Source organism: Mustela nivalis (assembly GCF_964662115.1).
Source record: "Mustela nivalis genome assembly, chromosome: 2".
NCBI lineage: Eukaryota > Metazoa > Chordata > Mammalia > Carnivora > Mustelidae > Mustela > Mustela nivalis.
The window spans coordinates 45,355,448-45,499,626 of NC_139021.1; the positions used below are offsets into that span (position 1 = coordinate 45,355,448).

Consider the following 144,179-nt stretch of genomic DNA (forward strand, 5'->3'; position numbering starts at 1 on the left):
AGGTAAGGTTTTCTGTTGGGTATGCAAATTGGCTTACATATAGAACCAAATATTGTCTGCTTTCTGCTGAGAAGTTGGAATACATATTTTTATAATTAACATTAAAATTTTGAGGAAGTCTAATTAAAAATTTTGAAATCGAAGTAGCTTAGTAGTATATCACTATTTTCTCAAAATAAGCTGTGCTCCTTAAAACTGAATTTTTATGAGGGCTGTAGTGTAAAACTTCATCCACTCAGCACCTGTCTTTGAACTAGTTAATCACATGAGAACTCAACTAGAGAAATTTGGCCAGGAAAAGTTGATTTGTGGAGTATCTGAGTGGATTTTTGTTTCACTTTGCAGCTTACCCTTGAACAATGTGGGAGTTAGGGGCACTCAACCCCCCCATACAATCACAAAATCTAGGTATAATTTTTGACTCCCCCCCATACTTAACTATTAATAATAGCTTACTCTTAACCAGAAGCTTTATTGATAACATGGTTGATGAAGGTGTATTTTGTATGTTATTTTTGTAACATATACTGAATTCTCACAATAAAATAAGTTATAGAAAATATTAAGAAAGTCATAAGGAAGAAAAGAGATGAAGAAACAGACCCTTAAATAAAATAAACTGGTAATTACCAGAGAGGATGTGGGTGGGGGAATGGGTGAAATAAAGGGAATAGAGTACAATTATCTAGATGAGCACTGAGTAATGTCTAGAACTGTTCAATCATTATATGGTACACCTGAAACTAACATAACACTGTGTTAAGTACACTTCAATAAAAAAACACAAGGAAGAGAAAATACATTTACAGTATTGTATGTATCAAGAAAAATTCATGTATAGATGGTCCCAGGCAGTTCAAACTCACGTTGTTTAAAGGTCTGCTGTAATTGGGAGGTGATAATAATCACTCATTTTATGCTACTTTTTATATTTGCAAATTACTTTTGAATGTATTATCTCTTTTTGGTCTTGAAATTAATGGCCAGGTGAGATTGATCAGGCAGAATTTCAATGAGGATACAGAGGAAAAGTCTAATCAGTTAAAAAAGAGAATTGAGGGGGATCTGGGTGGTACAGTCAGTTAAATGTCCCAGTTGGTTTCTGCTCGGGTCCTGATCTCAGGCTTGTGAGATCGAACCATGTGTCCAGCTCTGTGCTCCGTATGGAGTCAGCTTGGGACTCTCTCCCTCTTCCTCTTTCTCCCTTCTCTAAAATAAATAAATCTTTTAAAAAGGAGAGAGAGAATTGAAACCAACGTCTTAAAATGAGGGAAGGAATAGAAAGCTTTTGGAGAAATGATCAGTAATCATCCTGATGGCTCCTTCAGGGAGAGCCTTAAGTTTGTAGCCTAGGGAAGGAAATATAATCAGAAACAAAATGAGAAAACACTGTATTCAAAAACTAACAAGTGCTCTAGGAGATATATAGGACGCTATAGTCAAATGTTATATTGCAGATGAAAAAAATACTATCTAGTACTCGTGAGCACTCAACAAATATTTGTGGAGTGAATGAGTAAGTCAGTGAAAGGAGAAACTGAGTCTCAAATAGTGAAGTCATTTTCCTGAAGTTAGAGAACTGGTTTTTGGCAGAATATGAAACTTTATTTTTTTTGATGTCCAGGCCAATTGCTTTTCCATTAAATTAGGAATTGTTTCAAGGGATAATTATGGAGGAAAATAAAAATTACAAATTGAAAAGGAGCCAGTGCAGTAAACCACAAAAGAAACAAACTGCATTATCAGGAGTTTATAATGCAGTACTAATGAATTAGCCAGAAACATCCTGGACTAAATCCACAGAGCCTGAGATGTTTGGACCCCTGATGTTTAGCTCTTGCCAATCTTACGGGTTACACTAAGAATTAGAATGCACTTTTTAGAGCAAGGCAGAGCCTACCTTCCCCCTCCTCCCTCCATTTTATGGCTGCAGAAGCTGAGTGCAATGAAGATTGAGTATTTTCCCCAAGGCAGCTAAACTAATTAATGTCAAAGGTTGAATTTAAACCAGGGTTCATGACTGAGTTTGAAATGATTCCTTCCAAGATTTCATCCTGCAAGATAACAAACAACCGATTTTTCCTCTCTACCTTCTTAACCTGTTAGGATTAAAATGAAACACAATAAATGAAGACTTTGTCTTTTATTGGGATTACATTCTTTAATCACTTAGTAAAACTTAAAATTAGTTTTAATTTATCACTTTAAAAAAGGTAAAAACAAAGTTATTTCATAACCTAACAAATCAGAACTGTGTGTGTGTTGTCGGTGTGTTTTTTTTTTCCCTCCACTGTCTCTGTGCCTCTTTTATTCCCTCCTGAGGTGCAAACTTCACAAAAGCATACGTACCCAACCATTTCTGAGTACATCTATAATTGAACAGCGATGAATTGTTATTCATTAAATTGTCATTCCTTCACAGATTTCTTAAAACTTATAAGCAGTAACTGTGTTAATGCTGTGACACGAAGATGAACAAAAATCAGCAAAGTTCCTATTCTCCAAGAATGGATGTATCATAAATTTAACCAAACAATAATGTAGAAAATGTAAAATATTGACTGTGAGGAGTAACATGAACAAAACTAATAGCCTTCTAATTTGTGAGGAAAAGCTGCAGATATTTCATTTCCAGAAAAAGTGTGAAGCCAGTGAAATTATTAGTCAAGAAGTTTATGTGGTAGTTCTCAGAGATGCAAATCTACCACTTGAGGCTAGAGGGAACATTTTGTTCTGCTCCACAGTTATCTTTGTGATAGAAAGAAGGACCTATCAGGAAGATCCATCAGCCATTTCTGAAGGATAAGTAGGCAAGGAGGAGGATACTTTGTGAATTCCTGTTTGAGAACTAAAAGTTAGGAGGAATCTGATGAAGTTTCTAGTTGCCATTTGAGGTAGGAGTCAGGTGCTTGGGCTATTTAACTTGACCCTTTCCCCATGTATGTTAAATTCCCCAAAACTATTTTCCTTTACTAATAAGAATTAAGACCTAAAAAAGAAAAGACTAAGATGCAATAAATAAATAAATAAATAAATAAATAGAATAAAATGGGCATAATAGGTAAGATTATGTCCTCCAATAAATGATATGGCAGCAACTTTAGTCCTTAGAAACAGAGATGAAGAGGAATGACTGGGTGGCTCGGTCAGCTGAGTGTCCGACTCTTGGTTTTGGCTCAGGTCAAGATCTCAGGGTAATGGGGTCAAGCCCCATGTTGGGCTCCATGCTCAGTGGGGACTCTGCCTGAAATTCTTTCCCTCTCTCCCACCCCCTCCCCAGCTCACATGCTCTCTCTCTCTACATAAATAAACTCTTCAAAGGAAAGAAACAGAGATAAAGAACAAGGCATTTCCCCCAATATCTGGACCTGAAAACTGACTCAAGGCTAGAGCATAACATTAGATAGGCTCTGGAAGTTTACTCTTGCCAATCGTCACCTAGACCAAGTTTAGCTCAGCAGCTCTAAGTGTTAACAGCTTCAAGGCCTGTCAATGTGAAGTAAGAAGTGTACAAAGAAGGTGTGGTTTGGCACAAAGATTACTAACCCAATTTCAGACTGAGTGCCTAAATCATAATTTTCAGTGGCACATTGTGAATTTATCTAATGTGAGTTTTTCCTGGTAGTTGATGTATAATAGTAGGCAACCAAAAGCATTCAGGAAAGGAAAAGGAGGTCCTCTTAGTTTGGAACATGGCATTAGTTAAAGACCAAGAGGGTCCTAAGGAGAGTTGGTGATGGCTGGCAGATTCTCCTCCCAATAGTAGATTATAGTGCAAGTTAATGATAGAATGGAGATGGCCATGTGATCCATGGTGGCTCTGGGGTGGAAGCTACAACTTCATGGGCACGCAGCACCTCAATTATGCATATCAAGAGCACAAGATTGTATCCTGAAAGGAGTAAAATAAATTCTAAACATTTATGGGAAGTTATGGGTTCTTAATATTCCTTCACGTTTGTAATAGGTGGACTCTAATTAGTTGGGAGTTATGCCAGTTCTATAGCTGCTGCTCATCAAGGCTGTTTTTGGCTTTATAGTTTAGCCTCACACACACAAAATCTATGCCTCCTTTGTCCCACCAAAGATCTTATATGTCCAGTTACTTTCACCTATGGAATCCATACTTCTTACCATGTTTTTCAACCCAGTAAGATAGAAAGGTTTTCAAGGAGAAAGGGTTAATTACCTCCCTTTCCCTCCTCAAAATTTCATTTTTGTCCACTTCTCATTCTTCTAAACTATTCCATCTATGAATCATTTTGTTCAAATGTTGCCACTGTTAACTAGGACTTATTTTTATTTTAATTCTTTTAAAAGCTTTTATTTGACACAGAGATCCCAAGTAGGCAGAGAGGCAGGCAGAGAGAGGGGGAAGCAGGCTCCCTGCTGAGCAGGGAGCCCAATGCGGGGCTTGATCCCAGGACCCTGAGATCATGACCTGAGCTGAAGGCAAAGGCTTAACCCACTGAGCCACCCAGGCGCCCCTCATTTTTATTTTTTAAACAGCTTTACTGAAGTATAATTGTCATACAGCAAACAGCACATATTTAAAATGTACAATTTGGTAAGTTCTGACCTATATATATTGTGTAAAACCATGACCACAATCAAGACAGTCTATCCTCACACTGAAGTTTCATTGTGCCTGTTTTAATCCCTTCCTTCCCACCCCACACTCACTCTGCCGCTGGTATCACCACCATCCGTAAGAAGCCACTGATCTGCTTCCTATCAATAGACATTTTTCATTCCTAGAATTTTGTATAAATGGAATCGTTTAGTGTGTGCCTTCTTTGGTTTCCTTAAGTATTTTGAGTACTATCTGTCCCTCGCTTGTGCCAGTAGTTCTTTCATTTTGATTGCTAAGTAGAATTCCATAGTTGGAAATATTGCTGTTGATCTGCTCACCTATTGAGGTCTATTTTGGTTATTTTCACTTCTTAGGTATTACAAAGTCTGCTACAGATACTCCTATACAAGTCCTTGTATGAACACCTACTTTAGTTTTTTGTGGGTAAATGTCTAGTAGTGAGATGACAAGATAATACAGGAGACATGTTGAACTTAAGAATCTACCAAACTGGGCGCCTGGGTGGCTCAGTGGGTTAGGCCGCTGCCTTCGGCTCAGGTCATGATCTCAGAGTCCTGGGATCGAGTCCCGCATCGGGCTCTCTGCTCAGCGGAGAGCCTGCTTCCCTCTCTCTCTCTGCCTGCCTCTCCATCTACTTGTGATTTCTCTCTGTCAAATAAATAAATAAAAATCTTTAAAAAAAAAAAAAAAAAAGAATCTACCAAACTGTTGTCTAGCATCATTGTACCATTTTACTTTCTACCAGCAGAGTATGAGAGTTTATTTCTTCACATTATGACCAACACTTGGTATGGTTGGGGTTTTAGATTTTAGCCATGTTACAAGATCTGCAGGCAGATCTTACAGTGGTTTTTATTTGTGTTTTCCTGATGACTAATGATTTGAGCATATTTTAATGTGCTCATTTGCCATCCTTAGGTTTTCTTTGAAATGCTTATTCAAACCTTTTACTCAATTTTATTTAATTGTTTGTTCTTAATGTTGTATTTTAGGAGTTCCTTATATTTTCTGGGTACCAGTTTTTATCAGATAGGTCTGTAACTATTTTTCCCAGCCTATGGTTTATCTTTTCTTTTAATAATGTGCTTTTCAGGACATGTTTTAAATTTTGTGAACAAGTCTTATTTAGCAACTTTTGTGTTTTTGTATCCTATACCAAAGGTCATAGCAGAGTTTTTTTGTAGCTAATGTTGATGAACTTTATACTTACCAGTTTTACATTTAGGTCTATGATATATTTTGAATTTTTGTGACTGGCACAAAGCATAAACTTTTTTAATGTACCATTATTCAATTGTTCTAGTAGCATTTGTAGAAAAGACTGTATTTTTTCCCCCACTAATAGGCCATTGCACCTTTGACAAAGATCAATTTTCCGTATATATGTGGGGCTATTTCTAGGTTGATTTTGTTTGTTTTGATATATTTTTCCATCTTTAAACCAATACCACACTGTCTTCATTAATGTAGCTTTATAAGAAATTCTGGAATCAGCATTAATCTTATAACCTTTTTCAAAAGTGTTTTGGCTATTCCAAGTACTTGGCATTTCTGTATACATTTGATATCATTTTGTTATCTGTAAGTCCTGTCGAGATTTTGACTGAGATTTATGTGGGAGCTATAGACAAAATTGAGAGAATTAACATCTTAACCATATTGAGTATATCTTTCCATTTATTTTGATCCTTCAATTTCTCTCAGCAGGATTTTCAGTTTTCTATGTATGTATCTTCTACATTTGCCTGATTTCTTTCCAAGCATTTCAGTTTTTGATGCTCTATAAATAGTAGTTTTAAATTTCAAACTGTAATTGCTCATTGCTAACAGAAATACAATTGATTTTTGTATACTGATTTTTTCCCTGCAGACTTGCTAAATTCACTTTTTAGCTCTAATAGCTCTGTGTGTGTGTGTGTGTGTGTGTGTGTGTGTGTGTGTGTGTGTGTGTTTATTCTATTGGATTATCCATGTAGATGATCATGTAGTCTGCAAATAAGTAGTTTTACTGCTACTTTAGCAATCTGGATATTTTTCTTCACCCCCTCCCGCTTCAGTCTGTGGTTAGAAACCCCAATTTAAGGTGAAATAGAAGTGGTAAGAGTAGCATTCTAGTGTTTCCAACCTTAGAGGATAAGTATTCAGTTTCTCACCATTAAATAGGTTATTAGGTGTAGGTTTTTCATTGATGTTCTTTATCAGATAGAGGAAGTTTACTTCTGTTCCTATTTTGCCGGGTTACATTCTGAGTGCATGTTACACTCTTTTCAAATACTTTTTGTACCTTTACTTAGATAGTATGGCTTTTTATTAGTTGATTAATACTGTGGGTTAGATTGGTTTTAAAATATTAAACTCCCCTTATATTCCTGGGATAAAGTTATCCTAGTTTTACATATACTACATGTAAATACATTATGGTTATATTTTTCTCTAGATATATACAGATAATCACATTCATTATACATGTGAATGCATCTGACACACACACACACACACACACACACACACACACATATGTGTATGGTTGGCAAATGGCTGTGGTGAGGTGGACAGACACCAGTCCTAATGGGCTTCGTATACCATCCTGAGGTAAGTTTTATTTTGTAGTAGCAGGAATTGTTAATTTTTAAGGAACATATTAGCATATAATTTGTATTTTAGGAATGTTCCCCTATAAAGAACAAAAAAATTGGGCAGAACAGACAGAAGGACCTATCTGGAGATTGTTGGAAAAGTCCTAGGGAGTGATGAGGGTGTAAATGTACATGACAGTGTACTTTAAATTGCTCTAAAATTTTAAAATTACTCATCAAGTCCTATTCAAGTTGATTGTGAACTCCTTGAGGATTTTTTCCAAGTCACATATTTTTATACCTCCCAGTTTTTACTAAAGTACTTGGTGCACTGTGGTCAATAAATATTTGTTGTATTTACATATAAGATCAGTTAGATACAAGCTCATCCTTCCCTCTCCACACAAAAACATTTGTCAACTGTTCAAGTTTTGTAAAGTTTGCTAATAGCCATTCCCAGACATGAGTTTCTTTTAACTTCTTTCAAACTAACGAGAAGTGAGTCATTTTTATTTTCAGCTAGAGAATAAGAAAGAACCCACGAGATTGTTAATTAGCCAAATCACCCTTCATCTGAAAACAGCAAAAGATTTTTAAGCCAATTAAAAAGAGAATCACCAAACTGTGCTCTGGCAGATTGTGGCAGTTGGGACCTTGGTCTGGGTTGACAAGAGATTTGTTTTGCAGTTCTGTCCCGGCATTTCAACCGCACGCCATCCCTGTTATAATACATCAGTATGTAATTCTCTTCAAGCCTGTGGAATCATATGTGCCACTATGTCACCATTGGGGGGGGGGGATTGATTATTTGATACTCTACCATGTAGGTTCTTCCAAAGAGGATTTTATGAATTTGTTGCTTAAGCTCTCTATACAAAAATGACACAGCAAGTTTGTTATATGAATAAGAAATAAGATTAATAAATTCTGAACCAAGAAGATTAAATGTATTTTGAATGTATATGACAGATATTTGAATAGTTCATTTCTCTATGGTGACAGCCTTGGTTTTGTCTTTATGCATTATCTGTGTCTAAACTTTATTCTGGCATTTATTGTCTCCCATGAGACCAGTATTATCCTAGATATTGGGAATATAAAGAGACTGGTCATTTCTTAAAGTTTCTTGATGTAGACAAATTCATAAATATTTGATTTCAATGATGCATTAGGTGCTGTGATACAGATATACACTACATACTCTCTGTTGGAACTCACGAAGGTGGACAAGTTTCATCAGTAAAAATGGTTAGCTTTCTGAGAGGATGCTGAAAACTTACATAACTAGAATACTTGACAACCACTTGTGCTCTGGATTTTGCTTCTCTCACTCTATTAAAGTGGTTCTCTAGATAATAGTAAATCGATTCTTTTATGACAAACCTGTTTTTATTTTCTTAATTCTAGTCTTCACCTTTTGATACTGTTGAATATTATCTCCTTGACACTTGATTTGGTTTCACTTACCAGTTTTTTTTTTTAATTCCTTGCCTGTTTCATCTGTAAAATGATTTTAAAGTGATAAAAATAGCAGATACGAACTTGTGCCAGCCACTGTTCCAAACATTTGACTTAAATTAATTCACTTAATTTTCTTGACAGACTCATGAATTTGGTATTGTTAATCCCATTTTACAGATGAGAGATTCAACACATAGCAAGTTAAACTTAAGGCTGTGTTGGTCAAACGTAATCTAATATATATCTGTATCAAAGAATTACACAAGTTGTAACATGTAAAACTCTGGTAGAAGTGTTAGCTTTTATGCCTCCTATTCTTCTATTTATATTTCATAGTACTGAATTCACTTTTATCAGGTATTCTATATGCTTTATTACTTGTTTTTATTGAATACAGTCATGAAGTTTCTTCTAATGCCTCCTACAATTTCTACCTTTTCCCTTCATGAATGTTTCCCCCTTTACAATGATAATCATTGTCCCTGTGGTGATGTACTCCAAATCCTCCATTCAGCCATGCCCTCTTTCTTAAGCTCCAAACCTATTTGGATACCTTTCAACAGAACACATCCATTTTTCCAAGCTCTCAAACTTGTTGAAAATTGCTTTTCTCAACAAACCAACTCCTCTAATGGATTTGGTTAAAGGCTCCAATGTTTTTTAGCTTGCCCAAGCTTCCAATGTTACAGATATCTTCACTGACTCCTTCAGATTTTAATGATCCTAGCCATTCAGTTGCCAGGTTTAAGGTCTTCTCCACCGAATTCCAGTACCCATGAACACTGGTGTGGGCCACCACAATAGCTTACTCTTCTCATACCAGCAACTAGACCTACTCACAGTTAACAGATGACTCTTTCTAATGTGCACTTCTCATCATGTGCCTCCAGGATACATGCACCTTCAATGACTAATAACACAAACCCAACAGACTTTGCTTTCCTATTTCCAACTCATTACTTGGCTCACACTTACTTCATCCTGGATGCCTTCAACCCCACTTCCAAATCTGACTTTACAGGCCATAATCTACTTATTCTTCAGGGCCCCAGTGAAATTACATTTCCTTCAGGAACTCTTCCTGTAATTTCTTTATGAATTCTTCAGTGAATCTCCACATCTCCCAAAGATTTTTCTTTTTTGGGGGGTGTCTTAATGACTTCTAATCTTTCGTATAAGGTTGGAAGTCCTTTGAGAACAGAGGTTGTGGCTACCTTTGAATCTTTGCAGGACAAAACCTAGCAGTGGGAATATATTTAGTAGCTGCTACTCAAACTTTCTCAAATTACTCAAATAGTGAATAAGAACACCTGTGATAGTTTGGTGGATATAATTTTTCGAGATGCATGCCATAGAGTGGGTGAATGCCTTATTTTGTTGAAAAGTACTTCCTTTTCTATTGCAAGTATGGCTATTTTAAGGCAGAAATGTTCCCTGGAGCTAGGTCTTAGTTCAGGGCTAGATTTTTGCAGGTATTGGAATTAAGCTCCAGGTTTAGTATGTTGGTGTTAGTATTGCTTTTGTCTCTTCATCCTGGCTATTTCATAAATTGAGTGCTTTCTCCAGGACCCCACACTTAAGATGCCATTTAAAATTAATCAGTCACAATCAAAATTGCTTTTATTATTCATTAAGACTAAGATTTCAAAGTTTGATGTTTGCTTAGCTTTTATTTGAAACACCTGTTTCTAGATTGTCTTCTCTACTTCCCCACGTGTATTCAAGATACTTATCATTCAGCTTGGTAGAAAAAATAAAAATATCCTTGTTGTAGATTTTAGAACTCTGACAGCTGTATTTTGAAAAGGTGGTAATTGGTATTCTAGAACAGGGTCATGCATGGGTTTTTCAGTGTATGTCATGTGATCAGTAATATGTATGTGAGTTGCTTAACATTTAAAAAGTTACTCTACCTGCAGTTGAAGGGGTTCATGTTTGGTATAGGAACACTGAAACACACGTGAGGTTTTAGTCGTATAGCTTCTACATCTTTTTCAGTATTCTTTCTCAATATATCAGCTACTTATCGTGCTAATGCTAGAGCTGAACTTACAGTTGAAATGAGGTGGTATAGCAAGTAAACCTAAGATTCAGTCAGTCCCCGGTTCAAATCTTGCCTCTACCACTTAAACAATTTCATGCAAGCAACTTACCCCTCAGTTCTTTCTCCTGTGAAATGAGGATAACTGTATTTTCTTCTGAGAGTTTGTATAAGGAAATAAAATACCTGGGAAGTACTTACTACTGAATCTGATGTACTTTATCATTTAAGTGATAATTTTGTCCTTTGCCTTTTAAAAATGTTATCCTATCCTTGAACTGTAACTACAAAATTTAGGACTTTTTAAAAAATTATGATTTTTTAAAAAAATGTGTCATTGACAAGTAATATCACATTAGTTTTAGGTATACAGCATAGTGATTTGACATATTTATTATGAAATTACCAGAATAAACCAGTTATCATCTGTCACCATACAGAGTTAGTACAATATTGACTATATTCCCTATGCCATACACTACACCCCCATGATTTATAACTAAAAGTTTGTATCTCTTGATCCCACTTTACCTATTTCATCCCCAATCTCCTTCTCCTTTGGCAAACCTCAGTCTGTTCTCTGTATCTGAGTCTGATTTTGTTTTGTTTTTTAGATTCCACATATAAGTGAAATCATAAAGAATTTTTCTTCCTCTGTGTTATTTCACTTTACTTAATACCTTCAAAGTCCATCCATGCTATAGCAGATGGCAAGATTTTATTCATTTTTGGCTGAGGGTATTTCATTGTACAGTTGATCCTTACAAAATGCAGAGGTAGGAGTGCTCCCTTCCATAAGCAGTTGAAAGTTTGACTTCCCCCAAAACTCAACAGCAAATAGCTTAATGTTGACCTGGGAGCCTTACCAATAACATATAGTCAGGTAACACATATTTTGTATCTGTAATCTTAGAGTAAACTAGAGAAAAGAAAACAATAAGAGGATTGTATGATAACATACACTTGAAGTACGACACTGTGTTTATGGAGAAGAAAATTAGTATAAGTAGAACTGCAAGTTCAAACTTTTGTTGTTCAAATGTCAACTTTATATATACCTACACCACATTTTCTTTATTTTTCTATTCATGGACACCGAGGTTTCTTCCATATCTTGGCTCTTGTAAGTTACGTGATGAACAGAGGGATGCATCTTTTTCTGTTAATGTTTTTGTTTTCTTTAGACATATACCCTGAAGTAGGATTGTTGGATCACATGGTCATTCTGTTTTTCATTTTTGAGGATCCTCCATACTCTTTTCTATAATGGCTTTGCTCCTTTACATTCTTACCAATAGTGCATGGGGGTTCCATTTATTTCGCATTCTTGCCAGCATTTGTTACTCTTTTAATAGGCATTTCTGACAGATGTGAAGGTGATGTGCAAGCGGCACCAGGGGACCAGGCCGTTCACTGGCACTTGACTCATGTAGTGGTGTCAGTCAAGCAGCCTGGGGGATGGTTCTGGTCACCCAGAGTGTCTGGCAGTGTCTGATGGAAGGACAGTTGATTCACTGCATCTGGGTGGGTTGTAACTATTTTCATCCTCAAAACATTTGCCAGTATCTGCTAATGTTTCAAGTCTTTCTTTTTCACTTCTAGCACCTATAGCATTTGCGATAATTTTTTTTTAAGATCTGTCGTTCTCCCACTCCTCCATGGAAGCAGATCAATATTAATCATTTTTAGAGTCCAATAATGTAGCAAAATACTTGGTTCATAGTAGGTGCTCTATAATGTCTGGTGGATAGATTAAAAAAATAGATGCAAATCTACTAGAAAGATAGTCAGTGGTTGCTGTTGGCAAGTGGCTGAACTTCAGACATTTAATAATTCATGATACCTGGTTAGACCATTTTATTTCTATTACCTGATATTGTTTTATTTTGTTGTTGTTGACTTACTTTTCTCCTGTGAATCTCCTCGATGGGTTCTATTTGGAATAACTGTCTGGCTGTATTTGGGATAATTGGGAGGTTCAGGTTGCTTGTCTGTGCATATATTTGTAGAATATCAGTCTGGCTGTATTTGGGATAATTGGGATATTCAGGTTGCTTGTCTGTGGCTATATTTGCAGAATATCAAGATTTGTAACTATTTTAATTTAGAAACATTTGATTTACTTCTTTATGGCAGAGTTTTACATATTCTAAGATCGAGTGTTATTTTTACTAGCTGAAATCTCAGATGACAGATAAAATGTTAAAGTGATTGGGCTACGTTTAAAAAATGTGATGTTTTTATCTCTAGCAGAGACAGATTTTAATGGTGTTTCAACTATAGGTTCAATATTATAAGCGGGTAGCCATACTTCTCAATTCAGAATGAAATGTTCTCCTGAAACAAATCCATGGCCGATATAATAATAAGTCAAAAGGATTACTGAGAATTTTCATAGTTCTTTAAATCTTCATATCAACAATATGTCTAGGATTGGGACCATTATATTTACATCTACCTTCATGCACAGATATACACAAAGCCTAACAAAATAAAAAAAAATCAAAACAAATTAAAAACTTTTGATGTTATATCCAGGTTCACATTTGGTTCTTGGGAGTGAAGGACTATTGGTTATGTGTGGAGGACTTAATTTCTTTGACATATATTGATCTTTCCTTCGTGTCTACAGTGTGAACATTTTATTCCTTTTGAATTGTTAAATCAAGGTATAGGAAATCTTTAAGTCAAGCTCCTCCAGAGAAATGGTCCAACAGAATATAGATAAATAGATTTATTTAAAGGCATTGTCTCATGTGATTATGGAGGTTGAAAAGTCTCATGATCAACTCACTGTAAATTGTGGCTGAGATAGTATAGTTCCAGCCCAAGTGTAAAGGCTTAAGAACCAGGAGGGTAGATAGTAAAAGTGCCAGTCTCAGGGCAGTAAGATAAATGTCCAGATAAATGGTCAAACAGATAGAATTCTCTATTCATCTGTGTTTTCTGTTCAAACTTTCAATGAATTGGATGATGCCCTTCCACGTCATGGTGGACAATCTGTTTTACTCAATCTGTCTGAAACACTAATCTCGTCCCTAAACCCTGTTATTGAAAAACCCAGATATAATGTTGAACCAAATGTCTGAGTACCTTGTAACTCAGTCAAGTTGACACATTAAACTAACCATCCCAAATAAACAAAAACATATGTGAACTTAAGATGCTTGGGTTGATCATGTATACTGATGTGTGGAATTGAGAGAGGACTTCTATAGTGGACTGAAAAGCTTTGTACCAGTTTAGATGGTTATAATATTTTTTACAGTTTTTAATTCCTAACTTTATTTTTGCTTTTGCTACTTATTACATGCACATACATGTGCACGCTTTCACACATATGTTCCTTAAAAGTAAATGGTCTTTATTTCAAATGTGAAAATATTTTTCTCTAGTGCTTGGTACTTAAAAGGCAAAAATCTATAAAATTCTGCATAAAGTGAATAAAAACTTGAAAAATGAAACCATTTATATTAAACAAGTTTTATATAAGCAGTTTTCTGGGACTCTGGCCTATGCTATTAAACATCAATACTAATGCTATGACACGCCTAGCTTTTAGATTATAATAGATTCATCAAATGTTTGGCATACCAAAGAAAATACATAATTCAATTTCCTTTTCAAAACAGATTTCTTGAGCCATCACAAGACACAGCAATATTGTCACTATATTAAAAGCTTTGTGGTGGTGGTAAATTATTTTGAAGTACTGATGGTGTTACTGTGCCAATTTCATTTTACAAATCTGCATGATGTATGTGAAAGAACTTCATTAGATTTCTGCTCTATGGCTCATGGAAATTCTTCAGTGCTTTCTGAATATGCAGTCTGTACCATATACACTCCTCCCTATCCACACATCCCTTCGTTAATACCCTACTGGTATATTTAGCCAAGACTGTGGTGCACAGTGAAGCAGTCAACTATTAATCTAAGGAATCTTTCATGCTTACAGAAACTCAGATATACCTAAACCTCTAGTCTGCTAATATCTCTTCCAGATTTTAATTTTTCTCTTAAACATTGTCAGGAAGGAAAACCTCAACAGATTTGTATTAGCTACTCAAAGTAATACTAGCTGTTTATGTGAAGAATCATAAACTTGGTAAATCATTCCCAAATAGGGTAGGCGTCCCACATGTAGAAGAATTCATGACTGGAAGAGAGACTATTCTTGAAGATAAATTCACATCACCAATGTGTCTCATTCTGTTTCACTTCAAAACAGAGGTGGTGTGCTCTAACTTAATGATTGGTGAAAAAGAATATGTCAATTTCCATGGAGTTTTAAGTCCTAGCATGTTTTCCGACTTGTAGTTGAAATTCCATTTCTGCTACCCTCTATGTTCTCATACATCCTCATTGATGTCTTGATTTACACTTATTTATAGTGTTCTATAGATTTTGATATATGCAAAGTCATGAATCTACCACTCTAGTAATGATACAAAACTGCCCCAGCACCTCCAAAACTCCCTTGTGCTACCTCTTTATTCCATCCCCATGTCCCGTTCTGGACAACTACTGATTTGTTTCACAGTTTTGCTTTTTACATAATTTTATATAAATGGAGTCACAAAATAACATTTTGTGTCTGACTTAACCAGATGGATTCAAGATTCATCCATGTCATTGTGTGAATCAATAATTTGATCCCTTTATAGATTAGTATTCCAATAAACTGTGGATATACCACAGTTTATCCATGGAACAGCTGAAGGTCATCTGACACAGATAAAGCTCCTGTAATAGTCATGTACAGATCTTTGCATGAACCTAAGTCTTCTCTTTGGTTAATACATAGGAGAGGGTGTATTGAGCCATATGATAAATGGAAGTCTAATTTTATAAGAAACTGCTGAATTTCCAAAGTTGTCTTTATTATCCTGTATTCTCACTAATGATGTATGACAGCTCCAGTTCCACTTAATTGCCAACTTTTTTTTTTTTTGGGAAAATATTTATGAATCCCTGTTTATTGTAGAATTATATACAATAAAGATATAGAAGCAATTTAAGTGTCCATTGATAGATGAATGAATATAGAAAATGTGGTTTGTGTGTGTATATATTCACACAATTAAATACTACCTAGCCAGAAAAAAGAATGAGATCTTGCCATTTACAACAACACAGATGAACCTAGAGTTCTATGCTAAGTGAAATAAGATAATACCATATAATTCCACTTATATGTGGAATCCAAAAAACAAATGAACAAGCAAAAAGCAGAAACACTCTTAAATATAGAGAACAAACTACCAGGTATTTACCTCTTGCTAACTCTTACTATTGTCAGTAGTTAAAAATAACAACAACAACAACAACAATAAAACCCAAACAAAACAGTAACAACTAAAACTATTCTTTTTTTTTTTAAGATTTTATTTTATTTATTTATCAGAGGGAGAGAGGGGGAGAGAGCAAGCACAGGCAGACAGAATGTGGGACTCGATCCCAGGACGCTGGGATCATGACCTGAGCCGAAGGCAGCTGCTTAACCAACTGAGCCACCCAGGCGTCCCAACAACTAAAACTATTCTAAAACATTTTGCTATCTCATTTGGATTTAATTTTCGTTATCCTAATGTCTAGGGTGCATAGTATCTTTTCATATACTTGTTTATCATCCACATAAATTATTTGGGGACAGTATCTGTTCACATATTAAGCTTAGTTGTATTTATTGCACTGACTTTGTATTGAGTTGTGTGATACCTTTGTCACAAATGCAATTGACAAACATCTTCTGTTGGTCTGCTGCTTGTCTTACTCTCTTCAGTGTCTTTAATAGGAAAATTTTAAGTGTAGTCCAATTTTGTAATTTCTTTGGTGCTGTTGGTATCCTATCTGTCATATCTTAAAATGTATTGCTTAACCCAAGGAGTCAAATATTTTCTCCTGTGCTTTTTTTTTTCCTGCCAGAAGTTCCTTTCTTCATTTTTACATATATATTGATGATCAATTTTCAGTTAATTTTTTTTTTTGCATGTGGACATCCAATTATTCCTGCAACATTTGTTTAACATTTGTTTATCTTTTTCTATTCAGTTGCATTTGCATGTTTGTCAAGTATTGGGCTATTTGTGTGATTCTCTTTCTGTATTCAATTCTGTTCTATTTTTCTTTGTTCCTATTTTTTTCCCTTACTGATACCTTTCTTTTTTTTTTTTTTTTTGGTAGTTAGCTTACACTGTTCTATTAGGTGTGGAACTGTTGAATCACTACATTGTACATATTACCTTGTGCTTATCACAGCAATTGCTTTCCCCAACCCCCAAATCAATACTTCATTTCTTGATTGTCTTAACATTTTTTTTATGATTGCTTTGATTTTATAGTAAGTCATGGAATTGGGTAGTGTGAGTACTCCGAATTTAGTTTTTCCAAAGTTAGTGTGTCCTTTATGCAAGTTTTAGAATCTACTCATGGTTATCTACAAAAAAAAAAAAAAAAAAGAAAAAAATCTGACATTTTGAATGGGATTGCCTTGACAATGTAGAACAAATTGGAGAGAAATGGCATCTTAACAATATTGGATCTTCTTTTTTTTTTTTTAACATTTTATTTATTTATTTGACAGACAGAGATCACAAGTAGGCAGAGAGGCAGGCAGAGAGAGAGGAGGAAGCAGGCTCCCCGCTGAGCAGAAAGCCCAATGTGATGAGGGGCTGGTTCCCAAAACCTTTGGATCATGACCTGAGCAAAGACAGAGGCTTTAACCCACTGAGCCACCCAGGTGCCCCAACAATATTGAATCTTCTAATCCATAAACACAATATATCTTTTCATTAATTTAGCTTTTCTTAGATTTCTTTCATCCATGTTTAATAATTTACCGTCTAGAGATTCTAAACATACTTTGGAGAATTTATATGTAAGTTTTTTTTTCTTTTCCTTTTATTGTTTATGATACTTAATTTTTATGCCAATTTACAGCTATTTGTTGCTAGTATATGGGAATATAATTCATGGTTTTTTTTTTGGTATGTTGGCCAGTTTTCTGTGATCTTACTAAACTTCCCACCCTCCCCCAACAGATTTTCATAGCTTCTTTGCTATCAAAGAAGCCTTTTTTTTTTTTTTTAATGTTGTAATCTGGTATTGCACTTAGTAAAAGTCAAATGAAAAGATGACTGTGTTTTTATCTTAAGGAAAGAGAGACTAGTGCTATCCCTGTAAAGATAATTTTTTAAATCATCAGATTGTGTAGATAAGTTAAATACATCCAGACCTTAAGATAATTTACTAATTTAAAGTTTTATTAATATTCCTGCTTAACCTATGTTAAAGATGTACTGTTTTTGTATTTCTTTACTGCTTTATTCCTATGGAAATAATAGTCCATTTCCAGTAATAAAAGGGCTCACTAAATCTATAGAAATTGGTTTTAAATTTTAGAATTTAAAAAGATCATTTAGCCTAGATGCTTTTGCATCTTTTACCTCTAGGAAATAAAACTTGTAGAGAAGCAGACGCTGCAAAAATTGAAAACTTTTATGTAATCCTACACTCTTTGTTTTCAACTGTCTTCTACATACTAGTGCCAATAGGGGGGATTTTTTTTTGTAGAGAAATTATTTCAAAACAGTTCCAATCTTACATGGGAAAGTGTATTTATTGTTTTATAACAAAGTATCTCAACACAAGACAACAAACAAACAATTTCACTTAGATCCTGCAGATGAATGGTTTAGCTAGGTAGTTCTGGCCCATCACCAGAAATTGCAGTTAAGCTACTGGACAGGACTATAGCCCTTTAAGGGATTAACTTCAGCTACCAGATGTGCTTCCAGGAGGACTGCTCACTTGGCAGTTAACTGGAGGTATCTCATAGATCTCTCTGTAGAGTTCATGACATGAGCCGTTGGATTCTCTTAGAGTGATCAAAGAAAAAAGGCATGAAACAGTGAATGAGGGCAACAAAAATGGAGTACAGTATCTGACTTAACTACTGAAGGGGACATACAATCCCTGTACCACATTCTAGTGGTCACACAAAGCAACCTTGGTATGGTGTGCGAGTGGTTCCACAAGTGTATCGATGCCACATGACACGGATATTGGGACCATTTTGAAAGTGGGCAGTTGCAATATAGTAAAACCTGATAGTATGAAATGTCATGAAAAGCAACATTAATCATTTTCTGTGTGAAAATAGACCTTTAAAAACGTAGTCCTTCAAATGTTTTAGGAAAAAATGTGATTCTACCAGTTTGGTATGATCTGAGAATATATTTCTTAACTTTTGCCTATTTTGAAAGATTCATTTGTGAATGCATCTTGAGTAGTTTTGTGATTATTGCAGATGATATATTCAGTGAATGACAGGGAAGGAAGATTTCATGAGCTGCTTTCATGCAGAGGAGAAGAGTGTAGCAGAAGAAATACAATCTGTATCCCCAGATCACAAGACAATGCAAAGCTCTTTTGGATACTGGTGGGACTTTACTGATGTGAAGTAGTAAAAAGATTACCAAGGTTTCACACTGCTAGGTCACTTATAGATACACCATTCCATACTCCCACTGATATTGAACAGTTAAGACTCCTGAACACTTCTATTTTTCCTACTCTAATAACACTTAGGGGAAATAATTTTCTTTATTTCTCCTTGAAAAGAAAAGAGGTTTTTCAGATAAATGAGAAATCAGAATTTCAGTCAGGTCTTGATTTTTTTCCATCTTAAATTTATCATGTGAAACTTGCTTAATCACTGGAGAGAGGCATGATGTTTATAAGCTGGTTTTGATCCAGAATTTCATTTTTAAGAGCAGAAATATGTTAAAAAGCATGTTTATATTTTGTAAGAACAAGTAACAGCATAATTATTAGAGAAAAAATATAGGTAAGTAAAATGTTATAAATGTTACCCCCGATTCCACCACTTAGATAATAATAAAAAGCTAATTTAAAACTTGCATATACTCATTTATGTAAATAAAAATTCTGAAATTGCTTGCATGTGCAAATATTTTATTTTGTTCTATGGATAAGTCAATATTGAATCAATCCAAATAAGGTAGATATTTTTGTTACATTCATTATTAAAAATCTGAAAGGAACATTCTAGAATACAAAATCTGTATTCCTTTTAAATTTCTTAAATATTTTTTTTCTGGTAAATTCTTAGATATGCAATTTACAATGGCTTTCCAGAAATCTCCATAAATTTACATGCTTGCCAATTCTGCATCTTAATTTACATTCTTGCCAACTCTGCATCTTAGCAACATTTATTTTAAATTATCCAAAAGGCAAATGATTTTGTTTTAACATCCAAATCTTTAAATAGTGAATCAAAATGTATTTGGTGTTTCATAATTTTTGTTTTTTTTTTGAAATATATTTCAACTCTGTTTTTCTTCTTACTCTTCTCCTTACAAAGGACTTGATTAATCATAATGCTCTTAATCTTTGGCCCATTCTTGTTTCTCTATTTTTAAGTGTGTATTTTTAATAATAAACATCAAAGTACCCACCACATAACTTCGTAACTGAAATCTATCCAAACTTTGATCTCTCTGTGGACATATTATCCCTTGCCTCCTCCAGAGTTAAACACTATTCTGATTTTGCACTGATACTCCAATACCATTTTAAATAGGAAGTTGTACAGTGTTTAATTGTATGCCAAACAGCATGGTATTAATTTGTCATTGTTAGATCTTTAGAAAAAGGATATTACCCATTGGTTTTCTAAGATTTCATTTTTTTTCCAAGCAATATGTTAATGTTCAATATTGCATAATATTTTATTGTGTAAATATACCACAATTTGTTACTAGATGTCTTCTTTGTGTGTTTAGGTGGTTTTCACTTTGGTCTTATTATGAGTCCTTATGTGAATATCTTCATGTATGTAACTGTGTAAGAGATTTTATAAAGTATATACACAAAAGCAATCTTGATCGTAAGATACTTACTATTTAACTTCATAAAATAGTGCCAAATTGTTTTTCAAAGTGGTATACTAATTTACAATCCTAGTAGCAAGATAGAAGTTTTTTATTTTCTACAATTCATGGTATTGCCACACTCCTTAGTATTTGCCAACCAGACATGAAAAATATATTTGTGGTCTTCATTTACATTGCATTTACATCATTAGTCATGCATACTTTCGTTTTGTAAAATGTCTGTTCATATCCTGTAACCAGTTTTCTACTGTGTTCTTTTCCTTTTTCATGTGAATATGACTCCAAAGTTTTGATTTATATGTATGACAAGTATTTTCTGCCACTTTGAAGCTTCTCTTGTTTTACTTCTTAAATGTGTTTTTTAATGAAGAAAAATTAAGTGAAAAGTAGTTGAATTGATATATCTTTTTGACATTTTTGTGTCTTGCTGAGGAAACCCTTTCTTATTCCAAGTTAAAAGTGTCTCCAGTTATCTTTTGTTCTCCTTAATGTCATGTGCTCCAGGGTTCAGTGTTCTTTTAGGAAGTCTGTCTTGAGGCAATTCCGTTATTTCAGGGATACCCATGTTTTCCATGGTTGTTCCTCGAAGCTCATTTTTTTTTTTTTTTTCCCAGCTCTGGCCCCACTGGTATGCCTACTCTGTATCCCTGGAAGTGCCCAGGCCTCAGGTAACCTTGGGTTCAGTTTAGTTGTTGGTTGTTATCTTAGAGACTTCTCTTTTCTGTGAGACCAATGATACCTCAAACTGCAAGGCATGGATGATGTGTGTAGCAGGTATCGAGTGAGAGTCCTTTATAAGATTCCTACTCCTCTGGAAGCAGACAACCAAGGGGTATATTTCTATACCTTACGAAATTGCAAGAGCTCTTTAAGAATCTTTTTTACTCTAGGATAGCTAATTCTAAACATTGCTGTTGTCTTTTAGAGTTGATAGTAGTGGATATAACTTTTTACATTTTAATGTTTTACGCAGCAACTTTGCCTTTATGATTTTTTTCCTTTTAGATTGCAGAAGACCTTCCCTAGACAGTCTACAGATTATTACATGTATTTCACCTCCTATCTATATAAGCTAATTTTTATACTTAAATCATTATTATATTTATATATATTTATATTTAAATAAGTATTCTTCACATATTTGTCTCAATGAAAAAGGAAGGGAGCTATATTTGTTTTTACCAAATGTGCAGACTGATATCAAACACATTACTACAGAAATAAAATTCTTTGCTTGGAAATGCTGTCTATATAACACACATGGTTTCATTTGGATTTTCTGTCCTTTTATACAAATCTTTTGTTTATTTTGCCACCAGGATAACCACCTTTTTTTTTCTTTTTAATTCTTTTTTTTAATATAATTTTTTATTTTTTATAAACATATATTTTTATCCCCAGGGGTACAGGTCTGTGAATCACCAGGTTTACACACTTCACAGCACTCACCAAAACACATACCCTCCCCAATGTCCATAATCCCACCCCCTTCTCCCAAACCCCCTACCCCCAGCAACCCTCAGTTTGTTTTGTGAGATTAAGAGTCACTTATGGTTTGTCTCCCTCCCAATCCCATCTTGTTTCATTGATTCTTCTCCTACCCACTTAAGCCCCCATGTTGCATCACCACTTCCTCATATCAGGGAGATCATATGATAGTTGTCTTTCTCTGCTTGACTTATTTCGCTAAGCATGATACGCTCTAGTTCCATCCATGTTGTCGCAAATGGCAAGATTTCATTTCTTTTGATGGCTGCATAGTATTCCATTGTGTATATATACCACATCTTCTTGATCCAAATCAAAACCACAATGCAATATCACCTCACACCAGTCAGAATGGCTAAAATCAACAAGTCAGGAAATGACAGATGCTGGCGAGGATGTGGAGAAAGGGGAACCCTCCTACACTGTTGGTGGGAATGCAAGCTGGTGCAGCCACTCTGGAAAACAGCATGGAGGTTCCTCAAAATGTTGAAAATAGAACTACCCTATGACCCAGCAATTGCACTATTGGGTCTTTACCCTAAAGATACAAACGTAGTGATCCAAAGGGGCACGTGCACCCGAATGTTTATAGCAGCAATGTCCACAATAGCCAAACTATGGAAAGAACCTAGATGTCCATCAACAGATGAATGGATCAAGAAGATGTGGATAACCACCTTTTAATATCTAGTATAGTCTTGTCTCATTACTCTTGAAGATTTTCTCTTTCATATCTATTTTTTTTTCTTTTTTGGAGGAAACTTTAAAATTACTTTGTCAGTTCCAAAAAATTCCACTGGGACCTTAATTCAAATTGCACTGAATTTATAGATCAATTTAATAGAAAATGGATACTTTACAGCCTCAAGTGTTCCTGTCCAGGAACATCATATGTCTCTTCATTAATTCACGCTTTCTTTTATATCTCTCAGTCAAATATTCCTCATAATGTTCCTCCAAATGTCTTGTAAAATTTGTCCTTAGTCATTTCACAATTATGTTAATGTTTTAAACCTTTCATTGGTTATTTAGTAATATATGAGCTCATGGTCACTGTAAATCAAACAATACAAACATACGAAACAAAGTGAAGGTCTGTGTGAATAACTCCATGCAGATAACAATAACCCTTCTGTGCATATTTCAAGATAGACTCATGCGTGTAGGTCTAGTGCTATTCTTTGTTAGTATTTTTAACGTAAGTAGGATTATACTATATTCTGGAATTTATGTTTTTGTTAAAAGCATATTTTGGAGATAGTTTCATAATAATTCATCTGGCTTCCCTCCATTTTTAGTCACTGGATACCTTTCTGACATAAGGATTTATCATAATCAAGCTATTCTGTTGGACCATAGATATAGATATAGATGTATAGTTTTTCCTTTTTTTATTTCTGAAAATGAAAATATAAACCTCTGAATACAAGTGTATTTATGCAAATCTTAATCTTTCTAAAATAGGTTTTTAGAAAAATAATCATTGGCTTAAAGATACGGTGCAAAATTGGTCACTATAGCTAAATGATAGTTTATACTTTCCGATCATTGTTGACACTATTGTTAAAACTAGATTAATAACTGAGCAAACATGATAATGCATTATTTTATCTATTGACTGATTATTAATGAAGTTGAGCATTTTTTTTCCTTTTTTTTTTTTTTTTTTGCTCTGTATGTATTTTCTGCTTGCAACCTGTTTGTATCTTAACTATGCATTCTTTCTTGTCAACTTCTCTTTATTGTGCACCTTAATCTCCCAATTCAAAGGAAATCTATTTCTTCCACGCTTCCACCTAATTTGATCTTACTATACAGAAACTTCAAAACTTACACTGTAGAGTCAACATTCATAAGCGAGATTGGTGTGCGGTTTATTTTATTATGTTGCTGCTATGGTCCAGTATACATAGCAGGGATTTTAGTGTCTTATCACAAACAAACATGCTTCAAGTATCTTTTTGCTTGCATTTCTCTCCTTCATTTAAGCTGTGCAATCTTTTAATGTTTCCAGATTTGGTGGAGAGGGTGTTATTTTTCTTTTCTCACAATTAAGTAGAAGTCTCTATCTGTGGCCTTTCAGGAAGTGTTGAAAGGGAACTTGTTCTGCTTGTCCACCCACCCCCAACCCCTGCAATGAAGATCATGGAGGTTTTTACCTGCTCAGTAGCTTTCCTGGGGTTCTAAACTGTTTATTTATCTAAAATGGGTGTGTGTCTAGTATATATTATATATTATATATTATTATATAGAATAAGCCACATTATTTTGAGAAGCTTGATCAGAAGAAGAAATCGCACCCTTAGAATATCATTTATTGTTATCAAATGCTTGTTCTTCTGTCTCCGTTAATACAGCCTTACAGGTAGGTTCCTCATCTGTCTTGGTTTGTGCCTGCTTCCTCTCATGTCTTCAGTTTAGGTTTTTGTGGGGCTATTGTAGGATATCCTCTATTCACTTCATTTAGCATCACACTGCTTGCTTTAGAAAGGCAAGTGTTTTTATGGATGATGACTTTGCTTTGTCTCATGCCATCTGTATTATTTGAAACTATAGTTTGCATTCTGTAGTTTACCTCAGTTATGCCCCTGAGGAATTTTATTTCATTTAATCATTTACTTTTTTCTCTACTCCCATGACTATAAAGTTTGAAAGTTAGTTTTTCTGTTGAATTCATTTTACTTAATTTTTTTTCTTTGCCATCTTTGTACTCATAAAATTTGCTCACTACACGAATGAGGCAGGACTCAATCTCTGCCTAATTCAAGATGCTAGATAAACTAGAAATTAGGGAAGAAGGGAAGAAAGTAAGTTAACATTAAAGGACATAATTATAACAGCATGCAGAATAAAGCAACAATCATAAAACTTTAAGATAGTTAAAGTTAGAAAAAATGAATTTCTGCATAAATTTTCGACTACTAAGAAAATTTTGGGTTTTTAATTTATTGTAAGTAAAGTTTTACCTCAAAACTCTGTCCTTTATTTCTTGTTGAAGCAGAGCCATATTTTATTACTGTCGTCAGCAAGCTCAATAAATCAAGGACACGTCCTTCACTAAAAAGGTTTCCTGTAGTTTGAGCTTTCCTGTTTTAAATGAATTTAGTTCTTAGTTCTTAGAATAATACACTTACATATTTGAAGCTTTATTTCAATTAATTGTATATGATGTGACAGTTTTCTTAGTAAGTTGCCTTAAATGGTCTTATTAATGCAACCTAACTAAATGGGTACAAATTAAATCTTCTTAAGTAAAATTATTTCAAGTTAGCAGATTGAGGACAAATCTGTCAAAAGTGGTATGGGAGATCCAGAAGATACGGCTCTTGTTCAAATAGCTTACAATCAGACTGGCAAGAGAGAGAATGTATCCGTGAGAGCTCAACACTGGCGTTTGTAAGGAATTTCTATTTTAAATCCAGGATTTTTAACCTTTACAAATTAATATAAATGTCTTTTAAAAATGAAGTGTTCGGAAGAGATTGACTCTACTTTCTCATACTATGGCAAAGACCATAAATTTCATTTCTTGAAAAATTTTTTCCCTTTTAGAAATTTAATATTTCACTCCTGACAAAATAGGCTCTTTAACTTTTTAATGGTCTCTTTGAGAAGTGGTTATGTATCTTGCTGAAGTCTTAGACCTCTGAGAATCTGATCCATGTTCAGGGCACTCCTCTCCAGGAAGATGTTCATGTGACTACCCACGTTTACAACACACTTAATCGTGCATAAAACTTTTAGAGGATTTATGGAAACCAAGATATAGCAATTAGATTTCTGTGGATCACATATTAAGAGCTCCTGTCTTATATTTTTCCATGATACTTATATCAGGATATTAATATATCAATGTGTGTGTGTGTATGTATATATAGTAAATATTAGTAGTAAATATGAGGAGTGTCCCAGTTTATGTCAATATTCCCTGTTATTCATTTGATTTAGAATCTATTTTTTTCCTCTTTTAAAATAGAGGTATTGATAGTTGTAATAGGTAAGGTTGTGTTGGCACAACTGTACTTTGTTCTTCTGCCACAGTCTCCCTGAATAGTGTATGGACACATGTACAGTGAACAGAAAAACTTCACTTTTTTTTTAAATTAATTTTTTATTTTTTATAAACATATATTTTTATCCCCAGGGGTACAGGTGTGTGAATCACCAGGTTTACACACTTCACAGCACTCACCAAAGCACACACCCTCCCCAATGTCCACAATCCCACCCCCTTCTCCCAAACCCCCTCCCCCCACCAACCCTCAGTTTGTTTTGTGAGATTAAGAGTCACTTATGGTTTGTCTCCCTCCCAATCCCATCTTGTTTCATTTATTCTTCTCCTACCCACTTAAGCCTCCATGTTGCACCACCACTTCCTCATATCAGGGAGATCATATGATAGTTGTCTTTCTCTGCCTGACTTATTTCGCTAAGCATGATATGCTCTAGTTCCATCCATGTTGTCGCAAATGGCAAGATTTCATTTCTTTTGATGGCTGCATAGTATTCCATTGTGTATATATACCACATCTTCTTGATCCATTCATCTGTTGATGGACATCTAGGTTCTTTCCATAGTTTGGCTATTGTGGACATTGCTGCTATAAACATTCGGGTGCACGTGCCCCTTTGGATCACTACGTTTGTATCTTTAGGGTAAATACCCAATAGTGCAATTGCTGGGTCATAGGGCAGTTCTATTTTCAACATTTTGCAAAGAAGACATCCAGATGGCCAACAGACACATGAAAAAGTGCTCCATATCACTCGGCATCAGGGAAATACAAATCAAAACCACAATGAGATACCACCTCACACCAGTCAGAATGGCTAAAATCAACAAGTCAGGAAATGACAGATGCTGGCGAGGATGCGGAGAAAGGGGAACCCTCCTACACTGTTGGTGGGAATGCAAGCTGGTGCAGCCACTCTGGAAAACTTCACTTTGATATGTGTGTATCTTTACAAAATGATAAGCAATGATCTGTCTTCCTCCATTGGTTCTAGGTGTAAGAATTGAACATTTGCCTTCAATAAAAGGATACTGGTCGCCTCTGATAAATCAAAGGACGATGTAATCAGGGTAAGAAAAGAATGAAAACCATTTCTAAGAAAGGCCTCTTAGTGTATCAGTTGTGTCATAACTCTTTAAGTTGTGAAAAACAACATGTGGTTGTTAGAAGGTTGAGGAGGATCAGTAATGTATCCTTCAGACTGAGAAATCATGTTAATACTGAAAACTGAAGCAAGCCACTCCATACCATTTACAGAGTTTTTATTCAGGGTAACTTACTGACAGGGGTAAGCAGGCAGGTGGATCCAGAACCCTACATAGCTGTTCTCTGCTCCTATTCTCTGCAACTGTTGTCCACCAAGGCTAGATCTCAACCCATAGCTTTTATAGAGTGAGGGGTATGGTGGTGACATCACAGAATACTAGTCTAAAGTGGCACCACGTGTGCACTGGTCATCTCTACTAGTTATCTAAAATGGTGGTGTGCCAGGGGGTATCTCTCCTAGTTATCTAATGTGGCATCATCTGTGTACAAGAGGGAAAAACAGGGTGAAAAGCAAAGATGGAGTCAATGTTGTCAGCTCTCCTACAGAGGTACATCTGAAATACTGTAAATTTACAGATTAGGTACATGTGAACGTCGTGCAGGAGATACTTCATGCCAGAGCTTACAGACATAGTCTTAATGCCTTTACTGTTTACTTATTACATGATATAAATCAGTAAGTATTTTCTTTAGTAATACTTGTTTGCTTTGCAGTAACCTTGGCACTGATTTCAGAAGTTCATTTTACCCAATATTTTTTTATTTAAATTCAATTAAGAAATGGGCAGAGGACATGAGCAGACATTTCTGCAAAGAAGACATCCAGAAGTTCATTTTAAAGTATTAATTTTGATTTCTTAAGAAATTTGATGCTGAATGTGCCGTTGCATTTACTATATGAACTTTACCATCATTAATCATCAGTATAGTCATAAAAAGGATACAAAAACTCACAAAAGTATCTCAATATTGGTCAGAAATTGACATTTATTTTAATGACTGTACCTGTAGATGATACTTGTACCTATAGATGCTGAAGGTACATTTATAGACAATCTGTGAAGCATACCTATTCATTGAGATCAATGATTCAATTATAAATGATAGTTTATTCACTTTTGGTGATCTTTCCCCCTGAAACTGGTCTCTACGTCTTCTCTATCTGAGTGAATGACCTACCTATGGTAGGTCATAGTGAATGACCTATGGTAGGTCATCAAATATTAAAATTTTTTTGACTCTCCTTACAAATAGTGTGTGAGTCTCAATTCCCTCCATTTGTACACAAGGAAAACATATTCCCACTTCATGGGATTTTTGATCAGATTAGATAAAACTGCATTGGTAAATAACCACAATTGAATTATAATAATTCAATAAATAGACATTCTATTTTGGATTATAACTTCACAGAATATTTGGGGTTTCACCTTTTCCATCAGAAACTTAGAATTGCCCCAAAATGCTTAGCTTTAATATAAGGCTGATCATAATAAGTTGTTGCCTGTGCCAAATAATTCATCTGGAATATTAGAATGAGTGTTGTTCATTCCCCTCTGTTGTGTCAGGCATGCCTGTAACTATATTTGCATTTTCACCATGATTATTTGTACTTTGATTTATGATGCCATTTTCTCTTCTCCAGTTTGAACTCTGATATTACCCGGCTCATTTCCTATTTTCCAATCAGTGTTTTCCAGGGATGAAATATGTTGATAAATTTGTTTTGAGAGATTATTCTTCTTGTGTTTCAGCTTTAGATTATTTATTTATAGTCTAAAGTTTTTTACTTGATTTTTTTTCAAGCTTCTCTTTATGTGTAAATTTTACCTTCATACTTCTGTCATATGGACTAAGGTTTGTAGGAAAAGTAGAAAGAAACTGACGTGATTATAGGATTAGGTAGAGGATAAAGAAAAACTAATTTTTCATAACTTACAGTCCGAGAATATGAGTTACATAAACACTAGACCAGCCATATTTTGTTCATGTTGTAATAATTGATAAGCTATTGACAAAGAAACAAATAGACCTAACCCTACAATTATAATTAGCTACCTTTCTACAGTAAGGCTTGCTAGTAATAATTTAATTCTCTCTAAACAATTGGTTTATATTACCAAGAAAATCTTGGCTGCTTCTGAATTGTAATGTAACTTTTCAAATTAAAAAAGAATCCATGTATCAGATTTCTTCTATCAAAATTCAATGATAATAAGACCTTGTTTTTTGACCACTTCTCACCATGGAGTAACATCCACTTACAAAAAGCTTGATAGTTTTAAGTTTTCTGTATTAGACTCATTCCTCTGCCACTTAGGTTGAACTTCTTTTTCAAAATAATGATCTTTTTTTATTTTTTTAAGATGTATTTATTTGAGAGAGAGAGAGAGAGAGAGAGAGAGAGAGAGAGAGAGAAAGCGAGCGTGAGAGGGGAGAGGTCAGAGGGAGAAACAAACTCCCTGCTGAGCAGGGAGCCTGATGTGGGACTCAATTCTGGGACTCCCAGGATCATGACCTGAGCCAAAGGCAGTTGCTTAACCAACTGAGCCACCCAGGCACCCTAATGATCTTTTTCTAACCACTTTTATTTCTAAACGCAAAGACGGACAAGTGTTAAGGTTTGTTTTAATCCATGGCACTTTGAACATGGTGAGAAATTCTAAGTTGGACCTTCTCTCTAAAGAGTCAGTTTTTCAGTACTAATTCTGCAAAAGCTGGCTAGGCTACTTAGAGCATGCACAGAACAAGATTATAGAAGCCAAAAAAAATGTATCAGTTCAACAGTGATCCTGATTTCTAGTTCATACTTATTTTTAGAAAGCACAATTAGAGAAAATGGTATATTCTAGGATTAAATATACAAAAGAAATGAAAACTTAGCTAATAGGAGAGGTGCATTCTTAGGTCAATGTAGATCCTGATTAATGTTAACAAAAAAAAAAAATGAAGTCCTGAAATATAGAAAAAATAGGCTTTTAAGAACATAACCAGATATTAGATATATTAACTAGTCCCCAGCCAATATATCCTTACTGGATATATTGCAAGGAGAAATAACACATGTCTATATGTAAAGATTTTTTTAAAACTTTGATTATTAAAAGAATCATTTCAAAAATGATTTCATGCTTTATCCTTAGACATGTTGTCACCCACATTTGTATACAAAATACTTTCTTTTGGTTGAAATCAAATAGGAAACTTTATAATTGTCATGATTTCTGAGTTTTGATTTGGTATAATTATTATAGATGTGATTTTTAAAATATCTCTGTAATGGAAGCAGCAATGTTATGTATACACTTAAGCATTTTTTTTTTTACACTTAAGCATTTTTAAAATAGAGATTAATTAAGTACTGCTCACTCAGGTGCACTGTTAGAACTTACATGGTACAGTGGCAAGCTGTTCCAGGTCCCAGTCTTTCTCTTACAGAACTGAGCTTTAGATGATCTCAAGAGTTAAATAAACAACACTTCAAGTTGAATTATGAAGGATGAGTGTTCATGGGGGAGACCAGAGAAGAGTGGAAGAATGAGAGTAAGCTTGGTTGCTTTGCCAACCACATAGTCTTTCCAAACCTTCTCCCCTTTTTGTTTTTCAGTGTCAGAACGTGTAACACTGCTGGACAGAGGACAAAGAAAATGGGAATAATAATTAAGAGCAATATGATATTTTTCCATACTGCTAAATTTAATAAATCTAAACTTTTTTTATCTTGAAATCACATGCTTCCTATTTTTGTTGCTACTATTTTCTTTAATTAAAAAGAGAAGATAGTTATATATGGTAAGCTTTTTTTTTTTTTTAACTTAAGGCTTGCAGTCTTATGTTAGCTCCGTCAATTAAAAAAAAAAAAAAAAAAAAAAAGGAAAGGTATAGGCCTATAAAATCCAACTCTTAAGATGTTTGCCTCAAATTTTTTACATCACAGCAGTCTCTTTCCCCAGGAAGTCACTCTGGTTTTGTTCTTATTTGTTCTTATTTCAGTTCTTATTTGGTATATACCCTTTGTTATAATATTAACCCACCACTTGACCTGGAATCCCAATTCTGCCACTTGCTAAGTGAGTAAATTGAAGCAAATTACCTATCTGTGTCTATTTCCTCATTATACAATGAGAATTATACAGGGACCTACCTCTCGAGGGTTTCTGTAATGTTTGAGTTAATCCACAGAGAGTGAGTTAATCCACACTCTCTGTAGATTAACTAATGCTAGTTAACATTATAATCAATACCATACTTGCATTTTCAACAGCTTAATGTTTATTTTACCTTTAAAACTATTAAACAGTTTTTAACAGTCACCTTACAAATAGCAGGTAGATCACACTTTCCTCAACCTAGAGGATCCCAACATATTCCCCAGAATCTCAAATCTCTATTTTCTTCAGTGGGAAGCATAATCTGGCTTAATTGAAGAAACTCTGTTCTAGGCTTTTCCCTTGACTCTTCCTCAGGTGTGTGGAGATGAACTAGCTGCTGAAAAGTAATAATAAGTTCATCCTTATCGGTTGTAGTCTTTGGGTGCACTATCAGGTGGCCTCTTTCAACTTCAGTCAACACAGATGTTCAAGGAAGGGGCACCGTGTTACAACTAAATCTAAGATCCAGTGCCTGAAACTTGAAATAAGAGTATCCAGGGGAAGTCAAGCAGCAAACTTTTCAACTTTGAAGTAATATAAAATTACTACTTAATAATTTTCCATGTCATAGCACTTATAACAGTTATTCAAAAAATACTGGAGAGACTACCATGAGTCAGATACTGCTAGGTACTTGGAAAACAGAGTAGTAAGATATCATTTCTCTTTATAGAGGCTTATAGAGTAGTGTGAGGATTGCTCTCTGTATAAACGAATGTAACAGGTCATTCCAAGTACTATTCAAGATGTTCCTACAGAATGTTTGATATATTCATGTTGGGAGGCATGTATCATTGATGAGTTTAGGACTTCTCTTCAGGATCTTGAGAGGGGAATAAGTATGACTGTCAGTCCACAGTCCTAGTAGTGGGAAAAACAGGTCTGAAACTCAAGTCTAAGAACAGGGTTTGGTGATGAAGAAGGGGACTAATTACCTCAGTCTGTGAAGAAGATCAGATTCTGGATGAGCCAAGACTGGAAGTTGAGCCTGTGTATATAGAGTTATAACTATCCATGTACAGTATTGACTGTCTCAGACTGTCTCAGACTAAGGTGGTTTTGGGGGCTAGAAAGCAGGATTAGCCATAAAAATGAAGTAACCAATTTCTGCTAGAGAAAAAAGGGATGAATACAGAGAATTGAATCAGATAAATTTGATACTAATGTCTTGAATTTGGTCCCTTATCAATCTGAAAGTGTTCGGGACAAGGAAGAAACTGTGAAGTTCTAATTTTCCTGCTGTAAGTCATTCTCTACAGTATACTTTGAAAAGTTTATTACATTTGTCAGATTGACAAATTTTTCTCTCCATATATAATTTTACTGTTACTCTGGATAATAAAGGAAATTGAAATGCTATTGGATGAGGAAAAATTTATTAAAAATTCCAAATAATTGGGGCGCCTGGGTGGCTCAGTGGGTTAAGGCCTCTGCCTTCGGCTCAGGTCATGATCCCAGGGTCCTGGGATTGAGCCCTGCATCGGGCTCTCTGCTCGGCAGGGAGCCTGCTTCCTCCTCTCTCTGACTCCCTCTCTGCCTACTTGTGATCTGTCTGTCAAGTAAATAAAAAAAAAAAAAATTCCAAATAATTACTGCTAATATATTATATATTATTATGTATTTATATATATACATATAATACTGTAAACTAATGAATTTAAATAACAACTTAAAATGCATGTATAATTTAATATTTACATATCAAAGTAAACATGTATGATATTTTATGTGTGTATAAGTACACATTATGTATGACTACTTGATGTGTACCAATTCTCTCCTTTTCCATACACAACTATTAAATGGGTTTTGTCCATGCATAAAAACCACCTGTTTAACTGGTATTATGATTTAATTTTCAAATTCAGCTCTAGCAAAGTAACTCAGTACTTCAAATGTGTCTCTAATAATTAAACATGAAATTTTTCATAGAAATGTAAAATTTTGTCTTTGAAAAGAAAAACTTTGATAATTTAAAGAGGAGATTAATTTGTTTTGGCTTCTAAAAGTCAATTACATGCACTTTTATGACTTAAGTTCATGCATTAATTCTGTATAGGCTTCTACTTCAGAACAGATGGGTAGAATTTTTCATAATTAATATATTAAAAATGATAAATTCCCCTCTTTGGCCATGTTTGTTCAGAAGCTAGGTATTTATTATGAGACCTTATTACAAAATGATCCCTATTTTTAACTTTTTGTGAGTTAAATGTTTTTTTTTAAGAAAATTCTCAAGTTATGGAATGTGTACACTGGGTACAACTAAATTCTGAATACCTTTAACCCATGAACAGTTGTGGATTCAGTGTTTGTGTATTTGTGCACACATGCTCGTGTGCGTGCACGCATGCTCGTGTGCATGCACAACAGCAAAACATGCCCATGTGAGCTCTTACCATCGTAATATGCTAGATTCTGGCTTCTGCTTTATTGTTCAAAAGTCTGTTCTCAGTCTACTGGTGGTTCCTTTTTTCAAGATTCTTTGTTCTTTGTTTCCTTATGAAATGTACAAGTTTGGTTTTGTTATTCTTGTTATTTTTAAGGATTTATGCTATATCTGAAAATATAAGTTGATCAATTCTGAATAAATCTCAGCTATTGTCCAATTTTCACTCCTCTGCCATCTCCTTCAGGAATGCCTAAACATAGGTTGGCTTTGTCATTTTGCCCAAGAAGTCTCTGATGCTCTTATTTCTATGAGTTACTTGTAGTGAGTTCCTCCTACTTCTGATCTACAACTTGTCTCTAGATGTGTCTCATCTGCCATTAACTCAGAATTTTTCCCAAGTGTAATCCTTTGTTTTCATTTCTAGATACACCATTGTTTTTCTTTCCTATAAGTGCTTTAGTGTGACTAATTGTAAATATCTCTAATGAATACTTCTAGCTTAAGAAATTCTTAGGATGTGTCTGGTGACTTCCACTCATAGTAAGTTGTTTACTCTTATATATTTGTAACTTGGATTTGAGCACAACTTCAGTTTTTGTTTTTGGTTTTTGAAGTTCAAATGCAAATTGATTTGGGAGAAAAACTCTCCAGAAGGGCTTGGGTACTAAAACCTGCTGGTGTTTCACCTAAATTTCCCCTTTTTTACAGTTAATGCATATCCATCTCCTAATTTCTGTGTGCTTTGCCTCTTATGGTTCACATCTGTATGCTCCTTTGGATGGCACCCTTTGGGTTAACAGAGCTATTTTATTAATGTTTTCATAGACTGAGAGTCAAAGTGTCTATGTCCCCAACTAGGTGGATTGTAGCCTATGACTGACCGGTGCAGAAGTAGAAAAACTCTGCTCACTTGCTTTGAGGCATCACCAATTCAAAAGCATAATTTATACCCTCAAGTGTAGGAACATAAGAGAAGGCTGGAGCTAGGTCTATGCCTGAGTTGTAAGTTTAGGGGTCTTTTTTCTCTTTCCTGTCCTATTTCTCCAACTTGTTTAACTTGTTTCTCTTGAAGAGTACTTGCTTTTGCTTACAGATCCTCATCTCAAGGTCTTCTGCTAAGGAACATGATTTAAGCCACTTAGCTTTCTCTTGAAGTTTTCTCAAGTGCTCCAGTGGTATGGGCTATGTATGGCAATAGAAATTTAAATGCAAATGTGTGTGATAGAGTAAATTTGGGATTATAGTTTATTAAGGAAGACTTCTTTACTTCAACCTTAAGCCAAAACTGACAAAGGCACAAGCTTTTCGTTATTCTTAATAGTTGACAGATTTCCCAACTCATACATTTTTTTTTTGAGTCTTTCACTGCAGCCTTCATTTTTTTTCTGTTTTCATTTTTTTTTAAATTTCTTTTCAGTGTTCCAGAATTCATTGTTTATGTACGACACTCAGTGTTCCATGTAATACGTGCCCTTCATTATACGCACCACCAGGCTCACCCAATCTCCCACCCCCACCCCTCCAAAACCCTCAGATTGTTTTTCAGAGTCCATAGTCTCTCATGGTTTGTCTCCCCCTCCGATTTCTCCAAACTCCTTTCTCTTCTCTACTTTCAACAAGAATACAGGTCTTCTAGGACATTGAGTACATATGGGAGTTCATCACTTTTGACCCTCATCTTGCCCTGACCCAACCCAAACCCTCTCTCCTGTTTCTGTGAAGTCAGTAAACTCAAACTTTGACATTACTGACTTTATTACTAAATTAGGTAGATTATTTTGAATTATCATAACCTAAGCTCGTGATATATGTGTGTCTTTGTGTGTATACATTTAAAAAAAATAACTGGGTGTTCAGCTTGACCTGTTGAGGGTGAAAGTGGCACATACTATAGAAACTACTAGATAACACATGAATTAGCCATATGGCACAATGTTTTGGGAGACAGTGAAAGTGCACTACAACAAAGGATACTGTGATCAAATAAACGTAGGGAATTCAGTTGCTTTACTATAGGATTTTTCTCTCTCATTCTTGAATTGTGTGTTCCATCTACTAGCTTTTGGTACTGAAATGTGATTATTACACCTCCCTATGGCTGTGCCCTCATATACTATTATTTACTGCTATTTCTATTTTCTTGGCAAGACATCCCCCTTCTGATAATGTACTTGGTTGCATTCCTGTTCCTACTTTAGGAACTGTCCCTTCTCTCTCCTAAATTACTGATTCTCCTCACTATACAGGATTATTCCTATCACCATAAGAACATTATTTCTCCCTTCAGAAAGAAAAAAACCTTTCTCCTTTCTACCTAATTCCTCCAACTATTGACCCTTTTCTCTTTTTATGCCAAATATTTCCCTATACTCTGCCCATTTTTCTGTTCCCTTAACCAGACTTTACCACTCATACTAAGCGTTTACCAAATCTATAATCATTGCTAAATCTAATGATCAGTTTTCAGTTCTTACTATACTTCATATATTTAACTACTTTGTTTTTCCTCAAGCATTTTCTTTCTGTTGATCACAGAATTAACAGAATCCTCTTTGTTCTTTCTTTCCTACTTGTCTGATCATTTTTACTTACTTTTGCTTGTTCAATCTTCTTACCACTTCATATCTTCTAAAACATGGAGCCTCCAGGGCTCTTTTGAATTTCTTTTCTTTGTTTCATGTCCCCTTTGGTTTCCTCTAACTTTTGACTGTAAAATACCGTCTATATACTAACGAATCCCAACTTCATCTCTCTCTTCTACTCCAGATTGATATGGATGCCTGCCTACCCACATTCCCTGTTCTATTTCTATTACGTATCTCAAGTTAATGTGAAAAATAAGAACATATTCTTGTTCACATCAAACAGCTCCTTCTGCAGTCCACTCTGTTTCAGTAAATGAAAACTATCCCTCCAGTTACTGAAAAGAAGTACATTATTTATCTTTGACTATTTTTCACATCCTCCTTGAATACATCACCAAATTCTAGTGGCTTTACTTTTAAAAATAAATCACTTCTCAGCACCTGCGCAGCTATGTGGTCCAAGCCACCATAATCTTTTGCCTAGATTAGTGCAGGTGCCACCTAACTTGCCTCTCTGCTTCTGCCCTTTGTCCCTCATTAGCTTGTTCTCTAGCTGGAGTGAGCCTGTCAAAATGAGTCAAGTTCTATTGCTCCTTTGCTTAAAATTGGTCAAGGGCCTTCTGCTTTCACTCAGATTAAACTCCAAATTTGTTGCCATAACCAAGTAAGCTCTATAGGTGCTGGATTCCATTACCAATCTGATCTTACCTCCTTCATTCTCCCCAACCATTCTAATTCAGGGATATTAACCTTCTCTCTGCTTCTTCAAAATATCAATCCTGTTTGCACCTCAGGGCCTTTGCATTAGTTTTCTGGCCAAATGTTCTTACTCTATTTTATTATTTTTTTGATGCAGTTATAAATGGGGTTGTTTCCTTAATTTCTTTTTTGATAGTTTATTATTAGTATACAGAAACAGAACAGATATTTGTGTGTTAATTTTTGTATCCTACAATTTTGCTTAATTTATTTGTTCTAACAGGTATTCGGTGGGTTCTTAGGGATATGGAGATATATATAGATAGATAGATAGATAGATAGATATAATTTGCAAATAGGGATATATATATATATAAAATTTGCAAATAAGGATATTATATATGTATAGTGGGTTCTTAGGGATATATATATATATATATATAATATTTGCAAATAGTGACAGTTTTACTTCTTCCTTTCCAATTTGGACACTTTTTTTGTAATAGAATTCATTTTTTAAAAATTTTATGGTGTTCAGTTAGCTACAGTATAGTACATAATTTGTTTTTGATGTAGTGTTCAATTATTCATTAGTTAATATAACAACACCCACTGCTCACGACAGCACATGCCCTCCTCAATACCCACCATCCTTTTACCCCCCCATCCTCCCCTCTGAAGCTCCCAGATGGTTTTTCCAGGGTTCATAGTCTCTCATGATTCATTGCCTCTCTGATTTCTGCCCCATTGCATTTCCCTCCCTTCCCCTATAGCAACAATGTTCACAACAGCCCAACTGTGGAAGAAGCTGAGATGCCCTTCAACAGATGAATAGATAAAGAAGATGTGGTACATATACACAGTGGAATATTACTCAGCCATCAGAAACGATGAATACCCACCATTTGCATTAACATGGATGGAACTGGAGGGGATTATGTTAAATGAAGTAAGCCAGGCAGAAAAAGACAATTACCATATGGTTTCACCAATTTGGACATTTAAAAAATTTTTTCTGGCCTAATTGCTCTGGCTCAGACCTTCAACACTATGTTGGAAAAAAGTAGCAATAGTGGCATCCTGGTCTTTTTTCAAATCTTAGAGAAAACTAGCAAAAATGTTGCCCATCACTGCACATCAATATAAAAAAGCTTATTTAACTTATCAAAACCTATTGATTGCCAAAAGTATGCCTTTATGTTAATTTCATTCATATTTATTGAGCTAAATCCATAGAATTTATTTTTATGTTAATTTATGGTCTTCATATAAATTTTTAATTTTGTGATATCTTTTTCTTTTTTTCCACAGATTTAATGTATTATTCATCAATGACATTTTTTGTCACTTTACACTTTTTCTGGTTATTTAAAAAAATGAAAAATTAAAATGCAGAAACTGTTGGATTATTTATTTTAGATATTTCTTCCCTTTATGTTGGACTGCAAATTGAGTTTCCTCTTGCTTAGGCCTTTTCACAGCTAGGACTAAGAATATAAACATTTATGACTATAGAAGGAAGACAACTTTAATGTGTAGCTTCTTGAAGGGGGGAAAAAAAGAAAAATTTTGATCCCATGTGCCCATTTCAAGACATTCTGATTGCAGATCTGAGGTTCTGGATTCCAGATTTTCCAATGCTAATGTAAACAATTGGCACACACACTTTAAAATGAATGTAATTATTCCTCTTTGCTGGTCACCACCATTGCTTTCTATTCCTCTTTCTTTGTATGAATTTATTGAAAAGAAAAATTATAATGACTATTTTCAGTTTAAAGTTCCATAAATCCTGCTTTTTTCAAGAAAAAGAAGCTTTCAGTTTTTCATAATTGTGCATGGTGTTATCTGTGAGTTTGTCATTTTATGGCCTTTATTGTGTTGTTTCCCTTGTGCCCATTTTGAGCTTTTATCCTAAAAAGGTGTTGAATTTTATTAGATGCTTTTTCTGTACATATTGAGACAACTAGGATTTTTTTTCTTTTCTTTTTTTTTAATTTTTTATTTTTTATAAACATATATATATATTTTGATGTTTCACTTTCTTTTATTAATTTTTTATTTCTTATAAACATATATTTTTATCAACTAGGATTTTTATCCTTCATTTTGTTAATGTGGTTCATCGTGTTGATTAATTTATGCATCTTGAACCATTTCTGCACCCATGGAATAAATCCCACTAGGTCATGGTATATCATCTTTTTATTGTTTAAGTTGTTTTGGTAATATACTGCTGAGGATTCTTACATATATATTCATTAGCGATTTTGGCCTATATCTTACTTTGCTTGTGGCATCCTTTTTAGGTTTTAGGATCAGAGTAATGCAGTCCTCATACATGATTTTGGAAGTGTTCCATTCCCATGGAAAATTTAAAAAAAATATATTCATTCTTCTTTGAATGACTGATAAAATTCACAAGTGAAACCTTATGGGCCTGGAGTTTTGTTTGCTGGGGAGTTTTGTTCACTGATTGAATTTCCTTACTGGAAAACAGTCTGTTCAGATTTTTATTTATTTCTTCATTATTCAGTCTTGGTAGTATAGAGGTTTCTAGGAATTTTTCTTTTGTGAGTTTTCCAATATGGTACATTATTCTTCATAGTGGTCTCGTACGACTCTTTGTATTCCTTGGTATCAGTTTTTTTTTTTTTTAAGATTTTATTTATTTATTTGATAGAGATCACAAGTAGGCAGAGAGGCAGGCAGAGAGAGGAGGAAGCAGGCTCCCTGCTGAGCATAGAGCCCGATGTGGGGCTCGATCCCAGGACCCTGAGATCATGACCTGAGCCGAAGGCAGAGGCTTTAACCCACTGAGCCACCCAAGAGCCCCTCCTTGGTATCAGTTTTAACATGTTTCTTTTATTTCTTATTTTTGAGTCCTCTTTTTTTCTTGATGAGTCCAGCTAAAGATTTATAAATTTTATGTATCTTGAAATACACTGCTCCTGATGTCACTAATTTTTTTTGTCTGTATTTTATTTATTTTTGCTTTGATCTTTATTTTCTCCCTTCTATTAATTTGGGATTCATTTCTTTTGTTTTCTAGTTCCTCGAGACTGGGCATTTCAGCCTGTTACTTTTCTATCGTGGCCCAGGGGAGGTAACCAGCTAAAAATTTCTTTTTGTTACAATCCTGTCATCCATAAGGATAGGCCCCACCGGTTATCTAAGCTCGGCAGTTGAGGCATTCTCTCTTGGGTAGCAGCCACAAAACTCAGGGAGGGAACCAGGTGAGTATAGAAGGTGCTTCCTGGGAAATACTTGTAAGCTGGAGCCAGGCATAGGGTGAGTGTAAAATGACATTCACATGCCTCCATTCTGAAGTATATTTAATAGGCTTCTAAATATGTATTAAATTAGGATATCTTCCCCTCAAACCAATAGTTTACAATAAGCTTCTTTTTTTTTTAAATATTTTATTTATTTATTTGACAGAGAGAGATCACAAGTAGGCAGAGAGACAGGCAGAGAGAGGGAGAAGCAGGCTCCCCACTGAGCAGAGAGCCCGATGCGGGGCTCGATCCCAGGACCCTGAGATCATGACCCAAGCTGAAGGCAGAGGCTTAATGCACTGAGCCACCCAGGCGCCCCAACAATAAGCTTCTTTTACAAAAAGTCTGAGTGCTTTTCAGTCAGCTGCCTCTACTAGGTGACTCCATTTCCATGTGTGTGAGCACTTCAAGAAAATAGTTTCTCAGTTTGCTATCACCTTGTGGGTCTTTTGGATGGAAGCCAGAAGTTGGCTTTCAAGCTAGATGCTTCAGGGACTTGTCTCTCAGAAGCAGTCTTACAAGCTGTGCCAGATGTGGAGTTCAAACCCTTACCTCCTAGGGAACAGCAGGGTTTTGAATCTGCTCCCAACTATGTGTTGTGGTGCTGGTGGTGGGGTTTGTGGTGAGATTGTCTTAAGCCTCTCCTTTGATTTGGGTTTTTTCTTCCTTTATTCCATATGTAAAAGTCACTCAGCTAGTGAGGATTTTATCAGAGGAGATTGTTGCATATGTAGCTATAGATTCTGCGTATCTCTTGGAGGAGGTGAGTTTGAGATTCTCCTAGCTGCCATCTTGAACTGGAACAGTATTTTTTTTTTCTTTCAGCTCTTACTGTTCTCTAATCTACTATATCTTATTTATCTTTATTTTTGTTTTCCACCTTCAGATCTACAACTGTGGTGATTGTCTGTTTAATCAGCTTTTTTCTCTCTAGCACATACACCAGTACTTGAAGTATATGTGCTCGATGAATTTGTCATAAACAGGTGATTAAATAAATAAAGCATAGAAACCTCTTTTGTATTGAAGTGATCTGTAAAGGACAAATATTAGAAAATGATTAGACAAGAAGTACTTTGTGTTCTTTTTCATTGAATCCACTATCTTTTTACTTTATTATTTTGTATCTTTTATAGTCATAAACCTTAGTTGCTAAGGGCAGGCTCTGCCAGCAAGAGCATTCACAGGAGATGACTCTGTAGAACACAAATTCTGGCGCCACCACTTACCTATAATTTTTGTCCAGTTACTATCTTATTTAAATATTCATTTTAAACTATGAAATAAAGAAAATAAAGTAGCACCTACTTTAATTAAATATTGTGAAGATTTAGTAAGATAATCTCTAAGATAATTAAAATGAAGTAGCGAATAACTGGGAACTGCTGCTACTTTTACTATTAACATTATTATCTGACAGGCTAAAACCTGGATATAGCCTTTTCTAGTAATGGAGTTCTAGAGGATAGAGAAATATATGCCATCTGCTTCAGTAAATTAAGAAATTTATTAGAAGATAATTTGCATGACTAGTATTAAATAGATAGTATTAAATAGAAAAGTATCACTTGGAGCATTCACTATAAAAATTAAGAATTTTGCACAAAACTAGAGCAAATAATTTCTAGGGCACAAGAATAAGTCATCCACTTTCCTTCAGATTCAGTTTTTCAAAATAACCTTCCTTGGCATGTCTGGAAGCTTTCTGTGAGGCTTTCAGCCCTAAAATTTCTCTTCCAGGATTATTACACCATTTCCCTATCATCTTCAGCAGTCCAATGCATGGTAGAGTTGGTAAGAAGTAAGAAATCTTTTTTGGTTCTAAAAAGCTTAGACCTCATAGTTAAAACTTGAACACTGTTGAAACTAAGCATGGTCAATTTAAATGAATTCTAATTTAAAAAAAAAATATCAGCTTTCTTTTTCTTTCTTTCTTTCTCTTTCTTTCTTTCTTTCTTTCTCTTTTCTTCTTCTTCTTCTTTTTTTTTTTTTTTTCACATAGACTGCTTGTTTATTAGCACTGGTGTTGCAACATAATGGTTTCCAGTGAAGATGCTGAGCTGCATGGAGGTGGTAGAGCACTGTGAGGCTCAAATGGGTGAGTGGTGGGCTCTTCTATTTCTTCCACTTGCTCTTGTTGTAGTCCCACTTGGCTGAGAAGCCCTGAATAGGGCTGACCTTCATGACGAGCATCCTGTTGATCTCTTTGGCCACCCAGTCCTTCTTAAAGGTGTGTGGAAAGGAGCCATACACACAGTGCTTCTCCTAAATCAGAATGAGAGCAGCAAAGCCGATGAAGAACATGGCGATGCCCACAACCATCTTCCACTCATTTGTGCTCCTGTTCATTTCAGCAAAGCTCTTATTGAACTTCGTGCCATTAGAGTTCAACTTTTTCATCAAAGGGGAGGCTGTTCCAGGGAGCCTTCTTCTCTTTCAAGCCCTTCCAGCTGTCAGAGAGGTTTTTAATGTGGAGCACATTGGGTGGGGGATGGTCACACCAGTTGATGTAACTCAGGACAGCATAGTCTTCACTCTTCATGTTGCTTCTATGTGCTCCTACACACACTGGGGTGGAAATTGCTCACTTGTTTAGATTAAACACTCTGGTAGCCAACGTTCTGCTGCTGCCACCCTCTGCTTCCTGCCACTACGGCCCTCTGTAAATGTCTGTTTGCTTCTTGTGACTCTAATATGTCTGAGCAGTGAGAGGGTGGCAATTTTCTCGATTTTCTATCATTGCTCTATTCCACTCCCAGGGAAGGCTGAATGTGAAATAGTATCACAGTATCAATCCCATTTCTACATGTTCCACTTCCTTGGATAGTTCAGGGATTGTAGAGATGGAGAAGAAGTTCAAGGTCCTGGATGGCCCCTTCAAGAAGCAGGCAGTTTTTCAGTATTGAGAGGTCTTATGGAATGAAACCCAGAGATACCTCTTACCCTGCTTATCAGAGAAAACCATGTGCAAACACAAGGCAAGGGTGTGGAAATGTAGGAGAGGAGAAGCACCCCAGAAAGTGCTTCCATATCCAGATAGATAGAATCCATCTCAGAACTGAGGGTAATGTGCCTGGAAAATATATCACAAAATAAATTTTAATTTAGGAATCACAGTATACAAATGGAAGAATATAACCCAAAGGTGAAACTGAAGTGTACCAGAGCACATGGAAGTACTGAGAAACCAGAGAAGATTTTATTAGGCCCCTTATATTATCACACTCCATCTTCAGTATCTGCTGTCCATGTCCTAGTGGATCTTAATGACCTTATACTTAAGGTGTGTTATTTCAGTTATCATTTTCTCTTCCTTCAGCCTTTGAGAAGTAAGATTATATAAAGCTATTTTTATAGCTCTAGTTCATATAATTTTAGAATAATTCTATTCAAAACAATTTATTGAGGGCCTACTGTATGCATTGTTCTAGAGTGGAATTAGATATAGGCCATTGCCTTCTAGTAGTATAAACTATAATGAGGGAGTTGTGTCAAAAATAAAGATAAGAGGATAGACTGCAACAAATGCTATAAAATTTGAAAAAAAATATAACTTATAAAAAAAGAGAGGAGCTAAAGAAACATGTGAATACTGACAACTCAGGAGCCTCTATGGTGACTTACAACATGGTTATTTATGTTATAAAATGGGGGTGGTGATTGTTCTGTACACATTGGGTGGTTGTGAGCACTCCATGAGATGATGTCCAAGTGTTGTGTCTGGACCAGAGGGAACAGTCAATCAATATTGGCATTTATTTTTTTTTTTTACACAATTCTTATTTGAGAAGGCGTTGAAGGGTAGAACTTCCTTGGTTTTAAGAAAGACCTATTTTAGGGTTTTCCCTGTCTGTCCTTCAGTAACCCTTTGTATATGATTTCATTACAGCACTTCACATTTTGGTCACTGTTCCTCTCTACTGGTTGAATGTGTTATTCTGAAGGAGCGAGATCATGCTCTATTCACTTTCCATGTCTAGAGTTTAGCACAGAGCTCGGTACACAATAAGATTTGAATAAATGTTAAATGAAAGTTACTTAGCTCCTGTAATTATGTTCTGTTTTCATATAGAGTGAGCCACAGTGGCATAGCTTGCAATATGTCTCCAAATCTTATTGGCAGAGTTGTCTTGCTGTCATCTGTGGCAGTGTTTCAGAGATTCAGATGTGTTTTCACACTTCATTTCACCCTGTGAACAATCCATCCTTTATTAGCTCACCATAAAGAAATAACTTTGGAATGCAGCTGTTCTCCATCAGTCTCCCATAGCCTACTCACTGAAGCTAAATCTCCGTGAATGTTGTCCTTCCTTCAAAGGCAGGCAAATCTCTGGAGCTTGGTTAGTGGCAGGGATAGAGGATAAGCAGCAATGCCAGAGATGGGAAATGTAAAGCAGGAGAATCCATTTCTGATCCTGGGGAGATACTCGAAAGCCTCAAGATTCTTGGCTTAAACAAGAAAGCGAGGCAATGTCCTCATGCTCTTGCCACACTTAATCTTTCCTAAATGAGTGTACTTTGCTTGGAACTAATCTGTAAAATTGAAGAGGGTGGAGATGCTCTTCTTTCCAGATTGTTTTAATAAAATAACACACACATATATATAAATGCTCTGTGCGGAGGGGAGGCAATAGACAATGAAATGTAGTATTAGTAATAATCAACGAACTTACATAGTGGCTTGCGTCTGTTCCTAAGGAAGTATTGTTACTTACTAATTGCTAGTTTTTCAGTTTTGCATTTTTGAGGTCCCCAAGGTTGTTCCTGCCTGTCTGTGAGGCATTGTTTGTGAGGTTTTGCAGGGCAGAGCAGTTGGTTCACTGGAGGTTGCTGCCCTGGTCACTGAGGTCTGGCCCTTCTGTATACTGTCCTATGTGCTATGGATCACTTGCCTCTCAGGAGACCAGCTGCTCATTGCTGGCTGAGCTCTCTGTGTGTCACACCGGACAGTAGTGTGTTATGGGACTGGAGCATTGGCTCCCTCTGTTTTGCCTTCTGCTTTTGGTAGAGGTTTCTTAAGGGAGAAGTTTGTGCCCTACGTTATTGTATAGTTTCGTGAAACAGAAGAAACCAAAGTTCTGAAGACTGATTTAGGTAAAAAGGATCTTCCTGACTCTGAATCCCATATCCCCCTTTTTGTTTATGAGACAAGCTATTTATATAGATTCTTCTCCACTTAAGGTGCATAATTATGCCCAAGAATCCCTTACAGCCTATGTCTCCCCTTCTCTACCCTTTAAAAAAATTATAAATGAACAGATCTTAAACCTCCAATGATGAGCTTTAGAGAGTTAAAGCTGTACTCTGGAACATCTAAAACAATTTTAAGTGTTTCCAGTTTTTTAATACTAGTTTCTAGTATTAAAAAGTGATGTTTCATATAATGATATATATACCAAGGGATGAGAGGAAAGGCAATTAAAGAAACATGTTTATTGAACATATTGGCCAAGTCTGCACTTTCAAGACTCTTCAATGATGTTTGACTAACTTTGTGCCTGTACACAAGGTCAAGCAATGGTTTTTTAAAGTTAGCCATTTTTATTAGTGGATGCCAAGAGTGGGCCATGTGACAGAACTTGGCAAAGTTAATGATAAAGCTCATATCATATTTGTGTGTTCCTGCTGAACCAAAAACTTAATATGGTCTTTATATTGAGAATACTACATGTTTTACTTTGATGTATAGGTACTGATCTTGTCTACTTGCCTTGACTAAAAAAAATGAGAAGATTTCATTTCCTTCTTCTGGTCCCCCAGATACTATAGTACATTCTATATAGTGTTTTGCTTACTAGAGCTTGACCTGGCTAATAAAGTGTCCTAGGAAAATAGAAAAACACCTATTGACACTTTACTATTGATGGTATCCTGAATATATTGCATTTTTCTTAAAAGCTCTAAACGTATAGATCATATTCTTATTGAGAATGAAAAATGTTTTCTTAGGACTATGTCATCCTATCCAGAATGTTTAGAGGACATTAGTATTCCAGACTCGTGTGTGTTGCTATGTACAACAGCTGCACCTGGCAAATTTGTTGTTTTGGTGACATTGGCCATTTTGATGAGCCTGCAGAAAGGAAAAAAAAAAAAAATCACGCCAAATAGGGTACAAGCTCTTATACAAAATGTACTTCAGAATTATCAGTTTGACTTTGCAGTGTTTGCTTTCAGAGGAAAACAACAGCAATCAGAAAGAAAGAAAAAAAATGATGAGGTAAATAGACTGAAAAAAGTGTTCTAATGACACATGTCAATCCACTGTCAAAACTATTAATACAACAGTAAATGGAGAATTCAAGGTAAAGTTTGAGTCTACAGGACTCACATACTACTCTCCAGTCTGAAATCTGTTGGGCTCTGATTAGGCCTTTGAAACAAGTCATTTCTGTAGATAATTCCTTCTGAGCTGCTAATTAGCTGTCCATATTGGGTAGTGACAGTGGCTTTCATAGTAAAGTTGTTTCAGCATTGAAAGACTGTCACAGTTGAATGTGGCTTGTTGTAAACACTAAAATAACTCCAAATGAATATAACTTGCACATTCCAGTCACAATCGTTTCCAAAACTGTAAAGCTAAACCCTGAATGGAAGTTATGATGACTTTTCTAAAGTGTTCTGGAGAAAAATATACATCCTTTCTTAAAAGCAGCCTTTGATATTAGAGAAACACTTTATGGGATAAAGGACATCTTTCCACATTTGAAAAGTACTTTTAAATATCATTAAAGTATATAGATAGCTGGCCACTTAACAAAATTTTTCTACTTCAATTTATGAGTGTTGATAGAGTAAAAGCAAATGGTTTAAGGATGCTTCAATATTTGTACATTCAACTTCAGAAGCTTTCAGGGAGGATAATATACCTTCATGCATTTAAATTATGCATTATATCATACAAACTGGGAACGTTCTGAAGAGATAGTAAGTGAAATTCCAGCTTCAGGTCTTAGATAATGAGGTCATTGAATAGAGAAGAGAAATTGAACAAATTATCCTGAGAGTTGAAGTGATGTGAATTTTATTTTTTTTTGCATGTGATTCACTTGAATTTCAACACTTTTCAACCTGAACAGAAAGAAAGTACCTGTCAGGAGACTTTGAAATGCTTGCCTACTAATGGTAGAGATAAGATAGAACCAAACCCATAAGTCTAAGACTACTTCCTATATATAGTGAACTTAGTAAATATGGTTAACCAGCCAATAATAGTATTTTTTCCTTGAATATCATAGGTGCTATTGGCCATATTCATTTATAAGCGTTATAAGTGGTATTTTATTTATTTATTTATTTATTTATTTATTTATTTATTTATTTTAAGATTTTATTTATTTATCAGAGAGAGAGGGGGAGAGAGCAAGCACAGGCAGACAGAATGGCAGGCAGAGGCAGAGGGAAAGCAGGCTCCCTGCCGAGCAAGGAGCCCGATGTGGGACTAGATCCCAGGACATTGGGATCATGACCTGAGCCGAAGGCAGCTGCTTAACCAACTGAGCCACCCAGGGGTCCCTATAAGTGGCATTTTAGTTGGGCAGTACTGCATCACTGTTGAACAATACAACTTAAATTATTTGGAAAGCATACTACAAAAGGCTAAGCACTGTGTTTGGCAAATATGTAGGAATTGTGGAAACATCAATGCCAAGCAAGTGTAAGTCCATTCCTAGAGAAATTTGCAATCTTTCTTTCTTTCTTTTCTTTTTTTTTTTTTAAAGGTTTTTATTTATTTGAGAGAGAAAATGAGAAAGGGGAAGAGAAAGAGAGAGCATGAGGTGGGGGCAGGGGGACAGAGGGAGAAGCAGACTCCCTGCTAAGAAGGGAGTCCGATCCTGGGACTCGATCCTGGGACTCTAAGGTCATGACCTGGACCATACTCAACCAACTGATCCACCCAGATGCCCTGGGAAATGTGCAGTCTTTAACATAAGATCTATAGCACATTGCAAAGGAGACTAAACAATGGAGTGCGTATGCAGTCCAGACGAAGGGGGATGCCTCTTAATTATTCAGAATATATTATCTACCATCTTAGTTTGCAAGGTTAACTTCTAGGAGCAGCTTCCATTTCTTTTAATATAATGTTGAGGAAAATTTGAACATGGAAGGAAAACAATGTGCTCCCCTTCATAACTCTTATCTATAATATCTGAAGATTTATAATACTGAAGATTTTTTTTTAAATATAATTTTTTATTTCTTATAAACATATATTTTTATCCCCAGGGGTACAGGTCTGTGAATCACCAGGTTTACACACTTCACAGCACTCACCAAAACACATACCCTCCCCAATTTTAACCAAATTACCACATCAGCTTCCCATTTTATTTACCAGTGTAATCAGGTAAACTGCTTATTTGCTGAAAGCACTACTTCATAAGTTACCTCAATAAGCACGAGCTATACAGTAGTTTTGCATCATTCTTAAACATAGTTAACAAAATCACTTTAATATAGTTCTGATCTCTAATTATAGATCTCTAATTTTTCCCTAATTCTCAAATTTTATTATTCATTCCATTTATATGCTTTTGACATTTAATATAACAAGTTTGGACACCCATTTTTTTTTCTTTTTCTGAATTTTGGTGGCTTCTTGCCAGCTACTGCAGCTCTGTCAGAACTGGGCTGAATTCCTGGCAGGTGGTGATCATAAGCTGACTTAGAATTTTTCCTGAAATGCTTGGGTTGTTAGAATGTGAGCCAAATGGACATCACCTACCACTGCGTGGTGTGCATCCAAGTTCTCCATTTGATCTTACTTTGATATGAATAGTTACAGAGAAACATGGACAAAAAGGCTCTCCTGAGAAATAGGCACACACAGCCGGTTCAAACTGATACAATACTAACAACTGAGGTTTAATTTCAGGATGGCAATATCATCCCTAGTTTAATTGTCTTGATATGCTTTAATAAAGCCTGAGCTGTTTTCCCATGATGTATATTAGGGCTAGTCTTAATTAAGTCACTAAGCATTACTGGTTGTGTCAGCACAAAATGTCTATCTGGTCAAAGATTTATATTTTATCATCACTGTCTACATGGTTATGAACAAGATTTTCTTCTTAGGATGTCTTTGCAGATTTTACATTACGTTTTTTTTATTATTAATTTTTTATTTTTTATAAACATATATTTTTATCCCCAGGGGTACAGGTCTGTGAATCACCAGGTTTACACACTTCACAGCACTCACCAAAGCACATACCCTCCCCAATGTCCATAATCCCACCCCCTTCTCCCAAACCCCCTCCCCCCAGCAACCCTCAGTTTGTTTTGTGAGATTAAGAGTCACTTATGGTTTGTCTCCCTCCCAATCCCATCTTGTTTCATTGATTCTTCTCCTACCCACTTAAGCCCCCAAGTTGCATCACCACTTCCTCATATCAGGGAGATCATATGATAGTTGTCTTTTTCTGCTTGACTTATTTCGCTAAGCATGATACGCTCTGGTTCCATCCATGTTGTCGCAAATGGCAAGATTTCATTTCTTTTGATGGCTGCATAGTTTTTATTTTAAAACATTACTTTTAAATTTAATTTTAAAAGCTTAAACTGTTAAGGGCCAGACTAAGCTCAGGTCTCTGGTGGGGAAAAATTAATGATTTTCCTTTGAGTATCATATCTTAAAGTATTATCTTTTCCAATTCAAACTTAAATGCTCAATGCCTTGAAAATGAAAAGAATAAAAACTATGTCAGCAAGAGCACAAGAAGAGACTTGCCCATTTTAGGCAGAAAGAGGGATATACCAGATGGAAATCTACACAAATAAATGAAGAGGTCAGAAATAGTAAAAATGAGATAAAAGTTCATTTTTTCCCATTTCAATGGCTTAACAAGCTATTTGATCTTCTAAAAAATAGGTAAAATTTTAAAAAATGCTTAAAATAAACAAATAAGACGAGTAGATAGAAATGGAAGTAAGATAATAAAGGTTTATACTGTAAGTCTACTTAAAAGTATGCCATTATATGTTCATAGTAAATATTATATACCTTAGCTCTACCACTAAATGGTTAAAAAAAAAGGTATAACTAATAAGCCCATCTTGGGTGTTAAGTGGATCTTTAAATACTCAATTCAAAATGAGAATAAAGAACAAGGGGGAAAAAAGAAATAATAATCAGAAAATAAGACAGTAGTAGTTTTAAATCTATATGGGTAATTAAATGTAAGTGATTGAAAACACCCGTTTGAAAGGCAGAAGATGTCAGCCTCAATTTTTTTTTTTAATTTTAATTTTTTATTTTTTATAAACATATATTTTTATCCCCAGGGGTACAGGTCTGTGAATCACCAGGTTTACACATTTCACAGCACTCACCAAATCACATACCCTCCCCAATGTCCATAATCCCACCCCCTTCTCCCAAACCCCCTCCCCCCAGCAACCCTCAGTTTGTTTTGTGAGATTAAGAGTCACTTATGGTTTGTCTCCCTCCCAATCCCATCTTCTTTCATTTATTCTTCTTCTACCCACTTAAACCTCCATGTTGCATCACCACTTCCTCATATCAGGGGGATCATATGATAGTTGTCTTTCTCTGCTTGACTTATTTCGCTAAGCATGATACGCTCTAGTTCCATCCATGTTGTAGCAAATGGCAAGATTTGATTTCTTTTGATGGCTGCATAGTATTCCATTGTGTATATATACCACATCTTCTTGATCCATTCATCTGTTGATGGACATCTAGGTTCTTTCCATAGTTTGGCTATTGTGGACATTGCTGCTATAAACATTCGGGTGCATGTGCCCCTTTGGATCACTACATTTGTATCTTTAGGGTAAATACCCAATAGTGCAATTGCTGGGTCATAGGGAAGTTCTATTTTCAACATTCTGAGGAACCTCCATGCTGTTTTCCAGAGTGGCTGCACCAGCTTGCATTCCCACCAACAGTGTAGGAGGGTTCCCCTTTCTCCGCATCCTCGCCAGCATCTGTCATTTCCTGACTTGTTGATTTTAGCCATTCTGACTGGTGTGAGGTGATATCTCATTGTGGTTTTGATTTGTATTTCCCTGATGCTGAGTGATATGGAGCACTTTTTCATGTGTCTGTTGGCCATCTGGATGTCTTCTTTGCAGAAATGTCTGTTCATGTCCTCTGCCCATTTCTTGATTGGATTATTTGTTCTTTGGGTGTTGAGTTTGCTAAGTTCTTTATAGATTCTGGACACTAGTCCTTTATCAGATATGTCGTTTGCAAATATCTTCTCCCATTCTGTCAGTTGTCTTTTGATTTTGTTAACTGTTTCCTTTGCTGTGCAAAAGCTTTTAATCTTGATAAAATCCCAATAGTTCATTTTTTCCCTTGCTTCCCTTGCCTTTTGCATTGTTTCTAGGAAGATGTTGCTGCGGCAGAGGTCGAAGAGGTTGCTGCCCGTGTTCTCCTCAAGGATTTTGATGGATTCCTTTCGTACATTGAGGTCCTTCACAGCCTCTTCAATAAATGGTGCTGGGAAAATTGGACAGCCACATGCAGAAAAATGAAATTGGACCATTTCCTTACACCACACACAAGAATAGCCTCAATTGGATTAAAAACAGTACCCAAGTAGGTGCTCTCTATGGTAAATTCATGTAAATATTAAGACACAAACAACAAGATTGGGGAAAATATGCCATAAACATTAATCCAAAGGCTGGAGTGACTATATTATCACATAAAATAAATATCAGGGTCAGGAATATTAAAGATGGACATTACATAATGATAAAACAGTCAATATTTGAGAAGAAACAATCTTAAATGTGCATACACCTAACAATAATTCCAAGTTCTTAAAAAAGTGATAGAAATGAAAATAAACAAACCACACTTATAGCTAGAGACTCTGTAATTGAACAAAGTAAGAATGTAGAGAACTTGAGCACTATCAAACACGTTCAGAGCAGTCCACACAACTATAAAAATGAACATACTCTTCTAGTGAAAATGCAGTGTTTATCAAGATAAACCACATTCTGAGCCATAATACAATTCTAGACATACTTAAAATAATTAAAAAATATAAACGAAGTATTTTCACTGAACAAAAGAGAAGCTAAAAATTTAATAACAAAGTTATCTGGGAAACCTCTAAATATTTGGAAAATAAGTAATTACCACATGGATGAAAAAACAAATCTCAAGGAAGTACTTTGAATTTCAAAAATGAAAACTGCATATCAAAACTTGTTGAGCTAAAATTGTGCTTGGAAAGAAATTTGTAGCATTATATGTTTTATTAGAAAAGATATGATCTCAAAACAATCTCAATTTTTTCAAACCAGAAAAAGCAAATTACCAAAGTGTGCCAAGGAAAGAAATTAAAAAATCCTTAGGATTGGGGTGCCTGGGTGGCTCAGTGGGTTAAGTCTCTGCCTTCAGCTTGGGTCATGATCTCAGGGTCCTGGGATCAAGCCCCACATCAGGCTCTCTGCTCAGTGGGATGCCTGCTTCCTCCTCTCTCTCTCTGCCTACTTGTGATCTCTCTCTCTGTAAAAACAAAACAAAACAAACAAAAAACCCCATAGGATTAGTTATTAAGGAAATTGAAAAGGGAGAAATAGAAAGGTAGCGAACTCAAAATCTGGTTATTTGAAAAGTTTAATCCAAATTATAAACTTCTAGTTAGATCAAGAAAAGCAGGCACACATTGCCAGTATCAGCAATGAAAGAGGGGACATCAATACATATCTTCCATACACTTTAAAATATTGAGCTCTATTTATGACTTAAGCTTCTTTCATGTCCTGACTTAAATTTCATCTCTGTGAGGTCTTCTCTAACAGTCTTGGTAGTTTCCTAGCACTATGGGTAGCTATCACTCTACCTTATTTCTTTTCTCCAATTCTTATAACTGTGCTCATTTGTACGCATGTATATAATGATATATATCCTAGAATCTAGCATAGATTTGTACCTCAGGAAGCACAAATAAATTGAATGAAGAAATGCATGATTAAAATTGATTGAAACAATCCAGTGATCCATAGAAATATTAATGCATCAGAATAACAATGGAATGCAAGCAAGTATTACTTATTTTTTTAATTAATTTTTTTTATTTTTTATAACCATATATTTTTATCCCCAGGGGTACAGGTGTGTGAATCACCAGGTTTACACACTTCACAGCACTCACCAAAGCACATACCCTCCCCAATGTCCATAATCCCACCCCCTTCTCCCAAATCCCCTCCCCCCAGCAACCTTCAGTTTGTTTTGTGAGATTAAGAGTCACTTATGTATGGTTTGTCTCCCTCCCAATCCCATCTTAATACGAATTTGAAAGCTGATGTTTTTTTCCTCAAGAACGTTCCTTTCTAACTAACTCTCTCACCAAAACATATAGCTATATTTTCTCTGACCTAAATCTAATGTTTTAATTTTCCTTAAAGTTGTTGAGGTCTGAGAGAGATGCTTTTCTGGCAAATCTCCATTAGAATAAATTGAAATTAGGCTTTGAGAATTCTGAGCATCAAATACGGTCAAAGCTATTTGCCAGCTGGGGAGAATTCTTCTTTTCCTCCAATGCAATAAGTGCATTGGATTCTTTTAGATATAACTTTAGCCACCATTTCATTAAGTTCCTCTTCAGCAGTTCCTGGTAAATTGTCCTGAAAATGAGCAAACATTTCAATAATGCAGTCTGGGAAATTTAGTACGTAATTTTTAGCATATTTTATTGCAATAATAAGGTCTTGACAATTTTGCTTTTGCTTAGCCATTATACTCTTTGTTGGTTTTAATTGAACACTGACAAGCTTGATTGCAGATCAGGGCAGTAAGTCCCAGAAGCAATGGACTGAGTGATTTGGAAAATTGTCCCACTGGAAATGAAGAAATATCACAAAGAAGCCATTGTAGAAACCAATTAAAATCACATAAAAGTAAATTCTAAATGTATTAAACAAATTTCTTTGAAATATAGCATAAACATAAAATGTGTACAAATCATACGTGTGGTACTCAAATTTTACCTAGTACATCTACATGTAGTAACCAGCTGATTCAGGAAATAAATCACCTCTAATACCCTGGAAACCTCTTTTGTGACCTCTTTTTTTCTTCATTCCCACCTAAATGTAGCTACTATTCATACTTAAAGCAGAAAAAAATACTTTTGTCTATTTTTCAGCTTTTTATAAAAAGAAACCTTTAATAGGTAACTTCTATGGGCTTTTTTCACTCAACATGATGTTGTTGTGCATAATAGCGATTTATTCATTTTCATTGCTGTGTAGTATTTAATTAGAGGCATATACTATTTTTTTTAATTTTTTATTTTTTATAAACATATTTTTATCCCCAGGGGTACAGGTCTGTGAATCACCAGGTTTACACACTTCACAGCACTCACCAAAGCACATACCCTCCCAAATGTCCATAATCCCACCCTCTTCTCCCAAACCCCCTCCCCCCAGCAACCCTCAGTTTGTTTTGTGGGATTAAGAGTCACTTATGGTTTGTCTCCCTCCCAATCCCATCTTGTTTCATTGATTCTTCTCCTACCCCCTTAAGCCTCCATGTTGCATCACCACTTCCTCATATCAGGGAGATCATATGATAGTTGTCTTTCTCCGCTTGACATATTTCGCTAAGCATGATTCGCTCTAGTTCCATCCATGTTGTCGCAAATGGCAAGATTTCATTTCTTTTGATGGCTGCATAGTATTCCATTGTGTATATATACCACATCTTCTTGATCCATTCATCTGTTGATGGACATCTAGGTTCTTTCCATAGTTTGGCTATTGTGGACATTGCTGCTATAAACATTCGGGTGCATGTGCCCCTTTGGATCACTACATTTGTATGAGGCATATACTATTGATTTAGTCATTTTACAATTAATGGGTATATGAGTTGTTTCTAGTTTAGGGAAAATATATTGGTACAGCCTTTTCATACATAACTGTGGCAGCTCAATCCTTTAGGAGTAGAATTGTTTTATAAGTTAGATGTTCATTCATTTTATGAAATTTTCCCACAAAAGTTCCAAAATTATATATTTTACATTTCATATGTATGTATGTGTATATGTGTGTGTGTATGTATATATATATATATATATATATTTTTTTTTTTTTTTTTTTTTTTTTCCAAGCAGAGCATGTGAGAGTTCTTGTTGCTTCACAGCCTTGCTAAGACTTATTATTTTTCATAGTTCTTATTTTACCTTTGGGGTATATGAATGGTTAGTTTTACCTCATTGTGGCTTAAATTTTGTACTGATAATTTTTACAGCTCCTTTGAGAGCAAGTATTTTAGTCTTTTACCCATATTTAAAATAGGATTGCCTATATTTTTATTTATTGTAGGAGTAGTTTTTAAGTTCTGGATCTATATAGTCCAGTTTGGTAGACTCCACATGTGGCCACCAAGCAATTGAAATATGGCTGGTCAGAATTGAGATGTCTCACATTATATTTCTATTAGTCAATGCTGTTCTTGAAAAAATTGTCAAGTACATGTTTTACAATATTTTCTCCTACTTGTGTGGTTTTCATTTTCACTCCTAATGGTTTCTTTTGCTTGACAAAAATCTACAATTTTACAGAAGCCCATTGTTTTGCTCTTTTCCTTTATGATTATTGCTTTTTGTGTTCAAACAATTATCTATAAAATATTTTACTATATAATCTTCTAGAAGTTTTCTTTTTTTAATTTTCCCATTTATGTCCATAAATCCACCTGGAGTGACTTCTCTTTTTTAAGTAATTCAAAACCAATTTTTTTTTAATAATTTTTTTTAAAAGATAACTAAAGATCCACACGCAGTTATAAGAAATAAGATTCTATGTATTTTTAAACCTTTTTTTTTTTTTTGCAAAACTATAATACAGTATCACAAACAAGATATAGAACATTTCCAACACTACAGGGATCTCTAATTTCCCTTTTATAGACATACCCTTCCCTCTTACCTCCACCTACATTCCCCTAACTCTTGGCAACCACTAATCAATTCTTTATTCCTATAACTAGTCATTTAAAGAATGTCATATAAATGGAATCATACAGTATGTGAACTTTGAGATTGGCTTTTCTCACTCAGCAAAATTCTCTAAAGATTGATCCAGGTTGTTGCCTGGATACATATACATATATATGTATGTATATATTAAACGTTTTATTTATTTATTTGACAGAGAAAAAGGGTCCTCACCAAATGGGAAGCCCAAGAGAGGGCTTGATCTTAGGACCCGGGGGTCATGACCTAAGCCAAAGACAGATGCTTAATGATTGAGCTATCAGTGTACCTGTGTCTGTTTTTATAAAGGTTTTTGTGTGAACCTGATTTCATTTCCAACAAAGATGTATTTCAACTTTGTTGTATTTCAAAGTTGTAAATACAAAGTTGTATTTCATTTACAACTACCAAATTGTGTGGTAGTTGCAGGTTAGCTTTTAAAGAAGTAGCCAAAGTATTTTCCAAAGTAGCCATTCCACCAGTAATGTATGGGTGATATAGTGTGTCCACTATAAATGTCATCACTAACATTTAGTATTACTATTTTTTATGTGAGCCATTTCGGTAGGTGTTTAGCAATATCTCATTGTGATTTTAATTTGTAATTTTTTAAAATTTGTAATTAATAATGATGTTGAACGTCTTTTCATGTGCTTCTTTGAAATCTGTATATCCTCTGGTTAAAAACAACTGCAGTGTCATTGCCCATTTTTAAATTTTTTCTTATTGAGTTTTGAGAGCTATTTATATGTTCTATGTATTAGGGTTTTCTAGAAGAATAGACCACTATAATATATATATACACATACACACATATAAGCATCTAGATGTATATTTTAAGGAATTAGCTCACATGATTATAGAAGCTAAGTCCTAAAATCTGCAAGGTGAGTTGGAATGTTGGAGACCAGGAAAGCCAATGGTGTAATTCCAGTAATTACATTTCCAAGTCTAACGGGCTCCAGACTAGGAAAACCAAATATTTAGTTTTACTTTAAGTTCCAAAGCACCAAAAAAAAAAAAAAAAAAAAAAAAAAAGGCACAATGTCCCAGTTTGATGATAGACAGGCAGGAGAAATTCTCTTACGTTAGGAAGGGTCAGGATTTTACTTCTATTCAGGACTTTAACTGATTGGATGAGACACCCACAGTAGAGACCAAAATCTGCTTTACTCAGTCTACTAATTTAAATGCTAATTTCATCCAAAAACATTCTCATAGAAATACCAAGAATAATGTTTGGCCAAGTATCTGGGCATACCATAGCCCGAATAATTTGACATATAAAATTAACATCATATTTGCCCTTTGTCAGATAAATGGTTTGCAAATACTATCTCTCAGTATGCAGCTTACATTTTCATTCTCTCGAGTTTTGGTTATACTCTAAATTTGAGACATATACCTAATCAGTGTTTCCTCTTATGATCATGCTTTTGGTGTCAAGTCTGGTTGTGTGAGTTTCTTCTGTATTTTGGATATTAACTCCTTACCGAATGTGGTTTGCAAATGTATCTCTCTCATTGCACTGGTCACCTTTTCATTGATCATTTCTTCTATTGTGCAGAAGTTTTTAGTTTGATGTAGTCTCACTTGCTTTTTATTCTGTTGCTTTTGGTGCCATATACATAAAATCATTGCTAATATTAATGTCAAGTTTCTAATCAGGCAACAAAAATAAATGTATTCAAATAGGCAAAGAAGAAGTCAAACTCTTTCTCTTTGCAGATTACATGATACTTTATGTGGAAAACCCAAATGCCTCCACCCCCAAATTACTAGAACTCATACAGCAATTCAGTAACGTAGTAGGATACAAAATCAATGCACAGAAATCAGTTGTTTTCTTATACACTAACAATGAAACTGTAGAAAGGGAAATTAGAGAATTGATTTTATTTACAATAGCACCAAAAACCATAAGATGCCTTGGAATAAGCCTAACTAAAGAAGTAAAGGATCTATACTTGAGGAACTACAGAACACTCATGAAAGAAATTGAAGGAGACACAAAAAGATGGAAAAACATTCCATGCTAATGGATCAGAAGAATAAAGATTGTTAAAATGTCTATGCTGGCTAGAGCAATCTATACTTTCAAAGCCATCCTGATCAAAATACCATCAGCATTTTTTAAAATGCTGGAAAAAACAATCCTAAAATTTGTATGGAACCAGAAAAGACCCCAAATCACCAAGGAAATGTTGAAAAAGACAAAGAAAACTGGGGGCATCACATTGCCTGATTTCAAGCTTTATTACAAAGCTGTGATCACCAAGGCAGCATGGTACTGGCACAAAAACATACACATAGACCAATGGAACAGAGTAGAAAGCTCAGATATGGACCCTCAATTCTATGGTTAAATAATCTTCAACAAAGCAGGAAAAAATATCCTGTGGAAAGAAAACAGTGTCTTCAATAAGTGGTGCTGGAAAAATTGGACAGCTATGTACAGAAGAATGAAACTTGACTATTTTCTTATACCACATACAAAGATAAACTGAACATTGATAAAAGACCTTAATGTGAGACAGGAATCCATCAAAATCCTAAGGGAGAACATATGCAGTAACCTCTTCTACATCAGCCAGAGCAACTTCTTTTGAGACCCATCTCCAAATGCAAGGGAAACAAAAGCGAAACAACTTTTGGACTTCATTAAGATCAAAAACTTCTGCACAGCAAAGGAGACAATCAACAAAACAAAAACGGAACCCACAGAATGGAAAAAGATATTCACAAATTACACTACAGAGAAAGGGCTGATATCCAGGATCTATAAAGAACTTCTCAAACACAATACCCAAAACACCAGATAATCAAGTCAAAAAATGGGAAGAAGACATGAATAGCCACTTCTCCAGTGAAGACAAAAATGGCTAGCAGACATATGAATAAATGTTCATCATAATTAACCATCAGGGACATTCAAATCAAAACCACATTGAGATGCCACCTTACACTAGTTAGAATGGCAAAAAATTAATAAGGCGAAAACAACAAATGTGGGAGAGGACATGGAGAAAGGGGAACCCTCTCACACTGTTGGTAGGAATACAAGTTGGTGCAGCCACTTTGGAAAACAATGTGAAGATTCCTCAAAAAATTAAAACTAGAGCTCCCCCATGACCTGGCAATTGCACTAATGGGTATTTACCCCAAAGATACAGATGTAGTGAAAAGTAGGGCCATATGTACCCCAATGTTCATAGCAGCTACATCCACAATAGCCAAACTATGGAAAGAGCCAAGATGCCCTTCAACAACAAATGGATAAACAACATGTGAGTCCATATATACAATGGAATATTATTCAGCCATCAGAGAAGATGAATACCCAACTTTCATATCAACATTGATGGGACTGGAGGAGATTATGCTGAGTGAAATAAGTCAAGCAGAGAAAATCAATTATATGGTTTATCTTACTTATGGAACATAAAGAATAAGATGAAGGATAGGAGAAAGAAAGGAAAATGAATGCGGGTGGGGAATTGGAAGTGGAGATGAACCATGAGAAACTCTGGACTCCGAGAAACAAACTGAGGGTTTTAGAAGGGCGAGGGGTGGGGGGGGTGGGCCTGGTGGTGGATATTAAGGAGGGTATGTATTGCATGGAGCACTGGGTATTATATGTAAACAATCAATCTTGGAACACTACATCAAAAACTAATGATGTATTGTATGGTGACTAACATACACAATAAAAAAATAAATAAATAAAATTTTAAAAGTTTGATTTTCCTAGGGACTTTATAGTTTGAGATCTGTTAAATCTTTAATAATCCATTTTGAGTTAATTTTTGTGAATGGTTTAAAACAGGTGTCCAGTATCATTCTTTGGCATGTAAAAATCCAGTTTTCTCAATAGTCTTTATTGAAGAGATGGTCTTCATTGAGTATTTTTACTCCCTTGTCAACTAATAGTTGAAAAAATATGCAGGTATTTATTTCTGTGCTCTCAGTTCTGTTCCATTTGTCTAGATGTCTGTTTTTATATCAGTACCATACTGTTTAGATTACCATAGTTTTGTAATATAGTTTGAAATCAGGAATTGTATGCCTCCAGCTTTGTTCTTTCTCAATTATTTTGGCTTTTTTGGCTATTTGGATATTTTGTGATTTATGGTGAGTATTAGGATTTTTGAAAAATATTTCTGTGAAAAATTGGCCTTGGAAACTTCATAAGCATTGTGTAGCATCTACGACAGCTTTTGGTAATATGTACATTTAAATACTAAGCCATCTTCCAGTATATGAACGTGGATATCATTCCATTTATTTGTGTTGTCTTCAAATTCTTTCATCATTGTCTTCTAGTTTTCAGTGTATGGGGGTTTCTCTTTCTTGGTTAAATTTATTCATAACTTTTTGTTTGTTTGTTTGTTTTGGTTCTTGATACTGTTATATACCAGATTTCTTTCTTGATTTTCTTTCCAGATAATTACTGTTTAGAAACACAATTGATATTTGTATATTGATTTTTGATTTTTGTATCCTACAACTTTACAGAGTGAGTTAACCAGTTCCAAAAATTTTTGGTGGAGTCCTTGTGATTTTCTCTGTGTGTGTTTCTGTATGTGTATTTATATATATATAAATGATCATACTATCCACAATACCTTTCCAATTTGGATCCTTTTTAATTATTTTTCTTGTCTAGTTCTGGCTAGGATTTCTAGCACTAGGTTTAATAGGAGTAGTGAGAGTGAGCACTCTTGTCTGATTCCTGATTTTTGAGGAAAAGCTTTTAGCTTTTCACCATTGAGGCTGAAGTTAGCTGTTGACTTAAGATTATTATGGGCCTTGGGGCGCCTGGGTTGCTCAGTGGGTTAATGCCTCTGCCTTCAGCTCAGGTCATGATCCCAGGGTCCTGGGATCGAGCCCCGCATCGGGCTCTCTGTTCAGCAGGGAGCCTGCTTCCCTTCTTCTCTCTGTCTGCCTCTCTGCCTACTTGTGATCTCTGTCTGTCAAATAAATAAATAAATAAAAATCTTAAAAAAAAAAAAAGATTATTATGGGCCTTTATCATGTTGAGTTACAGTCCCTCTCCACCTTATTAGTTGAGTTTTTATCACAAATGTTAGTTGAATTTTATCAAATGCCTTTTCTGTATCCATGGAAATAATCATATGATTTTTATTTTTCATTCTATTATATGATTTCACAATAATTGATTTGCATGTGTTAATAATCCTTTTATCATAAGGATAGATTCTACTTGATAATGGTGTATGATTCTCTTGGATGGATCTCTTGGTGCTCATCAGTGATGCTCTTGAATTTGATTTGCTATATTTTGTAGAAAATTTTTATTTCTATTTTAATCAGGAATATTGATCTATAGTTCTCTTGTAATATTTTTAACTGGCTTTGGTATAAGGGAAATGCTGGCCTTATAAAATGAGATTGGGAGTATTCCCTCCCTTCAAAAATTTTTTTTTGAGATTTTAAGAAGAATTTGCATTAATTCTTTAAACAAGTTTGGCAGAATTTACCAGTGACTGCATCTGATCCTGGACATTTTTGTTAGGATTTTTTTTTTAAATACTAATTCCGTCTTTCTACTGGTATGCTCAGATTTCAATTTTTTCATGATTCAGACCTGGTTATATGTATATAGGAATTTATTTATTTCTTTTAGGTAGTTCAGTTTGTTGGAATATTATTCAGAGTACTCTCATGATTCTTTGTGTTTTTGTAGTATTAATTACAAAGTCTCCTCTTTTGCTTAAAATTTTATTTATTTGTGTTCTCTTCTTGGTTAGTCTAGCTAAATGTTTGCCAATTTATCTTTTCAAAGGACAGAATATTTTTAAAATCTTTTATTTTTGTATTTATTTCATTTATTTCTCATCTTTTATTTTCCTTTTGCTAAATGTGTGTTTAGTTTGTTTTTCTAGATCTTTAAGATATAAAATTAGATTGTATATTTTAGATCCTTTTCTTGATGTATGTATTTGTTGGTATAAACTTCTCTTAGACTGCCTTATTGTATCCCATAATTTTTGATATGTTATGTTTCCAATTTTTCTCCCTATATATACGTTTTTATTTTCCTTTTGATTACCTCTTTGATCCATCAGTTGTTTGAGAGAGTGTTGTTTAATTTTCATATATTTGTGTACTTTCTTGGTGTTCCCATGTTTCTGATTTCTAGTATGCCATTCTGAGAAACAATACTTCCTATTTCTATGTTCTTTAATTGGTTAAGTATTGTGGACTAACCTAGGGTCTATCCTATTAAACATTTCATGTGCACTTGAGAAGAGTGTGTATTCTGCTGTTGCTGGATATAATGTCCTCTATAGGTCTGTTAGGGTCCTTTTGTCTATAGTGTGTTCAAATTCTCTGTTCCCTTATTGATTCTTTGCCTGAATGTTCTATTCATTGTTGAGAGTGTGATATTATAGTCCCAACTATTAATGTGTTCATGTTTATTTCACACTTTATTTCTGTTAGTATATGCTTTAATATTTTTAGGTACTCTGATGTTGGACGCAGAAATATTTATTTTTATTTAATTTTTTTAAAGACTTTTTATTTATTTATCAGAGAGAGAGAGACAGCACAGGCAGACAGAATGGCAGGCAGAGGCAGAGGGAGAAGCAGGCTCCCTGCCGAGCAAGGAGCTCGATGTGGGACTCTAGCCCAGGATGCTGGGATCACGACCTGAGCCGAAGGCAGCTAGCTGCTTAACCAACTGAGCCACCCAGGCGTCCCTGCAGAAATATTTATAATTGTTATATCTTTTTGATCAATTGATGCTTTTATTGTTATATAATGACTTTGTATAATTATATTATTTCTATAATTTTATATATAATTTCTATATAATTTCCATAATTTTTATATAATGGAATTTCCATAATTTTGTATAATTTCTATATAATATAATTTCTATAAGTTTTATATGATTGTATAATGCTTGAGTAAAGGCTAAACTTAATAGCTGGGCAGCATTGCTGACTTGGTTCCCTTTCTAAGAGTGGCTATAAGATGCTCTGTGTTTGCTCATTTTCTCTGGCTAGGTTTCCTGGTCAGGTAAAACTAAAGGCTATACTCAGAAGTCGGGGTGGGAGGGCCCTGGGAGGCTCAGTGGTTAAAGCCTCTGCCTTTGGTTCAGGTCATGATCCCAGGGTCCTGGAATCGAGCCTCACATCGGGCTCTCTGCTCAGCAGGCAGCCTGGCTTCTCCTCCTCTCTCACTCTGCCTGCCTCTCTGCCTACTTGTGATCTGTTTGTCAAATAAATTAAAAAAAAAAAAAGTCAGGGAGGGTTATAAATTTGCTTTCTTGCCAGGGTGAGGCTGTAGCTTAGGCTTCACAATTGTTAAAGCTTTTTAGCTGGGACCCCATTATCAGACAAAACTTCCAGTTGGACTCCCTGGGCAAATTAGGTCACCAACTCAGCATTGCTGATGGTCAGATCTATGGGCTGTGATATCTGCTCTGCTATAAGCAAGAATGCAGTCTCACAAATTCTGAGCACTGGTTGCTGTAATCTCAAACCTCAGAGTTTCTGATCTCTAGGAGTCAAACCCCACAGAATGCCTTCATTGATTCCCATGAGGTACAACCCAAGTAGAAAAGCCCTGAAATGTTAGGGAGCTGAATGTACACCTTAGACCCTCTTTTTTCCACTAGAGAGATCATAGGTTGGAGGGGAAGCCCTTGGTGTGGCACTGTCCTAGCTTGGGTGGAGGTGATGCAAATCAGATGATAGTCACTCTTGTTCCCCTTCTACTGCAGTTCTTGATTTCTCTGATTCAAGGAGGTGTTTCAATTCAACCTTCAGATTATGGAATTTTCACAATGCTGTCTTATCTATGCATAGTTGCTAATTGGCCTTCTTGGGAGGGGTACTGAAGTTGGGAATGACCCATGTTGCCAAATATTATGAATTTACTCTTTAATTTTCCTCCTTTAACATGTTTATATGATGGATTATACTGACTTTTGATATTGAATCCCTGGAATTATTCCCATTTAATATGATGTAGAATTATTTTTATATATTTCAAACTATTATTTGATAATATTTTATTAAGGATTTTTATATGTATATAAAGGATATTGTCCTCTAGCTATATCTTCTTTTGAACTCTCTCTGATTTTAGTTTCAGGATATTAGCCTTCGTCAGATGAATTGGGAAGTGTTTCCTCTTCTATTTTCTAGAAGGGATTGTATAGAACTGGTGATAACTCTTAAACAACTGGAATAATTCTCCAGTGAAAAAAAAATAAGCCTGTGATTTGGTTGGGGGGGGGGATAGAAAAGTTCTTAAATTGTGAATTCAGTTTCCTTAATAGTTATTATCTGCTTAAATGTTTTTTAAGATTTTACTTTTTAAAGTAATCACTACACCCAACATGGGGCTCAAACTTACAAACCCAAGAACGAGAGTTGCACGCTCTATGGAGTGAGCCAGCCAAGAGCCCCATTACCTGCTTAAATTGAGTGACTAGTAGAAGTTGGTTTTTGTCAAAGAATTGGTCTATCTTAAAAAAAGAAAGAAAGAAAAAAAAATAGATACATTATTTTTTTTCTTATTTGAATAAATGTATTCTTTTATTCTTTTGAGTCAATTTTTTCCCCTCAGCATAGTATTAGCCCAATTTATCCATGTTGTTGTATCAGTAGTTCATCTCTATTTCCGTATAGTATTCCACTGTGTAAATGTACCATAATTCCAAATCCATTTTTTTTGTTTTTTTTTTAATTTTTTATTAAAAAATGTATCTATTTTAAAGAGCGGACATGAGCACGTGAGGAGAGTGGGCAGAGGGAGAGAGAGAATCCCAAGAAGATTGATGAGCACAGAACTAATGCAGGGTGCTGGGATCACAACCTTGACCAAAACCAAGAGTCATTGCTTAACTGAATGTGCCACTCAGGTGCCCCAAGAAATGGTCTATCTTATGTAAGTTGTCAAATGTATGTGTATAGTGTTGTTGGTAATAGCTTCTTTTACTACCTTTCTGAAGTCTATGGAGACTGTAGAGATACTGTTTCATTCTTTATATTGCTAATTGGTATTTCTCTTATTCTCCTTGTCAATCTTTCTAGACATTTGCCAATTTTATCGTTTCAAAGAGTAAACTCATCATTGATTTTTCTTACTGTTTTTCTGTTTCCAATTTCATTGATTTTTGTTATTTCATTCCCTCTACTTGTTTTGAGGTTTTGTTTAGACTTTGTCCTTTTTTAATATTCTTGAAGTGGGAGCTTAGTTTATTGATTTGAGACTTTTTCTCTTATATATGCATTCAGTATTATAAATATCATTCAAGTGTATTAATTTTGTATTTTCATCTAGTTCAGTCTCTTTATATTCTTTTAAGTTTCTATTTAAATTCCAGTTAGTTAACATACAGTATAATCATAGTTTCAGGTGTACAATATAGTGATGCAACACTTCCATACAACTAGGACCCTTCTTAATTCCCATCACCTATTTAACCCCTCTCCCCATACCCCTCCTCTTCCCTCCCTTCCAGTAACCATCAATTTGTTTTCAAATCTATTTCTTGATTTACCTCTCTTTTAAAACCATTTGCTCATTTGTTTTCTTTCTTAAATTCTATAAATGAGTAAAATCGTATGTTATTTGTCTTTCTCTGACTTCACCTAGCATAATACTCTCTGGCTCCATCCATGTCATTGAAAATGGCAAGATTTCATTCTTTGTTCTGGTTGAGTTATATTCCATTTAACTTATATATCACATCTTCTTTATCCATTTGTTTATTGATGGACACTGGGCTGCTTCCATAATATCACTATTGTAGGTAAAGCTGCTATAAATTATATTGGGGTGCATGTATCCTTTTGAATTAGTGTTTTTGTAGTCTTTGGGTAAATACCTAGTTAACGCAATTGCTGGATTATAGGATACCTCTTTTTTTAACTTTTTGAGGAACCTCCATACTGTTTTCCAGATATTGCATTTCAACCAACAGTGCAAGAGAATTCCCCTATCTCCACATTCTTACCAACACCTGTTGTTTCTTGTGTTGCTGATTTTAGCCATTCTGACATGTGTGAGGTGATATCTCATTGTAGTTTTTATTTGCATTTCCCTGATGATCTTTGATATTGAACATCTTTTCTTGTGTCCACTGGCTATCTGTATGTCTTCTTTGGAAAAATGTTTATTCATGTCTTCTGCCCATTTTAAATTGGATTATTTGATTATGTAGTATTGAGTTGTTTCTTTATATATTTCGGATACTAACCCTTTATCAGGTATGTCATTTGCAAATATCTTCTCCCATTCCATAGGTTGCCTTTTAGTTTTGTTGCTTCCATCACTGTGCAGAAGTTTTTATTTTTCAGCTTTGTAACGTAACTTGAAGTCTGGAATTGTGATACCTCCAGACTTCCAAGTTATATTACAAAGCTGTACTAATCAAAACATTATGGTACTGGCACAAAAATAAACACATAGATCAATGGAACAGATTTCTGTATGTTGAAATTGCTTCCTGAGACTTTACTGGATTTGTTAATCAATTCTAGCAGTTTTTGGGTGGAGTCCTTTGGGTTTTCTTTATTAGTATCATGTCATCAGCAAATAGAGAAAGTTTTATTTGTTCCTCCCTGATTTGGATGCCTTTTATTTTGTTTTGTTTAATTGCTATGGGTAGGACTTCCAGTATTATGTTGAACAAAAATGGTGAGAGTGGACATCCCTGTCTTGTTCCTGACTGTAGAGGAAAAACTATTTTCCTTCATTTAGGTTGATATTAGCTGTGAGTTTTTCAAATATGGCCTTTATTATGTTGAAGTATGTTCCCTCTAAATGTACTTTGTTCAGGGTTTTTATCATGAGTGGATGTTATACTTTGTCAAATGCTTTTTCTGTGTCTATTGAAATGTTCATATTGTTCTTATACTTTCTTTTATTAATGTGATGTATCATGTTGACTGATTTGTGAATATTGGACCACCCTTGCAACCAAGGATTAAATCCCATTTGTCCATGGTGACTGGTTTTTTAAACATTTTGTTGGATTCAGTTTGATAATATTTTATTAAGAATTTTTTCATCTATGGGGGAAAGGGAAACCTTCTTATACTGTTGGTGGGAATGCAAGCTGGTGCAGCCACTTGGAAAACAGTATGGCGGTTCCTCAAAAAGTTGAAAATAGAGCTATTCTAGGGCCCAGCAATTGCACTACTCGGTATTTATGCCAAAGATACAAAGGTAGTAACCCAAAGAGGCACATTAACTCAAATATTTATAGCAGGAATGTCTACATTGACCAAACTATGAAAAGAGCCTAGATGTCCATCAACAGATGAATGGATTAAGAAGACATGGTATACATTTACAATGGAATATTGTGCAGCCATCCAAAAAAATGAAATCTTGCCATTTGCAATGACATGGGTGGAACTAGAGGGTATTATACTAAGCAAAATAAATCAATCAGAGAAAGATAATTATTATACAATCTCACTGATATGAGGAATTTGAGAAACAGGACAGAGGAGTATATGGGGAAGGGAGGGAAAATGAAACAAGATGAAACCAGAGAGGGAGATGAACCATAAGAGACTCTTAATCTTAGGAAACAAACTGAGGGTTGCTGGGGGAATAAAGGGGGTAGGAATAGGGTGGCTGGGTGATGTACACTGGGGAGGGTATGTGCTATGGTGAGTGCTGTGAATTGTGTAAGACTGATGAATCTTAGATCTGTACCCCTAAAACAAATAATGTGTTATATGTTAGTTTAAAAAATAATAAATATTTGCATCTATGTTCATCAGGGATATTAGCCTGTTTTTGGTTTTTCTTTTTTTTTTTTTTTTAAGTGGTATCTTTTTCTGGTTTTGTTATCAAGGTGATACTTGCCTCATAAAATGAATTTAAAAGTTTTCCTTCCTCTTCTATTTTTAAAATAGTCTGAGAATAGATATTAACTTTTCTTTAAATGTTTGGTAGAATTTGCCTGTGAAGTCATCTGGTCCTTTTGTTTACTGGGAGTTAGATGAATGATTCAATTTCTTTATATGTTACTGTTCAAATTTTCTGTTTCTTTCTATTTCAGTTTTGGTAGTTATTAGGTTTCGAGGAATTTATCCATTTCTTCCAGCTTGTCCAGTTAGTTGGCATATGGTTTTTCATAATATTCTTCTATAATTATTTATATTTATGTGGTGTTGTATATTTGTCTTCTTGTTTGTGATTTACTTGGGTCCTTTCTTTGTTCTTCTTTAATTTTCTGATTGAAACATTCATTCTTTAGTAGAATGCTCTTTAGCCTTCATATAATTGAGTTCTTTCCAACTTTCCTCTTATGATTGAGTTCTAGTTTCAAAGCACTGTGGTCTTAAAACATGCGGGGGATGATCCCAATCTTTTGGTACCAGTTGATACCTGATTTGTGACAAGGATGTGATCTGTTCTGGAGAATGTCCCAGGTGCCCTTGAAAAGAATGAATTTTCTGTTTTAGGATGGAATGTTCTGAATATATCTGTTAAGTTCATCTGGTCCAGTGTGTGATTCAAAGCCATTGTTTTCTTCTTGACTTTCTGTTTAAATATCTGTCCATTGATATAAGTGGTATGTCAAAGTCCCTTATTATTTTATTTTTATCAATGAGTTATTTTATGTTATGTTATTGTTTGATATACTTGTGTGCTTCCATGTTGGATGCATAAATACTTACAATTCTAAATCTTCTTGTTGGATTGTCCTCTTCATGATTATATAGTGTTCTTCTTGGTCTTCTGTTAGTCTGTGTTTTAAAGTCTATTTTGCCTGACATAAGTATTGCTTCTCTGGCTTTCTTTAGACATCCATTTGCATGTTAAATGTTTCTCCATCCCCTGACTTAATCTGCAAGTGTCTTTAGGTCCAAAATGAGCCTCTTGAAGGCAGCGTATCGATGGGTCTTTTTTTAGTCCATTTTAACCCAATACATTTTTTAATCCATTCTGCTACCCTATGTCTTTTAATTATAGCATTTAGTCCATGTACATTCAAAGTAATTATTGATACATATTTATTGCCATTTTATAACTTGTTTTGTCATTATTTCTGGAAGTTTTCTCTGATCCTTAAAATCCTTGTCAGATAATTTTAACATCTGTCCTCTTTGCATTGGGATCTATTGACATCTTTTATAAATCTGATCTTTCTCTTTTTATGAAATAACTGATTGAATGTAGCAGTAAAAGTATCTGTTCCTAGAATTTACTTTGTTGGGATATTTTTATTATGAAAATGATTTTTAATGTGTACTATTTATATTTTGTATTGGATCTTGAGTCTGTTTTCTTACGAACTTCAAATTTCACCAGTTATTGAATTTATTGCTGTATTCTTGACATTTGTTTATGGTTATATCATAGTCTGTAGTATTTTTTATTCATTCCTGCTATTGGTGATTTGTTCTCTCCTTCATATTTTTGGTCAAATTGGCTATAAATTTAATAATTTTAAAATTGGTTTCCAATAGAAGATATGTGGATTAATTTTCTAAATGAAGAGATTTATAGAAACTGCTCAACACAGAGATATTCACTAAATAGTCAGTCCCATTTCCCCTTATATTTAAGAAGCTTAAAATCTTGTTGATTACAAGATTCATAACATCGAGGCTACAATGAACCAAGGTAGCAGCTCTCAGTATCAAGAAAATATCAATTAATGACAATCTTTGGCAATGCTTATCTGTGAAAGACACAAATCTTGGCACAATTCTTACTTTTGAAGGGTTGGTGGTTAAATGTATAGACAAAGAATGTCAATTATCATTTTTGATCTTGGTTATTTGTAACAATCTAACACTGCAGTTAACTCATGCATATAAGTAGACTTAAACTTTTATCATTTTTATCCTAAAATCCTATATAATTTTACTTGTAACAGAGAAATTTCACACTGCCTTCCACTCCTAAAATCAATATTTTTATTTTTCCTACTTCCTTATAAGATATATCCATATTCATAAATCATGTTTAAAAAATTGGTAAGCATAGGAGAGTATTGGTTACTCTGCTTTTAGTAATTTCAGAGCTCTTCTTGTCTTGACACATTCCAACAGACATAGTTAAGACCAAAGTCTCTACTGATGAACCCACAAGAGGCAGATCCTTTAGTTACACATGAATAACAAGAACAACAACAACAAAATTTACAAATGATGAGTATTTTTTTCTGTTTGAGAGATTTCTGGGCTCCTGTATTTTTAATCTCTGGTATTCTTTTATTCTTATTTTCCTTTTGTCTGTTTATTCATTCACTTATTCATTATAAAACAATTCTTGAGCTCCTGTTTTATGCCAGCTGGGAACATAGCATGGGCCAAAACAAATAGTTCTTGTAACCACGAACCATACATTCTAGGTGAGGGAGATGGAGAATGAAAACTTTGAAATGTCAAGTGACAAATGTAAAGAACAACTAAGGAGGGTAAGGGATAGAAAGTATAGGAGCTATTTAATTTAGGATGCTATCTAAAGATGGTATGTAAAGATTTTTTTTTTTTTTTTAGAGTGAGATGAACCCTGTGTTTATCAGTCAGAGAGAACTATAGAGCAAAGGCCCTAAGACACAAAGATGCAGGGTCCATGTAATTAGAAAGAGTAAGGATTGAAGTCAGAAATAAAATTAAAGTCAGACCATGTAGGACCTTCTGTTCCAAGGGAAGACTGAGTTCTCTTTGAAGCTGAATGGGAACCACTGGGAAGTTTTTAATGGAAAAGTGGCATAATTTGACATAAATTTTAAAAAGGATTACCCTGGCTGCTAAAGGGATGATAGACTATACAGGGCTACAAATAAAATCTCAGAGGAGAGTTGCAACCTTGTTAGGGTCCAGGAAGAGATGTGCTTTAGGAGAGTGGGAATTTTGGAAATAGATGTCAGTCAAGTCTGGATACACTTTGACAGAAGAGCCTACCATTTTCAAGGCTGTAGAAAAGCATGGTTATTGACATCTTATTCCATCCAGGCGGCAAGAAGTTTCCTAATAAAATACTGCACTTAGTTTAGTTATCCAGGGTGAGACACCATCTGGAGGTGTGTAACTAAAATTTGTATTGCTTTTTCCAAATGATGTTCCCTGGAACAGGGAAATGCTTGAGGTCATGGTCGAATAAATGTCAAAAATCCTTTTTTGTTGTGGTTAAATCACCCAAATGTAAAATAATCTCTTTGTTACCTTGGCATTCTCTAATGATTTAACCTGGGAACTCTTGTACAGTTTATCATTTTGGGAAAGAATGCCCTAGAGCATTAAATTATATCTGACTCCCCCAGGAACCTGCAAGAGCAGCAAGCAGGTCATCAGAAGGTTGAAACTACTCAGTTCTAGAAATGTTCTCTTCACAATATAAATATAATTGTTTTATAGTTTTTTAATTTTTTTGATAATAGAATCAGTTTTCTTGTTGTTAAATGACTGTAATTGTTATAATATATAATATATACAATATATATTATATGTATATAGTTTTCTTGTTGTTAAATGACTATAATTGTTATAATATAATTTCAACTATATGATCCTGGTATTTTTGTAGGTTGAAAATGCTCTACTACCTGCAATTTTATGTTTCAAGCTTGTACTTTTTAAATTACTAACTTATTAATTAAAGTAACAAATTTAAAAAGAAAGTCATAATAATTTAAGAAGCAACATATATTTTTAGCATTTTCTGTCTTCCAGGCATTGTGTTTAGTGTTTTTTATATATCACCTAATTTAATTATCAAAATGGCTTTATCAGGAAAAATTGTAGAGAATAAAACAGATAATATAAGGTGAGTGGTTAATCAACTAAACTCATTCATTTGGTGTGTCTACACCTTCCATTGTCTTTGTCAATTCTGTAAGTTTTAAGAAAGTGGTGTTAATGCAAATTAATCTTGCCTATAGATATGCAATACAACCACATTTAGTTAATTTCAGTAGACCTCTTTTTCATCTATTTGTACATTCATGTGTGTGTCTGCTTTTTGAATTCCTCTTTGATACACAATCTAACTGGTTCTCTTAATAAACTAAAGATCTTTGACATATTAACAGTTTCTATGTGTATGACTTATGGTTATAGCCTTTTATAGAAGTATCTGTTTACTACTGTATGAGATACTATTAACTGCATTTTATAAAAGAGGATATTGGTACTCAAAGATTTTATCTGCTCAAATATGTTAGTAATTGGTAAACCCAGAATTTTAACCTATCCTTGAAAAGTTTTACAACTTGTATTAATGACTGTGATAAAAAAACCAATATTCCATTTGATTGTTTTGCTCTAATAACTAAAGAGCATTTTTTTTCCCCTTCTTCCTTGCATTTGGACTGTAAGCTTCATAGGACAGTAACTTTTATTTGTCATCTTCATGGCTTTATCCCCAGGACTAAAAGATGTGCCTGGTGCATAGTAGGCATTCAAAAAATACAGTTGGGGGGCGCCTGGGTGGCTCAGTGGGTTAAGCCTCTGCCTTTGGCTCAGGTCATGATCCCGGGGTCCTGGATCAAGCCCCGCATGGCTCTCTGCTCAGCAGGGAGCCTGCTTGCCTTCCTCTCTCTCTGCCTTCCTCTCTCTCTGCCTGCCTCTCAGCCTACTTGTGATCTCTCTCTGTCAAATAAATAAATTAAAAAAATTAAAAAAAATACAGTTGAATTAATGAATGAGTTGTCTTCTCTTCCATTTCTTTAGGTCCTGTTACCTGGTCTCTTGCAGGTAAATATAATCAACAGCTAATAGGCACTGAAGGCATATCTATAAGAAAAAAAAAACATTTCTCTACTGAACAGATGGGCTTTTTCCTTAGCTTTAATTTTCTACTCTCACATGGACTGGAGAAAGGGCACATGCCCCTTGGGGTGCAACTGGAATAGAAAAAAAGTTTGAGAAATACAAGAACAATACCATTGCTGATTGTAGGTACAGTTTATTCATCAATTTATCAAATATACATTGAACACTAAAACTCCAAGGAAGGGAATCATACAAAGAAAACTAGAAGAAGAAACAACTACTGCCCTACAGGTATAAGTGAGATTCTCTGATAATAATTTCCTGTTCCTAAATTTTTTATGCCTGGAAACTTTGCTAAATATTTACACATAGATAATTTTCTATTTATAATTGCCTTTGAGGATAATTGGTATAATTTGTGAATGAAAAAACTAAGGAACAGAAAAAGACATCAAGAGTCACAGGTAAATTGCAGAACTGGAATCTGAAGTCAAGTTTTTGTTCTAGTTCCTTTTTTTTTCCATTTATGACTTTTGCATACTTTCACATAATTGTAGGATTTAACTGGTATTTAGTCTCTTCCTAATAGGTCATATAGATGTGTTATATTTTTCAAAATAAGAAATATAATAAAATTATTATCACATTTAGCTTTATTAGTGAGTGATGACAGATTATTTGTAATATATCTCCAAAGAGTCTATTTCACTCTCAATGATGAATAATTTGAATTATAGGTCACTTTTACATTTGATTTCTATTCCTACATTTTGTTTTCACTATCTTAGAAAATCCCCATTCACAATTATGGATTGGCAGGTAGTGATTATTTGAAGACTTTGTTAAGTAGCTATGGTATGCAGAGAGGAAAAAATAGCCAAAAAACATTGAAGGTTATTTCATGGAATTTCATTTAACAGCTCATGAAATAAAAATCAACAAGCATATTACCCTCAAAAGCTGAAAAGTTGACTTTTGCAACTGAGAATATAGACGTGAATACGTTCCTAATCTATTCTTTGATGGCAATCAAGGTGTTATGTATTTCTACATGTTTTATTATCCTAATGGGATGTTTTAAAAATATGCCCTAAAGCAATACTTCATTGATTTATTTCTTTAACAAGTGAAAGAAATTATTTATGAGAGAGTCAAATTTTTGACAGTTAAGACACTTGTCCTCACTTGTGCTCATGTTTTAAAATCCTGGTATTTTATTCAAAACATTTAACCTTGTGGTATTTTAGCCCTGAAAAAATAGATTCAGGCTACTTGAGATTCTGAATATATCACTGAGATATGCCACTTGAGTAAACACTTGAAATCATAGATGTGAGTTTGAAGAAATGTTTTTATCTCATTTCACATTTCATAAAGTCATATGAGTTACCTTTCCCCTTGACAGCTAGCATGTCTGATCTTAAAAAAAAGGAGTCATGCACTTATTGGCCATTTCTCTGCTCAGCATGCTGAAAGAGAAACAGAAATTCACAGTGAGCACGGTCAGATCATTTTGACGATTTCTGTCAATACTGAATCAGCTCATGTGGGACATTGTTGACAAGCAACTGTTACCACAATGAATAAATCAGTGGTGTATTGGCCTGCAGAAGCAACCTCCCTTATTCAGATATCAACACTTTTTTTCTCCTACATAATGCATGCTTGCTCAGAACTGAGCCAGCTCTACTTTTCTAGTTTGTCATGTTGCATGGAATTGACAAAAATATGGTATAGAATCATGCATTTGCAGTGAATAACTGGAAGGAAACATCCATCCATTTCGTATTCTTTGTTCATTGGTTCATCAAGTATCCACTGCTCACCTGGTATGTGGTACCTTAAGGAGGGCAAAAGTAGACGTGTTTCACACCCTCATGAACTGTGCACATACCAATACCTCATCACCTAGACATGTTAGCCATTCTTTTACTTTTGAGGAGCTACTGTTCTCTCATGTTCTGTGGCATCAATGTTATATAGCCATCTAACTTTGTTACATGATGGAGGAATCTTGCCAGTCATATCTTCTGGTTTCTCTCCATGGATGATATTTGACAAATGTTTTGGGCTTGTTTTATATGCTGCTCGGCAACAGTGTGAATCATCTGTTTCTGCCATGAGAAGTCTGAATAATGAGTCTGTAGTTTCCATCTTTTCTCTACTTTTAATACCTTTAGTGTTGTCCAGGCACTGTGCTAGGTGTTCAGGAGACAATAGTAATAAACAAGATAAAAATGTTCCTGTGTAGTCAATTTATCAGCATGTCCATTTGGTTCTCTCTAAAATACACAGACTTTTTTTCTCCATTTATACAGTGGTCACACCTTAGGTAACTTAGACTGTAGTAAAACCTCCTCATCTTTTTGCTGTTTTGTTTACCTCCATTTTCTACTCCAAATAGAAAGACAAGGTAATCTTTTTAAAGCATAACTTAGATTATTTCAGTTACCTATTCCTAACCCTCTCGTAGCCTTCCATTACAGTTAGACTTAAATCTAGATACTTGGCAATGGAATTCAAGATTCTATAGACCATTTCCTATCTGGTCTCATTTCCTATAAATTTGTCTTTTATTCATGGTAAAATAGATGCACTGGTCTTTTCATACCACTTCACAGCCTTTTCACTTGCTTTTTCTGTTTGGCATTTTCTTCCCTCAGTATTCCTACTTGACTCTTTTTGTCATTCTTCAGATGCCAGTTCAAGTGCAATTTCTACATTGAGCCTCTCATATGATGCTATTAAGCAGAGATTTGATCTATTTTAAGAGTTCTAGGCACATAATACATGCTCAAATTGTTGGAAATAGCAAATGAACTAAAGAAAATGTTGAATTTTAAGAACAGAACAAATGGAGTAACTTAGGAGAGGGCACTACTTTAAACAAGAGAAGCCAAGCTTTTAGGATACTTGATAGCTTAATTCAAGTCTCAGCTAAGACCTGAAGGATATACTGGCGTCAGAAATGAGCATTCCAGTTAAGGTAGATAGCACAGGTGAAGGCCCCGAGTTTGGAAATTGTTGGACGCTAATGATACATGTCCATTGTGGCTAGAGGACAGAAAGTGATAGGGATGGCAGTGGGTGATCATATGAGAGATGTGTGTAGTTTGGCTGATGCTTATAGACCATGGTAAGGTGTTGAATTGTATATTAAGTGCAATGAGAAAGTGAGTGAAAGATTTGTAAGCAGAGGAGTAACAGGTTTGATTAGTAGTAATAATCTCTCTGGTTGTTCCATTAAAATAACATAGAAAGGAAGAAAGCAAGGAATCCAGTTAGAATATTATAAAGTAGATCAGCTGACAAATAATAATGGGTTGGTTTTTCTGTTTATAATTTTTCACTGCTTTGTTAAACCATGGACCTCAGAAATTCCCATGTTTCAATACTTAAAGATTCAAATTTTTTATTTGTATGAATATCTTTTGTGTTACATATATTATTCTATTTTAAGTCATAGTATCTACAGAATTTTTTTGACAATATACCTAATTGGAGCCATTTATTTAATTTGGAAACCTGGACTATATCTAGGGTGACTGTAGGTCCAGCTTCCCAGGAAATTCTGGCTTATATCTCTTATTGTCCCATGTAATTAATAATATTATCTCCTTTTGTTTCCAAATGTTCTGGTTTGTACGATATATGACTACTCTATCATAATAGTAAAATGGTAAATGAAAAGAAATAAGTAAATGCATTATATGCATTTGCACATAGATGCAAATACAAATAACTATGTATTGTGTGGTATTGGTTATTTATATTGGATGCCACAGGAATTCAGAGAGGTGGGAAATGATCAGTATGGCCATATCATGCTCAAAGAGCTGTGACAGACCTGTTCTTAACTGCAAGGTATCTGCCCACACTTAGTTTAATCTGTGAGGTAGCTTTCAGACTTTGAATAACAAGGAAAACCAGAACACTGGAGTATTTTCACCCAAGACTATACACCACCTCACCACAACCAAAATGACCACATAAACCTTCCATTCGTTAACTTTCCAGTAGATCAGAAATGTCAGGTACAGAGGATTGCTTGCTTGCTAACACTCACTTTTTGGTCCTGTGGGAACTAATAATTCTTCTCATTGACCTCTGAGCACAGAAAAGTTCTCAAAATTTTCTGGACATGGTGTTCCTGGCACTCACTGTCCATCAGGTAGGCTGGCTGAGCGGCTGTTCACACATAGCACTCCTGCCTGCCACGTTTGTGCCCTCATTCTGGAGCAGAGCTTGTGAAAAGACAGACATGTGTATACTGGGACTTAATCCTTGCTCTTTATTCTTAAGATATTAACCTTAGCACGGACTGCTTTACATTTCAAATACTTGTACCATTTGTCTTTAGAGCTAACAGGAATTGAATTTTGACTTCCAATGAGACACATGTTGAGAGAAATCTTAACTTTTTTTTACAAAATTAGAAAACAGACCACTGACACTGATTACTTAAGAGGATTTCAAGGGTTCTTATATCTTCTAACCTCTTTAACGGCTGGGCCACTTCTCCAGACTCTGTGCTGTCATGGTTTCCTGTTCCATTAAAAATACAATAAAAATATCATGAATGACTTACTGCATCCAGCAATTTCCAGGTGTTTTCTTCTTGATCTATGTGCCCTGTTTTAGTAATGCTCTTGAGAGATTTTTCAAAAAATAATGTCAGAGTACTCTTGCGGAAAACTGATTGTTCCCCATAGAAAAGCTGGAAGGCAAAGAGAAAAATAATATTGCTCCTGTGTACAATATCAAAAAACCTAGGCATAGGAAGTCTACGTTTTTTGCCAAGGGTTTACTTGTTGTAGGTTGCCTGGAAGTAGCAAAATATAATTTATGGCAGCTGTCTGATAGATATTCTTCCTGTTTTTCCTCCTAGCAATTGTTTCCTTCCCCACCCTTAGTATGCTTCACAGTTTACACCCCCACAACTCCCCACATGCACTGGTAGAGGAGAAAGGATATTTTATGTCCAATAAAAGAAGGGATAGATAATTCTGTGGCTGCTTTTATTTTGTTCTTTGTGCCACTGATATCCAGACTAAGACACAAATTAAACTAAGAAAGGGAAATATTTATACACTGTCTGAAATTATGCCAAAAGAGGAACCATTATTGGTACTTCTTAGGAAAGAAAGGAAAACATTTTTGTTCTCACCTGAAATTCCTTGCAAAAATATTTGTTTCAGCCACTAAAAAGGGAATGTTCTCTCATTGACATAGCTTGGGGGAAAATGCCAAGCCAGTTCATTATTTGTTGATTTTAGCTTTCATGGTCTAATTTGGAATCAACCACAAGATACACAGTGGTACTCTTAGCTTCATTCATCGTAATAGAAGAGTTCATCATTTTGGAAACATTCTGATCTCCTAATGTGAAAATCATGTATATTGACTGGAGATGTTCATCCTTGAAATCTCAGCCACCAAATTCTAAAGGGTATCCAAGGATACTCTCTAGAGTAAGAGAGTTATGGGAGATGTATAGAAAAGGAAGATGACCTAACGGTGAGACTGAGGCTACAGTGGAAGGAAGCCCAATGGAAGAGTAAAGGTAAAAACAAGCAGAAGCTTTGGACCCAACTTGATCAGCTCTGTGCGTTTTGCTGTAATACAATGATAGTACAATCACTCTTACTCTTTGTTTTCATTTCCTTGAAGAATCTATAATGAAAACAATGTGAATACTGTTTATGTAGAATAATTATAATATGAAATTGGTTTTTAATATTAGATGCCCCTAATTGACCCTATATCATTTTTTGTTAGTGATGAAATTAGGTGTTTGCATTAAGGTATACTGAGTCATGTAACCTCCAGATCCCAGTGATTATTAACACAACAAAGGTGTGTTTCTCAGGTAGATCACAGTTGAGGGCAAGTCAACAGGAAAGCAATTTCTACCTTTGGCTTCAAGGTAAGCAGAAGAAAGAACCAGGATTATCTCACAGCAGGGTTTATGGGACAGGTCCTGCATCTCTAACTTGATTCCATACTCTTTGCCAGTACTCCATCGCACAGTACCATCTAACTCCAGATGGACTGGGATGTGTCATTAAGCTGTGTACCCCCCAAAAGGAAGACCTAACACTAGTCTGCCACAGTTATTAGTTACTGAAAAGTAAACTATTTTATGACCACATGCTGGTTTTGGGTTATCACAGCAGTCTTTGCATTTAGCAATTTGTGCTGCTTTACAGTGTATGTTTAAATGACATTTTTTTTTCTTATTTTGTCATCATTGACCTGGATTTAGGACAAGAGGTTATATGTTTGTTTAAATCTCAGATTTCTTTCTACTGTTTGAGTTGCCCTTTGGAGAGTTCTACATTCGAGTATATCAGAAATACCATTACTTTGGCAAGAGTAAAATTCCATATATAAATAACAATTCTATTATTCTCTACTCTGAAAGTGGTTTTCCCATAATTACTGCACTGGAAACCAAAGTTGTGGGGAGCTGTGACTTTATTCCCAGATGTACCACGTTTCACTTTCAGTAAGAATCTTATTTTCTAGACCATTTCTAAAAAAATTCAAATACAATAACAGCTCCAAAGATCAATTTCTTTATATTTTAATTTTTAAGGGGTATATGTCCATGTGTTAATTTTCAATCTGCTACTTCTATCCTAGTCTCGTGCTTTTTTTCTGCCCTTGATGTTAAACCCAGTTTCATGAACTCTAGCTTGGACAAAAATATAGATTAAAATGTTTTGTAGTAGTTCATATGTTGTTGATGGTAAAATAGATGTATCCAAAATCCACTTTTTCTGATTTGAATTATATTAGCATGACACAGAGAACCTTCATGGAATCATATATAAACTTTATAGACTTAAAGAGTAATAGCTTCTTAATTCACTTGTTCCATAATATCACATTTTTTATGACTCCATTTTTTTTACTTTTTAATTCCATTATAATATACAGTGTCATATTAGTTTCAATAAAATAATGATTCAACAATTCTATACATTATTTTGTGCTTATCATGATAAAATCTGAGAGTCTGGGCATTTTAGGTCTATTTTTTTCTTTGTTCATTTGTTTTGTTTCTTAAATTCACAGATTTTCTTACACTGGGTGTTCTTAAAATGTGGTTTTGGTTTATTGACAGAATTTCAGCTGGTATTACAAATTTATTAACAATAATATCTGCCAAGAATAATTTGACCTTCACACACATATCATTTAAAATTTGAGTCCAGGATAAAGGAGTAGAATACAGGGACATATGGGACAGTAGACTTAGTATTGACTTTGGATTTGCCTGAATTTGAATGCTAATTTTTCTATTTCTATAGTCTTGAGGAAGGGGAGTTAATTTATTTCAGCTTAAGTTTCCTCCTCTGTAAAATTGGAGTACTGTCTCTATGGCAATGTCTTTGTAATTATTTAGTGAGATAAAGTAATGGCTTTCAAAGTGAAAACTGTGACCCACATTAAAAATATGAAAAGAAAAAACCCGAAGTATCATTTAGAACATATACACTGCGTGTATAAAAATATAAAAACTAAAAATTCATAGAATGTTACAGTTTACACAATAAAGATATTTTATTTTATTGAAATGTTATTTGGAATTTACATTAAAAGGTAAATATAAAGTGATCTGACGTCTTGAACAATAATTGGTGAAGATTTTACATTTTAATGACACCCTAGTACTCTGACTTTTTTCCTGAAAATTGGCTTTGTTGATGAAGCTAAGACTGAATATCAAATAATTAAGTTTTATAATCCTATCAACACTATGCTGATCTCTGTGTATGGTTTTTAGACCATACAGGAAAACTAAAAATTGCTTTGTCCTTTATTACTATGTAACTATAAAACTTCTTCAATTTCATGCCACAGATATGGCCCATATTACTATTGTATGTGTTGAGAATCTGGGCGGCATATTTATTTCTCTTTATTTATTTATTAAGAATAGCCTCTTTCAAGTCTTAGAAACTGGTGTGAAATTCTGTAGGGAACCCAAATCATGGAGCCATTGGCATGATTTTCTTTGATAACTCTACATTATTCTTATAGTAGATATAACATTTTCTAGGGAAATAAGCAGCCACTCTCCTGGTGAGAGTTTAAGGTCTATGTTGGTTAGTATTGTAAAAAAGGTAAAAATGGGTAAGAATAGATGGCAGAGAAATTTGCAAACCTAAAAGAGAAAGTTGATAAATAAACATATATATATATATATACATATATATATATATCTTTTGCTAATATATATATTAGCAAAAGAGCTTGATCTATCTGAATAACTTCTCTTTTATTCCCCCTCAATTTCAATTACGTATATCCAAATTTTCCATCCTGGAAGAGTGGCATAATGGTAGTAATACCAGAAGAAACGCATACAGAAAGGAGCTGGTCTTTGAAGGAAGATACTGTGTTCGCCCATATAGATTCTCATGCATCTGGAGTTGAGAACAATGTGTTAAAGCAAGCCTGTGATACAGAATTAAATATTTTTAACTTAAGTTAAATCAGCAATATTTCAAAAATCAAGGAGAAAAAAATTGCCAAGAATAAAAAGGATTTGCCTTGGAAGATACTGTTCTCTTATTGGAAGGGGTTAAATAAACTGCTGACCACTTTATAAAGCAAGGGACTCCTTCCTTTGTAAGGAATCTGTGCATTATATAGGAGATTGAATGAACTGAGATACTTCCTCTGGTTATTTGCAGACCAAGTTTGAACGTAATCATACCCATAGATGTTAGTCTGGACAGGCAGATTGAAGAGGAGTTCCTCGCCCTCCACCCCAGCCTCCCTTAGTAGATTTCATCCACAAATCCTGGGCTTATTAACTAGTGAAAGATGAAGATAGATTTAGGCTTCCCTTTATTCCTGGAGCTGATCAGTACATCAGACTGTTGCCTACTAATCTAATCCCAAGTATGTAATGATTTGCCCAGGTTCTGGGAGCCTATTTTACCCTCTGAGTAGTATGCTCACTTGAGTGAAGCCCTTGATCTTCAACCACATTGTTAGGCTGAGCAGAGGGTGAAGGAAAGTATGGCTAGGAACCACACCGTCTAGCCCTTTACCTGGGATTGAGCTCTCATTCCAGGATGTCACATTTTTATTCAGACTTTTTAGATACTATAAAAGTCAAACCCAAAATAGCCCTGACTTTGTCATACCCCTTAATATTTGGCATCCTGGACAGTTAATCCTTTTCTGGGTTAGAGGAATGAAGTGGAAGAAAATGGTTATCCATTTTGCTATGCTGTGCATTTCTTGTACTCTTTCCTGATGTGTATTTCCTCTCAATCCATCCTCTTCCTCATCCTGATGGAGGCTTGTTAAAAATGGTTTTTTTCAAGAAGGAACTAAATCCAAAGTGTGATTTTACAGGGGTATCCAGATGTATGAATATGGGAATATTTTGAATTATGAGCAGTAATGGAACAGATTTAATGAGGGCTACTTTAATCAGATACTTTAGTCTTAAGGAGATCTTGCCAACATAAGACTGAAATAAAGATTACAGCTCAGGACCGAAGGTTCAAATCTGACAGGTATCCACCTAAATAAAATGAAGAAACAGAATGGTATGTTCATATAAGGGTCAGGTGCTTGGCACATTTACAGAAGACACAGAAGGAGGTGAAGCAAATAGAACCAATGGAGGCTCTATTAGCATCCCCTAAAATGCTAGAGAATGATGAGAACAAAGGACAGTAGTTCTTTAAATCACATATGAAAGAACTATGAGTGGTTGAATGTTACAAGAGGAGAGAAAGTAGATGGAGAGGAAAGGAAAAATGCTGAAGGAGAAGGGTAGTGGGAATGAGTGTCTTGGAGAATGTGGGCAAGGGTGCAGAACACCCGGGCAAGAATGAGATTAAGATAGTAAGAGAAGAGCCTAAAGGAATATGTGGGGAGAAATAAAGGAGCAGTGATATGCTGCCATAAAGAAAGTGAGGGGCACCTGGTGGCTAAGGACTCTTGGTTTTAGCTCAGGTCATGATCTTGGGGTTCTGTGGGAATCTGGGCTCATGTGGGACTCTGTGTTCAATGTAGAGTCGGTTTGAGATTCTCCCTCTCTAGCTTATTCCCCCTGTGTGCATGCTCTCTCTCTCAAATAAATTTTAAAATAAAGTTTAAGAAAAAAATGAATTATATTTGAATGCTTGATGGAAGGTCCTTATGCCAAAAAGTACTGGACTTACTTTTGATAAGAAATGATGGAAGTAGTTAGACCAATGTCTTATTTCTGTGGAAAATTATAAAGTGGTTAACCCATAAATGTCTCTTTCTGGTAAAATATGCCTAAAACTGTTGTAAATTATTTTTGGGGACTTTAAATGTCAAATTTCAATCCTAAAATTGACTTCTTGAGATTCTCAAATTATAATCCTTTTGTACACTATTTGTGTTATAATTTTAATTTTTTGTTACATAGTTCATCACATCCATAATCTAAACTTATATAAAGAAGTAACATTTTGTTGTCTTCCCTGCTAATAAGTAATGAGACAGTTTGTTATAAATCTAGTGCTACTAGCGTTAGTCATCTCAGCACTATTATAATTAAATATGTCTTGTGCCACAGTTGAATTGGAATAGAATTGCAAAAAGCCACTATTGAATTAGAAGTAACACAGGTTTCTGTCCCTTCATTATGTAAATCTAGGTTTTGAGAAGATGTCTGATCACCGGGAACTGTCAGGAGACTTGCAATTACCTGTCATAAAGTCTATCTCCTCCACCAGCATAAGTCTCTTTCTCTGCAGGTGCTATAACTTCCTCAGGGGGAAATTTATTATCAGGCAAAAGAAAAAAAAAAAAAAAAAAGAACACCTGAGTTTAATCACTCAGATATTTCAGAAGAACTTTAAAATAAAAATTTAGTCTTTGTATATTTCTCTTTACTAATAGCTTTCACAAACATTAATTGAGCCCCTACTATATGAAAGGCATGAAATTATACAATAGGTATAAACTAATACTGTACAATTACATAGTTTTTCAAGGTCATCTGAGAACTCCCATAGATAATCTTTTCTTTTGGGCTTCAAAACAATTATGTAAGGAACATAGGAGGACAGATAAAACTGTGTATGATAGTTGAGAAAATTGAGGTTTATAGATGTTAATCTTTGTTCTTTAAATTCCTTACCTTATATACTTTCATTAAAATATCAGTAGTACTGTCTTATAAACCCATATATTTTAAATCCTGAGGAATTTCAACTATTCATGTGGAAACTTCCTAATATTTCACTTGGGACTCCAATTGTTTGTTGAAAATATAAATAAATGATTAGAATAAGAGTGAAGCAATTATCCTAGACAGAAATTTTTTTAAAACAATGACTTTCTGTGTGAAATTTTCCTTTCTAATAGAGCATATCATCTTGAAAGATTAGAACATAAATTAAAAAAAAAAACAGCCTAAAAACACAATTCTGGATAATGTCTGCAATATGGGAAGGATAATTAGTAAGATTAATTTTACATTGGTTTATTCCTCTCTAACAAAAGCCAATTAATTATTCAAGAGAAATTTCCACAATTTGGATTATGCCATAAGCATTTAAATCTGTCCTGGAGTGAGAATCACTGCATATCCTACCTTCAGCCATAATCAATGAAGGTATGGCTAGAATTCATGCTAGACTTCTGCACATAGCAGTCTGGGAAGCAGTAGAGTTGAGAGAAAAGGCCTCAATAAAGAAAATGGATACCTAAACAAGATGTCACAAATGTAAGAAATCACGTAAAGGCACATTTAAAGCTCAGGGAAAACTGAGAGTTGATATGAAGGGTCAGCTCTGGTTGGAATGTATTTTTGGTGACTGTTTACATGCTTGCCATGTCAAGGGTAAGTAGGCTGAGTGACAGTACTGACTTGTGAAAACTGAAGATGTGTATTTCTTTTCAATAGCATGTTTGGTGAGGTTAGATTTGTAGCTTTTAACCACGGTGGGAGTATTTACAGTATAGAAATGGGTAACTATTACAAATTAGACTCTGTTTCCATGCCTGCTACTCTTATCCCCACAGAGCCAGTTCTTAGAATATTAGTCTGGAACCTTGGTACTGTGTGAAGCAGATCACAGCCAATGTTTTTGGGACTGGGGTTAAGGTTAATGTTCTTATCAGTGGAGTGGGGTAAACTTGGAGAGGTAGGGACAGGTAACAGAGAACTTGTAAAGGCTTGAGCCAATAAAGTGTTTGCAAGGAAGAACCATGGACTTGGCAGCTACCTCTGGGGTTTGGAGAAGGCTGAAGAATAGTGAACTTGTGGGTATTCAGGAGACATTACTATAATGACACTAGTCTGGAATGCAAACTCGATCCAGAACCAATGCCCTAGTTAATGAAGATTTTCAAATATGATTCCGGTCATTGTCAAGATTGTCTTGGGAAAGAATGGGGCTAAGGTTGTAGGAGATAAACCTCATGATTGTTTGAGACTTTAATAAAAAGATACGCATTATGCTATGTATTTTATATAGGTTGCTTAAGTCATTTCTTTCAAACGCAGTAGGATTATTCAGATTTTGTTGACTACAAAGAGACTCCTAGAGGCAGAGGCCTTTCTCCAAAATCATGCAGCTGGTAAATGGCAAGCTTCATTTAGCATAGCGATCTCTTTGGCACTTTCTTTGCTGTGCCAGACTGCAGTAATGGAATTATGGACCAAGTATCCTAAGTATCCAAAAGATGAGCCAGTTCTGTTTACTTAGGAGTTTATTCTATAAATGGGGGTTTATTTGTGGAGGATGGCTCCAAGTTGGTAAGGCTGTAGGTGAGATATGAATAAAGAGAATAATTCTATGGTGCAGATGACAATTAATGAGATCCTATTAGCATGTTACAGAAAGTATGTTAAGAAAGGGACAGATTCAAATGATATACAGGGTATAGGACTAGATTGGTTTGAGGGTGATGAAGAAGGGAGTACTCCTCTGATGACTTTGATTATACACATGAAACTTCTTATTGAAATACATCATCAATATTTATCAACAGTATTTAGACTTTCTATAAATATTTACAATCATTTTATGTTCCATTTTATGTTTCAATTTTAAAAGAATTTCTAAGACCTGTGGTTTTTTGAACACTCCGCCAATCTCTTAAGTGAGGGTCATTCCATAATCCATTGATTACCTTTTCCCCCTCACTGCTTCTCTCCTCTCCTCTAGCTTTTTCTTATCAAGTTCTAATCATATTCTTAATGACAGTTTTGTGCCAACTTCACTTTATATTTCCCTACTTTACATAATTAAAACCAAAAAATAGGCCTGTCCCTCTTGGTTTTGTTTTACTGACCATTTTCTCTCTAGTGGAGAATAAATATATATGCATTATTATATTTAGTACTTAGAATAACAAAATATTTATCAAACTCTTCCTTTATGACTCAGTAGATAGTGTTACCTGTGTTAAAGAATTTAAACAAAGGCATGGGATGTTTAGCACAGTAATATGCCCAGAGTCACACAGCTAGTAAGTGGTGAAATAAAAATCAAACCTGGGTTTGACTCCAGGCTTGAACTTTTAACCACTGTGCATGTGTGTACCTTCAACCTTCCAACAACAGTGGGCTGGAGCAGGGATTCTGCGGGTGTGACATATGGAGTCTACACTCTAACTGTTTATCTAATAGATCACTGAGATATATGTGAGACTCTGGATTTTACTCCTAAGTGCCTGAACAGATTAAGACACATTGCTTTATTTTATTTTTATTTTTTGTGTGTTTTTTTTAATTAACATATAATGTATTATTTGCTTCACGAGTACAGGTCTGTGAATCATCAGACTTAACACAATTGACAGCACTCACCACAGTACATACCCTCCCCAATATTCATAACCCATCCAACCTCTCCCTCCCCTCCCCCCCCCCCCAGCAAGCCTCAGTTTGTTTCCTGAGATTAAGTATATCTTACAGTTTGTCTCTCTCCCTGGTCCCATCTTCTTTTACTTTTTTCCCTCCCTGACCCTCAAAAGTCCTCATATCAGAGAGATCATATGATAATAAGACACATTGCTTTAAATAATTATATGACTTTTATCATTCTAAACATACTTTTATAGAATTTTGTTTTACTTCTCTTGGAACCACTAAGTTATATTTCTTTATTTCAGTTTTTTCTGTTAATACTATTAGAGTTATTTTTAAAATTGATCCATGAAGAGAATAATTCAGGAATCACAAATCTGTTTTTGCACCATCATTTTCACATGTGTATCAGAGACCATCTGTTCAAATGTTCATTGCTAGTTTTCATTATTTTTTTAAATTTATGGTCTTTACCTAGGTGTAATTTTGTGCAATTCCCTGTAAAGAGTGGGCTTTTTAAAAAAATTATCAGAGAAATTAAAGATGATAAATTTAGAGAAAAAAATAATGAAACTCACACTTGTTTAGAATATCTACAGTGATAATATTTTACTTTTTATTGTCAAGCCCATCTCTAACATGTAGCAGCTTTATTAGTAGTAATCACTGGGTTTCTAAAAAGTAAAATGGCATTTAAGTGTGAGGATTAATGTTGCTGGAGAGATAAGATTCGAAGTGTTTGTGAATCCTACAGTAACTTATCTAGATAAATCTTGTTTTCCTCTATGGAAATACTATGGGTATTAAACTGAAGTTTAATAAACATTACAATCAAATTATTTATTCCTTTCTCTTATGCAAAATCTTAGTTTTCTTTTCTAACAAGTTATATGTATATCATATGTATATATTGCCAAATATATCTGTTTATCTACATATAAAGATATGTATCACTAAATAGGAAAAATACATAATGTAATATGTGTGTACATGAATGTACTCATTGAATGACTGTGTTCAATTACCATCTATACAAATGACAATAGCAGAAAGCTGTTTATCAGGTCAATACTAAAATGAGCAATTAGTTTTAGGTTGATTTTCTTAGGATGAAGAGATACAGCGAGAGATAGTTCTGCATAGACTATAGTTTAAAACTCAGTGAAAAACCAGGTCTAGAAATAGCTGTCCATTTCATTGGAGTGTCACAACTGATTAGTGAAATCAACAAGTGCAGAAATAGAAATTCATCTATAGTCACCATTTTAGTCTTTCTATAAATTTTTCCTCTAAAATTTCAATATCAGAGACCAGAGAAATTCAAAACCAAAGAAACTATGTTTGTAAAATGTATAACTCTTGAGAATAATTCTGCCTGCTGCATTTTGTACTTTGAGAGAGATTTTTTTGCCCCCAAATCCTGCTTAGCAAAGCACAAATGAAGAGTCTCATCTTTCATAGATAATGCTTATACAGTACTGTATATAGTTTTAGCTCTATTGCACTATCTTTTAATTCAAAAGATTTTAAATTGCTTGCTATCTTTCAATGAGTAGTCTTTTGGTACATTTCCCATTCTGAGCCTGTTAAAACAGCTTGCTAGTTATCAGAATTTTTGCCAAGCGTCAGCATGTTGCTATCGTGTTTCTCTTTGTGTAGCCATCTTTCCTCTAATCAACTTATTGCTAAAACACTTCATATGCATACCCAAATTAATTCAAGTCCAAGCCTATGTTAGTTAGGATCCTATCATATAATTTCCAAAGAGTAGCAGAGCTAGATATGATTTGCTCCTTGCTAAATAGTAAGACAATGTCAACAATTTAAGACCTAACTATTGGAAGAAGGCTGTCTTAATGAATGAGTCTATTATTTTAAGAAGATTTAGCAATTATACATTTTTCTAATATTGATTTCCACTAAATTCTGTCTTGAATTTAATGAGATGATAAACCATTTCATTCAGTTCTATCACAATAGATTTAATGAATAAATTGGCTGTATGCATAACCCCACAACCAGCTTCATTTAGCAATAAATGCCATAATAGAAGATATAATAATTTTAATAAAAAATACAATTGTGGCTGAGCTCAGAAATATGTTAATCAAATGTGAAAGGAAAAGGAAGCATGATATGCTACAGATTGGTTTGTGTCATTTTTGTATTATTTTATATTACTTTATTATATTATTTTATATTATTTTATATTTCTCTTTGAAGTATAATTTCTTATTTTATACAGTTGAAGTACATTTACCTATTACTGTGGACCAACATCCAAGAGTGGGTCCTTAAAGAAAAAATGCTGCAATAAGATGAGTGAGATAAAAAATGTGGACACATTAGATTAGATATGACATGTTAGATGAGAAACTGCCACTTGAGCTACTTGAGAAAATATATGCATAAGGTCTATTTCAATGAACAGTTGAAAAGTGAAGGTGAGTTATTTTCCTGACTTAGTTCCATCTACTAAAAACTCATTGATGTCTAGTCCTTGGATGCATTGCTAAAAAGCTTCAATTTATAGTATATATGTCTCTTTAGTATTTCAGATTGAGACTATCCTATAGTCTCTCTTTGGGAAAATTAACTCATTCAATTATAAGATCAAAGAGTTTAAATAAATCTCATAGACTTTATCATCTCCATGTGTTTTTTTAATCCAATTTAAGGACAGCATTTAATATTTTTAAATAATAGCTCTGGTAAGATACATTTCATAAAATTCACTTTTTAGCAGTGATTAGCTCAATAGTTTTTAATATATTCACAACGTTGTACAACCACCACCACTATTTAACTTCAGAAATTTTCATTATCCCAAAAAGAAATCTAATACATTTTAGCAGACACCCTCATTCACATCTCCCCTTAGCCCTTGTCAACTGCTAATCTATTTTTGTCCCTATGGATTTGCCTAATATGAATATATTACATAAATAAGGTTACCCAATGCATGGCCTTTTGTGGTGGTTTTGGTTTTTTTTTCACTTAGTGTTTTCAAGGTTGTAGAATGAATCAACACTTCATTCCTTTTTTTTGCTGAATTGTATTCCATAGTATATATATGCCACATTTATTATTTTTTGTTATTTAAATTCTAGTTAGTTAACATACAGTGTAATATTAATTTCAGGTGTAAAATATAGTGATTTTACAATTCCATACAACATACAACAACTGCTCAACACCAGTACACTCCTTAACTCCATCACCTATTTAACCATCCCCACACCCACCTCCCCTCTGGTAACCATCAGTTTGATCTCTATAGTTAAGGGTCTGTTTCATAGTTTGCCTCCCTCTCTCCTTTTTTCCCCCTTTTCTTGTTTGTTTTGTTTCTTAAGTTCCACATGTGAGTGAAATCATATGGTATTTCCTTCTCTGACTTATTTCATTTAGCATAATACTCTAGCTCCATCCATGTCATGGCAAATGGCAAGATTTCATTCTTTTCTATGGCTTAGTAGTATTCTATTGTACCACATCTTTATCCATTCATCAGTCCACAGACATTTGGATGTTTTCTATAATTTGGCTGTTGTTTATAATGCTGTTATAAACATTTAGGTGCATGTGTCCCTTTGAATCAGTATTTTTATATTCTTTGAATAAATACACAGTAGTGCAATTGCTGGCTCATAGGTAGTTCTTTTTTTCACTTTTTTTTGAGGAATCCCCATACTGCTTTCCAGTGTGGCTGCACCAACAGTGTAGGAGGGTTCTCCATTGTCCACTTCCTCACCAAAATATATTTCCTATGTTGATTATAGCCATTCTGACAGGTATGAGGTGATATCTTATTGTAGTGTTGATTTGCATTTCCCTGATGATCAGTGATGTTGAGTATCTTTTAATGTGTCAGTTGGGCATCTGGATGTCTTCTTTGGAAAAATGTCCATTCATATCTTCTGCCCATTTTTTATTGGATTATTCAATTGTATAGTATTGAGTTGTATCAGTTCTTTATGTATTTTGGATATAACACTTTATCAGATATGTCATTTGCAAATATCTTCTCCCACTGTCTTTTAGTTTTGTAGATGGTTTCCTTCGCTGTGCAGAAGATTTTTATTTTGATGAAGTCCCAATAGTTTATTTTTTAAATTTCTTTTCAGCATAACAGAATTCATTGTTTTTGCACCATACCCAGTGCTCCCTGCAATGCGTGCCCTCCATGATACCCACCACTTGGCTCCCCCAACCTCCCACTCCCACGCCCCTTGAAAACCCTCAGGTTGTTTTTCAGAGTCCATAGTCTCTCATGGTTCATCTCCCCCTCCAATTTCCCTCAACTCCTTTCTCCTCTCCATCTCTCCATGTCCTCTGTGTTATTTGTTACGCTCTGCAAATAAGTGAAACCATATGATAATTGACTCTCTCTGCTTGACTTATTTCACTCAGCATAATCTCTTCCAGTCCCATCCATATTGCTACAAAAGTTGCGCATTCATGCTTTCTGATGGAGGCATAGCACTCCATAGTGTCTATGGACCACATCTTCCTTATCCATTTGTCCGTTGAAGGGCATCTTGGTTCTTTCCACAGTTTGGTGACCGTGGCCATTGCTGCTATGAACACTGGGGTACAGATGGCCCTTCTTTTCACTACATCTGTATCTTTGGGGTAAATACCCAGTAGTGCAATGGCAGGGTCATAGAGAAGCTCTATTTTTAATTTCTTGAGGAATCTCCACACTGTTTTCCAAAGTGGCTGGACCAACTTGCATTCCCACCAACAGTGTAAAAGGATTTCCCTTTCTCCACTTTGTCTCCAATGCACATTGTTTCCTGTCTTGCTAATTTTGGCCATTCTAACTGGTGTAAGGTGGTATCTCAATGTGGCTTTGATTTGAGTCTCCCTGTTGGCTAGTGATGATGAACATTTTTTCATTTGTCTGATAGCCATTTGTATGTCTTCATTGGAGAAGTGTCTGTTCATATCTTCTGCCTATTTTTTGATATGTGTCGGAGGCAGGCCCCTGGCCAGGGCAGCCTCCGCCATTAAATGATGGCGCCTGGCTAGTTGCGAGGTTAGGATTGCCTCATGAGACTAAGCGGAACGCCCAAAGAGGAAGTAAACAGCATTGGTTGCTAGCGAAGTTGTTCGTTTAGGTGCACAGCCTGATTCGCTCCTTCCTGTACCCTGCTCACTGATTGGTCATGTAAGCGTATATAAGTGTGTAGACTTGTGGAAATAAGGAGAGAGAAGATGCATCTGAACTGGGGCTTCTTGTCGTCCTTGCGGGCTGAGGGCGATAGATATGATTATCAGTTTTGTATGTGTTGAGTTTGAGGAGTTCATTATAGATCCTGGATATCAACCTTTTGTCTGTACTGTCATTTGCAAATATCTTCTCCCATTCCGTGGGTTGCCTCTTTGTTTTCTTGACTGTTTCCTTTGCTATGCAGAAGCTTTTGATCTTGATGAAGTCCCAAAAGTTCATCTTGGCTTTTGTTTCCTTTGCCTTTGGAGAAATATCTTGAAAGAAGTTGCTGTGGCTAATATCAAAGAGGTTACTGCCTATGTTCTCCTCTAGGATTCTGATGGATTCCTGTCTCACGTTGAGGTCTTTTATCCATTTCGAGTTTATTTTTGTGTACGGTGTAATAGAATGGTTGAGTTCCATTCTTCTACATATAGCTCTCCAATTTTCCCAGCACCATTTATTGAAGAGGCTGTCTTTTTCCCACTATATATTTTTTCCTGCTTTGTCGAAGATTATTTGACCATAGAGTTGAGGGTCCATATCTGGGCTTCCTACTCTGTTCTACTGGTCTATGTGTCTGTCTTTATGCCAGTACCATGCTGTCTTCATGATCACAGCTTTGTAGTAAAGCTTGAAATCAGGTATGTGATGCCGCCAGTTTTATTTTTGTTTTTCAACATTTCCTTAGAGATTCGGGGTCTCTTCTGATTCCATACAAATTTTTGGATTATTTGCTCCAGCTCTTTGAAAAATACCGGTGGAATTTTGATTGGAATGGCATTAAAAGTATAAATTGCTCTAGGCAGTATAGACATTTTAACAATGTTTATACTTCCGATTCAAGAGCATGGAATGGTCTTCCATCTTTTTGTGTCTTCTTCAATTTATTTCATGAGTGTTCTGTAGTTCCTTGAGTACAGATCCTTTACCTCTTTGGTTAGGCTTATTCCCAGGTATCTTATGGTTCTTGGTATTATAGTAAATGGAATTGATTCTCTAATTTCCCTTTATGTATTTTCATTGTTAGTGTATAAGAAAGCAACTAATTTCTGTACATTGACTTTGTATCCTACCACATTACTGAATTGCTGTATGAGTTCTAGTAGTTTGGGGGTGGAGTCTTTTGGGTTTTCCATATAAAGTATTATGTAATCTGCGAAGAGAGAGAGTTTGACTTCTTCATTACCTATTTGGATACCTTTTATTTCTCTTTGTTGTCTGATTGCTGTTGCTAGGACTTCTAATACTATGTTGAACAAGAGTGGTGAGAGTGAGCCTCCTTGTCATGTTCTTGATCTCAACAGGAAGGCTGCAAGCTTTTTCCCACTGAGGATGATATTTGCTGTGGGTTTTTCATAGATAGATTTTATGAAGTTCAGGAATGTTCCCTCTATCCCTATACTTTGAAGCATTTTAATCAGGAACAGATGCTGGATTTTGTCAAATACTTTTTCTGCATCAATTGAGAGGACCATGTGGTTCTTCTCTCTTCTCTTATTGATTTGTTCTATTACATTGATTAATTTGCTAATGTTGAACCATCCTTGTAACTCAGGGATGAATCCCACCTGATCATGGTGAATAATCTTTTTAATGTGCTGTTGGATCCTGTTTGTTAGGATCTTGTTGAGAATCTTAGCATCCATATTCATTGGTGATATTGGCCTAAAATTCTCCTTTTTGGTGTGGTCTTTGCCTGTTTTAGGGATCAAGGTAATGCTGGCTTCATAAAAAGAGTCTGGAAAATTTCCTTCTGCTTCAATTTTTTGAAACAGCTTCAGGAGAATAGGGGTTATTTCTTCTTTGAAAGTTTGGTAGAATTCCCCAGGGAATCCGTCAGGTCCTGGACTCTTGTTTTTTGGGAGGTTTTTGATCACTGCTTCAATCTCATTACTAGACATTGGTCTATTCAGGTTGTCAATTTCTTCCTGGTTCAATTTTAGGAGTTTATAGTTTTCCAGGAATGCATCCATTTCATCTAGGTTGATTAACTTATTGGCATATAACTGTTGATAATAACTTCTGATGATTGTTTCTACTTCCTTGGTGTTAGTTGTGATCTCTCATTTTCATTCATAATTTTATGAATTTGAGCTTTCTCTCTTTTCTTTTGGATTAGTCTTTTGGATTAGTGTGGCCAAAAGTTTATCAATTAATCTTTTGGATTAGTGTGGCCAATGATTTATCGATCTTATTGATTCTTTCAAAAAATCAGCTTCTAGTTTCATTGATATGTTCTACTGTATCTCTAGTTTCTACCTCATTGATCTCTGCTCTAATCTTGGTTATTTCCCTTCTTGTGTGTGGAGTTGGTTTAATTTGCTGTTGATTCTAAAGTTATTTAAGATGTAGAGACAGCTGGTGTATTCTGGATTTTTCAATTTTTTTGAGGGAGGCTTGGATGGCTTTGTAATTCCCCCTGAGGACCGCCTTTGCTGTATCCCATAGGTTTTGGACCGAAGTGTCTTCATTCTCATTGGTAGACTGTAGATTGTAGATTGTCTCAGTCTTTTGGTATCGGTTGAGTCCTGATTTGTGACCCAGTATGTGGTCTATTCTGGAGAAGGCTCCATGTGCACTTGAAAAGAATGAGTATTCTGTTGTTTTAGGGTGGAATGTTCTGTATATATCTATGAGGTTCATCTGGTTCAATGTGTCATTCAATGCTCTTGCTTCTTTATTGATTTTCTGGTTCAATGATCTGTCTCTTACTGAGAGAGGCGTGTTAAGATCTCCTACTATTAATGTATTCATATCAATATGACTTTATCTTGATTAACAGTTTTCTTATGTAGTTGGCTGCTCCCATATTGGGGGCATAGATATTTACAATTGTTAGATCATCTTGGTGGATAGTTGCTTTAAGAATGATGTAGTGTCCTTCTATATCTCTGACTACAGTCTTTAGTTTAAAATCTAGTTTATCTGATATGAGAATCGCTACCCCAACCTTCTTTTGAGGCCCATTGACATGAAAGATGCTTCTCCATCCCTTCACTTTCAGTCTGGGTGTATCCTTAGGTTTGAAATGGGTCTCTTGTAGACAACATATGGATGGGTCCTGTCATTTTATCCAATCTGCAACCATGTGTCATTTTATGAGCACATTTAGGCCATTCACATTGAGAGTGATTATTGATAGATAGATACGTTTTTATTGTCATCGTGTTACCTTTCAAGTCTTTCTTTCTGTAGATTGTCTCTATATTTCTGTTCAATGATATTCTTAGGATTTTTCCTCTTTTATAGAAACCCCCTGAATATTTCCTGCAGTGTCAGCTTGGTGGTTGCATACTCTTAAACATTGCTGGTCTTGGAAATTCTTTATCTCTCCATCCATTTTGAATGTCAGTCTTGCTGGATAAAGTATTCTTGGCTGCATGTTCTTCTCATTTAGTGCCCTTAATATATCTTGCCAGCCCTTTCTGGCTTGCCATGTTTCTGTGGACAGGTCTGACATTATTCTGGTGGGCTTTCCTCTGTACCTAAGAAGCTTCTTTGTCCTAGCTGCCTTCAAGAGAGTTTCTCTACATTTATAATTCTCATTCTTACTATCAGGTGTCTCTAGGTCTTTTGAGAATCTATAATCTTGGGGGAAGACCGTTCTGCCTATGGTACATGAATGCTGGTTCCATTCGCAAGATTGGGAAAATTTTCATGGAGAACTTGTTCCACTATATCTTCTAGACTTCTTTTTTTCTCCTCCTCTTCAGAAATTTTAATAAATCTGACATTGAAACATTTCATGGCATCATTTATTTCCCTAATTCTGTTTTTGTTCCTTCTAAGCTGTTTGTTCCAAGCTAGCCCCTGGTCCTTTCTCTCTATCTGTTTGTCCTCCAGATCACTAATTCTATCTTTTGTCTCAGTTACCCTAGCTTTGAGAGAATTTAGAGTAGATTGGAACTCATTGAGAGCATTGTGAACCTCATCCCTTGTAGCTTTCAGCTCTGCCCTAACATTGTGAACATCATCCTTGGTCTCTTTCAGTTCTACCCTAATCAATTCTGTTTTGTCATCCATGGCTTTCTCCAACCTAGCTATTGCCCAGATAATTGTTAGCCTGAATTCCCTTTCCAACATATTGTCTATGTCAGTAGCCATTAAAAGAATGTCGATCCTCTGAATTTTTCTTCTGTTGGGCATTCCTCCTCCTAGTCATTTTGGTAAGAGATGGCTGAACGGATGTAGCTGGATATATTGACCATGGTGCAGTCAAGGTGCACCCTGGAATGCTTCTGAGGAATCAAGAGTCTCCACCCAAATGAAAGAAAAAAAGAAAGAGAGAAGAAAGAAAAAAAAAGAGGGAGAGAGAGAGAGACAGGAAAAAAAAAAAGAAAGAAAAAAAGAAGGCTCAGCCCAAATGGGCCCCAAGGTAAGATTTATGAAGTAAACAAACAAAAACAGACAAACAAAAAGACTGATAAAAGTATATGACAAGAGCAATATATATATATATATATATATAATAAAATAGATATAATATATATATAAAATATATATGTGTGCAAAACAAACAAAAAAAGAACTTCATCAAAAAGAAACCCAAGTATAAGATTTACATACTATCAGGACAAACACAAATACACAGAAACACTGGCAGAAGAAAAAGATGGGAGAATGGTTATAAATTTTCAGTGTGGGTGAGGAAGAGTGGCTGTTATTTGATCGTCTTTTTTTTTTCCCCCCAGTTAACTTTCTGGGGGAGGAACATGGGTTTTCAGGCAGTGTTTCCTGAGTTAAAGTCAGATGATCTGGGGTTGAATTTGACTTTGCTATTTAATATATGTGGATGCCATATGAATGCCTTACATGTAAGATGTACTTCTTATAATAACCTGAGAGGTAAATATTTCAACCCCATTTAACCAAAGTACTTGAAACTCAGAAGTAAAGTAACCTGCCCAATTTTGTATAGCTACTGAGGATACAACAAGGGAAAGTTAAAAAAAAAAAATGTCTTGTGAAACCATATTGGGTTTGTCATTAAGGCAAAACCTTACCACTTTCCTTCTGTATAATAAAATATAACCTGGACAGGACCTTAGTACATTACTTATTCAGGGTATTGGTTATGGCATCTAAGATTTCTGATCTCTTCTATTTTTACAGAAAAAAAGAAACATTTAGTTAGTAAATAATAATAATAATTTAGAAAGTGTTATCATTAAATATATTTATTTCTATTAAAGAGATGAGCTACACAAGGTATTTTACTTTTTAACATTTAAATAATTAATACATATTTCATTTTCATGTAATGAGGAAAATATAACATTTTATGAAAGCAAGTTCCTCATTTTTTAATTAAGTGCTTGGTAATATTTATGCTGATATTCAGAATTTTCTATTATAACTCACATGCTATACTGTGATGTTTTATACTGTGAAGGTGGCTTTTTTTATACTATTAAAGTATTCTGAGATTAATTATTCAGTGATAGTGAAGCTATCCTATTAACAAAAATCAAAAGTAGTTAAGGTAAACATTCACATCTGCAACTGTGTGCAACTCTGGCATTTTGTTTTGCTTTTATGGAGATGGTAGAAGAGCAATTTTATATATAGGGAAGTTAGAGATCTTAGTCTGCCCCTATAGTCAGAGGAAAGGAAAATGTCATATGGTCTTCCCATGGTACAAGAGAAAAGTTCCTTTAGTAAGCATATGAGGATGGTATTTAATCAACCCAATTCTATATTTTAAAGATTATGTGGGGAAGAGATATGTGATAGTTAAAATAATACTATATTCATCTGGGAATCTCATGTGACCAACAACCATATAGAAACACTTAGAAGTCGTCCAAGAAATGGTTAAACCAAAAATACTTTCTCAAAGTGAACTAATTCCTTGAGGTAGGGAAAAAAAAAAAAATAGAGACTTAGGAACCTGAGAAACCTACTTTTGAATTACTAGTGTTGTGATTTTGGACAAGTGATTTACCCTGTTACTGCCTCATCTCTAAAATGGCTTTAGAGTGAGTTTTGCAATAAGAGGAAATAAACTGTGTAATGGCCCTAGCTCAGTGACTGACATGCAAAGGACAATTAGGGAATGGCAGGTATTAGCAAAGCCCAAATACTTTCATCTACCACCTGCAACTTTGCTAAGCCAGCCTACTCAATGAAAGTAAAACATGTATTTTTCAGTAGTTTTGCAAGGATACTCTAGTTAATATTAGGCTAATGTCACAAAAGGCAAAGGCTTGTTTTTTGCTTCCTCCTGATTTTCGTATTTTTCAGGAGGACAATATTGACCACTAAGTTTAGAACCTACCTCTGAAAGAAAAGTGACATTAGAAACCTGGTACACTCTCTTGTGTTCTTCTTATCCATTAGTTGTTCTTTTTTTGGGGGTGGGTGGGATTATTTATTAACTTTACTGCTTTTCTTTTAGAAATGATACCTCAGTTAAAAAAGATAACTCCTAACTGGCTAAAGCAAAAAGAATAAATGATTGGTTTGGGTAACTGAAAAGTTTTGATATTGAGCTGGCTAATTTTATGCCTCAGTGTGAAACTCATATTGCAACTCTCAGATTCAGTCTGTATTTCCAATCTTAAATCCTGTTTCCTCTGGATCAAGGGTTCCATAACCGTTGGTAGTAGTTTACATACAGTTTCTATTCCTTTGTCTAGATTTCCTGAGATACTTATTCTCTGAATTGTTATCTATCCATAGGGAGAGGTCAGTTAAATTCATTACTTGTTGGAGCACAGACAGCATTAAATTCTGAGTTAGAATGTTGCCATAAAAGTGTCATTGGAAAGAATAAGAAACCACTTCTTCTTCTGTGAATTCTGGAATAATTTCTCTAGTTTGTCTTTTATTTTACTGATTAAATTTTCCACAGTGCTTCAGGCAGACTTTAACTTTATTCTGTAGTTTTCTCAAAAGCTTTTGCTTAGTTGATTTGGTTTCTTTCCATCTCAGCTTGTGCTTCTGTTAGATTTTTATCACATGTTTTGCTTCTCATTTCTTAGGTTTATTTTTTTAATTGTATTGAATCGACAAAGAAGACAGATTTCCAGGATTTTTATCTGCTTTCTGTAGGAAGTTATTGCCAGGATTGGGCTTTCCTTAGCATATTCAAAAAACTTATTCCCTTTTTGTTGTGCTTCAGAATATTTTCATGACCCATGTTGTTTTCCCTTAGTTGATCTATTTTCAAATGGTGCATAAAATTCTATTGCCCTTGTCTAATATTTAAAGAAAATTCTTTTCTTGTATCATCTGGATGATAAAACATTAGTTCATTAAATCAACACAACAATTACTGAATAGACAACTAAGAAACCTAAAAAATGCTTCCCATTAACAAGCATACTATTTTCCTATTACTTACAGTATTCCTTTAATTAAAATGCTATAGAGTTAAGATTTTTAAAAAAAAAAAATAGTACAATTTGTAAACTCCAAAGGAAAAGGTAAGATAGGTGAACAAGGAATTCCAAAAACTCCTTCACATTCGGTCATTCTCTGAATCAGTATCATTTCTATTTTTCTCTACATTTTCACACTCTATGCTCTAAAGAGATATGATGTTCTAAATGGTGATGCAGCATTTATTTAAAAACCATTCACTATTGTCACAGAAAATGTTTCCCCAAATATCTGACACCTATTCTGTAAATTTGATGCTAGTATTTTCCTACAGTTACCAGGAAGTGTTGGTGGAAAGTTTTCAGACATTCGTATGAGTGTATATACATGTGGACACTCCCTCATCAAATGCCCTAGTGGTAGGAAGGCTGAAAAGTTGAGGAGCTCCAGAATGGCTCCAGGAATAACAGCAGGTTCACACATTGATAAGTAATTTACACCAGGAGTGTCTCCATGCAAACAAAGATTGTAAAATGCCATAGATTGTAGGATGAGTTCTGAATTTCACATATGGATTTTAAACATGTACATCTTGGAATTGATGAAATGTTATATTATCCTATTAATATAAAGTTACATAACCAGAGTTAGAGTTAAAGGGGGAAAGTTAAAATAAGGGGGAAAAGAGACCAGAGAAGCCATTTTGCTTATCCATTCTCATTGTTTTAAATAAATTTCTAGTTCAGAATAGATTTAAGGGGTGCATGGGTGGCTCAGTCCTTAAGCATCTGCCTTTGATTCAGGTCACGATGCCAGGGTCCTGGGATCAAGCCCCGCATCTAGCTGCCTGCTTCATGTGGAATCTGCTTCTCCCTCCCCCACACCCCCTGTTTGTGTTCCTTCTCTTGCTATCTCTCTCTCTCTGTCAAATAAAGAAATCTTAAAAAAGCATAGATTTGATATAATGCAATAAAAGCATATTTTATGACCAGTTTCATGCCACTTTATAATATACATCCACATGTCTTTTCTTTACCTCAGTGAAGATGATTTGTGGTGCCTGGATGGCTGAGTTGGTTGAGCATCTGCCTTCAACTAAGGTCATCATCTTGGGGTCCTGGGATGGAGTACCCTTACATCTGGCTCCCTGCTCAATGGGTAGTCTGCTTCTCCCTCTCCCTCTTCCCCTCCCCCCGATTCATGCCCACACACTTTCTAATAAAATCTTTTTTAAAAAAAAGTGTTTTTGAGTAATTGCTTTTCATTAATGTCATCAATCAAAACATCTAAATATGTCAGATGCTCTGCTATTCACACATGAATCTGCTTGTAAAGTCAACAATCATTCCACATATTTCTGGCTGGTGGTTTATGTGTTTGAAAAGGGTTTGGATCAGGCTTGCTTCAAGTAGTCATTCCATTTGTTCTCTCCATTTTTCTCTCCGTTAACCTTGTTTACATAACGTATAATGTGCAATTACCTAAATGCAGAGGTATTATATCTAATAAGAAATATATTTTCCTTTCAGAATCCTCTGACTGACAATTACTATAATTATGCTGAGAATCAGAGAGGCCAGAGTAATACTAGAAGTGGGGTAAGTTTGGTGCTTTATCTACTGATTACTTTATCAAATTCATAAGGTTACCACCTATAGAATATTTTCTTCAAATACTAAGTATGACTCAACTGAATGTAGAGCTTAAGCTTTCTGTCATTAATAGCCATGCTTTTTAGGTGGAGGTTACAAAAAAGAAAACCTAATTTTGTTCATAGCAATGCATACACACTTCAGAGAATTCTTTAGTAGTAGCTCTAAGGAATATGTTTTTTCTTTAAAAGAAAGTAGGTTAATTCAGGGAGAAGAAAAACCTTCATTTGACATCAAAGAGTCATGGGTGTATGACTGGCCTGCTGCAGGACTTTCAGCAAGTACTGTCCGTTTCTGAACAAAATTGTTCCTGTTTGCAAAATGGAAGCAATAATACTTCCTCCAACTTCGCCCTAGAATGAGAGCCTCATGAGAGTAGGATCTTTGTCAGCTTTGTATACTGAATAATCAAATACCCAGAATCACCCATCTAATGATCATAAATTAATAAAGAATGAAGTTTGAGACATAGAGGAGTTGTGATTATGAAGTATCTTGGGTATAGTAAATGCTTAACTAGAATGACCAACTATCTCAATTGCTTGGGACCGTCCTGGTTTTGGCACTGAAAGTTATGCATCCCAGCATTCTCTTTGGCAAATTAGAGTTGTGGTTCACCCTGTTACCGCAATATAAGTTGGGGGTTGTGAAAGCTGCAAAGGAGATTAAGACATCATCTAAGCAACCCAATACTTTATAGTCTAGTCAAGGAACAGGTGTAGAAATGTGAGTTAAAATCTAACAAGGAAGGGTTCTAAGAAATCTGGAAGAAGTACTGTGGAAGACTAGAAGAAAGGATAACTAATATGGTCTAAGACTGATGAGGAGAATTCTACAGAGAGTGTAATATTGGGCTACTGCTTAAAGGCAAATGGACGCAGGGTCTGGTGGTTCATTGGTGCTCAGTTTTATCTCTTCTGGGCACAATTATGTTAGAGATGCATCACCTTTAACATGTCTAGCTGTTTCAATTAGATCATAGTGCCCATAATAACTACCTCATGTGAAAAATGACAAAGAAGAGGGAAGTGTAGGAAAGTGATTTAACTGCTTTTTGTCTTCTCCGTCATGTTCAGCAAAATATATATATTTTTAGAACAAATCAGCCTACATTATTTCCTTCAAACACTTAGTTGTATAGAGGCAGTAGTGGATTTCAAACATTATTACTGTCACTAAATAAAAAAGGTAACTTTCTATTGTGGGGGTTTTCATGTTGATTAAAATCAGTAATGCTATTAAACTCAATATATTGCCAATTGCATGTATAATGGAGTGAGATTTAGGTTTTGAATAAAAATGATAAAGAAAGAAGGAATAGTAGAGATGATGTCTATGTTGACAGAGAAAACAAAATATGTAGAGAATGCAATGGAATATTTAAATATGTATTTCTCACACATGTGAATCAGTGCAATTCTCTTCAGCAGTTTCTTAGCTCCAGTCCCTTTCCAGATCATTTCTCTATTGAAGAGGTTTTAATGAGTGACCTACTTTGGGATTCCTTTCATTAAAAAAAAAAAAAAAAAGTATTTGCTGATGCCTTTTACAAATATCCCACATGGTTAATATCAGACTGCAGTAGGAACCGGAGGGAGCATATGTGACCCAGAAAATTTTATATCAAGTCTGTTTAGAAATGATAGGCTGCAATACCCAGTCTCTTAGCTCCAATAGACTTTGCAAATAAAACGAAGCAATGAGGCTCTGAATAAATTCCCAGAATGACTGTGGAGGGAACAAGAACTCTTGTAAACATTACCGAAGTAGTCATCAGGAAGTCTTGTATCAGACTTCCCTTCTAATATTGTATAATTTATTTATTTAGATTTTTGGTTTATGGAAGTGTATCCACAGTGAGGTAATATTGAGTTAAGAAATTATTTTTATAATTTTGAAGTCTTATGGGTGCTTTTTTTTATAATTAAATGATAAGAAGTAATGTGGAGCAATATAAGGATTTAAACATAGGGACTTTTATTACCTTTTCTCTTAACTGTACAATAACTTCCTTCCTCAAAATACATCTGAAGAAGAGAAAATTAAAGCACATTAAAATAGGAAAAATATTCAACATGCAAATGACTTTATTTTGAAAGTAACACAGCTATAAGACCATATTTCATATATACACACACATTTTCTTTTCTTTTTGAGTTTTTGGTGTAAATTATCTGAAATGGAGATATGCTTTATATCATTGCCACCAGTGGCTAAGGGAATAGCTTGGGCTCCCTGTCTCTGATAACAGTGATAAAAATAACTCTCCTATGAAGGAAAATCTTGTAGGTTTGCAAGGAATCAGCAAAAGAATTTTAAAATTTGCAGCCTTGGGATTCAGAGAAATTATTTTGCAGGAGGTAAGAAGAAAGAAAGGTAGTGAGCTCTGGGGTCTACTTCCTCTTTCTACTCTCACTTCTAATGTTTCAAACAACATTTAATAAGGTCATGGTAAGTGTAAACAATTATAAGGTACATAAAGATCAGTAAATCAGTTTTGGAAAACATAGAAGATACTGAAAAGTCAGCCAAGTTCCCCTCAGGGTCTCATGGGTAAGAGTTTGGAATCTGAATGAAGTGGAACAAACTCTAGAGAAAATAATCAAACTGGAGAATTGAGATATTAGTTCAAGTCCTTCATAAAGCAAACACCAAGAAGGGATTAAAATGCAACCCATTTATCACTAGAAACACCATTTAGAGAAAATGGGAAGGAGTCAGAAGAAACTGAAAAAAAAAGAAAAAAAGGCATCAGATTACAGTATAGGTTTGCTGGTGAGTGAAAGAAGGAAGGATAAGGGGATAAGAAGGAGAAGGAAGGTAGGTTAAGTAGAACCCTCATATAGTTCCAAAGACAACCTGTCAAGGTCTTTGGGAATGTGTGAGTTGGCCATCACAGTTGTCTAGCTTCTGCCAGGACTGAGCATGCCTTACTATTCCTGCTGTGCTCATTAATTGACTGGGAGAAGCCACTGGGAAATGTAGCCTCAGCATGAAATTTGTGTTGGATTTTTGAGAATATAACAGCTGGAGCCATTGGTCAGTTATGCCCCCTGCCCTTGGAGACCTGAAAGATACATTCTCATGGCCACTATACTAGCCTCTGCATCCAAAAAAAAAAAAAATCCATCTCATAAGTTAAAGAAAAAAATTAATTTTATTTCTAAGAAGAACAAAAACCTAGGCTTGATCCAGACATACTTCCACTCTTTCTTTCTTTTATCCTTCCTTAAAAACATTGACTAAGCACCATTCTGACTGGTTCTATACTAAATGCTTTTCTAATGTAAGGATTCAAGCTGGTACCATATGTAGAGTTGTCTAGGTGATAACGGTTTGGACAGCTGATAAACCAAGTGTCCCAGATATTGTCTACTATTTGAAAGAGTTCAAATTTGCTTTTAGGCATATGAGAAAATTATTATGTTAAATCCCTCTAAAGAAGAATGGCTAGAAATGGCTAGGCAGGAAATCATAGACCTGGCCAGATGACTTGTGGTTGAACATATTCTAAATTGCTCTGTCACAAGTCCAAGACAATAGCTCTCAAACTTTTTGGGTCTAGAACACCTTTACATTCTATTTACATGTGTTTTAGCTATTGAACGTCACCATGCTGCAGATTAAAACAAATTTTACAACACAAAAATATATAATCACACACTTCATTGCCCATCAGAATAAAAATGTCAGAGCAATGATGTCATCACAAGTCCTGTAGCCTCTTAAACTTCATCACGCACTTGGGAAATAGAGTGCAAAAGGCAAATAATACATTAACATTTTTATGGACCTGAAAAGGTCTTAGGGCTCCCCAAGGGTCCCAAGACTTTAGAAAACTGCTTATCTAATTTTATAGACTAACCACAAAATACTGCTGGGACTTAGGAGATTGTAGGTCATTGGGTACGATTGTGCCAAGTAGTTCCTGCCTGTGGACAGCAGATAGTAGACTTAAGGTAAGCCCTGCTCTGGTGAGACTGGGGTTCCTAATGTAATAACTGATTCCCTCATGTTGAGACAAAGAATTGTTTGGGGTTAAGTCTGTAGATGTACAATTACCAACACCTACACTTGAGGGATGACAGGGCCAAGGAATTAGAACTACCAATGATGGACTTTTCCAACTGTACTTTTTTTTTTTTAAGATTTTATTTATTTATTTGACAGAGAGAAATCACAAGTAGATGGAGAGGCAGGCAGAGAGAGAGAGAGGGAAGCAGGCTCTCTGCTGAGCAGAGAGCCCGATGCGGGACTCAATCCCAGGACTCCGAGACCATGACCTGAGCCGAAGGCAGCGGCTTTACCCACTGAGCCACCCAGGTGCCCCCAACTGTACTTCTTGACTGGAAGCAAACAAGAGGAGTATCCAAGAGAATTTCACATAGACTGGGTACCCATCTATAGGTGGTTGGTAGGGCAAAATCATGCATATTCAGATATTTCTCGGAAATATTATTTGCTTAATGGATGAATAAATAAACTTCACAAAAAGATAAATGAGTGTATAATTTCAAGAAATATTTATTAAGGTAATATGTAAGAGAAAATAATCAATGCTTATATTTTTTCCCCTAGTATTGGTCTCATTAACTCACCACAGGCTTTATCTTTACTCTTAATCATTGCTTTTAATATCGTGATGTACTTGGTATCCCAAAGTAAATATTTTGTGAATAAGGGAGTTGCAGGTCATACAATAGTGTCTTTTGTAGGGTTTTATAGATCAAGGAAGGGAAAAGGAAGTCTTTTTTTTCAAACTGTATTGTTTCAGATGCCCAGAACTATGTACAAAAAGCCATAGATTTTATGATTCCATGTATATGAAACTTCCAGGATATGTAAATTCATAGAAACAGAAGACATAGTGGTTGCCAGGGGTTAAGAGGAGAAGAGAATGGAAGATGACTTGCTCAGTAGGTTTCCTTTTGGAATAATGAAAGTGTTTTGAAGCTAGATGATATGGTGATGATTGTACAACATTGTGAATGTACTAATACCACTGAATTGTATACTTTAAAATGGTGAATCGTTAATTTTATGTTCTGTAAATTTAAATGCAATTACAAAAAATTCTAGTGCCCTAAGTTCAAGCTGGGTTTTGCAGGGCTGTTAGGCAATGGTTCAAGTTTTGGGTGGCTGGGAAGTATACCCTTGTATTAAAATTACTAACTAATTTATTGCTTTACTCAACACCTATAAGCAGGTGCTCTGAGCTGGGCACTGTGCTATCTTTACAGAAGAATGAATAAACCAGACTGATATGGTTCTTACCCTCTTGCAACTTACAGCCCAGTCAAAGATCTATACATTAACTTATTTTAACAAAGTCTTATCATTATCTTCACATGATTGCATTAAATTCTACTTTAAAAAACAGATTTCTCAGGTAAATTCTGATTAGTTATTATTTGTATTAATTCTGTCAGAGAGTTAAATACATTTTTCCTTTATAAGTACAGAATTCTCCTAATCTTTATTTAAACTAAGAAACTTAAACCAAATATCTCAAATATTACGTTTAATTCAATTTCTCTTGCTATAGAACTTATTTTATACATTCATTAAAAAAAAAGATTATTCCTCCTTCTTAAATCTGCAGAATAAGTAGATTAACTTGTACAATCTGAAATTTATAGCCATAGATGTAATTCCATTTTTTTTAATATTTAAACTGTTCAGCAAAAAAAGAGGTAGAATTTTAAAAGAACAAAATTCAATATGGATTCATTAAGCATATATTAAGTGACAGATACAGCCTTAAGCCCTTTGACAGAGATTCAAAGAAAAATATTTATTTCTATACTAGATGATTTTATGATTATATAGTCATGTAGGGAAAAATCTGATAACCACAGAGATAAATATAATAGGAATTGCAGGAAACAAAGCGTCTTAAGCAATATGCAAGCCTGAAATAAAGGCTGGAAAGAAACACTCATTCAGTGATCTAATGACAGATTTCACTGACTCTTGGTAGCTAGTAATAGGATTTGGGGAGGAGATTTAGCATGAGAGAGAGGATATCACAATAGAGAACACAGTGAGCAAGTGCAGTAAAGAGAATCCTGAAGATATGTATAGGGAGTAGGGACTACTTCAAATGTTGCTGTAGTATATTTGAAATGTCAATAATACATATCCTTCTTAATGATTTTGTCTTATTTTACCATATTTTCCATATTTGCATATGTAAATTTGAGATGTTTATATATTATTTTTAAAACCACTTTTATATTTTTTAGTATGCCGTAGTTTTCTTTTTTTTTCCTCTACAGGTTTTTAAAATTATTTAAATGCAATTAGTTAATATATAGTGTATCATTAGTTTCAGATGTAGAGTTTAGTTATTCATCTGTTGCATGTAACACCCAGTGCTCATTATATCATATGACCTCCCTAACGCCCATCACCCACTTATCCCATCCCCCCACTCACCTTCCAAATACATTTTCATTTGAAAAATACTTCTCTTGATTTTAAATACCCACGAGCAGAATATAATCATAAAATTTAACATAATTAAAAGAAATGATGTTATTCAATTTCAAATAGTAAATTTAACAATAATCAATCAATGATGTGAAAATAATTACAAAATCTCACTGATCTATAAAAATGCATATATGAACTCTAATTCTTCATGAGAAGAAATAGAATCTTTTATGGCTAGTTGGAAACAAAATTTATTTCATAATGTTTAGTTTGAAATAAAGATAAAAGTTCTATATCAATAAAATGATTCAGCAGCAGGTTGAAAAGGGCAAAACATTTTAATTACTTTTCCTAAGAGCCTGGGATCCTGAATATTGATTTTCACTGAAATCCTTTATTGAGCACATTTTCCAAAAATGTCATTTTTCAATGATTTTTATAAGTTGCTATGTTTGGCAAAACTGGTGTTAAAATGGATAAAAAGGTGTTAGAGCAAACTGTGCAAAATATGATTGAAGGAAATATTGGAAATCATCAATGGTGGCACCTTTTTCTTGAGTTCTTTATGACCAAAGATTTGTGACCTAGGTTGCCCCTGTTTCGCAAAGCTCTCACTCTGAGGTGAGAACCTAGCTGAATCTCTGATAAAGGGGTAGGGGAGAGTAAGGGCAGGAGGGAGAATAAAAGTTAATTCTCTGGCTTGGCAAATGCACAAGAGTGTCAGTAATAGGAGCATTTGAACCAGGGTTCTGGATCATTCTTACAAATAGTATATCAGGTTCTAAACCTAAGAGCAAATCATAAGAGCAGTGGAAGTGCCAAAGCAAGATCAGAATATGATACATGGAGTTAAAGCACTATATACGTGTCAGGTTTGCCAACTTTTTATGTTGACCTCCCACATTCTCTCCACTCACAGATCTTTTTTGCCTTTAATCAATGACTTTTTCTAGATAAACCCTTTATTGTATTATATAATTTCACAATTGACATTTAAAAATGGAATTCAATCATCTTTATCTGTGAAAGAAAAGGGGCAAATTAAAGCAATAATAGCACATTTATTGTTTGCTCAGGGTGGGATTGGGAGTCAGGATTAATGAATAAGCATGGTTCTTCTTTAGTTTGTCTCTCTTCTCATTCTTCACCTCAATCTCTCCTCCAGCTGGATTATTTGATGAAAGTGATGTGTGACTGTTAGAAAGACTGCTTATTTTTTAAAGTTTATTATTATTATTTTTTTAGTGATCTTGATACCCAGCAAGGGACTTGAACCCATGACCCCAAGATCAAGCATTGGTGCTCTTCAAACTCAGCCAGTCAGGCACCTAGAAACCCTGCCTATTGATACTACAGACCAGATAGCCAGAAAAAAGTCTGGAGATATTTACCCAGGCAGGAAGCAAAGTAAGAAGCAAGTGAGGAGAAAGAGTATCAAGATGTAGCTGATAGTCCAAGTTAAGCATCTTGAGAGTAAGGGAGAAACAGACCATACAAATATATATTTTGATGAACATTTATCATGCATTCAAATATGGACTGAAGAACAGAGGCTGGAACAGTAGGGTGATCCATGTATACCCCCTTGAAATTAATTATATCAAGCTTTATACATGAAACTAAATGGAAAATGAGTCTAAGCATTAGTCTGTCTTTGGATCTCATTGCGTATTGGTTTGTTCCAATAATTCTTTTAACTGTATCTCACTTTACATATGGGGTCTCTACCAGGGTTCCTCACCACAGGCTGTTGATAGTATGGTACTCATAATCTCAAATATTTCCTTTTCCTTTCCTTTTCCTCTCTTAGACTCAGTAAAAGAAATAGGAATTAAGTAAATAAATAGATTCCACAAAAATTGCAGTTCCAGAAACTATCATAAATCCAATGCTAATAGCTACTTCTGATTTTGGCATTTAAATATGTGTGAAACATGTTTATGTATGTTACTACATGTAAAACAATGACCCTGTGAAGAAGATACTATATGCAAATTGCCTGAGGATCAGAAAAATTAAGTGGACTGTCCAGCGTGGGACAACTTGATAGCAATGGCACAAGCATTTTGACTTGGATTGAATTTCCAGTATCATGCTCTTTCTACTATAGTGTGGGTCTGAATTATAATTGAGATAGTAAGAGATTTACACATATACACACGCACACACACACACACACACACACATTTTGGCATAGCAAACTACCACTGAAGTACATAAACATTGTTTTAAATTACTACTATTTCCATACTAACTTATGCTTATCTGTTGCTGCTTGCTGGCCTCTCCAAAGAAACCACCAAAACCAAAACTGTTCACAGAAAGCTAAGTTTGTTGCTCGCTACAGTAAGGGACGACATTACCTTCACAATATTAGCCCCTCCTTGAAAGGCAAAGTCAAAAGTAAGCTATTAATAAGATTTTTACTTAAGTCTTACAGTGTAGGGGGTTCTGACTTGGATTTGATAAAGTTCATGTTACAGGAGTAGGTGTATGGTGAAGAGTAAGAATTCTCTTGATGAGTCCAATTGAGCTATTTACTATTGTGAGAAGGAGCTATTTATGTGATGAAAGCAAGTTGAGTACTCTATGTCTTGAATGAATAAATTTTCAAGAAATTCCTAAAATGATCGGTATATTTGCGACTTTATCTTCCCAGGCAAGAATCTCCAGAGGAAGTATACTCCTGTCAAGGTAGATTGTCAAACAGTAAGCTGAGTGGATATAGATATTTCATTTCTCTTTACAAAGAGCATATAAAATTAAGGGAACACTAAGAAAGAGAACAGGGGTGATGCACCTCTAACTCATTATCTGGCTCAAGTAGAATTTAATATTTGCTTTGATTAAAGAATCAGTAAATTAAATGCAAATTGATAGAACAGGACTTCCTAAAATTCATTGTAATGAATGTTGGTTCCCCTGAATTACGTCTGAACAAAAGGTTTATATACTTAGTCAAATAGACTTAGGAAGTATGGCATTTTATATCTTTTCATTAATGAGTCATAATATCCATAAGATTGGAGTGTTTGATTCCAATGCTTTACAATAAAATGAAGCAGTCCTTTCCAGTGTTATATGGAGTGGTGAGGCCAGTAGCAAACTGAAAAACTTATGGCTTCTTAAAGGAAATTCAAATCTGAAAATACAGTGTTGGGTAAGACATATAAGTAGAGAAAGGAGAGAAGAAGGAAAAAAGGATGAAACAGATGAGCTAAATTCAGCCCTAGGACTAAGTAGGTAAGATACAAAGTCTTATACTTAGTGAACTATCTTGATTAGTAAATGAGATGACTATATATTATTTACACCAGGACACTTTGGAATGTGAAAGGAGGCTCTGCTCAGTTCTATTTGGACAACATGCATAATCTCGAACTATGTTGGGAAAACTACATTATACTGTCACCCTGTATATTTTTATTCACTATGTGTTGAGGTCCATATTCTGAGTGACAAGTTTGAGGAATGCTGAGAATAATCAAAATCATATCTTAGAAGTTACTCCCATAAAAATTCTGTAAGAATTACTATAGCTCTAAGTGTCATGGATCAAATTCTTGTCCCTAACACCAAATCACCTCAGTTTACCAAAAATTTTCTAGAATAACTTTTAGAATAATTAAGTATGCTATGCACAAATAAAAGGGGATAGCAATTTTGGTTTCTTGGCAATTGCATTATTTATTATAAATTTTAAGGGTTTTTTTTTTTTTCTTTTTCAAAAACTAATGACAATCCATTAAGTAATAGCAGATGACCAGGTAGGCACAGTTAGAAAAGCTAAAAGATTAAGGTTTTTATTGACATTTATTTTCTTTGGAATCTCTTAGACCATTTATAATAAAGATCACCAACTCAGAATGCATCAGAAAGAGACAGATAAGGAAATGAGAAGACCATGCTAGTAGAATAATAGGGACGTATGGAGATCAGGACCTGTTTACAAGGGCAGCTATTGTTAGTTTCACATTACTGTAGTCACACAAGAATGCAGTAAGACTATTTACGAGTATTTGAAATTTTCAGAAGATAGATATCTTCATTCTATTACAATTACCCAGTTTTAAAGCACTGATACATTTTTAACAACAACAAAGACATTGGCACTGGCGAAATAAAACATACTTTCGTTGCGGTTTGGGTTTGTGGGTTACTGGTTTTCAAACTTTTGTATAAAGATTGATCTTAATTATTAAATAAATGAGCACTTAATCCTCTATTGTTTTTATTAAGTTGTTTTATGAAAAAGTGATAGGTGTTCACTAAATTTAGTGTGGTAATCGTTTTGTAGTATATACATACATTAAATAATTACATTGTATACCTTAAACTTACATATTATACATCAGTATTTCCTTTACATGGAAATTAAAAGTATTATAAAAAAGTATTTCCTCTAGTAACACCAACTTGAGAGCTGATTTTACATTATAAGCCCAATATACACCCTAAGACAATATCTTAGTGAGCTTTTATATAATTCTACCTTGACCATTGTCAAGACTACATATATCTAAAGGAAAAGTGAACAATTCTAGAGTTTCATAAAAAAAATATGGATAACTCAGGTCCCAGAGTTGTTCTTCTTTAAAGTGAACTTTATGTTAGTTGCCCTTTTTTGCCTGAATTCACAAGATCTACTAGGCTAACACTATTTTCACTGCCTGCAATTTTTTATAATTTTAAACTTATTTGATTGAGAAGGGGACTGAAAAATGCTACCATGTCTTCGTGCTACCATGTCTCAAAATTCTGTTCACAATAACCTTTGGACATACCACTGTTTCTTGGCCTACTTTTATTATGTTCATTTTTTGCCCCTATAAACTCTCTTGTCCCTTGGCCACCCTCCCCCCTTTAGGCCCTTTGGAAGATGAGTTAGAGAGTAATGAGAAAACCAGCAGAAGGCAGGGGGCATATATGGCAGCAGCAGGAGGTGGCTGACAAAAATCACAAATGTTCTGGAGAAAGTGTTTTTGCTCTTTCTTTGATTTTCTTAATAATATATTGTTGGCATGTAATCTACCCTTAACAACAGGAGAAGAGGTAAGGAAAGGTATAAATGCTGAGGCTAAAAGGAGGTTTTAGAAATGTTTCATATTCTCCTTCTCAACTGGTTATCTCTATAAAATATCCAACAGCAGGGGTTCTTTGCCTTTGAAACTAATTCCACTTAGTCATTGTTGGGGATGGGGGAAGAAACACCAGTAGTATTTATTGTAACGTAATTTATTTCTCCATCAGAAAGAAAGTCCTCTAAAAGACAAATACAACTAGGCTAAAGGATACAGAGAAAGAAACAATGTCTCAAGTATGGAGAATTGGATGTTGGGGTATAAGGGAGTTTCTGTATTTAAAGGTTTTAATCACTAAAATAAAAATAGATTAACTGCTCCCTCCATCTCTAAATAAAATAGCAGTTAGAGTTTAGGAAACTTGATGAAAAGGTCCTGATTCACAGCTATACATTTCTTTTTGAAATGTACTTGCTCCTTTCCTAAGTGTGCTGTGTGTCATGGACTATTAGGCATCATAGGATAATGCCACTGAGCTGACGTTTTTACGTTTGGGGACAGCTGAAGGGACTCAGCCCTCACCTGACAACTGCTGTAAGAGGGAGCCAACCCTACGTGGATCAACAACTTGGTAAAAGTGAAAGGCAAAGAAGTTAAAAGACTTCTATTCTCTAGCTCTCTTTAGAACATCTTTAACCACTGGGGACCCAGATACCAATGTTGTTTGTTTGTTTCTTTTTTTTTTTTTTTAAGATATTATTTATTTATTTGACAGAGATCATAAGTAGGCAGAGAGGCAGGCAGAGAGAGAGAGGGGGCAGAGAGAGAGAGAGAGAGAGGGCTCCCCACTGAGCAGAGGGCCCGATGCGGGTCTCGATTCCAGGACCCTGAGATTATGACCTAAGCCGAAGGCAAAGGCTTTAATCCTCTGAGCCACCCAGGCGCCACCCATGTGCCCCTCATCGTTTCTAATGAGGAAAATTCTAAGCACTTAACTTGCTTTTGTTCTGATGATTTTTCTTCTCTTCCCAGTCCCTGTCTTATGAAAGATATATATGATTCTGTGTCTTAGTATTGTTTAAAAATATCTCATTATCCCAATCTGTTTCCTGTGATTTGTCTCTGCTGATTTTACTACATTTTGTATCTTTTTCTAATTTTCTTGAATTTACATATTTTTCTCTTAATATTTTACCTTATACTTTCAAAACCTCATTCCTTTACAATCAATGATTTTGAATTTTTTATCTTAAGGCTATATTTTTTTATTCATCTTCTATCCATTTTCATTATAAATATTACTCCTTTAAAAATAGTTTTAAAGTTCATTTTTTGTTTCTCAACTCTTTGTTTTACCCCACTATTTCATTCATCTTATTATATTGATTATATAATAGATCCCTTTACTTATCTATACTTCAACTCAATGTCAATTCTTATTTTAAAGAAAACTGCAGGTTTTATTTTTATTTTATTTTATTTTATTTTTTTTTTTATTTTTTTAATTTATTTTTTATTTTCAGCATAACAGTATTCATTATTTTTCACCACACCCAGTGCTCCATGCAATTCGTGCCCTTTATAATACCCACCACCTAGTACCCCAACCTCCCACCCCCCACCCCTTCAAAACCCTCAGATTGTTTTTCAGAGTCCATAGTCTCTCATGGTTCACCTCCCCTTCCAATTGGAATTGTCATTGTATATGTCATATATTGTATATAATATATAATTGTCACTATAACTATATGATAAAATTATAACTATAAGAAATAATCTCATTTTTAATGGTGTTAGCTAGGGGCTTGTCATATAGGGCCTTTGTGATACTGAGCTATGTTCCTTCCATGCCTAAATTTTTTAATTTTTTTATCATGAATAGATGTGGATTTTGTCAAATGCTTTTTCTGTGTCTACTGAGATGATTTTATGATTCTTTCATTCTATTAATGTGATGTATCACATTGATTTGTAGCTATCCTTGCCACCTACAGATAAATTGCACTTGATCCTAGTATATAATCCTTTGATTGTGCTGTTAAATTCAGTTTGCTAGTATTTTGTTGAAAATTTTTGCATTTATATTCATCATAAATCATCAAAGCTTTTAGTTTTCTAGTAGTGACCTTGTATGGTTTTAGTATCAGGATAATGTTGGCCTCAGAATATGAGTTTGGAAGTGTTCCCTCTTTTTCAATTTTTTTTTTTTTTCCCATGAGTTTGAGGATAATTGGTGTTCTATTTTGGCAAAATTCACTAATAAAACTGTCTGGTCCTGGACTTTTTGTTGTTAGGAGTTTGTTTTTTGGTATTTGTTTTTTGTTTTTGTTTTATTTGTTTGTTTGCTGGCTTTAATTAGTGATTCAGTCTCCTTTGTAATAATTCATCACAGATTTTCTATTTCTTCCCGTTTCAGTCTTGGTAAGTTGCATGTAAGAATTATTCTATTTCTTCTAGATTTTCTAGAAGCTTTAGGTCCTTTATCTTTCCCTTGTGTTGGTCTAGCTAAGGATTTGACCTTTTATTTATCTTTTCAAAAAAACAACTCGTAGTTTGGTTATTCGTTTCTATTTTTTTTCTGTTCCCTTTATTTCGACTCTAATCTTTATTCTCTTTCTTCTGCTAACTTTGGTCTCAATTTGTTCTCCTTGTTCTAGTTCCTTAAATTGTGGAGTTAGGTTGAGTTGGAAGACCTTTTTTTACTTCTAAATATAGGTGTTTATTACTATGAACTTCCCTCCTAGAATTACTTTTGCTGCATGCCGCAAGTTCTGGTGTATTGTATTTTCATCTTCATTTGTTTCAGGAAACTTTTTCCCCTTTAATTTCTTCTTTGCTCCGTTGGTCATTTAGCAGAGTATTGTTTAATTTCTATGTGTTTATAAATTTTTCAGTTTTCCTCTCGTTAGTGAATTCTTGGTTCATTCCATTGTGGTTAGAGAAGATACTTGATATGGTTTTGGTCTTCTTAAGTTTTCTGAGGTTTGTTTTTTTGCTTAACATAGGGTCTATTCCAGAAAATATTCCATGTGTAGTTGAGAAGAAAGTGTTTTCTGTTTCTGGATATAATGTTCTGTATATTTCAGGTCTACTTGGTCTGTAGTGTTCAAATCAGTTTCTTTATTGATTCTAGCTAGCCTATCTATCCATTGTTGAAAGTGGGACATTAAATTCCCCAACTATTGTATTACAGTTTTATTTATCCTATTAGCTCTGTTAGTTTTTGCTTTATGTATTTAGGTGCTTTGATGTTGGGTGCATAAATATTTCAATTGCTACATTTTCTTAATTCATTGACCTTATATGATGACCTTTTTGATTCAATTTATCATTTTCAGTTTAATGTCTATTGTGTGTGACTTAAGTGCCCTTGCTCTTTTTTAGTTACTATTTGCTTGAAATATCTTCTATTCCTTCACCCTCAATCTGTGTCTTTAGGGCTAAAGTGAGTCTCTAGTAGATGGCTTATGTTGGACCTTTTTTTTTTTTTAAATTCATTCATCCACTTTCTAACTTTTAATTAGATAATCTAATTTGTTTAAAGTTATTATTGATAGCTAAGGACTTAACTATTTTCATATTGTTAATTGTTCTCTGGTTGTTGATGCTTGTTTCTTATCCTGCTGTCTTTTTTGTGTGTTTTGGTATCTTTTGACATCAGTATGCTTTCACTTTAGTCAAAGTGTTTTCTTTTACAAAATTACTACAGGATTTTCCTTTGTGGTTACTATGGAGCTTATATAAAGTATCTTAAACATAAAACACCTATTTTAAATTGACAAGTTTAGTAGAATTTGTAAACTTTACATTTTCATTTCTCTCCCCCACATTTAAAGTTAATGCCGTTAGAATTTGTTTTTTATATTGTGTAACTCACAACAGATTATTGTAATTATGGTTATTTTTACTAAATTCATTTTTTTAAACTTTCAAAGTAGAATTTCAAGTGGATTATGTACTACTATTACCATACTGCAGAATTTATGACTACATATTTATTTACTACATATTTACATATTACCATTATTAGTGAAATTTCATCTATCTGTTTTTGTCATGTTAACTGACATTCTTTTACTTCCTTCCATAGAACTCTCTTTAGCATTTCTAATAAGTTAGGTCTGGTGGTAATGAACTTCTTTAGTTTGTTGTTTTAGTTGTTGTTCTGGGAAGTATTAATTCCTCTTTTGTTTCTGAAGGACAGTTTCACTGCATATAGAGTTCTTCATTGATGTTTACTTTCTTTTAATATTTTATATATGTTGCCCAGTTCTCTCCTGTCTTGGTTTCTATTGGGAAATCTGATAGTTTTATGGGATTTCCTTGTATATAACTTTTCTCTTTCACTGCTCTTAAAATTCTTTGTCTTTGACTTTTGACAATTTAATTACATTTTTCAATGTAGCCCTATTTGGGTTCAGCATATTTGGGGTCCTTTAGGATTCATGGATCTGAATGTCCATTTCTCTCCTCAGGTTCAGGAAATCTTTAGCCATTAGTGTTTTAAATATACTTTCTGTCCCTTTCATTTTCTGGGATTCCCATAATCTGATTATTGTTTTGTTTTGTTTTGTGTCCCATAATTCTTTTTTTTTTAATTTTTTATTTTTTATAAACATATATTTTTATCCCCAGGGGTACAGGTCTGTGAATCACCAGGTTTACACACTTCACAGCACTCACCAAAGCCCATACCCTCCCCTATTTCCATAACCCCACCCCCTTCTTCCAAGCCCCTCCCCCCAGCAAGCCTCAGTTTGTTTTGTGAGATTAAGAGTCACTTATGGTTTGTCTCCCTCCCAATCCCATCTTGTTTCATTGATTCTTCTCCTACCCACTTAAGCCCCCATGTTGCATCACCACTTCCTCATATCAGGGAGATCATATGATAGTTGTCTTTATCTGCTTGACTTATTTCGCTAAGCATGATATGCTCTAGTTCCATCCATGTTGTCGCAAATGGCAAGATTTGATTTCTTTTGATGGCTGCATAGTATTCCATTGTGTTGTGTCCCATAATTCTTATAGGCTTTCTTCCCTCTATTCTTTTTGTAACTCTGAGTAGGTAATTTCTAATGTTCGATCCTCCAGATTTATTTATTTATTTATTTGTCCTCTATTTTTTAAACTCTGTTGGATTCTTATTTTTCAACTCTAGCATTTGTATTCTTTTTTTGATCATTGCTATTTCCTTATAGAATTTTTATTCACACAGTGCTTTCCTAATTTCATTGAGTTGTCTCTATATTTTCTTGTAGTTCACTAAACTTCCTTAAGAGAACCACTCTGAATTCTTTGACTCCCATATTTCCATTTCATTAGGACTAATTATTGGAACTTTATTAGTTTCCTTGATTGTGTCATATTTATCTGATCTTTTTGTACCTGATATTTAAGTAATTAGGCTCCTCTGCTGACTTCTCAGGTTTGCTTTGGCAGAGAGAGTTCTTCCATGGTTAGCTCAGTTTGGGTTTTTGGATATTTCTGCTGGTAATATCTTTGTGCAGGTGAGGCCCCCTATTGTCTATTTTTGGGCAAGGAAACTGTTGAGCTCTGAGGATGGGTATGTGGGGCTGTGCCACTATCAGAGAACAGTTCCCTACCCAAGTGAGACTAAGGGACAATCATAACACCTGGGACACATGGAATATAACAAAACTGGTCACATAGAGATACCTATACTGTTTGGGAACCCAAATCAGGCCAGAGCCTGTACTGAATTATCTAGTCAAATGAGGTCACTGATTTTGCTGTATAGATGAGAAAAGCCTTGGGATTTTCTCTCTGTTCAGTGGCCACTATAAATAAGGCTTTTGAATGGGCTGTGTAGCTTCCTGTGAGTGCTGGTTAGGTTCCCGTGTTGGGCAGACTAAAGGCTGTGTTCAGTGATGAGCAGAGCTATGAATCAGGTTCCCTGCCCAGCACAGTGGGAAAAGCAGCTCTAAGGCCAGTAAAGCTCATTGTTTATTGTCTTAACTCAGGCTACCTGCACCCTAATCAGGCCTAACATGGCTTCTGTACAAGTATCAGCTTTGCCTGTTTGCCCTTTGGCAAGTGCCACTGGGCCATGCAGGTTTCAGGAGTTGTCTCCAGGCCTTCTGGTCAGGTGGAGCCAAAAGATACTCTCTACAGCATTTGGGGATGATTAGGCCTCTGCTCCCTTGCCTGAGAGAGAAGGGGAAGGTGAAAGTAGAGGTTTACAGGAAATCTCTCCAGGCAATGCTATGCTGGCCTGGGGGAGGGCCAATATGGGTCAATGTGTAGCAGCTGCTTTTATCCTTTTAATGCAGTCCATCTTGGTCTGTGTGGTAGAGTAGGGTACTCCAGCCTCACCTTTGTGTTCTGATCTCCTCACAGTGGTATCTTGTTCTTGAATGATTTTTAGCTGTTTTTCTTGCCAGTGTAGTAAATTCATTTTGGTGATGTCACTTCTCCATTATGTTATTTAAACATCTTTAGTCTTTTTACTTATTTCAAAAATTAGGAAGCATGGACTGGAGTGAAGGCCAATGGTGAACTTTTATCACTTGAGTACTGAAAATTTTTTAAGCTCTTAGAGAAAAATATTCAGTCTATTTCTTGATAAATAATAACTATTTTTATTTTAATGTGAGAAAACATAGGTACAATCTTCTAGTTAATAGTTTGATGAAGATGGTTGATGGTTATATGTAAACCAATAGTAAATCTTTATATACATAAAAATATATAAAACATATATAAATATAATATATATGAAATGTAAGATAATACCATATATATACACATATATATGTATTTGTGTACATATATATTTATATATATATAAAAAAATATATATATAAAATTGAATGTACAGGCTACCTGAGACCTCACTATATTTAAGTTCTATAAAAATTTTCTTGCTTTTAAGAATCTTAAGAGTGAAAATCTCTTACACTTGGTTTTGGGAAACAGGACCAAAAAAATAAGCAGACCCTAGGGTATATATGTAATAAATTCTGATCACAGTTCTAAGATCTTTCAAATAGTTTTGCTCATTCATTCCCATAACTCTAGGGTAGGAGTTATTTTTATTCTAGTTCTTTATTCTCAACACAGGCTCAGGAAAGTTGAGCTATGTAGTGGCAAGCCCAGTTGAAATAAAGATCTGTGGTGATATCCCTCATGGTGTACCTCTCACAATTCACGTAGAAACTCCCTTTTATGTAGCACTTAAATTAGAGGACTAAATTCTTTTTTTTTTTTTTAATTTTTTATTTTTTTTAACATAAACTTTTTTTTTTAAGATTTTATTTATTTGAAAGACAGAGATCACAAGTAGGTAGAGAAGCAGGCAGAGAGAGAGAGAGAAGGAAGCAGATTCCCTGTTGAGCAGAGAGCCCAATACAGGGCTTGATCCCAGGACCCTGAGATCATGACCTGAGCCAAAGGCAGAGGTTTTAACCCACTGAGCCACCCAGGCTCCCCAGAGGACTAAATTCTTAAGATATGTTGGACTGAGGCTGTATTTCATTAAAAATTATTAAAATGTAAACATATATATTCATGTTAAAGAATAAAGACAAAATGAACATCCATGTACTTAATGCTAAATTTAATAAGCAGTAAATGATAACAAATCTTAAAAGCTGCTTCTTCAAGAAGTAATCTTTCTCCTGTGTTCATCATTCTAGACTGTTATCCATAGGTTTATTGTATTTGTAAGTTGACCTTACTAATACAATTTTAGGTTTCCTTATTTATAAGTGTGTCATAAATATAATGATATTTTTGTTGAATACATTTTTGTTGTTACATAAGTTAGTTCATTTTCATTTTTGCATAGTATTTTATTTGAAGAATAACCAGTTTTAGCTATTCAGTTTTAGTAGATATTTGAATTTCTCTGCTATGAAAATTGCTGCACAAGGACATTTTAATAGTTTCTTTAGAGATAAATCTAGGAGGGGCACCTGGGTGGCTCAGTGGATTAAGCAGCTGCCTTCAGCTCAGGTCATGATCTCAGGGTCCTGGGATCGAGTCCCACATTGGGCTCTCTGCTCAACAGGGAGCCTGCTTCCCTCTCTCTCTCTGCCTGCCTCTTTGCCTGCTTGTGATCTGTTTCTGTCAAATAAATAAATAAAATCTTTAAAAAAAATAGAGATAAATCTAGGAGTGGAATGACTGAGATTTAAAGTATACACACTTTCTGTTTTATGTCTCTAGGGATTTTATCAATTTATACTCACATTAGTGTATTTAATAGTTCCCTTTGCTATATATGTGTGTGTGTGTGTGTGTGTGTGTGTTTATATATATATAGCAAACATACATATGTATGTAGCATATATATATGTATATGTATGTCACAGTCCCAGCAAGAAACTGCACACTCAAACTGACTAATTTGAGGAGAATTTAATAAAATAATAATTTATTCTAGGCAGGGTACTAGAGAAGCCCACAAGGGATAGAGAACTACTCTAAGGTTAACAACGGCAAGAAATACCAATCTTATCCTTGATATTAAGGAGAGGTCCCTAGAACTTGAAGAGATTTGCTACATGAAAATGGTCTCCCAGTATAAGTCATGATTTTGAGCTTACACAGAGAGACACAGGCTGCAGTGAGCCCTCAAGGAGGCAACTGGGTTAAAAGGACTCTGCTCTCATTCCTCTTTTGCTCTTCAGTCTTATTGTTGTAATTCTCATTGATGTCAATAGGAAGTGAGAAGTTGTGAGAGCTCATCAATGTTGTCACATGTATTAGCTTTCTAGACACAAAGCTGGAAGCATTGAGAAGTGGTTGCATGTGACACTCTCATCTACATATATTTTATAGCTTCAGACATTTTATTTTTATTTTAAGATTTTATTTATTTATTTGACAGAGAGAGACACAGCTAGAGAGGGAACACAAGCAGGGAGAGTGGGAAAGGGAGAAACAGGCTTCCTACTGAGCAGAAAGTCTTATGTGGGGCTAGATCACAGGACCCTAGGATCATGACCTGAGATAAAGGCCAGTGCTTAATGACTGAGCCCCCCAGATGCCCAGCTTCAGACGTTTTAATATGTACCAACTTGGTCATGGGAAATGGTCCTTGATTAACTAATGACACTGGATTTCTTTTCATGTGTTTATAATAAATTTATTTTATTTTTAATAATTTAATAATTTTTAGGAATAAAATTCCTAAAAAATTGTAGCATTTTAATGGTTGTTTGTATTTTCTCTCATTAACTTATAGGAGCTCTTTATATAATTTGGCTAATAATCTTTGGTTGGTATCATGTGTTGGAGATGTCTTCTTTCAATAGGTGGTTTGGTTTTCACTCTTTATCTGGAGTTTATATGAAGAACTAAAAATAAGTTTTTTATGTTTAAATAGAATTTTTCTTTTTTTTCCTTGTATTTTAAAAATTATTTTAGTTCTAGTGAGGCAAGGGAAACAAAAGCAAAAAGAATTTTCCAATTTTTCTTATGTTTCTGTTCAAGGACTATATAAATCCTTCACTACTTCAAGGTTATAAATTCATACGGTTTCACTTATTAGTGGAACATAAAGAATAGCATGGAGGACGTTAGGAGAAGGGAAGAAAAATGAAGTGGCAGGGGCAGGGGGAATCAGAGTGGGCAAAACCACGAGACACTATGGACTCTGGAAAACAAACTGACGGTTTTAGAGGGGAGGGGGCAGGAGGATGGGTGAACTCGATGGTTGGGAATTAAGGAGAGCATGGATTGCATGGAGCACTGGTTGTTATACATGAACAATGAATCTTAGAAAACTACATCAATACTGTACTGTATGGTGACTAACATAACATAATAAAAAATCATAAAAAAATGTTCCTATATTTGGCTTTTAAAGTAATAAATAATGAATTTCACATTTAATGCTCAATAATCCAGAATTGATTTGTGTATGTGTGTGTGTGTGTGGAACACGATGTATAATCCAATTTAATTTTTTCCATATAAATGAAAAATTGTTTTACTTCTATTTATGGAATAGTCCTATTTATCTGTATTATTAGCTTTTCCAACCAAATTTAGGTTGACTTTACATCTGTGCATTGGTCTGGTTTGAGTTTTCAATTATCTTGCTCTAATCTATTTGTTCTTCTGAGTGTCAATAGCATCTGATTCACTGCAATTTTTTCATCAGATAATATTTGGAAGGAAAATTCCCCTACCCCAATCTTCTATTTTAGGAGTGTCTTAGCACTTCTGGACCATTTGTTTTACTACTTTAGAATTAACCTGTCAAGTTTCCTGAAAACCTGACTGTAATTTTGCTTACAATGGAATCAAACCCATAGATACATTTGAAGAGATTGGATCACTATAACCATGCTATTTGTCAATTTATTTAGATTTTTTGAACTATTTTTCAATAAATTTTTATAAATTTCTTCATTAATATCTTCCACACTTTTGGTAGGTTTACTCCTATGGACTTCATAGGTATTTTTGTGGTTTTTTTTGCTATTGTAAGGATCTATTTTTTATTGCAGTTTCCATTTGTTGCTGGTGTGTAGAATTTGACCGTTGTAAATTGATCTTATATCTAGAAACTTTAATCAGTGCCTCTCAATTCTAAGATTTTGATTGTTGATTCTTACATTTTCCCATATAATCATATCATTTGCCAATAAATGATAGCTCCATTTATTGTACCAACTATTAAAATAGTAAAATGGTCAATAACGATAATTAGTATCATGTTTTATTCATTTTAAAGGGAAGATAGTAATATTTTGCTATGCAAACAAAATACAGTATAAACATCTTTTTACAATTGAAAGGAGTTTCCTTTTTATTATTAGTTTCCCAAGATTTCTTTGTGCAAGAATAGTTGCAGGGTGGTATCTATTAATCTAATCACTTGTGCTTTTCCCCTTTAACCTGTTTAATTAATGTTAATGTTAATTAATTTCACACTTGAAATTATTTCAGTATTTTGTTCAACTTACATATTTAACTTATAAAAGTTTAATATAATTCTATTTTGAATGTTTGTCTCCTTTTCTTGAATAATAAAAGGGTCTGAAATTGTTTAAAATCTGGCCCTCCATACTCAAATGCTATTGTCATCTAGTCTTATTGATGTGTTTTAAGCATCTAAGTTGCATATTATCATTTACTGTTAATGTTTGTTTTTATTTATCAAGATAGTTATAATTTCTATTTTTATTTGAAGCTGATCTTCTGTTTCTCTAGGTAGAAAACCTTCTCATACATGCTTTTTCAGGAAACATCTTAATTTCACCTTAATTTTCAATAGATGGCTTCACAGGGCATGCAGTTCTGTGTTCCTATCTATTTTCTCTCAGCACTTTGAATTTATTATTCTGCTCTGTTTTTCTCAATTGATGTTCTGCTTTTAGCTGTCCACCTAAATACCAAGCCTTTCCAGTCTGGTTTTTCTTTTTTAAAAATCTCCTTCCTTTTCTTCGTGTGAGGTGTCTGAATCTGTTGTTTTTCTTACTAGAAATTTGTCATCAATTTTGAAGGGTTGATAATTTTTATAAACTGTGTAAATGTCTCAGTTCTTATTATTTAAAAATTTTCTCTTGCCTGGTTTCTATTGTCTCCTTCTGAAACACGAACCTTGACTGTATCCTCTGATGTCTCTTGCTTTAACTCACTTTCACCTCTTTTATTTTTTCTGTCTCAATGTGAGTAATATTTTCAGCTCTATCTTGTACTTACTAATTCCGTCTTCATTTTGGTTTAATCCATATGATCCATCTGATGGATTTCTAATTTATTTCTTATATTTTTCATTTCTTCCTGTCATTTTTAGTATTATTTTCCATTTATACTACTTATAATACTTTCATTTCTTTAAGCATATTGAAATATTTATTTTACATTTTATGTATGACAATTCCAATATCCATCATCTCTTCAAATCTGGTTCTGAATGTCTTGTTCATGGTGGTTTATTTCTATGTATGTTTATGACTATGGATTATACGCTCCAACTTCAGAGTTTAACTAGAGAAAATCTTTAAAGCTTACAATAAGTATATTTGTGTCTTCCTTTCCAACTGCCTGGGGGAAGACTGCTTTTTTCAAGACCACTTGAAACTAAGTTTTTGGCTTAAGCAGATATAAACATTGGCTGGTATTAGAAGTTCCCTGGGTAGAATGTTTTCTTTCTTTTTTCAATTTCACTAAGACCCAGGGCCAAGACCAACAATTATTCCTACCATCTTTCTCTTCAGGGCATATTTTTCATTTTTTTTCCCAGTGTGCATATCTATTGCCTCATCATTCATGGATCTTAACTTTATCTGGTGTTCTCCAATCTGATCTTCTAGCCAAATTTTTTTTTTTTTTTTTTTTTTTTTTTTTGCTATCCCTCATATGTACAAAACAGGTTTTAAGAGCACTGAGAATTGGTGAATATCCCCAGATAAATAGGCTAACCTACTTACCTTATAGGATTCATGTTTATATTTTTATATTTCTTTGGAGACAATAAATGACATTCTTAAAAAAAGAAATATTCTTATTTATTTATTTATTTGAATACTAATCAATGAAGTTGTCCTCTTTTGGCTAGGTTTCTACAAATACTCAGCTTATCATGTCTGTAGAAAAAGAATTAAAATTGTTTTTACCACTAGTTACTGAAAAAAAATGCAAAGTAAAATTACAGTTAAGAATTATGTGCCACTCTGAATGGTGGCCCTGATAATTTTGAATCTTTTATTCTATAAGGTCTCCACACATATTTTCCCATGTGTAGGAATTCAGAATTTAGTAATTTATTTTAAAAGATCTAATTCTTTTATTTACCCCAAATATCTAATAATTACCTAGAATAGTTTAGCAATGAGAGGGAGGCCCTTTTGCCAAACTGCTAGTCTTAATTCTCTGTTCTGTACATGGACTGCAAGTTATTACTGTTTTATAACCATTACACATTTTTGTACAGATTTGTATGGAACAATGTGTGATTGGTTCTACATTCAATTCACTTAATTTCTTCTTGGATCTTGAGTATATTTTAAGGAATTGTAGTCTGAGCATAGACATTTGATTACTGTACTTTTTTGTGGGGTGAATAACAAACTCACATTTTAAAATGAATATAAGCACCAAAAATCATGAAATACTTAGGAATATATCTAAAAAAATAAAGGTAGAAGCTTTATGCTGAAAAACACAAATATTATTGTATTAAAGATCTGAATAAATCAGGGATAGATCTATTCATGGGTTGGGAGATAGAATATTTTATAATGTTAATTTCCCCAAATTGATCAGTGCATTCAGTGCAATCAAAATGAGAGGTTTTTTGTTTTTTGTTTTAGCTTTTTTTCAAAATTTAACACACAGATCCTAAAATCAACACGGTAAATACAAAATTCTAGAGCTGCTAAGGCAATTTTGGATAAATAAAACAAAATCAAAATTAAACTAAACTAAACTAAAGAACTTATATTACCATATTAAGACCTATTAAAAATCTATAGTATTAAGAAAAGATGGCATTTTTCTAAGGATAAATAAACTCACCAGGAGGATATAATAGAAAGTCTAAAAACAGATCTATACATTTACCCTTTACCCTTACCATGTTTATGACAGTCCTGACAGCGCGGTACCATGGGGAAAGAGTGAACTTATCAGTAGATGATACTGAATCAATTGAATACCCTTACTCACATGATATGTAGATACACAAATATGCATATAAACTTCATAGATCTTACAAAACTACCTTGAAAAACTGAATAAGTTTCAGAGCAAAACATAGGGTAAAACTTTTGTGACTTTAGATTAGAGCAGGCACAGATTTCCTAAACAGGACCAAAAAAAAAAAATCATAAAAAGTTAGATTAAAACTTTTAACTTGTATTCATTAAAAGACACAATCGACTCCTATCTGAATACTTATGCTATGTGGTAAGTATGTGGTAAAGCATATGTATGTATCTACAATTCCCATGAATCAGTAGGAAGGTGAGAAATCAACTAAAACTTTAATAGATTCTACACACGAGAACATCCAAATGATTAATAACAATTATAGTCCTTAGAGTTATAAATTAAATCACAATTAGATATCATTGTACACCTATCCAAATTTTATAAGATACAGAAGATGAAAAAACAAGTATGTAGAGTAAGTAGAACTTGCATACACTGCTGGTGGAAGTATATTTTTATAAAACCAACTTGGCAAACTATTTGACAATACCTACTAGAGTTGAACATATGAAAAATTTTAACAACATGGGACAATCTCACACAACTCATATTGACAACAACCAAAAAAAGAACACATCCTGTGTTTTTTTCATGTATATGGAGTAGAAAAACAGATAAATCTAATCTTCATTGTTAGAAGTCTGGGTGGTAGGCTGGAGTTGGCTAAAAGTTGCATAAAGAGAGTTTCTGCAGTACTGGCGATGTTCTGCTTCTTACTGGTTTCATCCTGTATTTATTAAAGTTCTCCAAATTGAATTTTTCTACATGCTTTTTTTTATGCATATTATACTTCAACAAAATTTTTAAAAACTGGTAAGGGTTATCATTTGTAATACTGTTGTTATAGATAAGATGTTTTCACACAATGTACAGTGTTTTTGTTGCTTATCTCTTCAATGCAAACATGAATGAACACCTTAATAAACACACTTGTGGTTGAGATGAATACATGCCCACTGCCACTGAGAATGGAAAGAGTTACACTATTTGATTATAACACTGTATTGTCACAAACTAGTTTGAGTCTCAGTGGATCATTTTCTCATTCTTTATTGTTAGAAAAAAACATTCAAAGACAATTATTGTTTAAACCCAAATTAACATTTTTAAATGATGTCTTTTCATGATTAGGTTGGCTTATTTCCAAAACTGTTGTCTAGTAAATCAAATAATTCAATTATCTTGTGGCTAATTTTGTAATTGATCTAGCTTGAAAAGCATTTCAGGAAATCTCAGAAACATTTCTAAAATGGGAGGTTGTTGAATACGTTTCGGGGATTTTATTTATCATCATTCTACTTGACTTCATATGGTCTAAGGGTTATTTAGACTGAAATTATTATTTTTTAAAATATTTTATTTATTTATTTGACAGACAGAGATCACAAGTAGACAGAGAGGCAGGCAGAGAGAGAGGGAAGCAGGCTTAATCCTTAAACTGTTCTAGCTTTTACTCTTTAATAAATGCAGATAATCTAAAAGCTATGGGCTTGTAGAGTATGATTTTGTCATAATTATTCTATAGAATTGGACTTTGTTATTTTATCATTGTCTCTCACTGAAGACTGTTAACAGCTACAACAACAACAACAAAACAGTGAAGATATCTTCAGTGAAGATAACTCACCGTTTTATCTACTGAAGGTATATTGGGCAAGAAGTTTTATACGATATGATACATGTCTCTTCTATGACTCTCCATGTGAAAAATTTCTCAGATTCAGAAGCAGAAAGATAAATTTCTCTTGAGCATATGGTTTAGTTTTACCTCACATATTTTCCACATTTTGGGATTGTGTTTTTCTCTTTTTGCCACAGCTCCAAAGAATTTTACATTCAAAGCTTTGACCTTTTTCTATCTACTTTTCAGCATTTTTTTTGGCATTCATTCTCATGTACTAGCTTTATTCTCTTTTATATTTTCAAAATTCATGTCCACTGGCAATGTAGCATAATCTTTAAAATTATAGAGGTGTATTCTTAGGCAAATACATTTGTTTAGCCTTATTTTGTCATATATGAACTATAGATATTAATGAGGACATGAATGTGGATTTTTAATTAGAAATTAACACTGGAGGAAAGGGAGATTTTAGGATATGCTATGATAGAGGGAGAGGATAATGTCCTGAAATTGAGTAGTGTAAGTAGAAACAGGAAGAAGAAAATTCATTTTCGGTATCAGTAAGAAGCTGGATAATAGGAGTAAAAAAGCTGGATAATAACAGGTTTCCATCCGAACATCGGAGTGGATGAAAGAATGAGGGACATTGTTGGAGAAGCAGGTTTTGTATGGGGATTTGAAATACAATAAGGAAAAAGGTAGAAAAAGCAATAAATATTTTACTGACTTTGGGACACATGTTTTGGTAAGTTCTATATATTTGTTATTAAAATAGCTTCATAGTGAATGATATTTTGGAATATCCATTATTCAAGCAGCAGTTTCTATGTGGTTGCCATGCCTGTTATGGTGAACTAAGTTGTTATTCCTATTGCCATGACTGGGTATCTGCAATTCCTTAGTGTTTTGAAGATTTTATTTATTTATTTGACAGAGATCACAAGTAGGCACAGAGACAGGCAGGGAGAGAAAAAGAAGCAGGCTCCCTGCTGAGCAGAGACCCAAATGTGGGGCTTAATCCCAGTCCTGGGATCATGACCTCAGCTGAAGGCAAAGGCTTTAACCCACTGAGCCACCCAGGCACCCCTGCAATCCCTTAGTGTTTTAGGCAACAAAGTATGTAAGGGCCACACATAAAAGAAATACGAATCCTGATCATTGTGTTAAGAACTGTTGAAGAATATTTTCTTGCAAATTGAAGGTATAGGCATCAAACTTTGCAGGATGATGTCAGCAGTCTGGAAAAAGATTTCTGAGACAACAATGGAGTACTTACAAAAACTGCTACATCACCAGGACTTTTGATAGTATGAAAGATGATGCTGTATGAAGAAACTGAGGCATTAAAAATGATTTAGGTTTTGATTTGTATCTCCCTCATGCCGTATGATATGGAGCACTTTTTCATGTGTCTGTTGGCCATCTGGATGTCTTCTTTGCAGAAATGTCTGTTCATGTCCTCTGCCCATTTCTTGATTGGATTATTTGTTCTTTGGGTGTTGAGTTTGCTAAGTTCTTTATAGATTTTGGACACTAGCCCTTTATCTGATATGTCCTTTGCAAATCTCTTCTCTCATTCTGTCAGTTGTCTTTTGGTTTTGTTAACTGTTTCCTTTGCTGTGCAAAAGCTTTTGACCTGATAAAATCCCAATAGTTTATTTTTGCCCTTGCTTCCCTTTCCTTTGGCGATGTTCCTAGAAAGACATTGCTGTGGCTGAGGACGAAGAGGTTGCTGCCTGTGTTCTCCTCAAGGATTTTGATGGATTCCTTTCTCACATTGAGGTCCTTCAACCATTTTGAGTCTATTTTCATGTGTGGTGTAAGGAAATGGTCCAATTTCATTTTCTGCATGTGGCTGTCCAATTTTCCCAACACCATTTATTGAAGAGGCTGTCTTTTTTCCATTGGACATTCTTTCTTGCTTTGTCGAAGATTAGTTGACCATAGAGTTGAGGGGCTATTTCTGGGCTCTCTATTCTGTTCCATTGATCTATGTGTTTGTTTTTGTGCCAGTACCATGCTGTCTTGATGATGACAGCTTTGTAATAGAGCTTGAAGTCCAGAATTGTGATGCCACCAACTTTGGCTTTCTTTTTCAATATTCCTTTGGCTATTTGAGATATCACCTCACGCCAGTCAGAATGGCTAAAATTAACAAGTCAGGAAATGACAGATGCTGGCGAGGATGAGGAGAAAGGGGAATCCCCCTACACTGTTGGTGGGAATGCAAGCTGGTGCAACTACTCTGGAAAACAGTGTGGAGTTTCCTCAAAAAACTGAAAATAAAGCTACCCTATGACCCAGCGATTGCACTACTGGGTATATATCCTAAAGATACAAATGTGGTGCTCCAAAGGGGCACGTGCACCCGAATGTTTATAGCAGCAATGTCCACAATAGCCAAACTATGGAAAGAACCTAGATGTCCATCAACAGATGAATGGATAAAGAAGATGAGGTATATATACACAATGGAACACTATGCAGCCATCAAAAGAAATGAAATCTTGCCATTTGTGACAATGTGGATGGAACTAGAACATGCTTAGTGAAATAAGTCAAGCAGAAAAAGACAACTATCATATGATCTCCCTGATATGAGGAAGTGGAGATGCAACATGGGGGGTTAAGGGGGTAGGAGAAGAATAAATGAAACAAGATGGGATTGGGAGGGAGACAAACCATAAGTGACTCTTAATTTCACAAAACAAACTGAGGGTTGCTGGGGGGAGGGGGGTTGGGAGAAGGGGGTGGGGTTATGGACATAGGGGAGGGTATGTGCTATGGTGAGTGCTGTGAAGTGAGTAAACCTGGCGATTCACAGACCTGTACCCCTGGGGATAAAAATATATGTTTAAAAAAAATAAAAAAATTTTAAAAAATGATTCAGAAGTGTCTAAATATAATGAGGTTTTAGGATTCTTTAACAGATTAGTTTCTCTAGGAATTTTTACATATGTTCAGTTTTGCTATATGATAACAATTTTATGAAAGTCTAAAATGTATATTAAAATACATGATAAACACAAAGAAAGTACTGATTAAATAAGAAAATACTGAAAGTATTAAGAATCATTTGTTTTTGTTATTGACAGACAAAATAACAGTGGATCTTAAATTAGATAAAATTTGGATTCAAAGAAATACAAGATATGAAGACAAAGTTCATGAGAGAAACTTGGTCTAGGCTTGAGTTTGGATAGGATAGACATGGTAATTTTTGACTTCTCTTAGAGCAGACAGGTTCTAGAGGCGAGCCTAGAGGAACAGAGACCTTAAAGGATGGGCAAGAAAAGTGCACATAGACGAGACTAGAAAGAGATGATCAGAGAAGTCAAAAGAAATTAGGACAGACATGAAACCAAGACGAAAAAGGGAAAAATCAATAATATCAAATGTTTCTGAAAGTTAAGAAGAATAAAGATGAAAGAAATGTATTTGAAGAGATATAGAAATAAAAATCATTAGACATGGGATTAAGGAGCAAAAAGACCTATGAACTGCATTGATCATTACCATGGACATAACAAGTTATGGTGGACACTACAGGATGATGGTGACGTTTGGGGCAGAGAGGATGAGTTACATGTGAGTACCTTGAGAATTGATAAAGATGGGTTATGACTCAATGGAAGTATTTACAAGACAGCCATGCACTCCTGAAAGTTGTGGTGAGAAGTCATTGATTTTCATTCTAGACTTGGACTGTGTGTCATCTTTCATAATGATTCTTAGACGGCTTTAGATGAAGCCACCCATTGTGCATGCATGTGTGTGCATCTATAAAGATCATAGTTGTTATATTCCGCATATCCCTGGTTTTGTGATAGTCACTGCTTTTTATTAAAAAAAAAAAAAAAAGTGGCTTCAGGGTGCCTGGGTGGCTCAGTGGGTTAAAGCCTCTGCCTTCAGCTCAGGTCATGATCTCAGAGTTCTGGGATTGAGCCCCGCATCGGGCTCTCTGCTCAAGCAGGGAGCCTTCTTCCACCTCTCTCTTTCTCTGCCTGCCTCTCTGCCTATTTGTGATCTCTGTCTGTCAAATAAATAAATAAAAAATCTTTAAAATAAAAAAAAAGTGGCTTCATAGGATTTTTCTCCTTTCCTGCGAGTTACTTCATGATGGCAAGAAATGAAGTGAGAAAGAAAGCTCTTGTCCATAAATTTGAAATGTAAATGTAAATGTAAATAATTTTGAGTATATCCATTTTCTTCATTAAAATAATAACTGAAGCTCCCTTTCAAATATTAAATAATTCTAAGTTGAATTCCTACATTTTATAGGAATTTATTTTATATAAATGGAAATGAGAATGAATTCCTTTATATTTATATTTATTACTTACAGCAGATTTACTTTCCAAATTGACTTCCACCAACCTCCCAATCTTGTCACAGAATATGTGTTTCTGTATGCATGTGTACACTGGTATATGCATATATAATTATACATGTCAATATTAATTCTATTGAAAAAACTCCCAACACTCAAATGTGCACTCATTTGTGGATTTGATTACCCATACATTATTTTCCTCTACCCCTATGGATTATGATGAGCTGAATTCATTTAGATTTTGTTATTCCTTTGGGATTTCAGCATTAAAGTAACTGCCAGTTGTCTAAGTGATTGATTTATTCTACTTTCATGTAGTGGGGCATAAAAAAATCCAGATTTTTTTGCTCTTTTTTGGTGTGTTTTGGTTGTTATTTCAATAGGTTTGTGAAGGATTTACATGGTAAAGTTCAAATATTGAGAGTGGTGGTGATTCTCACAGTACTTTGACTTTAGTCAGTAGTTTTCTTGATATTCCTGTCCACATTTTACAATTACCTATAGAAAACAAGCAATCATCAACTTAAAAATATTTGATAAAAAAAAAATACTTGATAAGACTTGCTGTATGACAATGAAGTAAAAGCTACTCTGTCCAAAGCTGTCATCACATTTTCCTGTGGCATTTGTGAATATTTTACACAAGAACCTGTCTCCGTGAATTTAATGGTAAAGAAATCACTAGGCCAATAACTCCCCATTGCCCATAATTCATTCCTCCACCCCTGTAGTCCTATAAGATAGTCTGACGTTCATTTTGTACCCTTCCAAAAATGATGTCTTGCACTGGGGGGTTATTTGTAGCTGCAGACAGGTGGGAATAAGAGATTCTTTATTCTCTCTGTCTAACCCATTACTAGAGAGAGCTGTCCAGAATTAAACTCCAGTTCTCTCTGTCAGGTTGCATTACAGAGAGTGGTGTCCCGATAAGAGTGACAAGTGTGACAACATGGACTAGAGGTGGTAGAACATAAATCAAACTCAATTGATTACTTTTATTCCAGAAGAAAAACTAATTCTCTGTGGAGGCAGACAACTGTCTCATGTTTCTTCAGTGTTTACAGAAAGGCATATTGGACTGTGTGTGTGTGTGTGTGTGTGTGTGTGTGTGTGTGTGTGTGTGTAATGTGGTGAGGTGTTGCCTTAGGCTTCTAAATGTATAGATCATTCATTTATGGACACAGTTCAGAAACTTATTTGGGAATCCTGCACATATAGCCCACATTATTGGGGTGCTTCCTGGGGGCAATGTGAATATTGGATACTTTTTATAAATCCATATCCTGATTCAGCCCTTTAACAGTAAATATTTTAAATTTTTATTTCAAAATAATCTAGTCGTTCTACTTACATTTCTCAGACAGCATGGAGGCACAGTTTACTACAAGAAATGATTTATCATGGTTTTCTTATCTTACCCACTTTCCCTTCACTGTAGACAACCAGTTGGTACATTTACTTCTACTCTTTTTTTTTAATCGTGTGTGTGTGGTTTTTGTCTGCATTGATTTATATAAATTGTTCCATATATGCATTTATCTGTATCTTGCTTTTGCCACTTAGAATATATTACAGAGGAGTGCCTGGGTGGCTCAGTGGGTGCCTTCAGATCATGACTCCAGGGTCCTGGGATTGAGCCCAGCACTGGGCTCTCTGCTCAGCAGGGAGCCTGCTTCCCCCCTCTTTCTCTGCTTATCTGCCTACTTGTGGTCTCTGTCTGTCAAACAGATGGAATCTTTAAAATATATATATATATTTATATTTTATGTATTATATATTATATTATATTATATTATATTATATTATATTATATTATATATTTATATATAAATAAATATTTCTGTAATGTATATTATAGAAATATTTCCAGGTAACAGGTATAGTTATAAGTTATAGTATGAAGATATCCTAATTTATCAAACTATTCCCCTTTGGTAGCTTTCAATTTATTTCTAGGTTTTGTTGTTGTACTGTTTTGTTTGGCCCCCAAAGACCTTGATGCCATTAACTCCCTTGCTATGTTACTAACATTTTGATCTTATAAGATAAATTTCCAGGAAACAAACTACTGGATTGATAAATACATGTACTTTTAATTTTGGTAGTATAACTAGACTTTTTTTCCCAGAAGCTGTAATTTTCTTATTATCACAGGCAGTATAGGACTATGTATGTCCCTGTGTATTCTTCTAGTTATGGGTATTAATATTTTTATATCTTAAAAATGTCAGTGGTAAAGTAATATCCTGTAATTGTTTTAATTTTTATTTTACTAATTATTGAAGCTCAAACCTTTCCCAATCCATGAATTTTCTCTTAAGCATTGTTGCCTATGTTTTCTTATTTTTCATTCCTAGACAGTGTAAGGCCTCTGAATATTATAGGCACAAATCCATCTGCTACACAGTTTTAAATATTTTTCCAATGATCACTCTTCTAATTATTTTTGTTAATTGTGTTTTGTCATAAAAAAATTCCATTTTTAAAATGCAGTCAAATATGCCTTATCTTTACCATTATAGCCTCTAAGTTTCCTGTTTTGCTTCAAAGGTTTCCTTGATCCTTAACTGTTATATCTTATTTTTAAAGGGATCTTATTCAGAGGTAAGGTCTCTTTCTCTCTTCTCTATTTAAGAAGCTCTACAGTAAACGAACAAGTCAATAGTACTTTGATTTCTCAGTTACTATTTGAATATTTATAGGTGTTCTCAATATGCTAAGAACTCTGGTGGATAAAAGGGCAAATCAGATGAAAAACAAAGCTTCAGAGAACTTAGAGTTAAGGAGGCATAAAGAAAATAGAAAGTAAGACTGGAAGTGACAAGTACAAGAGAGAAATAGATAAATCACTGTTCTCCCAGAAAGAATCTCTCCCTCACTCCCATCTCAGTGACCTGGTTGGTTGTGGCAGGAACAATCAATTGTAATTTGTTGTGAAATATTCCTTCAGCTGTGGAAAAAGTCACTTTAAAGTTTTTTTTTTTTTTTTAAAGATTTTATTTATTTATTTATTTGACAGACAGAGATCACAAGTAGGTAGAGAGGCAGGCAGAGAGAGGGAGGAAGCAGGCTCCCTGCTGAGCAGAGAGCCCGACTCGGGGCTTGATCCCAGCACCCTAAGATCATGACCTGAGCCGAAGGCAGAGGCTTAACCCACTGAGCCACCCAGGTGCCCCAAAAAGTCACTTTATAATATGAAGCTGGTATTACAAATCTGTTGTGTTAAATTATTTTTTATTCCATTGAATATCAGTAAGCCTCTATATTTATAAGCTTTCACACACACACACACACACACACACACACACACACACACCCCAGATGGTTACTTCCAAGTTAAATATTTCCTTGTAGTTTTTACCATTTTATACCTAATAGGTCAAAAGATGACTGTTTTATATTGAATATGTATTGAAAACACACAGAGATTACAGTCACAAAAGTTTACTAAGCAACACAAACATTCATTTATAATATTAAGTTGTGTTCTTTGTTTTATATACACTACATGCCAAATTCTCTACATACATACATACATTATTTTATTCATTGCTCAGAGGAGACCTATGAGAGGTTTTGCTACCCCCACTTAATATTATAAAACTGAAGTCAAGAGTAACTTGCCCATGGTCAGGCTCCTGGGTGGCTCAGTAGGTTAAACGTCTGCCTTGGACTCAGATCATGATCCCAGGGTCCTGGGATGGAGCCCGCATTGGGCAGGGGGCTGTTCTTGCCCAGCAGGGAGCCTGCCTCTCTCTCCGTTCCTCCCCCCTGCTCATGTTTGTGCTCTCTCACTTGCTCTGTCTTCTCTTCTCTCTCACTCTCACTTTCAAATAAATAAATAATAAACCCTTAAAAAAAAAAAAAAAGTAACTTGTCCATAGGTCATGTAGCACATAAATGGGGCAGCTAGATCTGGGATGCAGACCCAAACCACTGACATTGTGTCCTGTGTTTTTAGGCACATCAATGTACATTTGGTCATGAGCTGCCCAAACCATAGTGTATACAGAAGAGTACTTCCAGTTTGGGTCATTTCATCCTTCATCCTTTATTCTCCTTTTAGGAAAAGAACTAAATTTCAAAAATATGTATTAAATCACAGCTGTGTATGTCTTATAGTTATGCAACATTCCTTGTTGTCCATTCAATTTTCCAAATAACACTAGGAAAGACATAACACTTATTTATATTATCTTCCTCTAGAGAAATGAGGCCCATTTTTTAGCCTTTTCAGTAGTGTGTTTTCCTGTAGCTTAAAATCAGAATATCTCCTTCATATCTACTATGTAATATGAAATACCAATCACAGATGAGTCCCAGTAAATTTTGAGTCGTGTTGCTTATTTGTTGGATACCATAAGCATTGTGTACACCTCTCTAATCTCAGAAATCCTTGCGTGTTTTTCTACTATGTCTATTTCACAGTGAGTAACAGCATGACAACTTTTTATGTAAAAAAACACATGTCTAGGGGAAATTAAGTTAAATCTAGAGAAAGTCCTTGCAGTGTTCTCAAGTTTTTATTTGCAAAATTTGGTTCAGTAGATAAGTGATTAAAGGGATAATACTTGTATTTGCCTTTCCTAGAATATGCTCCATTGAGGTAGAAGGAGTGAGCAGCTGCTTAGTACCAGAAATCTCTTAAGGTTCCCATTCTTATTTAAAAGAAATCAAGCATCCTAAGTTCTCTGAGGAAAGCAAATATTATCTCTGTGAAGGTAAACTAGTTATTATCTACTATTGAAATTTCAACATGAATTTGATCATTTTGCTTTGCAGCACTATGAGAGAAGTGCCTTGAACAAACATACACAAAAGTGGTTAGGTTTTAAGGATAACCAAGAACAAACTCTAATCTTAAAACATGATTTTCTTCTCTGGGATAAAGGTGGAGAAGCCATGAGTTGGGAGAAAGGGACAGGTAGGAAAAATGGAGCACAACCACACCTCAAACCTCTGCCAACTGCCCAAATGCACATGCAGCTTGGCCTCAGTGCCTTTGCTTCACCCTCTTAGGCTGTTTTCTAGATTATTTTATGTTTAATAGATAACTAGGCAATAATTTGCTGGCAACCTTCATCAGCTTTAATAATGATAGGCTATTTATTTATTCAAGAAACTCTTAAACAGTTTTTATATAGCAAAAACTAAGGGGATAGAAATGAGTCATTATTCTCAGGTTGCTTAGAGCTCCTGGAAAAGAAACACTGTATTTCTGCCTTTGGCAGTAGCAGTGGCTATGGAATCTTGGAGTATTTCAAAAAACAATCCAGGAAGCGAAACTGAATTATTTTGGAACAGCAGATAAATTCTAACAATTTTTGATATATATTCTTCAGGGTACTAAGCAGCTAGAATTCATGGGGGAAAACTAAAATGGTCAACAATTAAGTGCATGCCTCTTTCTGCATTTTCAAGAAAATGATGACTGCAAGTAGGTAACACCAGAGAAAGGCAAACATTTCAGGCAATTTGCTTCTGAAAACATTGTGAGCTGCTGCTGTGGTCAGCAGCCATGTTAAAAACTAGTTTCCAAATATGTATAACTGACAAAAAATGCAATTTTAATTTCACTTGAAAGTTGTGCTTATTTTGACACTGCCAGAATCCCTATTGCCATGGAGTTGAGCGATTGAAAAAAACAGCTCATAAATGACATTTTGCTGAAATTTTTCTAAAGGGATTTTAATCCCCAGTGAATTTTCCTGCCAGGTGTTATACACATTTATTTTGAACAGATGTTCTGTGGCCTGCTCTTCTCAAATGTCACAGTTACTCTGGGCATCCTTTCCTAAATGCATTTTCTCTCTGGCCTGGGCCTCCCAGCTGGGAAGTGTTAGAGAATGGGTTCAAATCTATGTTTAGAAAGATTCTGAAGTATTTTCACTTCAGCCTAGTGGATTTTCCAGATGATATCAATCACCTCTTTCCTTGCTCTTCGTAAAGTTAATTCTAGGTTCTTTCTGTCCTCTCTAATGTAGTGTAATGCATCATTTTCAGGATCATTGTAAGCATCAGGTGATTGAAAATATATGTATACACGCACACACACGTACAAATACATACATGCACTAATTTAGAGCTAACATATAATAACACTCAGTACATTCAGGATTTTCGGATATTTCCTGGAATACAATTTGGGTTGTCTGGCAGTATTTTTTGAAGTGAAAGTCCCCTCTATTCCAGGGATATTGGAAGGGATGTGTGGAGCAAGTTAGCTTGTTGATTACTGCTTCTCATTATGGAGAGAGTAATGTCTCCCCAGGACACATAAAGAGTTCAATAGATAAGGAATATCTTGGTATAGCTCAGTAAAATTCTGTTTCCAAGGGCTTGCCCAGTGTTATCATATTTTTTATCTCTTGTACTTGGGTGAGGGAAGTTTCCATTTCTGTAATTGTATTAAGGGAAACATTTCTTAGAAAAAAAAATACCTAGGGGCGCCTGGGTGGCTCAGTGGGATAAGCCTCTGCCTTCAGCTCAGATCCTGGGGTCCTGGGATCGAGCCCCACATTGGGCTCTCTGTTCAGCAGGGAGCCTGCTTCCCCCTCTCTCTCTGCCTGCTGCCTGCCTACTTGTGATCTCTCTCTCTGTGTCAAATAAATAAATAAAATCTTAAAAAAAAAAAAAAAAGGAATACCTCACCAATTTGTCTCACTCATATCACATCTTTTTACCCTAGTCAGAATTTGTAAAACCTTTCTGCATTGCCTATCCTTCTCCAAAAACTTCCATTACTAGCTTTGCACTTAGTTATTCTCAAATGATCCTTGAGAACCAGGCTGGTTTCTTTTTTTAAGTTTTTATTTAAATTTCAGTTAACATACAGTATAACATTAATTTCAGGTGCACAATATAGAGATTCAACATTTCCTTATAACACCCAGTGCTCATCACAAGTGCCCTTCTTAATCCTCCTCACCTGTTTAATCCATCTTCCCACACACTTCCCTTCTGGTAACCATCAGTTCTCTGTATTTAAGAGTCCATTTCTTGGTTTGCCTCTCTCTCTCTCTCTCTCTCTCTCTCTCACTTTTTTGTTACTTTGCTCATTTGTTTTTATTCCTAAATTCCACACATGAAGGAAATCATATGATATTTATATTTCTCTGACTTATTTCACTTATCATAATACTTTCTAGGTCCATCCATGTTTTTGCAAATGGCAAGATTTCATTCTTTTTTATGGCTGGAGTAGTATTCCATTTCATATGTATACACACACACACATATAAATATACATACACACCACATCTTCCTTATACCTTCACCAGTAGATGGACATTTAGGTTGTGTCCATAATTTGGTTATTGTAGATAATACTACTATAAACATATCAATGTATCCCTTTGAATTAGTATTTTTTGTAGAAATCACATTTTCTTTTGTTTTTGTTTTTGTTTTGGAGATAGAATTGGGGGAGGGGGCAGAGGGAAAGAGAGAATCTTAAGGAGGCTCCACATCCACATGGAGCCTAAGGAAGGGCCCCATCTTACAACCCCAAGATCATGATCTAAGATGAAATCAAGAGCCAGACAGTCAGCTGCCTGAGCCATCCAGGCACCCCAAGAATCAAGTTTTAAAAAGAATGATCAAAGGCCATTAGGTGAGTCATTACACAGGTTTTGATAAGTAGGCTCCTGAAACTTTACCAAAACTGATAATGCAGAATGATATTGGTAAAATACCAGTTAAGAAAGAGAGATTTTCATTTGGGATGACTTATGCATGTAAGAAAGAATGTGAATACCTATTTGTCATTATTACTATATTGCAAAATTCTGTGCTTCTATTTAGATATGATTAAAATTTGACATCTATGGTAAATAAGTAAAATTGTCTTGTAACTTAATCAAAAGCCATAGTTCTACAATTTAGAGAATACCAAACTCAATTTTACCTTTCCAGTGTTAAAATATGGAACAAAAATTTCAGTATTAGTAAAACTTCTATCACATTTGATATATCAATTCAGTAGCATTTTTGTTCAGTCAGTGTGGAATGAAGATTGTTCTATTTCTAGGAAACTTACTGTTTTATACGCTAGCCTAAATTGTGACGGAGGCAATAGTGTCAGTTGACTTCTGTCTTATGTGGAGGTAATTTAACTTCTAATAAAATGTCAGCTTGACTTGCAAAAACCAGTTCACCCTCAAAGGAGAAAGATTAATTCTTGGTGCCAATGGTTCTTGTTTAGCAGTATGGATAGTGAAATCTCAATCAAAAATATTTTAATCAGATGATTAAAATATTCTTTGTATTCAGTATTTTCGTATGTTGAACAAAAGCCACCTACTAGTTAGCTATGGATTAACTCCAGAAGTACAGTTTGTCTCTACAGATGCTACTTGTTAGGAGCAAGAGTTTTTGGAGTCAAATACTAACTCCTTCTTAACCATCTGACCTTTAGACAGTTCAGAGATCTCAATACCTACTACAGAGAACTGTGAAGACTAAATGAGGTTAGGCTTGTAAGGCACTTAGAATAGTACATAAAAAGGGTTCCTGGGTGGCTCAGTGAGTTAAAGCCTCTGCCTTCAGCTCAAGTCATGATCCCTCTGCCTACTTGTGATCTCTGTCAAATAAATAAAATCTTTAAAAAAAAAAAAAAAGAATAGTATATAAAAACTCAGTGGATGTCAGATATAATATTACGATGGAATTAATTTTAGGGCTCATTCATGTTTCTAGTTCTTACAAGTACAGACTGCTGATAAATGTTACCTGAAAAGAAAAAGATATGTGTGTGGTGGTGATGGAGTGAGAGGGCCAATTCTGCGAGCCCAGTGAACGCATAGGGTCTTAGAATAGTCCAGTGTTTTATAATATTTCTTTAGGTTTTTTCCTTTAATCTGATGGCCAGGTAGCTTACCATGTTAGGAAACCTAATTTATTTCTTAAACTTACTTCAACTGAGCTAGCACCAGCAAATACAATGTTTTTCCTGAAGACTCCTTTATCCAAATCCATAGCCCTGAATAGTACTGGAATCTCCAGCAGTTGCCTTAATTTTAAGACCCACATAGGTACAGTATTCGTGTCACTCTAGGTGTCTGGTCCCCTTCTATGACCTTGAACTGTAAAAGGTTTAGAGCTCAGATCTCCCCCTTTCCTAATATCGCCCTACCATTAGCTAAGCAGTTTTTTGGAAAGTTTATTGAATTATAAAGTTTAAGTTGAAACACTACTGGAAGCAGAGGAAATGAAACTGAAGAGAAACAGCGAGAACACTTAATTTATCGTATCACAGTCGATAAATTCTGCAAGAGGTCGGGTGGTTAAATTAACGTTTTCTTCTCTCTCTTGCCTGTGCAATAAAATAGAATTACATACTATATCTTTGTATAGGTTTTAGCACTTAATATATTAAAAAGACTCACTAACCTGTCTCTGGGCAAACAAAATGCATCTCCTCCAGGTTTGGATATCTCTAAGTACTGGAGAGCACAGGTGATCTGTTCTTGGAATCAGTTAAATAGCTCACTGATACGGCTGGTCTTTAAATGAAACCATCCCTTTAAGTGAGACTGCCCCATCATTTTTTTATCTAAAAGTTTCTCTCTAGGAAAAAAAAAAAGTTTTCATTTTTATATATAGAGAAAAGCCAACTGGATTTTATCAGCAAACTGAATAATAAAGATGCTGGAAATAAATAATGACCAGACTTCTATGAATTTTTAAAATTCCTATTTACATCAAAAAGCATCTAGTAGTTTGTCACTAAGCTGTCAAACTTAAAAAGGAAACTCTGCTATTATAAACAGGAATCTTTATATTTTACTAATGGGTAAATGAAAGTCAAATAATATTTTGTATTGGAAAGACTTTTTTTTTTTTTTTTTTTGCCTTTTGGAGGCCCAAACCCACACACTCCGTAAAGAGTGTCATTTTGGCACTTACGGAAAGTTGAAGGAAGTAAAGGATATTTTCTTCCTTTATGCAGGCGGGCAATTGCTGCCCTCTGGTCTTCTTTCTGTTACCTTTGCAGTTTCAGAGCATCATCTGAACATTGTACTAGTTAGGCAGAGTGATTTTTATTGTCCTTGAATAGACAACTCTTTCTCTATTCTGGAGTAGTTTTGTTGTGCACATGCCCCCAGTTCTTCCTTAGAAACAGCTGTGTTAAGCACTGACATAAAGGTGAGAGAATTGCTTTGAGCACTATAAAAATGTTAGAAGTGAGCAAATTTGTTTAAAGTGAGACTTGCAGGGGGTGCCTGGGTGGCTCAGTTGGTTGGGTGTCTGCCTTAGGCTCAGGTCATGATCTCACGGTCCTGGGATTGAGGCCCACGTTGGGTCCCCCCTCTGCTCAATGGAAAGTCTGCTTCTCCCTCTCCTTCCTCCCCTTCTCCCTGCTCGTGTTGTCTCTATCTCCCTTTCTCTTTCTCTCAAGTAAATAAAGTCTTAAAAAAAAAAAAAAGTAAGACTGGAAAAAAACATAGGGAGGATACACTTCTTGATATGGGTCTTGGCAACTGTTTTCTTTTGTTTTGTTTTGTTATTTAATTTGACATGAATAGCAAGGAAAAAAAAAAAGAAAGAAAGCAAAAGCAATAGGACCAAATCAAATTCTAGAGCATTTGTACAGTGAAGAAATCCATCAACAACATGAAAAGACAGGCTATGGAATGAGACAAAATATTTGCAATAATATGCAAAGACCAATACAACACAATAGCAAAAAATCCTCAGACAATTAAAAGGACCTGAGTGAGTAGACCTTTATTTTTTTCTTCTTTTTTTCCAAAGAAGGCATACAGATTAATAATAGATAGATGAAAAGGAGTTGGGTATCACTAGTCACTAGGGAAATGCACATCAAAACCACAATACCGCCTCATACCTGTTAGGCTGTTGATTATCAGATAATCAATAATGCTGGTAGATAAACAAATGCTGGTGGTGGTGACGGGGAGGAAAAGGGACCATTTTATACTGTGGGAATGTAAAGAGGCATAATCACTGCAGAAAAACAGTATGGAGGTTCCTCAAAGTTAAAAATACAACTACCATATAATCCAGGAATCCTACTTGTGCGTATATGTTTGCAGGAAATGAAATCACTATCTTGAATAGGTATCTACAATCCCATGTCCTTTGTGGTATTATTCACAATAGCCAAGATATAGAAACAATCTAAGTGTCCACTGACGGATGAATGGATAAGGACAATGTGATACACACATATGCGCACACACACAGTGGGATATTATTTGGCCTTAATAAGAAGAAAATGATGCCATTTGGGACAACATGGAAGCTAGAGGGCATCATGCTAAGTGAAATAAGTCAGAGAAAGAGAAATACTGTCTGATTTCATCTATATGTAAAATCTAAAACAGCTGAACTCAAAAAAAGCAGAGGCTAGAATGTTGGTTTCCGGGAGCTGTAAAGTGAGGGAAATGAACAGATGTTGGTCAAAGGGTAAAAACATCCGGTTGTAAGAGAAGTACGTTCTGTGGTTCTAATGTGCAACATGGTAACTGATGCTGATAATACTGTAGTGTATCACTGAGATTTGAGAAGAGTGTAGAACTTAAGTGTTCTCATTCCCCAGAAAGTTAAATATGTGAGGTAGCAGATGTATTAACTGTTCAGTAGTGAGAATCTCTTCACAACCTCTATGTAAATCAAATCATCATGTTGTACAGGTTAGGTCCATGAGGTAGAAGGGAGGTAGAAATGACTGCTAACCGTGCTCTGACTGATGGTTCGTTCAGGGCAAGGCTGTTGATACTGAAAAGGCATATTTACACATCAGAGCACTTCACTATGGTCTAAGTATAAGGTACTTCAGAGCTGTTGATGGTGGCAGGACATGAGGTTGGAAAACAAGTATGGTGAAGGTAAAGGGCTTTGAATATCAGGGGTAGCGGCATATATATTTTTGTTATAAACAATATGGAGCCAAACCATTTTCTAAGTAGGACAGTCACTTAGTCAGGTTTAATTTTAGGTCTCTGGCTCAAGTGCTAACAAGGAAAGGGGAGTGGAACCGTGAAAAAGCAGTTGTAAACATCCAGGAAATAGACTCTAAGAGTTTTTTTTTTTTTTTTAAATCTAAGCTAATATATTATTTTTTCCTAAAGTACTCTGTACTAATGGAA

General features: G+C 34.8%; 1 pseudogene across 1 annotated transcript; it reads right to left on the reverse strand.

Annotated features, from left to right (window-relative positions):
• Positions 1-42,363: 42,363 nt before the first annotated feature.
• On the reverse strand, positions 42,364-115,269 carry LOC309858709 (cytochrome c oxidase subunit 4 isoform 1, mitochondrial pseudogene; annotated as a pseudogene). Its single transcript has 2 exons — positions 115,171-115,269; positions 42,364-42,898 (listed from the first exon to the last, which is right to left on the reverse strand). The product of its transcript is annotated as a cytochrome c oxidase subunit 4 isoform 1, mitochondrial pseudogene (transcript).
• Between the last annotated feature and the right edge of the window lie 28,910 nt (positions 115,270-144,179).